The following is a 106,170-nucleotide window of genomic DNA, read 5'->3' on the forward strand; positions in this document are numbered from 1 at the left end:
CATGTGACTTGAATGATGAGTTGAATGAATATACGCTTGATTGATCAAATTACGATTAGTGTATTAACACACTCCCAGCATGGTTTGTTTGAGTGTTTCTTGCAGTTATAGAAACTATGCACGGTGGAAACTTGCTGTGTCTTTTAATACATAGTAAAGGAATAGTTCAAAATTTCCCTGTAGGCTGTGTGCTTATTTTCTTTCATGGGGCGAGTTAGATGAGAAGATAAATACCATTCTCACATCTGGATGGTAAATGAAAAGCTACAGTTTATCATAAAGACTGGAAACTGGAAGAGATGGCTACCGTGGCAGATTACGTTGCCTTTTGATATACCCAGGCTAGCTGTTTCCCCTTGCTTTAAGTCAGTGTGCTAAGCTAAGCTCTATATAGCTCCATATTTACCACACAGACATGAGACAGTGGCAGATTAAAAGGGGACTATCTGCATGCACTGTATCCTGTTGTCTGTGCCTGCGTGACTTTACAATAAAATACCCATCAGATACCTTGAAATATCAGATTGTTGCTGTACAGATTACACATTAGAATAATAAAAGTGATGCAACTGATCAAAATCAACTGTGATATACTGTAAATTTGACGTTTTCACTGTTTGCATCCCTACCCATCACAAACCTAAACACTGAAAAACAAAATTACAAAATTACACAAAATTACAATTAATTTCTTAGCAGTTTCATCAGTGTTGGATTGTAACAAGATGCATTGACTCAACTGCTACATGCATAAATGCACCAGTAATAATCATATATAATAGTAAAGCACTGGCAGGAGCCATTTCTCTGCATAATGAGCACCAGTGGGACTGGAGAGATAGAAAAGGGCACCAGCTGCACCACATTTTCTTGCACATTAGGCCACACAGAGGACACTTTATCATGTTTTATCGACCACAGGGGCATCCAAGACAGCAATTTAGCTGTGTTTTTTATTCCCAACATGCCAGGCTTTTGTAGATGCTAAATGCTCCACTGTTCAACAGCCACTTACTAACTTTTCCTCTCTGATGTTTGGTTCAGGGCAGGTGTGTGCTGTTTCTCTCTCTTTTTTTTTTAAGAGCTTTAAAACAGTTGCCTGTCAGGGCCAAAGAAGAGCAGTGAGAGTGAACTAAAACAGTAAATTTGTTTATTCCAGTATCTTAACTTCTCAAGCTCATTGAACTTAATTCAGTAAAATTATATTTCACCTACTCAAATTGTTAAGGCAACATTTTTTAAGGGGACCTACGGTTTTTGAGCCAGCTTTCAGTGTTTTACTGTATAAATAGCAAAAAAAAAACAAACTCATCTGTAGGCTGTACATCTGCCTCTGGCTCCTGCCTGTGTGCCACTTCGTTCTTTCCCTCAGATATACTCCTCTATACGGCCTCTAAACGGCCCTGAAAGTAATCAGATACAGACTGATGCAGGTGATCCCTGATGTTCTGCACGGCTGCACAGGTCAGTCCAAGGAATCCTTCCTCCCAAGGAGTGGTTGTACTTTCGGTCCAGGTGTGCAGAGACACAGTGAAGGAATGCTGCCAGGACCTCAATAGCTCTTTTTTTAACGGGATAGCTAGCTATCACCCTGACAGAGCTATACAGTCAGAAGTCAGAGCAATGCATTCCTCTGGGAGGCAGGAAGGGAGGGAGCTGCCTGTGTTGCTGTGTGGAGCTCTTCTTGTCCCATTAACACCTTTCCACAGTTGCTCCTTCACCTCACCTTGATCTTTGGCATTTTCCCTCTGGCTGACATGAAACGCCCTAGTGGGACATTTTACAGACAGGTAGGCCATTTCTGTACATTTAGGCCACTTGTGAAGAACAGAGGGAAAGTATGAGGCTGGGAACTGATAAATAGGTGGTGTTTAGCAGCACGTCTTGCTTGGCAGAGTGTTCTTGGCAGACCAGAGAGTGTAGGTCTCTCTCAGGCAGATTTACTGCATGCCAGAGGCTGAGGTTTGAGGAATGTCCCCCTGCAGTGAGAAAGAGAGGGCCATGGGAGGGTGAGCTAGACAGGCCGAGGCATCATTACTTCACGATAACATAGGACCTGACAGTAAGACGACGCTAAGACAAGATTTTTTTTTCCTATCAAAGGATTTGGAGCTCTCTCTCTCTCTCTCATGGGACATTCTGCTTATTTCCAAATTAAGACATAAAAGCCTCAAATATCATAACTCATTCAGAGTTGTTGGAAGTCACCCATTGATGATTAGTGATGACTTTAAGCAATTTGGATCCACATGACAGTATTGCACAACAAAGGCTGTCTTTAAAAAGAGTGCCTTCAAACATAGCATCTGCACGCTACGCTAAACTGTTTTTAGTTTACACAATGCTGTTAGTGCTTGATGGCATCAGATAAGTGCATGTTTCCCTCTATTCCAAGCTGCCCCACTTTTTGATCCATCAGAGTTACATCTGTTTAAATACTGGCCATAACCCACTCTGAGAGGACAGTGAATTAAGCACATTAATCCTTATCCCCACTGTAAAACAGACACAAAGTAGGAAAGCTCCAGCAGAAGCCATATTGTGGCATTAAATCCCCCTACTCTGGCCTAATTTTATTTCTTACATGCTCATTTTGTAGTCAAAAGAACACGTCAGGTGACTATTGACCTGATCTTTGCACTCTGTACTATTGGCTGCTTGTAATTTTGAAGATCTACGCAGGATTACTGAAGATTAGTCTGCAGTTGCAGCAACCGCAAGCCACTCTGGGTAAGATAAAATACCCAAAATGTAAAACACAAGCAGCAAAATCACGGGAACTTCCTTTTGAAAGACGATCAGTGAGATAATTTGATAATGATTTGTGCCGTTCACCAACAAATTCTTATTCCAACAGGCAAGTTAATGCTGCTGGGTGGTGAAGGATGTTTGTGATTAGGAAGGACGTTGGCTTGAACACTGCTCTTCCTGAATCGGCTTGCCTGTGTGTGCTACAGTACGTACTGCAGGAGATTACATTCCCTGCAACCCCCGTCCTTATGCATTCGATTGCAGTCTGTATTATGCATTTGCATTTATATCATTTGATGTATTAAGGCAAATTCCCAGAATGACAGAAACTTGTCTGTGCATGAGCCAACCATCCTAAGAGGGATGAAACATGATCGATACACATCCTCATAAAAAAAGAGGTATTTTCCATGCCTGTCTTTACTTATATGTCATCTGACTGTTTCTATTGCCCTGGTGGGTTTCTATGTGCTTTGCGTCTTCATAGATCAAGAGTTGTTTTAATGTCTAGAGCAGACCAGTTGGTCTGGAAACTGAGGGATAAGCCCATATCCTATAGCTCCTACAAATGTTTCTCTCTCACACTGTCTTATCCTCTAAGACACATCTAACATAAGAAATATATACAAACATATGTACGCACACACATCCATATTCACGTACACCTGTGCTTGGCTTCCCTGCTGTGGCGATCAGGTGTCTGGGCATGCCTGGTTATGCCTTTCGCTCTCTTTGATTACTCTGTATCTTTGGCCTTTTCCCCACCTGGAGAGAGCAACACCGTAACATTATTTATACCTCGCCTAGCCCATTATGTGATAAATGATATGATTAGAGCGCTATGGCCTGTTAGGAGGGAGGGATGTTTAATGAGGGGGAAACAAAGGCTTGACTGTGGGAATCTCCACGAAGGACTGTTTGAATTACACAGCCGTTTAAGTCACAGTCAAGGTCACTGATGAACGAAGGTTTTTGAATCCAATTACTGTATTTTGCAGGCTGTCTCTTTCACAGAGAGCAACAATGCGCTGCTGACGTTACTTTTGAATAGCAACCAGGCAGTACAGATTTTCGTTAGGATAGGATACAGCAGAGTCTATGACGACAGTGTTTATGCCCTCCACCAGTGCCGAATAAAGCAGTATTTCGCAAGAAACAGTCTGAACTGTTCAAGAGATACAAAAACAAACACCTCAGTGTGTGTGTGTGTGTGTGTGTGTGTGTGTGTGTGTGTGTGTGTGTGTCTGCATGGGCGGGACTTCACCTGGTTGTCTGGCTGCCTATTACATTCATAAGAGTTAGGACACATTTTATAATCTTACGATTATAAATGAAGAAGTTACTGCCACACCATAAAAGTGCTGCAACACACACACACACAGAGTAAACAATACGCTTTTGTTTCAGTTATTATCCTGTACAGCGATAGTAGATAGGTGGCACTGAGACAGCACAGATTGATCCATGTGTCTGTCTTGAGGGTCTGAGCTGCAACTCTCAAACATTATCCACCTCCACAGAGTCGCACATCAAGCAACATTTACCAAATCCAGAGAACCTGAGAGCTCTTTGTGATGCAGGTGTCCAGGGTCTAAGCTGCATGCATTTTTTTAATGAAACAGTTGGAGAACCGTTGCCTTAAATTCCTACATTTGACATGGAGGTGCCACATGCATAACTCAACCTGAAGTTGCATAACTTTTAGTGTGGTATGTGCAGTTTTATAACCATATCCAGAATAATCAGCATTTTGTGGCAATCAGATCGCACTTTCTAAATCTTTTTATGGTCATTACTCTGCACACAAACAAACAAAAACCTCTATAACAATACATCAGATATGTATAATATGGCTATTCCACTGAAAAATAAATACATCTGTGTGTTTTTCACAACTTTTGCTTGCTTTAACCTTCTGGTACAGGTGTTACTGCTTGAATTTATAGCGACTTTATGATCCCTTTGGTACATGTTTAATATTGCAACAGGGCCTCTAACTGTGATACCCTATGGGAAGCTTAAAATAAGTTGCTCTCAAAGCTATTGCTATAATTTACTATTATAAGATGTTATGATGTTTCTGTGGAGACTCATGCTGTAGCCTGTCAAGTAGGGTAAGAGTTGAATTCAAGAAGATATGGTTGTGTGTGTGTGTGTGTGTGTGTGTAGAGAGAGAGAGAGAGAGAGAGAGAGAGAGGTGCATTAACTCGGATCGTCCTCATAGCCTGAGCTTGGATCCATTCCTCCCCACCGGTCAGACTTGCGCATGTGAGCCAGTGTGGGGGGAGAGAGGCGGGACCTCTCAGCCGGGAAGGGCGTTCTCTTTGCGGTCAGACCGGGCAGAGTCATCCCGAGGGGTGGGTTCTCCGGCAGCAGAAAAGGAAAACCCACCTTTTTTCATTGTTAAGGACGCGGTGGAATGTGATGGTTTGATCTTACACGGGCCAGGGAGGGGAATATCCGAGAGGAAAGGACCGACGAAAGTGGTTCAGGAAAAGGGGCGAACCAAACGCGCAGTCCCTCCTTTCGCCTCCAACTCTCCGGTCGTGTCTGAGAATATGTGGATGAACTTGTTCTCGCCGTGTCGGCAGCAGTGAGTCCTACCGTCCGCATGAACTCAGCCCGTGTGGAGTTGTGGATTTACCGTTTTTCTGAGCCTCCGGCGGAGCAGCGAAGGTAAAGTTGGTGTCCTTATGTTTCACTGTGCTTTGGGCTGGACGGGGAACATGGGGGGAGGGAAAGGGTTTTTTTTAGGGGGGTTCAGACAGCGGCTTCCTGAGTTGGACCCAGTCAGTCGGGACTGCAGAAGTCTGAACTGCGGCAAGTTTTTCAACCCTCCTCCTCCTCCTCCTCCTCCTCCTCGGCGTCCTTCTCCTCCTCCTCCTCCTCCTCCTCCTCTTCCTCTGCTCGTTTGTAGCCAAAATGAAGCATCCAGCACTGCGGCTAAAACCTCAGGTGGTTAAACTGTAGCAGCGCGTTCACCACCTACGTCTTATTGTTGCTAACGCATTTCCATTGTAACACGTATTTTCGCCATATTTGTTACATGCTTGCTGTCACTACGCACTTAGTGAAGTCAGGATACTGCAGGACAAGCTGTAGTTGACAACATGGGGTTGATTTAAAACAAAAAAAAACCCTTCAAACATCGTAGCTACTTGTACCTGCTCCTGACATCCATGCAGTCCATGTTTTGTTCCACTGGTGAGGAAATGATCTTGTGTGCTCTCTCAAACCACACTGTAAGTCCCCCTGCTTCCCAAGCCATAAGGAATTTAAGGGCTTTTTTTGTAAAAAAAAAAAGTTTAAAAAAGTCTAAATGTTTTAGTGTCTTTTTGTTGACATTCATTATCAGCCACAGAGCTAGCTTATCAAGACTTTGTACCAGACTGCCACATGCCCTGCTGTGGCCCTCTTTTCCCTCAGAACCATGGAAGCATGAACACTGTTCATATATTTACTCCACTGGAGAGTATTTTTACAGACAGAAGTTACTGTATATGTAGTTGATGTGACTTTTGATGGTAAGACCTACTGCAGTTGTTTGTGTAAGGTGGCACACAGTACAGAAACCTGTCTTAACTGGCCTAAATATATTTTGGAGTTGGCTTAATCCCTCTTAGGGTACTGTAAAATCACAACTGAGCTCAAAAGTTACCACGAGGACATCACACTAAGCTGGAAATAAACTAGCGGAGGACATACACAAAATACAGAAAGAATATCACAGTGATTTTTACACCAGGAAGGACAATTTAAGGCCACCTGTAGGTTTTTAATCTGCTGAATGAGTGAATGAGTTCATGAGTTGTAATTAAACCCATTTGACAGCATCTGGGAGACATCCTGAACCTGTGATGATAAATGAGTTGTGCTCATGTTTTTGGATCTCAATGTAACCCCAGAACAACTGAATTAGATCTAGTGGATCTAGTGTTGAAAGGTAGCCAGCACTTTGAATAGTTAATTGATAGTTTAAGTAAGTGACCGTCCTCTCAGATGTGAGGATTTGTTTGTTTTCTGTGTTTATGTGACTCTAAAGTGAATATTTTCGGGGTTTGGACTGCTTATCGGACAAGACAAGCAATTTGAAGATGTCAGCTACAGCTTTGGGAGCGTGTGGTGGTCCTGTTGCACAGTTTTCTGACATTTAATAGAATAAAGTGATCAAAGTTGACAGATGAATCCAGGACGTAAGTATTCGTAAATTGCAGCCCTACTGGGATGATTTGTTAAATCAACAAACGGTGTGGCAAGACATGCTCAGTTTGAGTCTGTGTGCGTCTTTGTTTTCCTTCACACGAGGTGGAATGTGTTGTGCAGCACAGGCTAAGCTATACATGCATGAAACTAAGGTGGCAGAGCCCAAAGTCTGAACAGTATGTGCCCTGTGCTACCTCACAGCAACAGTAATAGCAGAGTGTGTGTGTGTGTGTGTCAACAGCAGAAAAGGTAGCTGTATCGGTGGAATACTAATCTGCCAGGTGGGGCTCGTAAAGAGCAGCACAGGGAGGCAAGGAGATGGAGGGGACCTGCCTTGACCTGTTTCAGACATGAAGGAGACCAAAAAAAATCACTGATGACTTTCCAGTAAGGCTCGCCCTCCCAGCCAGCTGTAGATTATACCAGCTGAGCTACCAGCTTGTGTTTCTGTGAACCCACTTTTCTCCTGGACCCCGCACAGGCACTTGCACGGCAGCTTGTCATGGTGGTAGATGTGTGAAAAGGGTTTCCTATGGTATTTTTGGGGGGATTATGACAGCACATGTGGAGGGGAATGTCTGCAGTTTATGCTGTCAGCTTGGGACAAATGCAAAGGGAAAATTAAATGAGAGTATCAGCTAAGTGACGAGTGAGATGTCTACATTTTCCCTGATCACTGCTTTATCCGTGCATTTACAGTCTTGGGAAATTATGCTCCAAATTAGGTTTGGTTGCGGTGCCCTCCTTTTGAGTATCATCCTGCTAACTGAACATGATTGCTCAGTGCAGTGACAGTTCGTAATGTTGACACAGTAGGAGTGCCACCACCACCACTAGTTGTTTTGTGATCTTTAAAGTGATCTTGACACCACCAAGTGAAAGTTACACAAAGACAGAGTTTGCACCACGTCCTGTCCAGGAGTTGTCGCCTGCCATGCAAAGTAATAATCATACCCCTCACTCCTCTTTTACGACCTGGGCTATACCCCGCATGATTGGTTTTCCACTCCGCAGAACGCCGCGACCGCCCTATGAAACTGCCTGCACTGCTTTGGGTGAAACCAAAAACTAATCATTATGGGTGTCCAATAAGGGTAATTATCAGACTAAGCACTGGACCTGGGGATTATGGAGTGGCTAAATGACTGCTCTGGGGATTAAATTAAAATATTGAGGTTTTCTGCCTGGGAGAATCAAACCGCTGGGAATGTCTAACCCAGCCGGCCGGTGGTAGTGTTACAGCTACTCTGCACATAGAGGTTTATGCACAGAGCCCCTGCTGTTAGTGTAGCACCGTCACATCCCTGTGGAATTACCGCACATAGACGCTGACGTCATGTGGCGCAAATAAGAAAGGATATCGTCATTGCTATAGAGAAATTGTCTGGCGTTATTTCAAGGATCAACCTGTTGGCTGTTATTATTATTATTATTATTATTATTAAAACCCACAAGAAAAATTTTTCAATGATCAAAATAGCTCCAGACTAATCGATTAATTGTTCTATAATGAAGACGATTTTAAAGCAATAGTTTAGCTTGTTTGTTCTCAAAGAGATAAATTGTAAAAGGTCAGGTCAGCACCCACATGAGCAGACGCGTGTCTTTTGCAGCGTAGCCTATGCATCCTAATTAGCTGTAATAGATAGCTGCGATAGAATTTGGACCGGATGGTGTTGGTGTTGGTTATTATTAGTGGTAGGCTCTGGCCTTCTTGAAATAGCACAGATGAATCATGGTCTCTTAGCTTGTATTAAAGCCCACACACAGCCTGTGAGTGTACACCCTTTGTCAGTGTGTGCGTGCATGTGTGTTTTGTGATAATGCAATAATGGGCTCAGTATCCGGGACAGAGGCTGCTGTTGACAATACACAGGCCAGCTGGAGTTGCTGTCTGTCTTTTAGCAGACTTGCAGGAGGATGGCTTAATGCCATAAAGGCGCCTAAATAGGACCGTGGGTGTATGCACTGTATTTCTGCAGTATGTATTTGTTTGAGGTAGGAAGAGCGTACAAGATTAGTTGATTAATCAATTAGTCAATTAAAAGAAAATTAACCTGAGAGATAATTTGTCATTCCAGAATTTCTAAAATGTCTTCCAGCTTCTCAATAGTAAGGATTTTCTGCTTTTCTTTGTCTTCTGTGTAAACTGAGCACCATAGGCTTTCGGATTTTTCATCATACAAAACAATCAATTCAAAGACATTGACTTGCCATGACATGGACTCTGAGAAATCATGATGAGCACTTTATCACTGTTGTCTGACATTTTATCGACCAAATGACTCAATCAATCCAGCATCATGGCCCAGTCTTTACAAGACACACTAGCATTTGATTGGCTAATGAAAATAAAATTGTGCTGCGTGTCAGCTGCTTGTTTGCGATGTACACTTGTTTTTCTGCAGTATTTGGGCTTTTTTTCTGTTATTGATCTCTGGATTGATTGCTGCAATCAACAGAAAATAGATCAATAACAAGCAGCCGATAATTGAACTCATCAAGCAAAAATACCCAACATTCCCTTCTTTCAACTTGTCTGATTTTAAGAGATTTTCTCCATTTTATATCCGCTTTTTCAACTGCAGCGAACATCATCTTGACTTCTGGGAACTTGTGAAATTCCTTATTTCTTCACTAAACTGTAAATCGATAGTGAAAATAGTCATTTAGGTGCAGCATTATATGTCTATGTGTACCCTAAATGTTTTCTTTGTCCTCTTTGTCTCTCTCTTTAACTGTACACATACATTTTCCACCTCTTCCTCCTTTTCTCCCGCTCCTTTTCCCTCTCTTTTCTCCCCTCTTCCTGCCTGCCCGCCCTGCCAGCTTTCTTTATCGGTGGTGGTCTAGTGACAGGGCAGGGCTCTGTGATTTCAGCTGGAGTTCAAACTACTTGAACTTGGTGTGTATTTGTGGGCTCATTTTGTGTGAGTGTGTGTGTGTGTGCGTGTGTGTGTGGGCACGTATGTCTGCGTGCCAAAGTACTTCAGCTCGGTGCTGTTCCCAGCCATGTCGATCTGTCATCAGATACTAGAAGCTGAGAGTGTCAATCACTCAACGAACAGTCGCCAGAAGTACATCTCAGCTCCAAGTGTTCACACGCCTCGCTCAGGCTCTCATTAACACATACACTGACACACAGAGCAACAGATATGTCCTCTCACTCTTTAAAACTGTCATGTCAAAGCAAGAATGGATTCTGTTCATACAACGTCTTCTGCGTGTGTGTGACTGTGAATGAATCCCCCTCGTTAGTCCTCCAAAGCGTGCCAAACAGCCTCCTCATTACCAACAGCTCCTGTGGGCTTCCTGTCCTGTGGTGGCTCGGTCACTCACTGAGGCCTCACCACTCCGCTGTGCTGCAGGTGACGGCGAGCCAACAGTTTCATCAAGGAGATGTGCTCCAACGAAGGCTGCAAGTGCACGTGACTGTACTCTGTCCAATACGCTGTCCCTGATAATGGAGCGTTGATTATTACAAATATTTTTTCCCCACCAAAACAGATGGAAAAAGATACCAGTTTGGTGAGATGAGCACATCACCTGTTTCCAATTCCAGATTATTGTGTTTTATCAATACACCAATACACAAGTGAAGTGCTGTGTTATGCCTTAATGTTCGTTAAGCTTTATTTACGTCTTACTTTCATGAGGAACATTTAATAAGTGCGACATGAAATCAAGGGTGAACTATATGAATGAAATATGTCATTTAATATTGATTCATGGTGATATTGATGGGCAACATAACCAGACAGAAATGTCTGTTTGACAAATCCAGTCAATTAAAAGCCTGACAAATGCCTTCCTTATCATAGAAATACTGTTTCTACGCATTGCAGGGCTTCAACATTAGCCTTAAACAGTAAGTTTTACCTCAATAGAAAGCTGTTCTGGATATATGTCTTGTTTTGTCATTTGTGTCATGAGATTATGTAACCAAGGCTCCTATTTTACCAGTCAGCCAAAAACAACATCTCTGGTATTTATTGATCTGTAAAATATTCTACTGAGCTAGTTTGTGGTTATCAAACCTGTTACATGAGCATTTGGTTGTGAAATCGGCTGTTAAATTAGCGCCTTTGCAGACTTGGCACTAACTTTCGGTCAGAGACGAAATCTGAGCGTCATCAATTGTTTGTATCGAAGCTCTGCCACCGAGAAGTTGACAAAAGTCAAGACATGAAGTTTGAGGAAAGACGTGTCTTTGAAACATTTACTGAAACTTTATTCAGACGCCTGCTTCCTCGTTAATGCTGGCTACTCTGTATGACACATTTCCATTTCCTTGTATTCTTTTATGTGTGACAAGCCGGCAAGCCAATAGGCTTAGTAATTTTGGCAGATGGATATTGCCTTTCCTTTTGTCATCATGAAGAAATCCTCAAAAATGTGGTTGTTGTAACACAAAACCTGAAGCATTAGCAGAATCTTGATAACAAATGCACTTCTGGGCATGCTTTTATTGTAAATTATAGAACTGCTTCGGACACTAGACTCATTCTAAAGTGTACAGGCTTGAAAAATGTCTTCACTGCTCCTCTATCTCTGTTCCTCAGGAATTATCCTTGTGGTTGTAATCCAAATCTGTAACAGACTTCCAAGCTGCCTCCTCGCGCCATATTTCAGGAATTTTAACGTATGAACACCCATCGCTCCCCTGCAGCCCCCAAAACCAGGCAGCTGCCCTGCTGTTGACCATGTGATGTTCTAAAGCTATGGTAACTGAGGAGGAAAAAAAAAACTCATCATCTGGTCTTCATTTTGGCTTCTCAACCAACAACCATTTCCTTATCACACAGGAGCAGAGAGAGACGTGGTCAGTGTTGGATCCATAGGTGTTATACCAGAATGTTGTGGTAATTTTCAACGATCTTTCACGTATTTCGGACAGTTCTAGCTTTTCCACTGCTTCCAGTTCCATAGGTTTGATCTTAAATGTAGGATAAATATAACGGTGAATCAGTTGGTGTAGTCTTCAGACTTCTGCGTAAAGGTTTCTCATGTGACTCACCTTTTGAAGAGATAACCTACTGCAGATGCAATTTTTACTGCAATTTTATCACAGATGCAAAAACAGTTGATAAACTTTTATCACAACAGATTTCTCTGATTCTCAGGTTCTTACATATGGATAATGATATCTCTTTCTTTCTAGCCGTCTCTGTCTTTCACCTCTCCACCTCCCCTCCCTCTCTCCGTGCTGAGTGCCAGTTTATTTAGGAAACACTTCTGCCAAGACTGTGTTTGTGGATGTTACATATACCCTGATAGCTGCAGGTGATAAGTCCTCTAATATTTAATCGGCGCCTGGCCAGGCCAGCTGCCCCACATGGCCGGAGTTTGGACCACACTGACTAATAATGTAGGTCACTCTGCTACTGTGTTTGTGTTTTACATGCTTTCAGGTTGACCTGAAACACAAGTTTCCTCTTGGTTTTGGGATTTTTTTTTCCAACTGGTTCCTGTGTGGGATTTTGGTTTCTGTTGGACATTTCAGGCTCCCATAAGTTGTTTTACAGAAGGTTCCCTGTACGCCTGTTTTGTTCCAACACTGTACAGGCTCCTCAAAAATGGCTACCTCGTCGACCCTGGAAGAAAAGAGGAAAGAAGTGCAAAGGAAACAGACTTCAAAAGCATGTAGGAGGCAGAGCAAGGCAGTGAGAGAGAGCGAGGGAGGGGAGAAAAGGACTGAGACGTTTTAACGGGAGAGCTAAAGTTAAGACATTTCTTGTAAATTCCTCAGCCACACTTTTATTTTTTTAGGTGTGCTCCTCCTCAACAGGCCAATTTTTTCCCCGCTCTCCTTCCAATTGTTATCTTGTCTTGCTCACTCTCTCTCTTCCTTTTCACCTCGCTAAGAGGAGACCCCCCTACTCCCCTTTCCCGTCACTCCCCCTTCTCCCGCCTGGTCTAGGAGTATTTTTGGATGTTAATGAAAAGAGAAATCCGAACCGCTTACCCTTAAAAGGCATGTCTGGGTCAGCTGGGTGGAAACTCATGTTATTAATGTCCTTAACATTTTCTGAGTGAGTGGGTCATCTGTGATTGTAAGTATGTGTGCATTCGGTGCTGCGTACAGCACAGGAATGCTGTGGATTGGGGGGCTAGAAGGGAAGAAGGGTGGGCTAGCAAGCAGGCCAAGCCTACGTCTTCAGGAAAGGAAGGGGGGTCAGGGGCATATTTGGCATATTTCAGGAGCCATTCCAGTCTGGTTCAAGATGCATTCTTCTTCCTAGAGATCTGGCTGAGCAGCCAGACAGACAATGATCAAGGGAGGAGAAGAAAGGTGAACATCACGCTCTACTTCCTAACAGTCTTGTGATGCTTGTGGTTGATGATGGCACAGACTGCTCATAACCCCCCTTTGATGGAGCCGCAGCTTAAAAGCTGCAAACACAGGTGGTGAAAACATACAAAAATACCACCTCATGCCACCTACACACTGGCAAAGATGTCCAACCCCCCACCAAGTCTATAACCTCAATAATATCCTTAAAAGGCTAAATGTTGATCCAGAGTCCTTCAGCCAGCAGCAGGGTTTGTATGTCTTGGGGACCATCACTACAATTTAATGAGTGTTTATATGCTGAGAGCTGTAATATGTCTCTTTCAACTTCTCTTCCGTGGCATTATAGTTACCGCTTCTCTCCCCTAAAATTTATGATGTTTTAGCCTGTTATTTGGAGTCGGATAGCTACTGACTGACATGACAGTGCTTGGCAGGAGCTCACTGTGGCGATACCAGTCCAGTGCTCAGCAGAGGTCGGGTTCATGACGAGGTCTTGAGTCTGTGTTGAGGGTCCGGTTGCAGTGCAGCGTACCGATCTATTTTTATTTCAGGCCAAAATATCTTTATTTAATTCTCTATCTCAAACTGGTTTCTTTTTCTTTGATATATTCATGCTTTTTTTTCCATGTTTACAATGGTGATTAATCTGTCTCAAATCAAAATGACACTAAGCCAAACAGATAAAATGGAAAACACTCTAAAACTATATGAATAGCAATAGAATATGAATAACATTTAGACTAACACCTGAAAATGCCATTTCCTACAACACAGAGCCTTTAATTATGACCAGTAAAGCTGCTCTTTCAGTATGTAGTTCACTTTATATTGAACCATGAAATATTAGTTTTTCATTGTGTTCTGTATTAGTTTCAGCAGTGAGCGACTAATGTTGTCTCAAAGTGTGCGTAATGCATTTATTTCATAGTTTGCCAAGACAAATTGATCAAAATGTGGCAATGTAAAAACACATTTTGGCTCCCCCAAGCCTAATAGTGGGACTGCAGCTGCTCTGCCTGCTCTGTTGCTCAGGCACCTGAGAGCTTACTGTACTCACTCCGGGGCTGCTGTTTCTGGGTGATGCCCAGGACGACAACATCAAATGTGCCTTCTGCCTGTCTTGTGCTTCGATGTGTCTGTGATGTCTCTTATGCTCTGATCTTAATAGGAAACTGTGGAATGGGGAAACTCTTCAGATGTGAGAAATTAAAGGAAAAATCTGAATAAATCAGTGCTAGATCTGAACACAGATGGGAGATTTTACTTTAAACAACTCCCCACCACCATCAACAACATCAAAATGAAGGGAAATCTTTTGCAAGAGTGGTGCTCCTCCCTTGAGTATAGCTGCAAAGATGTGGAACCTATGCCAAGCAGTGATGAAACTGTCATGGCTGACTTGTGGTGGCCGAACACCTTAATTTAGAACCCATTTGTACTCTTACTGAATCTCAAATAATTGTTGGCAGTTGGAATAAACATAACATAAAAGTCATGTACTACTACTACTCGATAGTCACTGTCAGCTATTTGAAGATCATTGGAACATTTGGAGAGTTTGTCAAAGAATCAGAGTATTGTTTATAGATCAGATCGGCAGTACGTAATCCAGAGAAGGCTCTCATCACCACGCGCCTTTTGGGGGAAAATGATTCCTTGTCCCGCAGATGGCAAAAGCGTCTACACTTAAACAAGGCAATTTAAAATAATAACGCAATGCTGTGAAGTTGGTTGAAACTGCGATTTAATCCCACATCGCTGATCTCTATGTCTTATGTCCTGAAAAACATCCTGATTGAAGGGTTTTATGGCCACATGCTAAGGCTATATGCTAGTGTGTTGGCCGCTGCATTCCTCATCTGCCAATGTGTGAAATGAGTCACCTGTGTTTCTTGACCCTGTACCTTAATCAAGGTCAAACATTAAAGTCAAACCGAATTTAGCATGAATTTGATATTAACTGCTGTAGGCTAGTGTTACCAGCACAGATGCAGTCAGCCATGGCACATGCAGGGCAGAACAGCGGCAGAGAGCCTGTGAGCGCTCGTCCTCTCTGCAATACCAACATAGTTAATAATTGCATTAAAATTCATACCTGAAGAAGAAAGTTTGTAGTTGGACTCGTGTCCTTTATAGGTTACTAACAGTTACTGGTTAAAGTTCCCAGATCTGATCTATTGTTTGGAAAGAAACTTTTCCTTCCTGCTCGGCTATGACCAGTTGACAGGCAACCAGCAGACACTCCAGGAAGTTACAGATCTTGACCGAGAAATGGTCCGACACGTAACCCCCTGGAAAACAGCAAATTATTGTATTTATACTTTGGATTTTGTACTGATCAAACACACAAACTATGACGTGTTGATAAGCAAGATATTCGAGGTCTTTCATTCAGTCAAAAAAGAGGGAGCAGACTGGGAAGTTGAGGAAAAGAAAACTGGACTTTGGATTGGCGATACCAGTGTCAACATCCTCAGCAGTGAAGCTGTGTGTGTCCTGTTGGTTTGGGTCTGGATCCTCACATGCTCTTCCTTTACAAACGGTCTGTCTGGTGATGCACGAGGGCTCTTTGCTTATGGAACTCCACCTTGACTGTATGAGGGATATCCACACTCCGCACACACTCATTCCCACACACTCCTGTCTGACCTGCTCTAATCCTTGGATCTGCAGGGCGGCTCTCAAAATAAAATTCCTCCTGCAGATTATTTTTCTTGTGATCAGAAAATATACATGTTCTCAGAGAGGAATGCTCAGACGCCTTGGAGACTTGGCGATTGCTCACTTCCCCCTCTTCAGTTTTCTTTCATTTTGTCCTCCGTGGTCTGTTTCTACTCCACTTTATTTTTTTGTTCCTTCACTTATTTACTTAGTAGACAGTTCTACAATAGGTTGATAAATCTCATAAATGTTCAACAACTCGTTGACTGTTTTAAGTCCCTTTATTCTCTGTTTGTTCTTTGTTTTCACCTACACTCTTTAAAACTAAACTGGAAAGTTATTTTTCTTCTTTCCCCACAGACATCCCTCCCTCTGTTCATCCATCCATCCATGTATTAGCCAGTCTGGTTTTAGGAGCTTTCATCATTGTGGTGCTGATGCATGCACCCCGACTGCTAGGCTATTTTCAGCCTCTCTCTCTCCCCTCCTCTGTAGCCCTTTTCCCCCTCTTCTCTGCTTTGGTTTTATTTTGGAGGAGATCCCTGTGCTGCTGCCTTTTGTAAAGGGCAGCTGAGGGCTGGGTTGGCTGGTTTTCCCCTAAATGCCAACATTGCTTTTGGAGCTCCTTCTCATGCTAGCTGTCTCAACCAGGGGAAGTGAAGCAGCACAATGCGAGCCATGGTGAGGCCATAAAAATAGACTGGCCAAAGTGCAGCTTTTACTTCAGGAGACATGCTTGAAACCCTTTCATGTCCACGCATTTTGTAGTAGAAGACAAAGTAGTTTGGCTGAATAGAGCTGCACCTAACCTTTTTGTTCCACTTGTTTTGGACTCCTAATAGTTTAGAGACAAACAGGAAACAAGGGGTGAGTGAAGAGAGTGTAACAACAAAGGCTACCAGGACACCCCACTAATGATTATCTTAATTGATTAACTTGTTGATTGTTTTTTTTTTGATAAATTGTGTAGTTGAATAAATGTCCCCAAATAGTGAAAAAAGTGTACGACATATCCCAGAGCCCATGGTGATGTCTGTAGATGAGGGCTTCATCATCAATAAATGAAATGAAATAATTTTCTCAATTAATGGGCTAATCTTTTGGTTTTTAAAACACAAGACGACAGTAAAAATAATCATCCCACCTTCCAAAAGTCCTTGTTAACTTTTTTATATTTCCTGTTTTGCCTGGTTTACCACAAGCATTCCGTATATTTCCATTTAAGATCAAGAAAAGCAGAATAATTAATATTTGAAAAACGGAGGAATTTTGGTATTTTTACATGACTTATCAATTAACTAAGTAATTGTTTCAGTATCTCTCACACATGGTACATTTGCTTAAAGTGAAACAGAGAAACACACAAGGCAACTCAAGCTATGAGCGAGTCACCGGCTCCCCTCGGGTGGTCCCTTCTTCTGCCCCGTACATCTTTTCTTTCCCTCTCTGTGTGCTCTAAAAGTCAGCTAACATTTGGATAACTGCATAACAAAAGACAGCCATCGAACCAAATTGCAGGTGGTAATTATAGTAAATTCTTTACCTATTTATTTTACGCTCTGTTTTCCTGTTGTCATTATTTAATTGGTCAGTGTAACACACTTTTAACTGGTATAGCACTAAATGTTTGACTCATTTCTAGTTAAATGGTGTGTTTGTGCGGGTGTATACAGTATATGTGTGCGCATGTGGACACATTCAGACACGGGAGCCTCACAGGAATCCCATAACACTCCCAAGTCCCTGAGTGGCTCATTTGTGCACTGTGGAACATTGTGGAATACCAGGCATATTTTATGATCCAACCTTCAGCCGGCTCCCTCTCTTTCTCCCAGCGTCTGGGTTTATTTGAGAAGCTAAGCCAGTCTGGCCGTCCGGACCCCCCCTCTCCTCTCCTTCCCTCTTCAGTAGAACATTTAAACATTGCATTTTAGACATTTAGCTGATGCCTTTATTCAGCGTAACTTAACCCATCGGAGCTGAGTGGGTGCAGAATGCTGCTCAGGTGATGGGATGATTTACAGAGCACTGTTTGTCATCCTGTGAGAAGTCAAGGTCTCCGTTTGGGTAGACTTGTATGTATATATGTGTGTATGTGTATACCCTCTTCTTGTAGCCATGACAAACAGGCAAGCCACATGTGGTGACGAGTTTTGACTGCCTGGGCAAACAAAGGTACAGCAGAGCTTGATGCCCGTGGCAAAAGAGTAACTCTCACCCACCCACTTGGAAAAACTCGCTGTCGTTTTTACCTCCTCGTTTTCACCCTCTAGTCATACTTTCTTTTTTTCTTCTCTCTCTCTAAACCTCCTAAAATCTGTCCCATTTCAGCCTTCAGCTGCTTCTCTCATAGCTACTTGCCTTAAATACTCTCACCCTCTCACTCGTTCCATCTCTTTCCCTGCCTCCCTCCCTCTCTCTCACCCTAGGTGTGGACTGCACAGAAGAATGTGGTTAAATTAGCGTTTTATCTGTCCTGCCAGCCAGTTGCATCTGCACTCCCAGCCATGCCAAACATTTGAAACACAATTGACCTTAAAAGGAAACAATAGCTGCCTATCAATTGTGCTCTGCCAGTCAAGGAATGGCTCGTTCCCGCATGGGCAGCGTTCAGCTCACACACACGGAAGTGTTTGGAACGTGAACTTTGAATTCTTTCTTCCTTATTTGTTATCCTCATGGTAGTCAAAAGTAATTATGGTAAGCCCAAAGATACTGGAATTAGCCATCCTCAACGTGTACATAATTTACAAAAATAAATAAATCAAGGTGGAACAAATTCAATCCAACAATGAAACTGAGTTGACTCTAACACAACCTGTGTAACCCAGCAGTTTTTACAGCTAAAGACTCAGACCTAAGTCAAGACATCTTCTGAGTGTCTGTTTTATCCACAGATACTCAGTTTACTACCACATATGACAAAGGATAACAGCAAATCCTCACATTTGACAAGCTGGAATGAGGGCTGTAGGTAGTTGTGATGGGCTTTGAGACATTTTGCAGAACAGACAATCTTTTAATCGGAAAAACAATCGTTATGTTTATCAATAATGAAAATGAAAGCTAACAGACCATCCTGATTACTCAGATCTCTGTTGAGTTAATTGAGAATGTAAAATGCTTTGAAAACCTATTTATTGGACATTTTCAGCAGGCAGGCCCATGTAAACTGTGCTTACTCTCAAGTGGATTTTGGATTTGACTCCTCACATTTTGACTAGTTTACATGCCAGGGGCTTCCCATATTGTTGAGCTGTGCTATGAAGGTAAGTTAGCAAAAGTGTTGTGTAAAAATTGTGCAGTCAGCAGGAGTGTGTAAAAGCCTCGGCTGTTATTTGTGGAACAGGGAGGGCTGGAGTGCTGTAAGTCATTAGATATTAGTACAGGTTCTGCTGGTTCATGATGAAGTTAAAGTGGTTGATGGTTTCCATCTGACAGCTCATCAGCTGTAGATAAAATTCTTACTCCACCTTGACACTCAGCAAGAATGCAAATAGCAGTAGGAGGAATGCTGTTTGCAGTCTTCAGTGGCAGCAAATGAAAATCCGTCTCTTGCTCTATTTCTCTCTGGTACTCCCTCTTCCTCTCCTTTGTTAGCTCCTTCTGTCTGCTACGTTCTACATCTTCGCTTCCTGTCTCTCCCCATCTTTCTCCTCACTGTGTATCTGCTTACTCTTTCTGCCTCTCTGTCTTTTCCCTTGTCCTTCTCCCTCTCTAGGCATCCTGTTCACTGTGTTTGATTTGGGCATTCCTTTCCTCCCAGAGCAGACAAAACAACCCCAGACCTCTCTGAACTGCAACCCCCAGTGCGCACACACACATACACACACTCTCCCCGCTGCTAATCACACACAGGAAATGGGCTCCCATGCAAACGAGGCCCGCCTGGCTAGTGGAACCCAGGATGGAGTTTCAGGCCTTGAAATGTTCTCCAGTGGAGGAAATTGAACATGATCTCTCTCTTCCCCCTTCTTACATTCTCACTTGCTTCCTCTCTTGAAATTGTTTTGTCACTCTAACATTATGACTTCTTCTTTCCTCGACGTGGTTCCTCTGCCCTTTTCTTTTGACACTCGTCTTTCCAAGCTGCACTTGAATGCATCCATTTTGCTGTGAAACATTGCCATTCAGACCAACAAATGGACACGTACAGAGTTTCTCCCCCTTTGAAGCATTGGTCAATGCAACACTTTCTGTGCCTCTTCTATTTGTGTGCAGCAATATGTTGGAAGTCTGTCAGATAAAAACAACAAATTTAAAAGTACAGTAGAAAATCCATTTCATTGAGCATCCATACCAATCAGATCTGTGTTAGGTGCAAGACACTTCGCCAGATTGGAGATTGGTACATTGCACATGTACTGTATGTGTAAGTGTTAGCCTAAGCGCACAAAAGCATACACTGATAACTTATCAACAGCCTTCCATTTTATGTGTGATGAAGCCGCACTCAAAGATAAACACTGAACAAGCCCCTAAACAACTTAACATGTCTGAGTTTGCAGTTTCAGGTGAGGAATATCATGATGTTGGGTGGTGATGCTGACTGGAATAAGTATTGTGGGACAAGAAGTGCACCAAAATCGATACATACACCAAAGGATATCTTGGTGACGTGTTCTGATCACATATTGACACAGATCACATATTGACACAGATTGTACAGGAACACCAAGCTTCCTCATTCAGTACAATGCAGAGCAAACTAATGTGTTTGTTGTGAAAACGGACAGGAGACAAGTGACTTTTTACCTAAATGCCACACGCTATCCCTGAACTCTTATGATTGTCAAAACAATAACTAGAAGAATCAGGAAATTTGGTCCGGAATCAAAACATTTGCTCAGTAGATCTTCACAGAATACCAATTTGCTGATACTTAAAATTATTAAATGCTGCTGTGTTTGATTTTTAATATAAAGGATGCACTTATTTTCCTCATCGGATGGACAGATCTGCCGCTAAGAAAGATTCAATAGTGATACAACAAATTACAGAGAGCATTTTGTACAGAAATTCAAATTTTACATACATCTGTTCTGTTCATACCACATAAATGTGTGTAAAGTAGATGCAGAGTGCTGGAAGTAACTCTTGCTTCACAAAAAAACTGTTAACTGAGCAGACGGTTGTTTTTTGCAGGACAGATGCCGACCCCGGAGGAAGTGCCACCTCACACTGTTTCAGTTTATTCTGCTGAGTAACGTTGTGAATTCTCCCCAACCTGACATGCTATGTGCGTGAGGGGAAACGAGTGGGAGCGAGGGATGAGACGGAGACAGCTGTTTTCAGTTTTGTTTGGTTACGGGTTGGCTAACTGTCTGAATGAATAGCTCCTCCGACCCCCCCGACACACACATACACACACTCAAACACACACACACACACAGACAGACTATAGCACATACAAACACAGACGAAGATGTGGTTACCATGGTATTTGGTGTCTTCTGGATTGCTACGAATGTGTTGAAAATCATTTGTAAAATCACTTATTTTAATTAAAATTAGTATTTATTGATCACACAGCAAACAGAAAAGCTGGCTTTGCACGCAGCAGAATTACACATTTGGTTTAGTGCAGTGAAGAAGCGTTGGTGTGTAGCGTGAGAAAGTCAGATGATTCAGGATAACCTGTGTGCTGGTGTCATGCTGCTTCCTTTCGTGAGTATAACATGACAAAGCTGAGTGCACAGCAGCGGGGCTGTCTGCTTCCTCGTGTTTGTAGGAATAAACAGAACAGATGACACAGAGACGAGTTTAGAGTGGCAGGAGCGACTAAAAGACTGATTCTTTCTGTCCATCAGTAGCTACTTACAGGATCGTCACATCACTTGCCTCTTCCTCTGCCGCTCAGTTGAGTCAGTCAAGAGAGAAACATTTTTCTACACAGTGCACCAATGAAATAGAAACTTTATTATTACACGCTTTTAGAGCTGAAACAACAGATTTCTTTGGGTGGCAGAAATACCCAAAAATCCAGTGGTTCCAGCTGCTCTAATGTGGGGATTTACAGATTTTCTTTGTCCTTTGTGGTGGTAAAGTGAAGATGTTTTGCTTTCGTCACCTTTAAGGAAGCTGACAATACTTTTTGTTAGATTTGCATTTTCCACTGTTGTCTGACATTTTATTGATTATTCGATCAATCAAACAATGAGATTAATCAATCATGAAAATAATAATTTGAAACTGCAGTCCTGCATTCTTTTTTTACCATTCAGTCTTCCTCCTTGTTGCAGTAAAAGTCATAATGTAAAAGTGACGGAGCTTTAAGGCATCTCATTAAACCTTCATCAGCAGCAAATTGAGTTTGCTTAGTTCTCACGAAACTGTAGATGTTCAAACTCTGAATTATTCTGAGTCAATCTCAGACTCTTTGGCAAAAAAGTACGCTCTTGGCAGGTCAGTCTTTAATGTGTGTTTCTGTACCAAAGTGTCCTGTCGCTGCTTACAGTTCACAGGAATGTTCCCTTTTTTCCTTCAGCTGCCTCCTCCTCCTCTTTTCTTCCCCTCCCTCCGCTTCCCTCTCTCATCCTTTAAATTCAGTCCAGACTTCAGTCTTAAATCTGGATTCTCTGTGCTTAACCAAACATATGGAATGCTACTGTGGTGGAATGCTCCGTGTGTGTGTGTGTGTGTGTGTGTGTGTGTGTGTGTGTGTGTGTGTGTGTGTGTGTGTGTGTGTGTGTGTGTGTGTGTGTGTGTGTGTGTGTGTGTGTGTGTGTGTGTGTGTGTGTGTGTGTGTGTGTGTGTGTGTGTGTGTGTGTGTCCACGCACATGTTTTGAAGCAGATGAGAGCTTCTAGGAATGATGATGATAATGGTGCGTGTGTGTCCCCAGAGAACTGAATAGGGCCTTCTGTTGCTGTGGCCAAACACTGCTTGTCTGCTCATGCATAAGTCTATTGCGAAGCCTCCGAATGCGTCCCATATCTAAGCAGTTAGCTCATTCTTAGCCTGTTAGCTTGACTGTGAACGATAACCCCTACAGTGACTGCATTGTCAGCCTGGACGCAGGCTCGGGGGGCCTTGCCAACTGCCAAACATAACAATAGTGAAAGATGGCATGAGTGTGTGTGTGTGTGTCTTGATATTATGATGACCAATGAATCCACTTTTACTAATCTCGTGTTCTGCTTGTGTGTTTTTAACCACAGGATGGAGACTTTCAGAAGTGGAGCTAAATGTGCAGCAGACAAAAGGATGCATCTAAAATGTAAGTTATGCCCTTGCATATTTTGAATAATATTGGTTCATTTTAGCTCTTTCCTGTGTCTGCAAATATCCAGAGTGTCTGTGAAATGCATCAAATAAAAGACCTTTTAAAATGTCAAATCAAAATTCAGTAATTTGAGATTTATGTAATGAGATTTACAATATGTAAATCTTTTATGCTTTACATGTTATCCCATCCCATGCAATATATGTGCTTTACACAGCAATAGTTAAACTTTTTATTGAATGGTGATGGTATTTGATTTTGTCTCTTTAAGAGTAAGAGAAGAAGATACCACTTTCATGTCTTTGAGTTGAAAGACGTCTAGCGCAGCATGCACCAAAGGTTAAAAATGCACCTTCTGGCATCTCTTAAGATCACACGTTGTATCTTGTTTGTTTCATCCGTACATAAAAAAAATCAATGTAAAAACAGCAGGTTTTTTTTTTGCATGCTAACAGTTCATCCATCTCCCTAGTTCTTCTGTGCAGAGCATTTCCAGTTATTGCGCTGCTTGTCTAGCAAATTTGTGGCAACAAGACTCCGGGAAGTGGCTGTTGTTCTCAAAGAAATAGTTATGACACACAATTCCCCCCTTGACCTCAAACAGTAGGAGTATGTTTTTTTACTTTGGAGTTAGCCAGGCCAGCTGTTTCCTCAGCATCAGGGGAGAAAAGCTTAGCATAATTCTAAGTTGAGCTAATTACCCTCTCGCTCCGGCTGTGTGATGTAAGAGTGGTGTAGGCGTTTTATTTAACTTGCAAAAAGAATTTCCCAATTTCCCCAAATATTCACCTATTCTGTAGAATGTACTGATCTCTTTTTTCTTATAGAGACATTAAAATGCTGTGTAAAATTAGAAAGAGGGTAAGATTAAAAACAAAAACATTGTTTTCTAAAATCTAGAGATGCCTTAATAAAGGTGTTTGTGTGTGTTCCCTAGTATCAGGTCACAGAGTCGGACAAAATCGATTCACAGCATTTATAATCTTCTGAATGTCAAATGTTTCTTCTGGCTCCCTTCACTTCTCCCTCTTCCTTCACTCTTCTCCATCTCTTCTTGTTCTTCTCTTATTCATCCTCCTCCTCTGCCTACCTTTTCTTCCCTTCCTCTCCCTCTCCCCCTCGTCCTCCTTACCTCTTCCGCCCCTCCTCTGCTCTTTGTGAGCCTGTTTCCTGTTGGGCACAAACGCCGGCGCCGCACTTCCTTCCCCGTAGCCTGAAGTCACACAGGAGTGGCACACACACGTACTGCGCTATATAGATTCCGTAACATATGGGTCAACAACTTGTGTGTGTGTGTTTTCAGGTAAGATTAGTCAGCAGAGAGAGTATATGTGTCACTGTCTTACAGTCTCTATTCGACTGTCTGCTCACACAACAGTTTAAGGTCAATATGTGGTCAAGGCGTGTTCTGTGCGTCTTCACTGAGCTGTATTTACATGCATTTATTATTCTGGATGCTAGGTCACATCCTGTTTGAGCTGAATTCATCCTAAATAGTCTGGAACTAACAAAGACCATGAAAACTGACAGTAAAACAGGAAAGGGAGCTTGTCACATCAGTGTCCTGCTTTTTAAGGCACGTCTCACATGTGCTCAGATTTCTCATAATCAGAAACTTGATTCTTTTAAAAAGTAACGTCACTGACTGCACATAATGCAGTTAAGAATAACTCATGCTAAAAGGTATAGTTTGACATTTTGCTTTGTTACCAAGAGTTGGAGTCAAAATAAGACTGATAACAGTTTTGTCTCTGCGGCAACTGCTGAGCTTGAGCTAGTACACTCGTAAAAACTGGAAGCAGGTGAAGCAGCTAGTTAAGGTTGTTTTTCCTCTTAATACGTGAGATTCAGGGCCATTTCCCCTTAATATTCTAACCATCTCCAGACTGTAACTTCACACAGACATATAAGTGGTATCGATCAAGAAAGGGTTTCCAAAAATTGTGCAAGAGCCTCATTTACCTGTAAGGCATAGGTGCCATTTTGTGGTGATTTCCTTTTTTTCCTTCCTTGTTGCAAACAAGGTGTCTTGCTGTCTGTTCAGCTGTGGTGACTGTTGCTCTTCATGCAAACTGCATTATGTTTGTTCTCCTTGTTCTAAAGAAACCATGGATGCCATAAACAGATAATGCCTCACCTCCTGTGTATTAGAGGTCACATAAAAGGGTCATGTGTTCAAATATTAAAGTGCATGTTAACATCTTTGTATGCTTGATGTGAAATGCAAACAGCTAAACTTATCAGGTGATTTTTTCCCCCTTGCCATGACACACATTTACAATCAAAATAGTTTGTTTGTGCAAAAACAGGTCAATTTGTTAGAACCGTATGATTCAGTATGTCTGTAACTCTCCTCTGTTATACAGCTACATCATTTTACCTCCTGCCATCTTTCCTGCTTCATTTCCTCTTCCCTCCCTCCATCCTGTAGCCAGTGCTGCATTCCTGCTGCAGTAATCCACTCTGGCTTCTACCTGCATTCTGTGGAGTCACTCCCCTCATCTCACTCTCTCTCATTTTCCTTGTCTGGCTTATTTCACCGTGTCTTTATTCACCTCACATTATGACACGCATTTTCCTCCGCAGTTGCTTCGTCGTCTTCTTTCTTCTGCTACCCCTCTTCCTCTCTCTGTGTTCTGTTTCTTCGTCATCAGAGAGCCACTGAGGTCTCCATTCAGCCGCAGCAGGCAGCTAATGCCAAGGCTCAGGCTGATGAAGCTCTGCCAACCAAGCTCTCCCTCTTTGTGTGTGTGTGTGTGTTAGGATGGGAAAGCAGTGAATGAGCAGGATGTTAAGCAGCCAGGCAGTAGGTTGAAGGGCTGTATGTTAAGAGCTATTGATGCATCTATGAATCAACATTGTTTCTAGGCAGTTGTCATCAGCCATGAGGTTGGCAGGGGGGCAGCAGCCTGCTAAAATGCTCAGTCCATCATCTCCGACGAGCTGATGAGCTGTTCGTCTCTTAGACAGAGTGGAAAAAGGACATATAATGAATAGGTGTTGTTCTTGGTCTATATTGGAGGAAGTGACAAAATGCGTAACTGCTGACCTTTCAGTTAAATTTCACACTTGAGTAATTTATTCAACTGTGAGGAAAAAAGTGTCAAATATGCCACCATCATTATTTAATATTACATGATCATTAACCACATGGAGTTTAGTACATATCTATGCTGTGCTGTGTGCCCTTTCGCCATAGACTTTTGCTTGATTTAAGTCCTTCACATTCTTTAGCCGCATTCATCTAAACGGATGTGAGGTAGCGTTTTCACCATAAATCTCACTTTAGTGCTCTGATAAGCCTGTTAATGCATTTGTGCGCTCTGTGGCACCTGGTGTGTCGGCACATTTCTCACATTTTCAGTGTGTCTGCATGCGCTCCCCGCCAGTGATACTCTGCAGATGCTGCAGACCCAGTGTGTGACTCTTGTTATCTGTGGACTGTAAATTAAGCATGTTTGGTACATGTTAGCAAAGTCTAAAGTCAGGTTGTATAATTTTCAGGCAGAGTAGCTCAGAAGTGTGTCTCTTTGCTTACCCTGTCCAATCAAAAATGTATTAAGAATCCTGATTTTAATTTATATGATATGAAGTGCAATACTCAGCAGGATATCTCAAAAATCCTATCCTTCAATGAAATCTGGTGGTGTGTGATTTGATTTCTCTTTCAAACACACAAACACAGAGGACATAATGACTGAGTAAAAGGCAAAATTGTCAGTGTGTCATTTTCTGTTCTTATCTCTCCTGACCTTTGTCTGTCTGTCTCGCCTTATTTTTTTCGTCTGACTCATACCTATTCACACAGGCGCACGCAGACTGTTTGTTACTCAGTGTCGACTCTTAACAAGTGTCATCATGTTGTGATGTTTTCATGTTCGCTTATCAGCGTGAAATGGTGACGACCGCACATTCCTTCCCGAGCAGTTCATCGCGTACACAACAGCACATGTCTGTGTGCGCCCATTCAGTCATATAAAGTTTGTGCTGATGTCTGCTGACACCTGAGAGTGCTTGAACAGCTGTTGAGCATAGCTTTAAATAGGTAGCTGGTGTTGGTACTGACAGAACATGCTGTGTTAATGGGAGGTCATGGATTTTCTCTTAAGCTGAATTTAACAAAATGATGGTCTTCCTCAGCAGATGGAGTTTAAGTTGTGGAATTATAGATGTTCAAATTTTTTTTTCCGAGCAAGACTTCTTCCATGTTGGCTTAATGTTCATTCTTGAACTTACAAGCAGAAAACTAAGACAAATGAATTTTTGATGAGGATTCCTTAAAAGACTACTACTACGATGACTGATTTAGCATTGCACACCTATAACCTTGTTGACCTCATGATGGACAAATTCGAAAAAAAAGCACCAAAATCGATGCAGCCGAGATATTGTCATTTTTATTCTACAAATTCTTCTCCCTTGTCAAAATCTACTGCCTACGTTCCCCACAATACAACTTGACTGCCAACATTTCACAGACTCAAGTGTGTTATGCTATAGTAGCAGCTAATGTAGCCTAAAGTCACTAGTCTAAAGCAGAAAACGAGGAGCAGGCTACAGAGGTCTGGAAAGCTCATTTCTTTATCACTCCACACCCCAGATTTGTATCGTTTTTAAACTTGTAGTCTTCGGCCTCAGCTGTCGCTGCCTCAAATTACATCACTTGAGGTCATTTATCAGACTTAACTCCCTCTGGAGCCAAAGTAATAAGTAATCCAAGGTTTTCACATATGTTGCGGTACTCACTAAGACCTGTAAACCGCCATAAGCCCCTTTTAAGTTTGCTTTTAAACAATTTTGACCAAGATAGTTACTAAATCGGATTTTTTTCCAGAGGAATGGTAACTTGTTAGCACTCTATAGTGGACAAATTATTTGACAGGAACACTGTTTCTAAATTACCCCAAAAACTATCTTTGTTATTTGTGGACCACAATTTCTTTTTAACTATTAGCCAAAATTATGTAGATACAGATAATATTATTTCCTTGACCAGGACTCCCTGGCAAAGGAGATACTGTATCTCAGCTGGACATTTGTGGTTAAATAAAGGATAAATTAAGAGAAATAAACACATTTCTATAGAAAGCTAATGTTGGTAGATATACTGGAACAGTGGATTTAATGGCCAAACATTTTTTTGTCAGTTAAACAAATAGAGAGGTTCTGCTGTGCACATCCCAGCCTATCTGTCGTTACCAGTTGCATTTTTTTCTTTTTTTTCAATGCCTAATGAAGCAGCTTTTTTTAGTCAAATAACATTTTGGGGACCCAAAAAAAAGTTTTTTCAACTATTTTGTTGTGTTAGTTTTTTCAATTATATGGGTTTTAAATCAGCTTACATTACATTGCCTTTCTACTCAGGATTCCTGTTATTGTCATTTTCCATTATAGACATAGAGCTTGTTGTTAAAGGGCCTTCTTATTTCCTTTTCTCTCTCACTCTATTCTCTGATTATCCTGTCTAATCACAGCTCATGTTAATGTAATGGTTTTGTTTGACAGTTAAATCTCCCACTGGAGTCTTCTTGTGTATCTTCTCATGGTGTCAGTCCAGAAGATAGCACATCACACACACACACACACACAAAAAGTTTACTGACCCGTAAAATCTGAAATTCTTAACATCTAAATTTTTGGCCTCAACAACTATTTGTTATTCTTGTTTTTTGTGTGTATAAAGTGGTAAGATTTAACACTTGCACATGGCTTTTATGGACGCAGGACTTTTTACCCATGGAGCATAACAATGACTGCTTTTATTTCACTCATGTCGCTGTCTGATCATATAGTGTGTGTGCAATTCTTAAGTAAACAATTTGTTACAGATTTACAAAGCATTGGTTATTAACATTTTGTTGTTTCATCATATTTGAAGTATCCATGTGTTTTTTGTTATCTGTACAACAACCAAAGCATTCAGCAACTAAACTTCATTCCCATTTCCCACATTCTGGTCAGACTGATGCAGTTCAGCTCAGTTCAGTTTGACTTTGCTGTTGTACAAAACAACACAATCTACGCTCCTAATCGTGGCCTCACTCCTGTTTGCCCCAGTGTCTTGTGTGGAGTGTTTTGCATGTTAACAGTGTCAGCGACCTCTGGCCCCAAACACAGAGGGCAGTAGGCTGAGGACGTGCTGGAGTAGAGTTGGGAAATATTCCATGGAAACATGACAACAAGTCCCACGGGACATCATTTTGCCTGTTTGCATCAATAACAAGATTGTTGCCAAACTTGGTTGTTTGAAGAACTTACGCAAGGGACCGCCACACATATTCAGAGAGTACTTATGTATTACAGCATCTAATAAGGTCAGTGAGCAATCAGCGAGAGAATTTTTGGACTAATATATCTAAATTTGCAGATGGCTGCTGTTTTGTTGAAATATACTTGAATTATACTGTAAACATATTTGCAGCTATCACTTCTCTGGAAATACTGAATATTTGCTGAGGCTTTCCTTACTCCAAAAATGCATTGAAAATGCTAAACGTGTTGCATTGTACATGTCTGAACCAGAATGTCTGAGGGTGAGAAGCCATGTCAACACTTTTATTCTCAGCAGAGCATGAGTTTGACATGAGGATGAGGAGGAGGAGGATGATGAGGAGGAGGATGAGGATGATGATGAGGAGGAGGAGGAGAGCAGCTTTCACGCATCTTTTCATCAAGGGTCAAAACGTTTGGACTGTAAACAATTTTTGGACTCACCACATGATCAGAGCTGATTGTGAGTCCAGTTTGATGCACTTCAGTATCAGAACAACGATTGACACATTAATCAATGATGGAAACAGTCGTTCGTCGCCACCCCAATTGACGCACAAACGTGAGACCAGCAGCAGTCCAACGGGGCCCTTCCTGACAATTAGCCTGAAAATAATTTAGACTGACCCAACAGGTCATGGTTACAAGGAACAGAGTGGACCCATGAAGACCTCTAATCTAAAGCCAACATCTTAATACACAACAATGTGGCTGCTCTTGTGCCTTTTTGGGCAAGTGTTCAAACAGAGAGGTACTGGTAGGATGTTAGAAATAGAATTGAAATAGAGTGAGTGCAGCAACCTTTGACCCGTTTTTATTGACCATCCATCCATCCATGACACTAAATCCCTCCCTGCCTGCACTATGTGATATTCTGTGTTTCCATCAGAACTTATTACATCTAAGTTGCTCCAGATCTCCTTGGCTGCAGATTTGCCTGAGGACTATCTGGCAACTGCCTGGCCAGTATTTTCGGGTGCTGCTGTTTTTAAATAGAGCGTCTAATATCCTTCCCCTGCTCTGCTTTTTGCTTACAGCAACCGTGACTGTTGCATGTAATCCTGTGTGTAGAGCTGATTTCTGATTAGGAACATGCTCTAATTTACTGTTATGCCACCAAAATCAGGAGCCCAGCTGAAAAGCTCTGAGGGCTTTGAGTTTTATTCAACCTCTTCAAAGCTACATTAGTAATTATGTATGTGTAGAGACTCGTACATAAAAGCTAAACGGGTCAGAAACTGTAAGTCCTCTGGCTTTTCTCTCTCTTTTCTCTCTGTTTTACCCGCTCTTCTAGCCCCCCCCCCCCCCCCCCCCCCCCCCATATTTCCCTCTATCATCCTCTTATCATGCCCTCTTGCAATGCAGGGTAATGGTTTTAAGCCCCAGCAACGAGACTCTTGATGTAGACACTAGACAGACAGGGGAGGGGAGGAGAGGAGACCCAGAAAAGGCTCTGGGTTACTGGGCTAAGACCGGAGAGAGGACACTTACTTCCCAGCCAAGCTTTCAAAATAAAACTGTCTGTGCTGTTCACATAAATGTTTATCATGGGGATGACCTTCACCACAAGCTTTGCCCTTGGCCCAAAGGTCAAAGGTGTGTCAAGTTTAAGCCTTGTCTCACTTTCGTTTTTGGGATACAGAAGAATAGTTCAATGGAACTCTGTGTGTCTATGTGTAAGTATGAGCTTTTATTGCATCAATAAAAGTTTATCCTGCACTTGTACCCAACTGTGGATAGCTGTGCACGTTATCCACCTTCTTTGTCTCTAAATTTTTTAATGGGGCTGCTATGATACTGACCATTTCCAGTCATTGGCAGCAATATTTTGGAAGAAAGACCCTTTAGAGTAATGGAGGAAAACTTTGATGTATCACCTCAGTTCTTTTTATCTTGCTTTTAGGCTGTTTTGTTAAGAGGAAAAGATGAAAAAGGACATTATGTCAGAAAGGAATAGCTTAACATTGAGTAATACTGCCCTGACAAGCTGACAGCGTCTGCTTTGTTGTTACAGTGATATTGTGGTTAACTTCCATGTCCTCTCCCATAAACAAATCAATTTTTCTACCAGAGACGATGTTTTGTTTACCCACTATTTCACCACATTTCAATACTTGTACTGTAAGTGGTCATTTTATCCAGGATCATGAGGAAAAATCCAAGCAGAGGAGGTATTCCCATCCCATTCCACCTAATGATCCACCTACATGACTTTTTGTTCCTTATCCATTTTTCTGCTGAAATGCAACACTGCCTTTCATTTCTTTACCATTTTTCCAGAAGAGGTGCAAAACTGAAAGGGTGAAAAAAGTAACATGACAGCACAGGAAACGACAAACCGAACATTATGGGATGCCGGTTTTCTCTTTCTTGGAAAAACGGAAAAATGCCGGCCAAGCATCAGGTCTCCACCATCTTGTGGCTTCCAGTGCTGCGCCAGCATCCATCCACTGCAGTCGTCTCTCGTCACACACACACACACACACACACACACACACACACACACACACACACACACACACACACACACACACACACACACACACACAAAGTATTTGTCACACATTCACAAATGCACATATGCCTACAACCCCCAACATGAAGATGTGGTTGAGGCATTTTCATTGGATTCAGGCCCTTTATTAACTACTGTTTATGAGGCAGAAGAGCTTCAAACCCATAAGTTCCAACCGAACGTCAAGTGCAAGAAAGAGGGGATTTTTTTTCTTTTTCTTTCCTTCCTTCTCTCTTTCATGGGGAGAACAGAATGTACTGAAGGCAACAGGCAGGCAGGAAGAGCGTGGCTTAAGCCCTAATGATATGGTGTATGATTGTAACCTTGGTGTGTGTGTGTGTGTGTATGTGTGTTTGAGAGAGAGGGAGCAAGCAGAGTGGATGGACTTTTTTCAACTAAGTTTACTTCTAAATCCGTTTGGTATTGTTGGTTCAAAACAAAGTGAACCCCCTCTGGTTTTCTCTTTGTCCTTCCTTGCATGCATCACCATCTGGTCTGTGTCAGTCCATAGTTTCTCTTTTTAGGTGTGAAATGCCTAGGTGTGTAACTCACTCGCACACTCTGCCAAACTCGCAAATTCATGTTAAGCATGAGAGTAGAGTAGAGACTTTCCACAAAAGTCAGCTATTCATTGTATGGCCAGTTTTGCATATGACAACCTACTCCACCTACAGCAAAGGAAAGCAGTAGCAGAACCAGTTTAGACCTGCAGATGTTAGCATTGTTGATCTTGCCCCCTGCAGGCAAAGGAAGTAATGGCTGCTGCAGTTTCAACGCTTGCACCTTCAGGGAATGAGTATTACAACAACAGTTTTTTTTATAGCTGTTGTCGTCCTGCGTGCAATTGTTTTTTGGTTCAAAATGTAAAATATAAAACCGCTGTATTAAACCTCCTCCTCCATAGAGGCTTGTTTCTTCACCCACCTCCCTGGTCAGTTCACCCCAACATTAATTCTATGTCTTCACTATCTAACCAACGAGGCCCATAGGTTTCATGAATTCAGATAGAGGCCATCTCAAGCCAACTGTACTCTCTGGCAGTACATACTCTTGCTGCAGATCAACAGTCTCTGTGCCCTGCTTCTTTTAACAATGGTAGTAGGTGTGCAGAAATTAGTCAAAGGTCAAGTGGGGAGCTTCCTCTCTAGATTTCAGGAAGTGAAAGGTGCCAGAGCCACACTGTGTCGTCAGTCAGGGCTTGGTTGGAGCAGTTTTCACTTTTTTCTTTAATTCAAGTGTGAGTTAGGTCACAAATGATGTATAAGCTTAGATGATTCCCTGCTTTCATACCTGGGTTATAGTCACAATATTCATATATTCACACAGGAATGTGTGGAAGAAAATAATTGCTGGAATTGCTTTGACTGAAATCAAATCTGGACTCCAAATCGATCCATCTGAAGCTCAAAGCAGATGGAAGCAAAACCGTGGAAACATGTTTTTGTACCCATTGGGTCCTGGCCATAAAACCCAGACAATGCCCTGGTTAGGAATGGGCTTCTGCTGAGAGAAGGTTTGGGAGAGCCTGTCCGTGGCCTGGTTAAGAACAGACAAGGCGAAGCGAGGGACTGGCAGTGCCCTGGTTAGTCCGTCATTAGGAATGTGTCTGCATAAAAGGGGTCAGTTTCCCTGCCTCACAGCTCCTACCCCCCTCTAGGTTTTCCATAATTGTCAAACAACACACAGAACAGGGGAATGAAACTCTGTGCTCAATTGAAGCTGAGTTCAGAATACCTTCTGTCCCTTCTCCACATTTTCAAACCCTGTTCTCAGTTACTCCTCACCTTTTGCTTTTTGTGCTACTGTCATGAAGATGAATAATAAACTTAGGAATATCCTCCAGATTCATGAGTAGCCAGCTGTGGAAAAGCAAAGTAATACACAAATATTAAGCTTTATGAACATTAGATGATTTAAATTAATTGTCTAAGACTAAATACTGATCTCCTACCTCATCCATCACCTCTTCAACTTTAATCACTTACCATTTCTTTTCCCTCCACCGCCCTGCATCTTCTTTCCTCTCCCCTCCTTTCCAGCTCACCCACCTTTCCACTAATCCCCTCTTGTCTTGTCCCAAATGTAACTAATGAGGCCCCGGCCCTGCGATAAGAGAATCAGGTATGTTGATTGGTTTGGCAGAGGCGGGCCCTTGCCAGAGTCGCTTTGCACGCACCGCCGCCCCTTAAAAGCGCCCACTTGGCCGTGCTGGTGTGCGTGTCTGAGAGTGATGGAGGGGAGAGATGAGGGAGGGAGGTAGAGAGCTGGCAAAGAAATAAAGGGAGAATGAAAGGAGAGGTCGGCAGCCTGCCAAGACAGGAGTAGCTGGACGTAGCGAAACACCATTATTAACCAGGATGAGGCTCAACCAGAGCTGCTCCCAGAGTTGTTGAATTTCAGAAATCATGTTGGGGCCCAAAACTCAGCACTAAGATGATCCAAAGTACATTCAAGGCCAAATAAGACTGAACTTGAAGGATGTTTCAAGACAGTAGGACCACCTAATTGGAAAACTTGCCATCTGGTTTTGGTGTCCAAAGCACATTGTTTAAAAGTTATTCTCCTAAGTTTTTCAGTGGTTACATTTTCCCTGAGCTGCATAGTGCCGTGTGAAGAGCTGTCATGAAGAATTTAACTGTAGATATTTTAAGTTTTTTGCGCCAGTGAGTGTTTCTGCTTTTATGGGATATATGGGAATTTTTCATAGTATTTTTACTCCACTGGAACAGGATCAGTCAGGACAGGTCTGGATCACAGCAACCACCTCAAGACAACAGGGAAAAATTGGTCTACAACTCACTTAACAAGCCACAGCTGGGCAAAGCTAATGCAATACAATATGACTTTATTGACTAAGGTGTTTTGGCATTCAAGTGGACAGCTAGGCTAGCAGTTTTCTCTCCAACATTTTTCCACATTTGTCTTTTTCTCTACTCCCTCTTCAGCCCATGTACTTTGCAGTATTTCCTTAAAGTCTTGCACTCCACTGAGAAGATTACCAAACCACTAGACCTCATGAAAGCAAAGAATAATTAAAATTCTACAGCTAAATGCTTTGAGTTCACATTGCACTTTTTCATTAAGTAATCGTTGCCATATTGACTCTCAAACCTTATTGCCTTGGTTTATGTTCAACAAGACATTTAATGAATTGTGGGAAGAGTGGTTTAGACTTTTTACACCAAATCAAACGATAGAAAATATATGAAACTATGCTGGAGTAAACCATAATGGCAAGTTATACCTTGTTGTATACCATGTACGCACATAGTTCATGCAGATAAAAAGATGGAGTAAGTTTACTGCATTGGTTGATGTTTTTACAGCAGTAAAAGTAATTTAACGTATAGGAAAACTCCAGTAGTCTTTATATGTAGTGGTTTGTAACTTCAGAAAGGCAACATGGTACATTAGACAAGGGGAAAGAGGAGGCATGGAGCTGCTTGTCGGGGGGTCGATAAGTGATGATGTGTGCAGATGTCATGTCCCACCCTCAGGTCGATTTTTTTTTTTTTTTTTCAGTTCTCGCGGTCACTAGGGGAAGTTCAGCATAATGATGGGGGGAAGGGTAGTAATAGGATTTGGAAGGAGAAGGAAAGCCCACTACCTGAATCATGCATGAGACAGAAGCTTCAGCTATTAGATTTATGGAGGCCCTGCTCACAGGCATAGTGAAGTGTGCTAATAGTCTCTGTTCTCACACATGCTGGGTCCACGGATGAGTATTAGCACATTTTAATGACTGTAGAAACATACATATGATCCAACGTCTGACATACGTAATTGTACCAAGTAACAAGGCAGCGGACAACACAGCTTCAATGTCCTTATTTTTGATGGATTTCTTGTATCAGAGCTAATATATTTCTGCTAAATTGTCTCTGTCTGACTTTTTTATCATCAGCTGAAGTGAACATGAACGGTGTTGTGGCCCTGAGTATAGTGGTTGCCATGGCGATGGCTGTATATCAGGACAGATGGGGGTATGTGAAGGAGTCCGGTGTTATTGAGATATGCTGTTGTCAGCAGAAACAGGCAGGGAAGCACAAATCGATGTTGGATACAACAGCAGTGAGACGACAAAGAGTGCGTGAGTGTGTGTGTGTGAGAGTGTGTGTGAGAGAGAGTGTGTGTGTGTGTGTGTGTGTGTGTGTGTGTGTGAAACCCACATACTCACACAGACGTCTCCTTCAAAGGACAGGCAAGGTGAAATGCATAGTGGTTCAGTGGCAAAATGGAAGGGAGGTGCCGTTTGTATGTAATGTCCTTTGATTGGCATAATGCTGAATGGTATCTTTGCCGCAGATAATGTCATGTTTATTTATGAATGAAAGATAATGTCAACTATCTATATGATGATTTAGAATACAATTTTTGAATGCTGCCACAGAGAGATTTGTTTCAAGCTCAGGTGTGTTTTTACTGTATAAGTGTTGATTTTAAGCCTCTTTTAGTTTTGTCCTGTGGTGTTTGTCACAGCAATTAGATGAAAGTATAAAATCATACTGTCTGCTCCCTGTACTAGTGTGCTACATTGTGTAGTCCTTACTTACTTTCCTTACTGACTAAGTTATCTCTTGAGAATGCAAATGACTGTCATTGACAAATTAGGGATGACCAAATGTTATTTCCTCTTTCCCTCCCACAGGTGACACATTTGCCTGCTAAACACCACTCCGAGGGGACTTCAAAGTCTTAAAGCGACGGTCACAAAAACAAAACAAGACCGTCTTCTGAGATTTCCTATAGGTAACCTAAGGGACTTGATATAACTACAACACAAATGTGGACCTTCCAAAACATTGTTATCAAATAATCTGAACAACAAAGCAAACACAACAGATATAACAAAAAGAATTTATTAGTCATGTCTGACCATAAAGACATGACACACCGCCACCTGCGGCACAAGCTGCAGAGTCTTGGTCAAAGACTGGATGAACTGGAAGAGGCAACCAACAAGCTGCAGAAGTCTGAGGATGAGCTACTTGATCTGCAGGTCAGTACTGGTTGACATCTGACTGTGTGTTTGTTTGTACATTTCAGAAGCAATGAATGGAAAGAGATGGAGGAAAATTACTCTACATGAATAGATTAATGACTGCACTCTCACTCTCCTCTACAGGACAAAATCATCCAGGCGGAAGGTAGCAACTCATCCTTGCTTGGTGATGTAGAGGTCCTAAGGAAATGTCTCTTAAAGATTCAGGGTAAGGATGAGGAGGTACGCAAAGCTGAGGACCTCTGCCGCACGGTCAGAGAGAAATTGGAAGCGGAGGAAAACCTTACAAAGGAGCTAAAGGCTGAAATAGAACGTCTACAACGAAGGATGGCCGAACTGGAGAAACTGGAGGAAGCTTTTGGGAAAAGCAAGTCTGACTGCAGCCAGCTCTGCCTAAGCCTCAATGAGGAGAAGAACTTGACCAAGAAGCTCTCCTCTGAGTTGGAGGCCCTCAAAGCACGTTTGAAGGAGGTGGAAGGGTCCGAGACAAAGCTGGACAGAGCAGAGCAGGCTTTGGCTATGGAGCTTGAGAAACTCAAAGCATTCACCCAGACCTTTGTGAGTGAGCGTAAGAGGCTACTAGAGAAACAGAGAGAGGATGAGAAGATTATTCTAAAGCTGACAGAAAAATTGGAGCACCAGAAGAACAGAATGTCAGCAGACCCTGGTCATGCAGATTTCATCAGGTCAAGAATTGAGAATGAGCTTTCGTCCACTGGGCTCCTCACAAGTAAACTGGCGGGACGCAAGAAGAGCCTTGACTACTTGAAGATGGGTGATGACAACATTGGCATTGTGAACAAATCTGAGAATGAGAAGAACAGTGGTCTAGAAGGCTCTCAAGAGGAGGACAACAAAGTAAAGGAGCTGACACAGGAAGTGGAGAGGCTGAAGAACCGCCTTAAACAGATGGAGATAGTGGAGGAGAATCTAAAGAGCTCAGAGTTCAAAAATGGCGAACTCCATGAGAAGTTCCAGATGGAACGAAACCGGGCTCGCCAACTATGCGAGCAGGTGGAACAGCTCAGGACGCAGCTGAAAGGTGGAGCTGGAAGAAATGGCACCAGTAATGCGGATAAATATGGCAATGGAAGCGCTAACATTTGCCCCAACAGCCCTGCAAAGGTCCTGGAGAATGGCAAAGCTGAGAATGAGGATATTATCGTGAAAAGAGGTTTCAGACAAGAGAAGCTCAAGTATAGGAGTGATGCAGCTGGCTCAGAACTGAGCTCCCCCAAACACAGGAACAGGGAGCTCTCCCCTCAACATAAGAGAGAGACCAAGCTGAGGGGCAAAGAGCTGAGCCACTCAGAGGAGAGCTCTCCTAAGTCTGTGAGGAGAGCCCTCAGTCCTGCTCACAAGACCAGACGGACACCGAAAGCCGCAACTACTGGCATTTCATCAGATAACGGATTAAGAGACACAGGAAGAGGAACTGAGGAAAAGACAAGAGGTGCCACTCTCTGCTCTGTAAACCCATCTTCTACTGACGTTAAAAAAGCGTCCGTTCTTAGTCGCTACCCTCCAGCAGCAAATGACCAGAAGCCACTGAGGGCAGCTCACAAACAGCCTGATGGGGAGACCAAAAAGAGCAGAGTGGAAAAGTTTTCAAAATTGTACGTTGGTAGCGACAGCGAATCAAACAACTCAGATGTAATGCCTGACAGTTCCAACAACATCAACAGCATCTCTGCTTTAGAGAAGGACACAGCGTCCGCCTCAGATCAGGAATCAACAGACCAGGTTCAGGAGTCTGTCTCTGTATCTGTCGCCTCCACCCTGTCCAAAGCCAATGGATCCTACACAGCCTACAGATCCCACATCACCCCACTGCTGCCCAACGACCAGGGATCAGAGGGTCATTCATCTGCCTCTGAAACAGAATCTACTGGTTCAAGGCCCTCTGAACCAGAACCTGTAGCTGAGACGTCTACTACAACTGTAAGCAGTAAGACTGCATCCTCCAGATATCCTAGATACTCCCATGTCCATGACTCCCATTCAGAGGGTTCTTCATCCAGGAGCTCGTTTGATGAGGAGCTCCACAACAGAACACTGTTAGCTGAGGGAGGCTACCAGGGGCCCACACACACGGCATCAGGGATTGAGATCCAGCGAGTGTGCAGCCCACGTGAGGCACTGAGGTCAAAAGCTGTCATCAAGCCTGCAATCGTTGAGATTGACAGGAAGGAAGTGATGATTTCAGAGCCTTTATCTACAAATGGAAAACCCAAAATCTCAACCAAACCTATAGTGGCCACCACTAGTAAAATGACCAGTAGTATAACCATCTACCCCAATGACCCAGGCTCTTCCAGAACCAGCAGTCGCAGCAGCAGTGTGTCCAGTGAACCCATGCTGGTCAAAGAACGCCACACCTCCACCAGTAACATCCTCATAGGTAAGATTTTACGATTCACAAACCATTTTCACACCAACAATCTGTAGCAGTTTATAATTGATTAGAATGTTTTAATAAGACAGCATCTTCAATTATCTGCACAAGTAGAAACTACTACTACATTACTGTAAGATGAAGCCTTTTGTTGTGAGAAATCCTGTCTTGGCATTGTGCGAGCCATTGTGGAGCTGGAATAGCATATTTACTAAGTAGTGAATTTGCATGTTAACTGGTAGTGGAATGTATTTGATTTCATTGTTGTTTTCTTAGTCTCTCTTTCCGTTGATTTGCAAGTATAGTTTTCAATGTCACAATTCAGAAAGTTAAACATAGTCAGGCCAGGAAAAGTTGATAAAAAGTTATTTTCCATGGATCAGATGAAGTACCACGTGATGCTTCATACAACGAATGGCAGGTTTTTTTCATGTTTTTAATGGTAGATGTGCTTTGTTAGCATGCAAACATGTTCACAGTGAAATTCTAACTTACTGATGTTTAGCAAGTATAATGTCTGCCATGTTCACCATCACAGTTTGGCATGCTATCATGCCAACATTTAATTGCTACAAATTGGAGCATTACGCATGAAGTACAGCTGAGGCTCTGAAGGAAATAGATCCATCCATTGCCATCCATAGAACAGTTGATATTATGAAAGACACTGTATTATAGTTTTGTCTGTGAATCAATATTTCTATTGTATCTTAATTTAAATTTATATTTATATACATTTTTTGGTTAGAAAATATTTGATATCAATTTGCTTATTCCCAGGCCCCAGCAGTGAGCACCATGGCAGCATTTCCGTCCCGTATGAGATCTCCATTCCCAAGAGCGAGATCACCTTGCGGCCGTGCCAGGACCAGGACTGTGGGGTGGACAACCACCTGAACTCTTCATCAAAGTCCAAACTCAGCAACACTTCCAGATTGGAGACCACCACCAGCCACATGTGCTGCCAACGCAGCAACTTCACCCTCCAGTCCGCGGACACCACGTCTGCAGACTGTAATGATATAGAGTCAGGCTTCGAAAGCAGCAGCAGCAGTAGCACCACCACGGTCACCAGCTGGAGACGCCAAAGACAAAACCAGCACCCCCAAGAAGACAGTTTAGCGGACATGAAGAATGTGACTGTGAGAAGCACCTGGAGGAACCGCGGCGCCGCGTCAGTGGATGAGACGGGCCGAGGAAGAGGGGTTACAAGGACGATGACTGACGGTGGGTCGGAGGATGAAGCAGAAGCTGCCACAACATGGAGGGCTTACCGGGCGACAACCTTCGATTCAGAGGAAATGATAAACAGTGGAACAGGAGCTGGGGGGAATGCTGAGGCACTGAAGGGAGCCAAGCCGTCCCCTGCTGAGGTGAGATAATGAATAAAGATGATAAAGTCTTGAGCTGAGAATCGGTACAATTCTTTCCTCACAAAAGGAATAATAAATCAGAGGATAGGAGCGAACTACTTTAAAGCTGCATAATGTATCTCGTTCTGTTGCTCTCTGTCCCAGGTGTACATGCGTAGGATCAACAGTGTGGCCCCTAATATCAGAGAAGTCGAGGAACCAGCGCTTCGAAGAGGCAAACGCTCACAGTCTCCCACAGTGGAGGCAGGAGGCCTGGGAAGGATTGTACCCCATGCACCTGTTACTTCTCAGTCTTGGGGCAGATCATACACACAACAACCACAGGTAGGACAACCAACTTTAGGTTTTTACACTTTTGTGCCCTCTTAAGATGCATTCTTTTCAAATGATGCAGGTTGAGTGTTAAAACAAATTATTTTATTTAAAGTCTTCATCAAATGGTAAGCGCAAAACAAGACAAAATTTGGCTAGTAATTTTACTTTTTTTTTTTTAGTTTTTTCACTTAAAGAAAGCATCAACAAGACCAAATAGAAAAAAAAGTTTTTTCTTACAATAGTCTGGTTATCACTAATACATGGTCTGTTTGTCTCCATTAATATGACAAATGTTTCCGAGTACTCAGTTGAAGCATATTTTTAAAGGGTTTTGTTTAGGTTGAATGTTGAATATATTACCTCAGGGTCTTGGGAGACACTTTCAAACTACGTAAATCACTAACAGTTTCATTCCTCACTTCTTGGAAAAGTGGTCCTTGTGCCATGTGTCTGCTTTAACGGTTGATTACTCAAATATTTCTGGTATAAAACAAATGTGCCTGAGCTATTCCTGCCTAATATGTCTTCTGAAATACTCCGGATTGCAAAGCAGGTGAGGGTATTATCCGCACCACTCTGCAAATAGTTTTGTCTTGAAGATAAAAGTCCAGAAAGTACAACCGCAGGGCTGAGCTCCTGGTGTGTCCACTTTGCACGAGAGCTCAGCCTGTATTTTTCCCTGACGCCAGACGCAGCGACTTCAAGCTTAGCACAGCACTTCTGTAGGCCCCGCTTCTGCTGCCCCAGTAAGCACAAAGAGAAAAGGGTGGGACAAAAAAGAAGGAGGATGGAAATGAAAAAGACCTCAACAGGGGGAAAAGGAGGTTAGGAAAACCTCAAGGAGAAGAAAATAGCTTTCTTGTGTTTTAATGTGCCACCGCATTACTGTCTGTGCCCCTGCAAGGCTGCATTGCTATTCCACACTGCACACACGGCACTCTTCAAGTGCTCACCTCCACATAGTATATGTATAGGATTAATGTGTGTTTGTGTTTAGAGCCACAGACATGCTTCTTTTCACACATATTGTACATTTACATTTGTGGCTTTAATTTGAAGTTATCTACAACAATTTCGTTGTTTTGAGGGATATCTGTTTTCACATGTCGTATGAGAAATGTTTGACTGTTATAAGCACAATCCGACACATAACTTCTCCAATACTTAAGAATGATTGTGCAGCCACATCATTAACAACTTATTTAAGTGCAAGAACCAGATTACCTCCTGTGATGTCATGTACATGTGTCTATGCATTAAAATGTAAGATACTGTGTGCATATCTACACTTTAATAAATCTTCACCAAGAAGATGAGGTAAAAACTACTAAAGGGCTTCAGTGTTAACACACTTGTCTATTGGTATACAATATATGGTCAAGTGGCTGTAGTATTGCTTACAGAGTGGGCTCCATGGCTACAATAACATGTCAGTCTGTCAGTTTGACAAACAAGGCTAGCGCAGAGGTCTTTGGGTGAAATCTGTGTTTTCCCCTATAAATAAACTGGACGTTGCCAAGGAGACAGACACACACATGCAAAGTGTCCGCTGTCTCATCCATCATCTTTGGTTACACTTGTGATTTAGGGCAAAAAAAGTGAACTGGAGTTGAATTACTTTTGTTTCGCATTAATATGGCAAGTAAAAAGTTCTGTACTTTCACTTGTGTTTTGACAAATATGCAGTTTTAAGAACTTTGGCTGCCTTTCTTAAATCACTAAAACATGTTAACATGGTGATATTTCCCATATTAAGGTACTGAGGAAGGAATCATATTGGTATCGGTACAAAAACTCAGGTATCATATTAGAGTTAGTATGGAGAAAACACAGTCAGCCCTACCTTTCACACTGTGATACTACGGTGCACAGCCTGTACCCGTTTCCTGACACGGCTTCTCCCTCACATGGTCAAAACTTGATGTGAGCATGAGTATCATATAGACATGCACATGAACACAGATTTTAAACCCTCAGCTGGGGTTTCTCATCTGCAGCCAGACGTGCTGTTGAACAAAAACATAGTAAGTAACTTGGCTTTAGACCTGTAATTGCCTATAGCGCCCCTCCCTCTCATTAGCCTCAATGGGCTTAATGAAATGTGTGCCTCGACCCTTAAAGCCCCCCCTTCAGCACTGACACAGACTGCTAGAAAGAACGTTAGGGCAGAGCCATCTTTGTTTTGTCTCGGACTCCTCCCTCTTCCATCCCCCTATTTAATCTGTCATCCAACCCCTGGTGTGAACAAAATGGCTTCAAGTCATGTATTTGAGGAGCTCTGCCAGGGTCAGTGCTCACATTAGCTCCGCTGCATGGCCTTGACCCCAACTCTGCATTTTCAGGACAGCAAGACACATTGAGAGTAAGTCTTTCTGACCCTGTCCCACATGACTCATCCTTGATACCCTGGTTACCCCAGAGGCCTGGATATAAGCAGCTGAATGAATCCCTGCCGGGTCTCTGATGTGGTAAATCAGCAGTGACCTTTTGTCAGTTGTGTACTTCTTTATGGGAATTTCCAAAACCCTCTTGGTTGACTCTGCGGTATGGTAAAACCTGGTTCATCCTGATATTTGATGCATGAACTGGCCACTCCATTTGGATAGCAATTATGAACAAAATTGCTACAGTGCAAAAAAACATACTTCAATTCATAATTGGGCTTTGAAGCATGTCTTGGAGCACAGCCGATCATCTTTGGTTTGGATTTCAGAACATTTCAGTGGTCTGAACGGCGTTCATTCCCAAGAGGTTTGGATAAATACAGCTGTAGTCAGGACAGTGGGAGGTTGGGATTAGTTTATGATTGCAGTGTCAAAGGTTGATGGAAGAGGTTTGTATTATTGCAAGTTTATGGATAGAGGCCTATGGGCTTATGGAGCAGGAATGTTGCTAATCATCATTAACCGACATCCTATTGAGCCGTCTGTCCCTTGGTATTGGTTCATCAGTACTCTATCTTTGACTAACGCCTGATCCATTAAAGCTACAGTCTGCAGCTATTTATATGACAACATGATTTTCTTATACATTGATGCCTCCTAAATTCTGCTGTCTCCTGTCTACATGACTTTAGTTTCTTCTTTTCTTTTCATGTCAAAGGGTTCCCAGTAATAAGTGTAAAGCAGACTGAAAATCAGCTATCTATTGATCAATAGTCATTAAGGAGGAGACAACACCTCCAAGTCCTTTAAGTACCCTGGAGCGACCAAGGCAAACTGATAGCTTATTGATTAGCTTTCTTTTTTTAACCTTGTGTATAAATTATTTGAATGTCATTTATTCAAAGCATATTGGGACTAGTGAAAGGTCATGGCTGTATCATCATGGTCCAAATCCATGGCTGCTGTTTAACCTTGACTATTGCCTCTGGTTTGTCCCAAACCGTGTTTATAGCATGGCTGCATGGATGGCAGCGTCATTCTGTTGGTACCCCACTTTATGACCAAATACCTGCAAAACAAATATTGTCATCCACTTCAGCCGCACTTTGGTTTGTTTCTAATTATCAAACATTAGCATGCTATCATGCTACACTAAGATGGTGAACACGGTAAACATACTGCATGTTAGCACTGTCGTTGTAATCACGTTAGAATAGGCTTTAAACTACTGGACATGTTGTGCAGAACCAGTAGCAGGAAAAGGCCAAACAGGACTTGGTCCAAAACACACATGAAGAACTAATTCTGATGGGAGTAAACATAACAGGTCATTGTTAAAATGGGGAGTGCTTGCTCTCTGTAGCAGTCACTCAACACCTCCATAGCACAGAACAGAACATCATTGTAGTGATTCCTCCCTGCTGCAGCAGTAGGAAACCTCAGCCTGTACATGAATGAGCTGTGAACTTATGTTTGGCTGAGGACAGCGGGGCCGATATGGCCAATGAGTGAGATACCAAAACATCCTTTGTTGAGTCAAAACCCAGTGACAGCAAAGTAAAGTGTGGGATCAGAGCTGCTGTTCACTGTGCGCCTGATGTGACCCGCACAGAAAAAGCCCGGTGGAGCAGCACTCTGTGCAGCAGCTGAAGTTGGACTGTGTGATAGACTCACTAGCTAAACATCAGGCAGCACACACCGTACAAATGTGTAACCCGTGAAAAGCAATAAAAGAGTGGCTTTCATAAATCATAACCAATAAACAGGTCATCATCTTGGCAAATCAAACACAAATTTCAACATTTCACCAGGAGTGTCAAGACTATTGTCTCATGATTTAAGAGTTTGAATTGGCAAGACAACACCATTCCTTAAAATTGAGAGAGAGACCAAGGGCAGACAGATTTAAAGCAGGGATATAATTTGCTCTGCAGAAGTTCTGACACGCTACTTGTGTTATTTCTTAAATCTGCCTTTATTTGGCATTAGACAGTAGTTTCTTCTCACAGTGGTTTTAAAAGTGAACTCTTGGAAAGTCTATTGATAATTTTTAAACAGACCTCCTTTTTTCCCAGTAAGCTCCAGACTGCATGAGCTGAATGAAGGACTTGTAGAGATTAAGTATACACAAAGCCTAAAATGCTCCTAAAGGAATAGTCTGACATTTTGGAAAAACGGGCTGATACCATTCTTATGTCTGCATGTTTAAATATTTAGCTGCAGCTGGTTAGCTTAATTTAGCATAAAGGCTGGCCAAGAAGTAGTCCAGCCTAAAAGTTGTTGTTACACTTTGGTTTTTGTACAGAATAATCACGCTGCAATTAACATGTTAATAAGTGAGCTTCATAGGTGCTGGTCAGCAGATTTTGTTGCCTTTGGACAGGGCCAGGTTAGCTTTTCTCCCTGTTTCCAGTCTTTACACTAAACTAAGCCAATCAGCTGCTGGCTCCGACTACATATTGCACACATTTGAGAGTGGTATCTGTCTCATCTAATTCTCCGTGAGTAAGTGTCAAACTGTTCCTTTCAATATCACAGTACATGACTATTTTGCTCATTTGAATATACGTACCTAACGGCACTGTTTTTCTCAGTCCCACCTTTTCTTTTTTTTAATTATGTCAAATCATCATGGTGTGCTGCCAGACGTGATTTAGTGTTTCTGATTATAACGGCCTATAAATGTGGGTTTTCCAGGCTGTAGGCACTCTGGTGTTCGCAGGAACAGGTCTGTAATGGCAGCAGCACTTGCTGTTCCCAGTAGATTTCCTCTGCTGTGGCACATCAACTTACTTAACAGCATTTATTACAGGCTGACGTTCCTCCTGCCTAAATATTTTCTTAAATTAACTTTCAGACATGTGGGGAAAAAGCTCTCCATTGGCACACATTGAAGTTACTAATTTTCCTCCAAGTGAAGCCTCACATCTTTTAAAACCTATTTAGTCCTATAGTGCATTCTTTGTGCAGTCTTTGTCATTTTCAGGCCTTTTCCTTCAACTTTCAGTTAATTCAAGCCAAATCTTTATGTGTATTTTTGCTAACTTTTGTTATTTTAAGCCCATTACAATGTGTTGAACAATGTACAAACCTCCTGTTGAGTGTGGGAGGAACACTGGAAGTGCAATACATGGCAACCTTGTGAAAGCCCCCGGTCTCACAGCCTTGGCTTACCATAGAAGGATAATATGCCACTCTGCCGTTTCCTCCCCTCGGTGACTGGAGCAGGAAGTGACCACACTGAACACGCCCATTTGGCAGGGTTCACTGGTGACAGATTTCCTGTCTGTTACCCCTGGAGACAAAGAAAGGCAGTCCAGCAGGGCTCCATTAAAGCCAATTAGCGAGAATGCATTCTAAAACTGCATCAGGAGCCAACTCCAACCCACCAAATGTCACTAATTATGGTGCTTTTTAAAGCTGAAATTACAGGAGTGGGGTGCTGTTTCTGTGTGCTTTAGGAACTGCATCGTCATCTAACTCTCGCTTTCATAGAGCAGGGTTACTGAGGTTATAAGAGGGGACGTGCTGTTGTAGCCACCACAGGCTAGTAACTTGGGGTTTGTTTTCTAGTCAGCCCACCAAATTATAAATCTCTCAGCTTGGGTTATGTTTGGGGTTTTTGGTTGGGGATTTTTCCCCTGGCACAAGTCCACATGGCAGACTTTCCTTGTCACACACCAGTTAACATAAACAGCATGTATTTAATGCCCACATAATGTAAAAGTCCAAACAAGGCTCCAAACCATCCAAACAAAATGCCCAGAGCTCCTATACACAACCCCAGAACATGGGATAGAATGAAGTGGCCTCTATTGTAATGTTTGTGTTTCTGACCAAGCCAATGGCAAACCAATCCACTTATTAAACTCATGCAAGAACAAGCAGCTGCCAATTCAGACCTTGAACAAGAATTTTCTTTATCTAACGTTTCCAGGCTGCTGATGGCGCAGAACCCAGCCCAAACCCGGGCCACAGCCCGGCCTCCTGGAGGCGGCAGCTACCCAGCAGTGACTCTCACCACCTGGGGAGCTCCTACGACCGCGCGCCCAAGACAACAGGGGCCTCCTCCAGAGCAGAGCTGTGGTCCAGTCGGGGCCAGGGGTCAGGAGCCAGAGCTGAGGGGAGGAGCGGAGTGGGGGGCAGACCGTGGAGCCACCGTCAATCTGAACATCATTAGACCAACTGGGTCTGAGCGGGACTTCTACAGCAAGAGGACAGGTAGGAGAGAGCAGGATCTTTTCTCTTCTTTTCTTTGCTTCTGACTCCTGAAACTCGTTAATTAAAGGAAAGTGACGTTAATTACCTCTGTTGCAATGACGTTTCTTCTCTTAAGGGGGTTTCGAATCAAATTTTCAGTATCAAGCTGACCCGAGACTGCTGTAGCACATTTAAAGCACTAAGTTTAGTACATCCATCATGGTGGCAGCTGTGCCGCGGCTGAATAAGTAGAGTTACCCCCAGAGGGAAGCCCCAGGTTTACTGCATGTTATTGTACTGTAGCTAAACCTGCAAGCAAGTGTAGAGAGAGATTCTTTATTGTCCATAACTTTTGAATATCTTCCTGATTCCTCAGCAGTTTCCTTAAAGAATGATATTGTTAAAGCACTAATTGAAGGATTTTTTCAAATGTTCTTGAAGGAAAAGCTTCATTTAAACCCATGTAAATATTGATTCATTTACTTTTCATACATCTTGACTTGTATACTAACAAATTTCACATTTTACATGTTCACCTGACCAAGACCCTTCAGGTTTAATTGTAATAATTTTTGTTGGAAGTGTTCCAATTGAAACTGGCAGTTTTTCTAAGAAATTCTTCGGACAACACGGACCAATCATGTTTTTAATTAACATGAATAGTTGTGCTTAAAATATTAAAATATTAAATAAAAGTAAGATCTTTCTGTCTTATTTTTTTCTTAACAGCACTCCATTAGCTCTCAAAGGCACAAGGAGGGCCAAACATCAGTCTCCCATCAACTAGTGGCTACACCATACCGCCATCTCCAAAAGTCAACATCTACAGCTTTTATAACAAACAAAGAGAAGAAAAATAGCAGTCGCAGCCATAAAGAACAACAAACCACAGACATCCTTACTCTGACCCCGAGTGTATGCCGAGACGTGAAAGGCTCTTCCTATTTCGGAACTTTCTCTGTCCCAAAAGAGGCATAAATGGAAAGACAGTGCCTGTACAGTGTTTTTGGAGGTCGCCTCACCAGCCCATGTATCCTCTTCTGCTTCTTGCGTTGGATGTATTATAGTGTAATCCCGAAACTTGACAAGGGAGAGGTTGGCATGCTGGGGACTGCTGGAGATTTTCCTGTGTGCCGGAGAAGGTTTAAAGAGAGTTAGAGGAAGGACTCAGACGTTGAGAATGCCTTTCTCAGAGGACCATTACAGTTTTGACCTCAATGGAGCCGGATGTGTCGTTTCTGCATCACAATTTGAAACCTTCCGTCGTCATTGAAAGAACAATCCAATCTTCAATCAAAAACAGTACGATGTTTAATATACATCTTCATCTCACTGGGCTGGATCTTCATGCAAATTTCTTCACAAACTAAAAGATCTTTACATGAAATGTGACCAAAAACAGGAAGCGAATTACCATGTTTGCCGGCTCGTACCATGATATTCACGTTTTCTTACCGAACTCATATTTGCTTTGACAGCCATATGTGCTTTTTTTCCCAATTTTCTCACACATGTATACACACAACCATACAAACACATGCACAAACAACAAGTAAACACATGCACATTTTTAACTTTTGGTTTATTTTTAGCCCATGACACCACTTCTGGCATGCAACCTCAAACTAGATTTAATTTGGGGTGTTCGATGTTGAGCAAACATTTGCATGATTCTAAGTAATAAATAAAGAGCACTTGAAAGATTGTGACTCAGCATGCACTCTGCTTAAAGGATTGCTGGTTGGCTGCATTTGAGGAGCACACTCAAGCACGCATTATTTCCGACAAACCAGGACCTTATTTATGCTTTTTTTTTTGCCATTTTCACCATTTATTTTGATTCTTTGTAATTCGCTTCCTGTTCTGCATTATCCCTTCCCTTTCTACTCAACCATATCAAGACAAAAGATCGTAGTTTGCACGCAATGAAATGCAATGCACATGTAGAAAAAAAGAATAATTGAGGGGGAGGGCATTGTTTATAACCTCAAACCATGCTACAATTTCCATGGTGCTTTGTTTCACAGCTGTTGCAATTGTCCTCATTCATGTATTTTGAGAGAGCCATAGCGAAATGGAGTTTCTGTTTTAACTGAACATTGGACTTTGGATTACCAGCAAGCCAGGCCTGGCAAGATGGACATGTTTTCAGAGCTGCTGTAAAAAAAAAAAAAAACTGTGTACATGTCAGCCTGTCATCCAGCCAGTCATAGGAAGACAAGACTTCTAACCACAAGGAACTGTCCAGCTTGTGTGTGACTGGGTTCGCCGTGCGAATCGTCCCAGCTTATCTCTGTTTCTTATTTCTAGAGAGGTGTATTATTTTGTTGCATCATAAGATATCAACTTGGATTTGGTATAATGGAGCAATCTCTCATTGGTGGTGGCCACTGCAGCAATGGGGGTGCCATAGAAACTGATTAAGTAGCGGCCAGTAATAGAATAAGATGTTTTCATTGAGGGAAATAGTGCAAACCTCAGTGACTTTGTCAATTTTTTATGTAAGGTTTGAGTCTTTCAACAGGATCCTGCTGGATATAAGATCTGAGACACAAGATTCATTGCAATGTGACAAATTTGATCCCACAACAAAATTTATGAATGTCGCTATTGAATGCAGCTGAGAACGCCCCATCACTTGATGGCTTGATGCACCAATCCAACACGACTGCAGGCCGTGTAACCATAACTGTGACATCCTGGGACATATGGGATCTGTTGAAGAACTTGGGACTTTGAAAGCCCGAACTCCATCTGGTTCCTCTGCTGTTATGGATCTCTAATGCTGTGTTGAGTCAGACCCTGCTGGGAACGGCCTGTTTCAGTCTGACTACATTTCTCAGTTCTCCTGTATTGTACCAGCCGGCATCTAGCTGTGATATTTATTAGTCTCCATATATGTACAGGTTCTTTCTTGTGAGGAGTCCTGTTTTCATGAGCTTTGTCACTTTACTGTTTATGCAAGCAGGAGATTATATGCAATCAACAAACTGCCCCCCCCCCCCATGCAATGTCAGTAACCATTTCAGTCATCATGCTGTACATGCAGATTGTAGGTGGTGATGAGTCTGCGAAGTCCAAACTGAAATGTTTGTTTACCTTCAGAATGCACATTTTCACTGATGTTCATTACTTTTACCTTTTGCTAGAAATATCTACAGTGAGTTCATCTGTGCCTTGAGTTACAGTCAGAGAGGTAAATCATCCCAACAGATTCAGACTTGCACCATGTTCTTACACTTTCTGTGCAGATAAATGACATGCAATGCTAATTGTGAGGTTCTTTTTTTAACTTTTACATTTTTTACATTTTGAGGATGGTTGTATGGAACATCATAAAAGTATTTTGGTTTAAGCGTCAAAAGAGGTTCTCAGAGGAAACTCCTCCCTGAGGGATGTCAAAACAAGGTTCCTTGAGAAAAAAAGCTTCTCTTTTTTTTTTTTTTTCTAACTTCAAACTTCAAAGTACCCTTTTAAAGAATATAGACCGCACTGCCCAAAAAGCTATGTCCTTTGGATTTGTCTGTCAGAGTCACAGGGTGCAGTGCAGCCTCAGAAAGGATTGCCATGTGGCCTCTTCATGGCCACTGCTGGCTTTATGATAGAGCAAAGACAGAGCAGACGTGCTGTTCAGAGCTCTCAGTGCACATGCCAGGACTTGATGATCATATAGTCTTCTCCAATCTCTCTTGTGTTCAACTGATTCCAGTTTTCCTTTCAAATGTCCATCCATCCCTCTTCCTTCTCTTCCACCATCCTGCTTTTTCTCTGCATCTTCCTTGGATTCTCATTTCCTAAAGGGAAAACCTAGCCCTAAACTGCGGCGACATGTGTTGTTGGTTCAGAGAGTTGTTGTTGTTTTAATCGAAGGCCAGAGGCCTGTCACCAGATAGGGATGGGCAGCTCCCTGGGTAGCTGAAAGGTCAGAGGTCAGGGCTGCATCTAATCCTGTCTCTATGTCTTGACTCAGGGCTTCTAAATACAGGAGGGAGGAAAACAGGCCGCTTGGCAGTGATGTCCACTTTAGGGATAATTAAATCAGGCCAGGGTATCGAATGTCCAGTTCTGACTCCGGTCACGCTGCCAGAGATACCCGTGGTGTGCTCGTCCATCGGTGCGTGTTGTCATTAATGTGTCAGTGAGCTCGACATGTGAACTGGTGTGTTTTAAGCCGCTGCAGATCCCAGAGTAAGAAGGTGCTGAATGACGGGCGTGAACGTGTGTTTGTCAGAGTTGGCATGCAGGGCCAGAGATTGGTGTTTTTTATATTTGAAGCTGACATCACTGTGGGTCTGGATTACTGTTTATAGCAACTTGGTGATGCAAGTGCTAACACGAATGCCCTCCTCAACCCCGCCTTACTGCCCCCGCGAAGTTCTTGTGTTCCTCTGCGCAATAAGTAGTCTCCCATGCAAACAATCCCACAGTTTAACCCGTCCTCACTACCTCTATGCTGTGCAACCTCTATCATTCATGTGTCCTACCTTTGTTACCTTGTTACTCCTTAACCTTTCCCTCTCCCCTCACACTGAAGAGAGTATTTGAGTCGGGGGCGGGGGGGTCCCAGCAAGAGTCCAGCTGTCGGAAACTGTAGGTTTTATGACGCGTTGGAGGGTTTCCCTCCTGGAGACGGGCTTCAAAGAAAGCAGGGCTTTTTAAGGGGCAAAGTTGAAACTGCACCCTCCTCCATACATGCTACCTTTCTTCCTTACAAGGCCCCAAAGTACATTAACACCCGACTGTACATCCACTCCGTCCATTGAAACCTACCTGGGATCTGTGTGCCCAGATAAAGACCAGTTGAGTCTTCTATCCATAGTTTTGGGCTACGTGCCACCACTTACATGCAGTAGGTCTTATTCATTGCTTCCAGTGGTGGGAGCCTGCATAGTGTTAACATGGTGGAATGTACCGACTGGTCATTTGGGACTCAAGTGAAGACTTTACAGGTTTAAAGACGTCAATGGCATTTGTGGCGCTATAAAGAAACAGCTGGGGGCTGTTTCAGAGTTTTTTTGTCAGTCCCTCTCCTCCCTCACTGATAACAGTTTCGCAGAACATTTGTTGAATAAGAGAATAAGAGAAGAGAAGAAGAAGTTTGACGGCTGCTGCTGGAGCAGAACATTGACAACATGATATGATTGAAAAGCCCTACAAGGACAAGAGGTGGTTAAGCATTGGACGGTAAACAGGCTTTCTGCTTAAGTACCAACTAAAGAGTTAACGGAAATCTTCCTAAGCTCTGCTGGTGTATGTATAAACATCCGTTATTTACAAGTCATTGTTTTTTCCTTTTCATAAAGTAGACTAGAATGTACTTAGTGGAGATTGGAGTGGCGAGGCAGAAAGTGGCTCTCAGGCAGTGAGCTGGCCCTTGTCCTCAAAGGCCTCCATTGTGAAGCCAGGGTCATGGTGTCATTGGGTGGCGTAGGCTGTAATCTGCACTTAACCAGCACTTAACTTTAAGACCTCAAACGACTAATGCCCCCTTAGTCCCCTTCGTCAAAAAGTTTCCTCTTTTGTGTCCCAGAATTGTACTTAAACTGTGCGTCAGTAGCTGTTTGCTGAATGTACCACGTCAGATATGTTATGTGTTTTTGCACCAGCCAAATTTGAGTATTTAAGAATCATCTTAGCAGTTAAAGAAAGTAAATTGGCGTGCACTCAGCGAATTAATTAATTTTTTTTGAGGTATCGCACCCTGTTATGCCTCCATCTCAGCCTTCTAACATTGTGCCAAAATCATTCCACAGTATTTCCAGTTTACAATTAGAGACGGTGCCTGTGTTTCCTCAGATGGATACCCTGTCTCTAAGATAGTGAAATTAAGGGGAAATAATTGATTTGAGGGTTGTTTTTTTCATTTTCTGCTTATGTATGTTCTATTTCTTTGTTTAACAAAAGATTTCTTATTTTGGAAGCTATATCGGATAGATATTATTTAAGGAAAATCTTGTAATTTTGTAAAGTGGGCCTTATTATTGAGATATATTAAGTATTTGTCCATCTTGATTTTAAGAATGATATTTTTTTTGCGAGATAATGTATCTTCGTCATTGTTATTACACTCCTGGAGAGTACTTCCTGTATTTTGTGTGTTATCTTAATGCAAGACATTTCTCACGACCTGGAGACATGACGGCACACAATGGATCAGAGAGAGAGAGAGAGAGAGAGAGAGAGAGAGAGAGAGGCCAGGGTTGTGTCATAGTCATTGAAGAATGAGAGCTATGTGCGTTTTATCAGAGCTGAGCAGGATCTGCTGCGCCGAGTGGTTCACCATGTGTCGTCCCGTTTTTATCGCGGACCACTCGGCGCTCCGGCCTCTCCACTGCTCTGTTCTCCCTCGCTCATAAATTCAGGGTTTGTACATCTTCTGTGCTGTATGTCTGTAAGTGCTGCCAAAGAAGCGTGCAGGCCCCAGACACACGTGTATGTATATATATAAACACACACACAAATAATCAAATAGGAATTAAAAGACTGGATTACATCTCTCTTACACTCATACATGCACAGATACAAGAATTTCAGGCCTGTACAATCAACAGTTTGTTTTTTTTTTGTTATTGCTGAGTGGTGATAAGTTTGTTTTGTGCAGGAGGAGGAGACTGACAGGCGGAGGTGTCAAACACAAACGTATGCGTAATGAAATCAGATCAAAAAGGTTTTATGATTTATTATTACTTCTCAGTGTGTCAGCAACGTCAGGTGGACTGTGTGGCTTTTTTTTTTTTTCCTGTTTTAGACTTAATACATTGTGCATGTTTTAACCTTACTGTGGCTGGCGCACTCTGCATGTAGGTCTCTTGAAGCTGCCAACTGTACAGCAAACCATATGTATTCCAATAAAAATAAAAACCGACCTGTTTGTAACACGTCTCCGTGTTGGAACCTGTGTCAGTATGTGTGTGCATAGCTGATCGTGTGTAAAACTTAACTACGCACGTTAATCTCTTTTAATGCTTTTTGCTGAACAAGCTCAGCAAGTTTTGATTTCGAAGTTGTTCAGCCTCTGTGTATGTGTACGTTTGCATGTTTTTTTGTGAGGTTAAGGGTGAGGTGTGAATGGAGTTCAGGTAAAGGTTAGAGTTATGCATGAATTCCTTATGGTTTCCTTATTCCTTACAATGAATGGAGGTTAATGCCTATTAAGGATAGCTGCACAAGCGTGTGTGTGTGTGTGTGTGTGTGTGTGTGTGTGTGTGTGTGTGTGTGTGTGTGTGTGTGTGTGTGTGTGTGTGTGTGTGTGTGTGTGTGTGTGTGTGTGTGTGTGTGTGTGTGTGTGTGTGTGTGTGTGTGTGTGTGTGTGTGTGTGTGTCCAATCCTGTGATTTGAACAGAGCAGAGAGAGCAGCAGCTGACGGTATGCAAAATAAGCAGGCAGACAAATGAGGCAAATTGGTCAGGTACAAAGAGGAAAACCACAAGCTGTTGTGGAATGCAAAGTCAGCACACACACACAACTCTCTCTTAAACGGCTACACCTCGCTTTGTGAAAGGCAGCACTTCTGATCCTGCAGCTGTAAGTTACTTTAAACAACCTAATCGACACAATCTGATAAATCTCACTTATGGTATGAAAGTAGCTGAGCTTTGATCCTCGGGTATTTTATTAGGATTAGGGAAAGGTAACGCTCAGCGCATCTCAACCGCTTTTTAAGTTAAACTGTTTAATTTTACCTCTTGAACCTCAAGCTGCCTTATAATTTCCTACATTCCTCCGAACAGTTTTGTACAACTTCAAAGAGCTTGAATGTGTTGAATTCAGTTGCATGGCCAGTGTGTGAAGGTGGAGAGTACGATAGGACAAAAATCAAAATCTTTTAGTAGAAAGCTATGATTCCTGGTGGTCGGCTGCGTTGCATTCTGGTCCATTGAGGCTACTGTTAGTGGACGACACCTCCTGCTCTGGGATTTAGAAAAAAAATACTAATAACCTCAATGATGCCAAGCTGTGCATTACACATCTTTATATACAACTATACATTCAAATAAATAGACATTTAGATAACTGCATACATAAAAAATAGTTGAATTTCTGGTCCAAGATTTCTCTGACACAGTTGAAATATTCTGCAATAAAGTCAAAGTGTTCCACTTGATCCAAAATCAACTATCTCGTGAACCTTTTCGAATTTTCTGCTCTACTTAATTTCTCCATTTTACTTTCAATGAAAGTAAGATTTCATTTCTAACCTCCCACACAGATTCTCAAAATCTTCTTAAAGGCTTCTTAAAGGTTGGAGTTGCTTCTTTCAGATCTTTTTTTTTTTTTTTAAATCCTCACTTATCTTCATTTAGTACTGAGAAAGGAGCTAAGACTGGGCCTTGGTTTGTTTGTGGGGTGTCAAAATGGTTGAGAGTCAGGGGTTAACGCTGTCTCCTGCTTGTGTGGTTTAATCTGTCCTAAGTTCAGATGCAGGGAGGTGTTGCCCTAACACAGTGGTGCCTGTTTGGGCCCTGGTACTCCTGAGCCTCAGCACTGATGCCTGACCTGAATTAGTGCTGTGAAGTCAACCATGGAAATGACTCACTTGAGTTGCACTGCAGGCAGGTGGAGGAGGAGGAGGAAGATGGAGGAGTATGAGTGAGAATGAGGCTTCGCTGCCTACAACAGGTGTCACAGGAGAGCCTGAGGCAGATGTTGGTTGTGGGAATGTATCCAAAGCATCACTGAATTCGAGCCTGCAGTATTGAATAACTTTAGAAGCCTCATTATTGTACGTGTTATATGGGATTTATGTAATTTAGAAAAACGATTCACATTGTCAGCCAGACGTGGATCTTACAGCCATTCTGGAGGTCGTGCTGTGAGGTTCTGCTAAATGCTAACATGCTGATGATTAGCAGGTATGTTGTTTACCATATGGATGAATATGGTAACATTGAGTGTGTGAGCATGCTAATGATTGCCAAATAGCAGTAAAATGTCATTAGTTTTGCAGGTATTTGGTCATCAACCAAAGTACTGGACAATGTGTGCACGAAAATTTCATTTCGATCCATACGACAGATATTTTACCCAAATATTAAACACATGGAGGCATTAGAGGACAAAGTCAGGGGATCCACCCTCTAGGGAACAGGAACATTTGCACAAAGTTTAGTGAGAATCCATCAAGTAGCTGTTAAGATAATTCAGGCTGGACCAATGTAGTTGACTGGAAAACCAACACTGCCATCCCTTAAGCTATCCCATTTAGAGGGCTAAAAATACTGTTCTGACAAAAGCTGAAACAACTGAACATTGACTATTTCATTTCTGCATTTGTCTAATATTTAATTATTAAGGACGATGGCCAAAATACACATGACAGCACCTTGAGGGTGCCTGTGCCTGTATAGGTGTATATATTCCACGCCACACCTTTGAATCACATGAGATGTGCTGGGACATGTTGAGGACTTTTAGAACTCCGTATCACACTTTGTATGCATCTGTATCAAGTAATCAATTGATGTGGGCTTGAGACTGTTATGAAAAATAACCTCACCAGTCAACAGTAACACACTGCTCTGAGCCGATGGTTTACCAGGGAGGTGAAAATACCAGAGTGCTGCAGTCCAAAACCCCAGCTCAAATTACTGTTGTTACATCAAACATCTCCTTTGGTCACGATAATAATAACCACATCTCGAGGGGGAAAACAAGGCCTGTGACGCTGAAGAGTGCATGGAAACAGAGGGGCACAGAGCCCTGACATAAAACTCCACAGAAAAGCTCATAGCTCATGGTTGACCATTTTAATCTCCCCCCTCATTCATCAGATCCCCCACTCTGTGGAGCTGCTGCCAGGGGCCCTCATCTCTGCCTCACACACACACACACACACACACACTCACACATCCAGTGCCACAGACCAAGGGTAGCAGCCAGACCTGCAATGGAGGAGGGTCATTGTAGGGTCAAAGTAGAAGCATCCATGTTACTTTTGCACATGCAGGTGATGATAGGACAGGAAGCATTTTGTTCCAAATCGGAGAAATTCAGAAACACTTTTAATAAGAAACATGCTGATTTCGTGATAAATTTCAGTTTTCTTTTAATAACAAAACACATGACGATATAAAAAAGTATGTGATGACAACCATAATAAAATACTTAAATTGCTATTGCAACAAAAAAACATGAACAATTCTTTCAACACATCTGTCTTTTTTAGCTTTTAACACAAACTATTTCCACTACACTCTGCAACCTAAATGATAGAAAGTAAATTTAGGAGGCATACGGCTACAGCACACGGCTATGTTTAAGCCTTAAGACAACACAGACTTGGCCTCTGGAATGACACCAGAGGGAAATGTCTTTTGCTTAGGAAAGCAGAACAGTTTTAGTGGATTCAGACTGTGCTGCTGAGTTGGTCATCTGTCTTATATGATATCTGGTTCTGGGTTGTATGTACATGTAGTATTTAGACAGGGACACATAAATAGATGTGTTTTGCAGACATGCTCCACATGGTATCAAATACACTCATCACGTACCAAATGTAATGCCATGTTTCTGTTTTTAAGAAAATCACAACAGCAACTGGGAGAGGCAGTTTCAGACGCTGGGGGTGGGCTGAGCCTGCTGAGGGTTGCTGGCAGCTGTGGGAGTGGCCTGTCGAGGAAGTGTGTACATGGCACCCAGGAACTGATCAGCAATGCGGCCGGCCTCACGGAGCCCGCTGAGCAGGGCGCCGTGGACTGTAGCTGGGTAATTCCTGATGGTGTGCTCCCCGGAGAAGAAGAGACGAGGGACAGGCTGCGGGAAGAAAGGAAAACCAGTGAGATGGATGTTGGATTGTCCCGACATGATGAGGAATTAAAAGAAAATAGGGGATTGGTGAGCGAGGAAAAAGTGCGGTAGTAAACTGCCAGAAGTCATCAGTCAACCCATAAGTATGACTTGTTCACATCAATCAGCAGGCCGACATCAAAACAGCCAAAAAAACATCTGTGTGGGGAATAAACTGCTCTGCTTTGGTTTGGTTACATATTGTGGTCAGGCTGGGATGCCTTCTCTCTCCCTCACTTTCCTCACACACAAATAAAGTCACGTTCTCAGCCAAACACAAACTCAGCACCGAGGATTCTTTAGCGATTGTCCGCTTACCTGTGAGGCTCCTGGTATAGCAGGGCCGGGCGTGATGGGTTGTGCCATGAGGTCATAGTCGTTACCCGAAGAACCTGCTGCCACGTACGAGTAGGAGCCCCGCGCCCAGGGGTCTGCACGCCAACGAGTAACCACAGTTTCCTTTGGCTGCCATGACAACAAACAACAACACATACTTTTAAGGAGTTTCCATGATGGTATTGGAGGGACCTGTAAACAGCTGGATGGCAAACGGTTCCGCACTGGCCTCCATGCATATGATTTTATCCCATTTGAAACCATAAGCAAATGATTTATAATGACGGGTGGTTTGGACACGACTCCACTTGTGAGTGCCTTTCACATGTGCTCGCTGCGTAAAGTCGTGCTGGTTATAGGGGTCAATTCAGGAACAAGTTTGACATTCACTTAAAAGTAGTGGAAAAACCAGGAAAGGCATTAATAATGGATCTTAAAAACTTAGTGAAAAATTGTACTCGAACAAAACTTCCAGCTTTGTCAAATTATGTAGACATTGTACTTGACAGGAATAAATACTTTGGTGGGGCTAACTTACAGAAGTGCGCCAAGTGAAAGGTCAAGGTGTAGAAGGGCGGGCGGACAAATGTCATACCTGTGGTACAGAGCTGCTGCCAAATATTCCTTTGAGAATGGCCAGGCAGCGTCCGACAATCACGTCATCACTGATATTTTCCATGATGCCAGCAGCCTCACCAGCCATCAGAGCGAGCAGGATTGGGGCTGAAAAGAGAAAAAGCCACGCTTTGTTACAGACGCTTTATGAGTGCCTCAGAGAAGCAGTGGGCAGCAGAAATCTGCATCATCATCACCCTGCATCAACTCATCTACAACAACAGTGTGAAACTAAAAGTGATCCCATTACCTTTATAGAGGTTCCAGAAGAGGAAGAGTTCGCCACGACTTGCCGTGGTAGAGCCGACATGACCGAACAAGTTGACACTGGGATCCCAGAAAACGCGATCGAAACACAGCACCACCTTCAGACGGGGAGGAACCCAAAATACAGTCACACAACAATCAGAGTGCTTAATTTTATCAAAAGCTCAAGTGCCTGTTGAGTAGATCCCAGGTTCAGCACATTCACTGCCATCGCTTCATAGTTATGAATGTGTGAATGTTAGAGCGCCCTCTGCTGGAGATAGACATTAGTGGCAGCTCGGATTGCATAATAATGCAGTATTTTCCTCAGTGCTGCAGTAGAATTAGGAGATAAACTACTCTGCTGCAGATGATGCTCAGCAACAGAGAGAGTGTGTGCAGGGGCTGGTGGGTCAGGAGTGACGCAGAAAGAGCACTCTGATCGGATTACTAACACACTGACAAAACAAAACAAAAAAAAAAACACACTTTCATTTGCACGCTGACACACACCGACTGCCTCTCCTCCGCAAACGCACTGCTCATCGATCACACTCTCCATCCTACATCTACCCACTGAGATTTCTCTGGGAAGGAGGATGTGTTCATGCTGGATGCTCTGACTTGTCGAGCGTAGATCTTTTTCACAGCAGACATTTTGATTTGTCAAAGCAGGAAAAGCACCGGTGTAAATAATAACATTAATGATGGCTCCATTCCATCAAGTGTCCCAGTAAGAGCATGCACAACACCAGAGGCCTGGCACTGGCTCACCTAAATGGAATTCAGCCATCATTAAGATGATTAATTCCATCTGTGCTTTTCTTGTCAAAACGTAGAAAGGGTTTATTACGCAGAGTGGACATAGATATATAAACCTGCAAGGAATACAATCAAATTCTGAATAATGGCTGATTTTTGTCCTTCCACAGCTGAAGGTCAAGTTCCCCGCATAAAGACACTGCAGCAGAGGCAGGGGGTCTCTCTGGGGAACCAAACCCTCCATCCTGCCGGAAACACACTACATGAGTTAAGACCTGGCTGGATTTGAACGCAATGACTCATTTCAGTTTGCACAAAATGTGGCACATCACACTTGGCACACTAGATCCTGTAGAGGCTGGAGGTACAATCTCTGGCCACCCACTCAGATTACTCAGACTACTCGAGGACATCTTGTCTATATCAAACATGTTCAGGTTTTACAAATAAAATCTGGACTGAACAAAATGAGATCCTGTAGTTGGTTGAACTGGTTAAGGGCAGCAGGAAGGAAGCTTAAATGCAAAACACCATATGCTTATTCAGGAATACAACCTTGTTGAGGTTGCCGAAGCCCATCCTCTGTATAGCAGATGTCTTCCACTCGGGCAGCGGTGGGACAAACTGCACAGCAGGGGGCTGCTGCTTCAACACACCGAGAGGCAGAGTGCACAGCACAGCATCACACTTGTATATGAAGGTCTGGGTCGTCGATCTGGTGTTGACCGCTATCACCTCACAGCCTGGAGAAAAAACAGATGTGCACGTTTTTAACACACACTGTACATCTGTAAGAACATCAGTTATGAAATACATTGTGGGTGGAAGTGACGGATGACACTTGTACTTGGTGTACGTACCAGAGGCTGTATACCGGACCTGCCGCACTGCAGTATTCAGTTTGATGTCCAAACCTTCGGCTAGAGCCACAGGAACACAAGAGTAGCCATTCCTTACGGTCAGGTGGCTGCCGGTAAACTCGAAGTCATCATCCTGTGGATAAATTAAGAGCTTGTCATCCCAGTAGCACAGTGAACTTCCTAATGTAATAAAACAGAGGGCAAAGGTGTCTCATAGGTAAACTAGAAATTGCGTATTACGCACATGAGATTGTAAGAAGTCAGAAGGTCTTTGTAATGTAAGATCATTGACAGGCCTGCACAGTTTTGACAGTTCAAAATGGGTACATGTACGTACCTGATCCCAGTGCTTAAGAGAAAGGGTGGAGAGGGGCGTAGCATTGGCAAATTCCAGGTTGGCAAAGTGCCAGTCTAGGATCTGCCGATCCCTGGATGACAGGTAAACATCACTGTGGGAAAGGAAAGGAAAGATATGTGCTTTTATGTATGCTGACAGCTATTCAGAAATCACAGGCACCAGTTTAATTACCCACAAGCTGAAAGTGCTCAACTCAGCCTGGTACTAATGTAACAACATGTTTGAAATAACCGTTGCGAAGGGCTGCAGGGCTCAACGAGCAATTATTTTTTTAATAACAATTAAATACTATTTTCATTTCTGCCACATGAGCCAATATTTCCTCAACATGGCCGGTCTACTATACTTAGTCTGGATAGCTTCTGATTAGAACAATTAATAAAAGAAGTCCTCTGGAGACCTGCATTAGCAGTTACAGAACAGGCTGACAAACTGATCCAACCCAGAGCAACAAGCAGCAGCTGTCTCGGTTCCTGGCTGTACTCAAATAACTGCTCCATAGGTATGTTGGGTCAGGGATGATACACTCCAGAAATTTCTCAAGAACTGCTTTAATGAATAACAGGAAATTTGTAATTAGCATTTACTCAACTGTCCTCATCATCCCTAGTGGTAGAAAATGAAACTAATCAATTCAGACGCCATTATACGAGTGCTTACTGAGAGTTCAGAAATGTAAAACAGCAGCTGAAATATTGGGAACATTTCTTTAGGAATGTTTAATTCAGCTTATTTTATGGAAAGGACAAGAAATGTATTGCTTTGCTACAGCAGCATTTTAATTATTTATACCACTGAACCATTCCGCACCCTAGGATGTTTTTGCCTTGGGTTCTCAAATATACAGGTTTTACTGATGTAAAAAACAAACAAACATGACTTAGGCTTGCCTGAGGCGTAACAACTAGGTACCAAACAGGGAAAAAAATGTTAGAGATGTATGCTTGGGGCATTTCTAATGGCAAAATAGACCTTTGGTTTATGAGAAAAATATCATATATTATGGTGTAATTTAACCATTGTTCAGTAGTATCATATATAGTGTGAAGTTCTATAGAAGGTATCGATGGTAACAAAAGACTGCATGCTAAGAAAACGCAGATGAACAGTGAGAAAGTTTTGCCATGGTGCACTCTTAATAATATGATAACAAATAAAGTGAGATGGAGTAGCAGTTAAAGAGATTGTGTTGATGTTGCAGAGGGACTGGTTACCTTGGTGGATTGGCCTCCAGCTCCTGCAGCTTCTCCTCCAGCTTGACCTGCATCTCCACCAACTCATCATACTCCTACACATGCACAAGGCAGACAGCAAGGACATGTAAGCATGTCTCAGTTTCACCTATATATTAAAAAGTGCTGGAAAATATGGATACTTTTATTTCCAAGATTTTATGATCATGAATTTCTATCAAAATCAAAATTCCAGTGAACACTAATGAACTAAAACCTAATGAGAAAATTGAGAAGCAAACTGTCAATGGCTGTGTTTTCAATTCATAATATATTTTAATGTTACAATATTACTAATGTGTTAATGTTTTACCATCATACACTTAATTTCAAATAAAACTCAGACTTGATAGTTCACATCAAACTGAATGGGTGTCAGGCTTCAGGAGCTTGTGATGTCTTTAGCTAAATATGACTATGTTGCATGAATGAACACGTGTGCGTGTGCGTGTGAGCACTAGGTACACACCCAAAGGGTTTCAGATCATGTAGAAAAGGACATGCAGTCTTGACAGAAAGGGCTGACTCAACCTGTTCATCAGTTCACCACAATAGAGCCAACAACAACAGCAGCACAGAGTCTGCTCATACCACCTACCACTCCAGACCCCAGGACACAGCAACAAGCCTCGAAAATGTTACGTCCTACTGACGCCTCCAAGCTAGCAAGCAGATCTGGGAAAATACTAAAAATGGAGACAAAAATGGAAAGTATCCCAGCAAAAAGATCCGGACACAGCCATCCCTTTACTGGCCTTAAAGTCTTAGTTTATGGGGTACTCGTGCATGTCATGAGCACACACACACACACACACTCTTAAATGCTCATTTTGTCTCGCTGAAGATGTGTTTGCACATCTGCATATATAAAGACAGTCAGACTGTGAATCAAGGCCTTGAAGTGGTTTCTCAGACAGCGGATGGGCAGTAGACAAATACAGTTCAGACACCAGCTGTGTTTAAACCAACTGGAACCTCCGTCTAAAATACACACACAGCAGTAATGGAGGTGATTTATCTGAACCAAAAATAAAACAGCAGCACTCACTTTAATAATACATCCTACCGAGGCATTAAACCACTTAAACACAGCCTGTCTGGTTTACTTGGGTAGCGCTGCATTAAAATTCTGTGACGCATCCGCCCTGACTCTGGAGCCCATAAAAGTGGACTGAATTATAAACAGTGTTACTAATTATTTGATTTAGGCTTGTTATGGATCCTTTAGAACAACTACAAAGTTTCCGTCCTGGATATTGTGGTGGTCATTTTTCTGACCGGCAGGTACATCTAATAATCAAGCCAGGAAATCCAATATTGCTTCAAAGTAGTTCAAATTACAGCCACTGGAAACACAGACACGGTGTAATACCCACAACACCGCACACACACTTGGAAATAGTTAGCTCTTAACACTTAACTGCTGTGACTCGAGTATTTTAATTTCTGTGGCCTGATTTCTGCCTGGTCCGACAGATCTGAGAAAGTGATGAAAGTGTCACATAGGAATCTGTTCTGGACAACAACCACTGTGGATAACTGCCCGCAGCTTGTAAATATCGGTGTAACTTTCTATTGTAACTTTCCTCTATGTCACTCTTAAAGCTTTTTGATGATTCAGTTCCTCTTTCTTTTTGTGAAATAGTGTTGGAGCTCACTTTGCACAGTGCGGTGAGGTCGCGGTGCTTGCTCTTCACCAGGAACTCAGCTGTGATATCTCTGGGTGGTTTGACTTCACTGGCCTCTTTGTACTGCTGATGGAGCTCTTTAACCCGTTCTTTAGTGGTCACCATCTTCAAAAAAAAAAGGAAAGGGAGCAACAGAGATGGAGAGGAAGGAAGTCAATGGAAGGAGGAAAGAAAACAGGAAGCAATTAGTAATGAAGGCAGAATCTGAATATTAAATATCTTTGAAAATCTGCCCACTACAGAACTTGTGCTCACCTTGTTGAGAAGATCCCTGAGATCTTCCTGAGTCTTTACAATCTTCTTCCAGTGTTCAATCTGCTCATCTTTCACATGCTTTTCCTGCAGCCTACACACAGACATAAGATTAGGATTAGATGTGTATCTGTATACATCTCTTCTTTGGGCACACATGTGCAGGATACATCAGTCACCATTTCACGTGTGTGAGCTCATGAAGTGTACATCATACTCACTGGATGACCACCTCCAGGGCCTGTCCCAGAGACACAGGCTTGTTGTTAAGGAAGTTAAAATCCAGCTGGTGGCTGAGGTATGAGGTGGCCTCCAGTAACCTGTTGAACTCTTGCTCCACCATCTCATCTTTTTCTTTTGGCACCTGAACACAACAAGGACATCAGTCACACTAATGACAGCACTGATGGAACCTATAGGAAAAAAAATCATCTCAAAATATAAAGAGACAGCAAAGCATGCCAGACTCAGCTAAAGCTAAAAGGCACAAAAGGTGTTATAACTGGTACAATTCACATTGTATCCTTATACATTATATGATTATATAATCTTCTTGTTTGCAACATCTGAGAATACTTTTCATTAGTCTAAACAGACCTGTACTGCCTTTATTTCTTTTTTGCAAATAAAAGGGTTTATTTTGTAACTCCTATTGTAGCAGATGAAGATTTAATATGAGCTGCTTGTTTTTTTCTCTCATCTCCTACATGACAGTCACAAATGGTGAATTACACAAAGTCATACTGAAACGGATGGAGCTGAAATGTTGACTTTTAAAAGTGATTCAAATTTAGGTCATGAATAGATTATGTAAATAAACCAATACATACACTTGTGCACCGTTCACCCTTTAGCAGTCCCCCAAAGGCGAACATGGAAGGGGTTGAGAAGACAAAAGCAGAGGTGGAAGAGACAGAGAGAGAGAGAGAGAGAGAGAGAGAGAGAACACATTAAGTAAACACAACTTTAACCTCAAAACAGGTTTGTATAAAAGTAAAGCATGTACTTTTAATTTGCCTCTTCCTGCAGAGGAGGAAACCAGTTACACATGATGTGGTTGCTTCAAGAGCCCTGCTGGCTCGTCTCTACTTCAATGGAAGTGCCCTGAACATGAACCTAAACATCCTACTACTGTTGCTGCCACTTGACGGACAGAACAAAAATGAGAGGGAAGGCACTGTTTATTTCCAATTGAATTGAATTAGGACATAGCTGTTTTCTGGTCTGCTCTCTTCCGAAAGGAACTGGAGCTGCTGTTGATGACACACAAGGGTAGACAGTTACATCAACCCCCAGTTCATTGTGTTTTTGTGGCTCATGGAAAACCAGATCTTTACCTCAGGACAACAGCTATAAACCCAGATACAGAGTACCTCTGTTCCAAGAAGGAACTCTTATGCGCCAAAAAACATGAAGTATGAAGTATGAACCAGGCAGACATTTTTCAGGCATCAGTCAGCGACAGTAAATCACAGACATGCCAATGCTGCCATTAGCTTTTTGTCATCTATCAAGTAATTGGCTTTGGTTTGCAAGAATAAACAAATATCAACCGAAGATGAAGCCTTTTTACAACTACGGTAAATATTTGATCACACATACAGATATCTTAGGATTCTCCTACACTGATGAGCATAGCTGCGGCAGGATAATAGACGAGTCAGTTTAATGAATAAAATATATCATTATACTCACGGCCTGACCATTGGCTTCATACAGTGGACACTTCTGTTTGATCTTGGCCAGCTCCATGTTAACCTGCTTACTGATCACTGCCATGGGATTCCCTCCTGAACAAGGACACACATGCACAATTGACAATGATGCAGCATAAACATGGACAATAACACCCTCTACAGGTAGACTTTAATAACTGTAGAACTCTTTTGAAGAGCATCTCACTTTGTTAACAGCAACGGCCTAAAATCATGTCACTGAGAATTAAATGCATGTGTGAGATTTCTGTCATATCGTACATCACACAAGCTCATGCATATGCTGCTGAAGTCAGTTGATGCCACTTAGTGTGAAATAAAAAAAGAGTAAACACTTCCTACTACACATCCTGGTAATGCTTAGACACTAAAGGTTTATAGGATGGTTTGACTTAGTGCTGTGACTGACTTCAGTATTCACATGAAAAACTGAATTTGAGTCTTACCCAGCCCTGTCACCACCATGGCTCCGAGATCAGCCACATAGTTGCCCTTCCTGAATGTGGCTACTCTGCCTCCAACACGGTCCTGCATTGAAAAATTATTTATTCCAACATCTGGTTGAGAAAATGTGACAAATTCACTAATATACCTGAAATAAGATATTGATAGAAACCCTGTTAACCTACCCTGGCCTCCAGTACTGTAACATCCATCCCGAAGCTCTGCAGCTGCCTTGCTGCAGCCAGGCCAGACACACCTCCGCCAATGACTATAACCTTACCGGTCTTCTTAGCTGCAACAACAAGCAGGGGGAGTATTAACTGGGTATCATTATACCGCTGATCATTCCAAGGTCAGTGTCTCTTAATGCTTTTATCTACAAGTCAGAGTAGCTACTAAATCCCAACCACTTTTGGTCTGATTTTGTTTTCTGGGAAGAAAAATTCCAAGATATATGTTTGCCTTCTTATTAAAGCTGGTTGTAAAATACATAGATTGTACCAACATTTGGCTAATAAGTGTTGTTTTACTAGTGCAATGAATGAAGTCAACTCACTGGGTAAAGGTTTGACCCTCTTGTAAATGCCAAAGTTAATAAGACCGTGTCTTTCCAGATAGCTGTGTATCCTGTGGACCAGCACAGCATCACCTAAAAAGAGAACAAAGGCACATACAATCTCAACTTCTGTGTGACAACAATCTTCTAGAAAAAGGAAAGAAAATAGACTGTGGAAAAAAATTTTTAATTTAATGTCTCACTGTTGTATGGAGCTTCCAGCTGCTGAGCTGTGGCCTCAAAGGTCAGCTGGATCTTCGGGTTGTCCAGCCACAGTTGGAGCTGGATGAGGTTAAAATGAATTAAGATGCAGTCATACATGTTTGAAACAATGATCTCATAGTCCTTAGATTTTTAAGAAAATGTCATGTGTTTACAGTGGCACTTACTGTACGGTTGCGGATGTAGAGGAAGACCTTCTGAGTTTGCTGGGGACCGCTGATGATGTCAGGGAAGCATGCGGCTTCCTGTGATGTCATGCGGTCATGAGGAAGACGGCTCTGAAAAGCAGCTCCTTCCACACCTAAAAATATACATGCATATCACTGTTTTATTAGCAACATTGTGTGTCATTTAGGATCAATTTAAAACCAAAAGAAAGAGCGTTCATGTGCAATGAGTTCCACATTTAAATCAAACACAGGGTGCATTATCCGACTGTGAAAAGCACAACCATGATGTTAGCAGAGAAGAATCTCTGAAACAAAAGCTCAGGCTTTCTATCAGAGCTTTTGATTATGCATTTTAAGGTTCTTTCCTCAAGAGAGACGTCACTTTCATCCTCATTTGAGATCACTGCTTTGATGTGATGAATCAAGTTTCAGACTCACCAGATGGCTCCTCTGGCTCACTGTCATTCTCTTCCTCTGGTGGTGGAGCTGGAGGAGGAATTACCTGCTTCCTCTCTTTCTCTGCCTTGGCATTCCTCTCCTCCTCAGAGTAATATTCATCCTCCGATAGATTGGCCAGGCTCTCGTCCATCTCGCGGTACTCCACCTGCAACAGTAGGCACAATAAAAGCATCATTAAAACCAGCATTACCATAAGGTGGTGCGTTCCCACGTCTCTGGACGGTGCCAAAACCATTTTGGGATTACAAAACAAATACCACTGAAATCATGCTGCTAAAATTGGATGCAGCAAGTAAGAACCTGTGACTTAAGATGCAGAGCAACTTTGCACCTTAAGTTTAAATGATCACACACGAATTGATCATTGGTGTATTTTTCATTTCAGTTTTCAATCATTTCAATTTCAATTTCGGCAGCATCGTTTCCTCCCTGAGCTTACAGGGAGGAAACAGAACCCTAAAATGTTTACTTTTGCTCGCTTGCGACGACTCGTTCTGCGAACTTCAGCTGAGTCTTGGTCTGCCCCCCCCGGACCTGCTTGGTGGGGCAAAGGGGCACCACCAGCTTCCCCACTAGGGGATGACCTCTCCTTCTTCTTTACATCTATAGTGCCTGCAGCAGAAGCTGACGGACCAGTCTGTGCATCAGACACCGGGACCCTATCACCTCCTGCTGCTCCCGTAGAGGATGAAGACGAGGAGGAAGAGGAGCCAGCGTCTGACTTCTTGCTAGACAGCATCATGGAAGATGTTGGAGGCCTCTCCTAAAAATAAAAAAGGGGGACATGAATGAAATGAAACCCATCAAAATGAAACATAAAACAGTACAAGTTACAGTAACAATGATTTAAGTGAAATGGTTGAAATCTGAATGTTCTAAACAGCATAATCCATGAAAAAGAGATTCCTAAAAAGAAATGATGGAAAGGATGAAGTGTGGGTTGTGCGTGCTAGAAACAACCAACCAAAAAAAAAAATCTTCATCATAGCAGTTTGTTCCTAAGACTGTCCTACAACAGTCAAATAGTAAAACTTAGTGGTTTTTAAATCAAATGAAATATTTGCTTAAAACCTCTATGTCTGGTCACACTGCTATTAGGATTAGTGTATGCACCTGCTACAAAAGGCTAACAACCACTGATACCTTCTGGGTTTGGGAGATGTTTCACCCAAAAAGGTCACATCTGTTTCACTGGATGATTTAAGTAACATTAATTGTGCATGAATGTCATGATTTATGAAATGAGGGCTCCATGGTTACAGTATCCTTGTCTTGTTTTACCCATTTCTCCGTGCACCTGGTAATATCCATTCAAACACTAAGAAATGAAGACAGAACCAGAAATATGGTTACGAACTGGACCAACTGAGCAAAAAGTTTGGCCTTTCACATTACACCCATTGCGATTTAACAAGAATTTTTTTAACTTATAAGCAGATATCCACTGAACACGTTTGTTTATTTGGTTAAGTTAGCCAAGTGAGAAAACCTGAAGAAGCTAAATGTGTGCCCGTATAAACCTTGGTATTTGGTTAATTTGAGCAGGGCAGCAATTGGGCAGACACCTTTATTGTGTCGAGACCATTGGCAGTTCACTCAGTGCCATCTTGGCCAAATGGACTAACGTTGGCTAGCAAGTTAACTGCAAAGCTAGCAGCAGAGTGTCGCTATCAGCATTAGCATATGTTAGCTAATAGTAGCTTTCGCCGTAACAAGCATAAGACACTTTTGAATATAACATCATGTTCTTTTAATATCACTGAAACACAAGCTGTGCTGGAAACATGCATCCGGGTCGTTTTTATCTTTATTTCCTCTCAATTTAATCTTACGAGGCCCATGCTAGGTTAGCTAACGCCGCTAACAATGAGACCCGGCTAGCACCAACAGTGGCACAGTAGCAGGTGCGACTTAGTGGAAAAAGAAAGCGCCGGCTTCGCTTGCAAAAGGATCTATATTAGTAAACTGACAGTAAAAAAAATATGCAAACTTCACTACATCGGGGAGTGCTGTCTTAGGCGAAAAAAGTTAAGAATTAAATGATGAAAATATTAATATTACCTCTCAATCCTCCGAGGATGTCAACACAAAGACGGCACAGTAGCAGGTCTCCTCTCAATGAACTCTTTCGTGATTGGTGGATCGAAAATGTTACCCAACACCACTCAGTGAAATGATTGGTCAGACTAACTTTCAATAAAAAGGAAGGCGGGGCTTATCACTCCAAACTACCGCAATGGATCTGTTTCTTTTTTTTCATCATTGTTTTGTCGCACAGAATGCTTTGTAAACGCAAATCGGCATTGATTTTCCTGTATAAAGGTTAAAATAACTTGGGTTCAAGTAGCGATTTGTTACTGATCAGGAGTCAGCGCTTCCGCGGTGTTTTCTGCACTACACTGTTTGTGTAGAAACGATAAAACTGATCCCAGCTCTGCAAACAAACTGACGTCAGTCTGCAAAGAGAACAGGATGTGCATAGAGGTGGGGCCACACAGGTAAAGGTGAGTCTTTCCGTCGCGATTACCACTCAGGGAAGCATACCGATGTTTTGTTGAGTGCTTTGTTTCTTCATTTTGAGCCGACCGTGTGTAAGTAAAACCTTAATAGAAGATTTAAATCGCGATTATGTTTGTTTACATATATATGTTTGTGTTTGTGCCTCACTTAAAGCATTTCTCTTTACTAGCGAAAAGTCTGCTTGTTTTCGGCTAAATCAGGGTGTTACTGGTGGTTAAGTTTCAAGATTTTTGTGTGTACTCTCTTATGGGTGGGGTGGGGTGGGCTATATTACATTGTAAACCATGTTAAGTGTTACAGTTGTCAGCAACGTCCTATATTAACTAATTTAATAAAGAGAGTTCTCACTTAAATTTCTATCAGGAGTGTTTCATATGTTTGCCATGGATGTTAAATAATACAGTTGAAGTAAGTTGCAGTACATACTACAAACAATTACAAAGCTGATTAACAATCTGTTGAACAGAATCAAGATAATGGTGAAGCAAGAGCCAGAGTTAGCCAACCGGCCTGACAACACCGCCTTCACCCAGCAGAGGCTTCCTGCATGGCAGCCAATGCTCTCCGCTGGCATTGTCATCCCAGGGTTTGTGGTCATTGGACTGGCATTCATCGGCATTGGCATCGCTCTCTTTGTCACTTCACGGAGCATCCAGGTGTTGGAGGTATGACTGTGACCGCAGAACACACACATCAGCCAGCTGACATGCTCAGAATAAAGGGTCAAATATCACCAGCAAAAAGAAAGCAAGAGAAACTACAGAGAATGTGATGAAGTGGACAAACCACACGGCAGTTTTATAGCAATCTGTGTTTTCAGTGCTGAGATGAAAGAAAATAGTATAAGTCCAAAATCGTACACCGCTATCTGCTCAAAGACTTGTCACTTGTAAGCGATCTCGTGCTCTTGAGTTGAAAGAGGTGTGGTGTCAGTAACACTGATGGAGGTAGCTGTTGTAGCCATTAATAATAAATGGTAACCTTTATTGTTCTTTCCTACGCAGATGGACTACACTGGGGTTGAGCAATCCTCACCGTGCTTCAAGTGCTCTAACCCAGACGTCAAGAACTGTGTGTGCAAGCTGGACTTCTCCATTAACAATCTATTCAAGGTTGCATTGCCGCTTTGCACAAACACACTCGCACGCATACAAGCAGTCTGTCGTAATTACACTGAACTGTACACCTGTGTTTGACCCTTGCCTGTGTTTTTGCGATTCTCTTTTCCTTCTCAGGGGCCTGTGTTCTTTTATTATGGTTTATCCAACTACTTCCAGAACTACAGAAAGTATGGAGTGTCTAAAGATGACAGCCAGCTGTCTGGGGACCTGTATTACTTTAAGGTGAGTGTATATCATAGAGTATTGGGGGCAAAACACACATAAAACACTCTGGTTTTCATTTCCAAGGAAAAACAAAATCCACATGCTCTTAGTTCAAATAAAGGCTTGAAAAGGTATGCTGAGTATGCAATACAAACAGATTTCAGGTGAGATCTATCTGAGCAATGAAAGACTATTTTCTGTCTTTTGCAGAATCCCAGTGACACCTGTGCTCCATATGACTATGACGGCAACAACAAACCAATTGTACCATGTGGGGCAATAGCAAACAGCATGTTCAATGGTATGCAAGGACATATTTAGAATTACTGTAATGAATTTGTAATGAAGTTTATTTGGTGTGTTAAGGAAGTATTCATTGTTAATCTTTTTTTAATTTGCATTTTTAAAGACTCCTTCAAGCTGTATCAGATCGTCAATGGGGCAAATAAGCCGGTGCCCCTAGATGGAAAAGGGATTGCTTGGTGGACGGACTACAATGTCAAATACAGAAACCCCACTGTCACACCTCTGAGGAATGCATTCAACGGTAGTAACATTTGTCAAATTTACTGTAAATAACTGTGTTGGTTACAGTAAATAGTGTTATGATGCAGATTAATTGTTCTCAGCCTGCTCAAAATGAATCAGTTGGTTACAAAGTGGTAAATTAGAAATATTGAAGGGAGTTCAAGTATTGTGGACAGGAGTAACTTAGTGCAGTAATTACAGGGGGTCCCTTTTTCAGGTGAAATCACATTTTAGATAACATGTTTGAATAATGAGAGCTGATTATTGCTGAATATTGACTTCCAGGTACTGTGAAACCTATATTTTGGCCTCAGCCTGCCTACGAGTTGGACCCCTCAGATCCTGCTAACAACGGCTTCATCAATCAAGATTTCTTGGTGTGGATGAGGACGGCAGCCCTACCGGACTTCAGAAAGCTGTATCGACGAATCACAGAGGGTGATTATGTACAAGGTCTACCAGCTGGAAACTACTCCCTTGAAATTGCCTACAGTATCCTTTATACATGTTTACAGAATCTGGGATGATGCTTGGAGGTACGGGCAGTTATATTTGTTTATTTATTATGTCTTTTTCAACTTAATAGTCCCACTGAGACATGTATGTATTTTGTTTTCCGTCTTCATTTTTCACTGGTGCATGTGGATAGCAGCAGCTGTCTTTAGTGCCACAACAACGAGCAAGGTACCATCAAAACTGTTTAAGGAAAGGCACAACTTGAATTATTCTCTCAATGTGTTGATGCATCTTTGTCACATTGTGTGACACACTTGTTCCAATCGTTGTGTTGGGCATGTGGAAGAGGACCCTTTTTTTACTTATTCAAAACAGCATATACAGTAACTCTCCATAGTAAACCTTATCACCAGGTTTGTGTGTTCCATTGTTAAGTCCTCATGAGAAAATTTAGAAATCTGCCTAAAGGGGTTAGACATTGAACTGGCCACATATTTTGCATGCACAACAAAAGCAGTTTAACTTGTTTAACCAGCTGGGTGTGGTTCTGTTTTTACCAGGGCAGAGTGAGCCCTGGTAAGAGGAGTTTCTTCAGGTGGAAACACAGGCAAATTTTCTGACCTAAGTAAATGAGCAAGGCAGATAAGTCTTCATGTGACGGAAGTCTATCAAAGCCTATTTAGAGACCTCCAGACAGTTTCAATTTTGCTTCAAGGACCATACCATGTTTCCAAGTTTAAGTCCCATAACTACATGTAAATACATGTGCATACTTTCCATTTTTTGCTGTCCTTAACATTTTGTGCCCCAGACTATCCTGTTCTGAGTTTTGATGGGAGGAAGAAGGTGGTGTTCAGCAACGTGTCCTGGATGGGTGGCAAGAATGAGTTCCTGGGCATTGCCTACCTTGTGATTGGTTCAATGTGTGTCGTCATGTCCATGGTCATGCTCATTGTCTATGCTAAATTCAAGTTTCCTGAGGAAGACTGAGTGATCATTGACTGTGTTTGACTGGGGGTTTAGCTACCCTATCAACATTTTTTTTCTTTTCATTTTCACTCAGTGAAGTCACAGTACAGTGCTCGCAGGGAGTATACAACTAAAAACATACGTTATTCTGGACATGAAGATGCAGAGAAAGGAAGCCTTTTGTGGAGCAGGACTGTACACTGGAGTTTCCCCATTGACTGCAAAATAGGAACTTAGATGGCTTGGTTTCCAAAATGGGTACATATGCAAAAACACTCAGTATCCATTAATTGCCAAAGGAACAGCTGCAAGAGGTCTTTGCTAACAACCCAAGTCCAAAATCATAATAATGTTTGTTAATTCTGTTGTAAATATATTGTTACTTTCTTATTGGTGGACAACAGGAGACATCCAGCTTGGGTGTGCTCTTTTTTTAAAAAAAAATTCATTTTATGCTCGTCTACTTTATTTTATAAATACTTGTATAATATGGCAGGGTGTCTTCTCTCAGGCTTGTATGTTGTATTTCTTAAGTTTGTGCTTTTATAATCACAAAATGAGCTGCCTCCTCATTTTAGGTCAGTAATATTAGAGCTTTTTAGAAATGTGGGAATATAGTGCTCTTCAAAACTCAGGGATCTGGTGTGCAGGCTATGCAAACTTCTGTTTTCGATGTGCTTAGAAACATTTTAACTCTTGCCATTGTTGCTGAAATTTTACTTCATGTTTATTTATTTAATAAAACAACATCAAAAAAAGCTTAGCTTCATTCATCTCTGTCTTATTTGGACATTTCAACTCTACCTGCCTCTAACAGTGCCATGCTGACTTTACATCCACTTTAATGGATTAGCTGTATTTAGCTGGATTCAATGCGTATGTGGGATTTCAGCTATAGGCAGTGTTTAACCCTCAACCACATCTTCATCATGACTGCAGTTTTTCAGATCTAGGAAGATATTCTGTATTGACCATCCCCAAAAGCTCAATAAGCACCATATTATGTACCAATATTTATTATCTAATGGATCATATTTTCATGGGGTTTTTCAGCTGAGTCAAACTCCAAGTGCTCTTTGATCCGTCACAGGCCTGCATGTTTAGATTTTATAAAGGTTTTTAGACGTAATAAGCATAAAAATGTATAAGATACACAATGTTTTGCATTGATTCTTGGTGGCATGACTCTGCAAGAAGTGGAGTCATGCCGGTCCAATTGTGTCAGAGATTCTAACAGTGGAGACACCTCCCTTCCTCCCTCTATCTGTGAGAGAAAAAAGTGATTCGTTTAACTGCATTGTGGCTATTGTAGTTTTTGGCTGCCACAGTCCCGTGATATAGTCATTTCTTGAACTACAAGCCCCACAGTGCATTGCGCAAATAAACGTAACGGCCCCGGTTGCGGCGTTTTGACAGCAGCAGTCAGCCTCTGAACACCTCGGTATTCACTGCAGTCAGACACACAACGTCAGCCTCGTTTCTTTGTTCACTTTCACACCGCGACCGGTCCTCGGCGTCCGCTTCAAAGCATGTCCGACGGCGGGGGCACGGAGGAAAACTCTGGCACCATGGAGGTGTCGGCCGTTCAGACGGTCGCTGATACTTCAGTGCTGCAGAAGCACATTCGGAAATTGATACCGCTGCTCCTGGAAGATGGCGGCGAGGCCCCGGCCTCTCTGGAAACCGCCCTGGAGGAGAAGAGCGCCGTGGAGCAGATGAGGAAATTTCTGTCCGATCCCCAACTGCACACCATCCTGGTCGAGAGAAGTGCACTCAAAGGTACATTTAACAAGACGCAGCCAGCTAGCTTTGCTATTGTGATGTGAGAAACTAGATTATGGCACACGAGACATTGCGTATTCAATTTGTCTCAAGCGAAGCGGATTTCATCCCAATGATAGTTAGCTACTTTCACTTTGTAAGTGAGCTAACCCAAGTTTTATTTGACAGCCAGTTAAGTAAAAATGGTAACTTAGTTTGCTCTCTTCATTGTAAGGCAACTACGCCACACTGGACCAGGAATAGAAAACAGAGGCAATGACAACACAATACACACCAAATGAATGTGCATTAATGTTGGCTCTCATTAAAGGTGTGATACCGGTTAACTACTGACAATAGAGCAAACACACACTGCTAATAAAAACACAAGACCCGATTTAAATGCACCAAATCTCATAAATTTAAACATAATGAATCCTTTGTAATGACTTCAAGTCATGCTATGCGCACCTTCATGGGGTTTTATCATGTGAACCAGCTTGTGTCAATGAACACATTATCTTTAGTTTCCTCCAGGCAAATTCATCCTGAGCTTCAGAGCCGCTCGCCCTTACTAACATTTTATTAGTGTTAAATGTTGATCCCTTGATTCTGCACATGACCAGCCACTGAGCCTGAGCCTGTGGGTTTTGAATTCCCAGCCGGAGAGTCACCGCCCCAGCCAATTCATCTTTGTGCACTAAGAATACTGATGCTGCAGTGCAGAGAGTGCACTCTCTGCACTGCTATCTTTTTCCACAAGCCATGACTTCACTTTTATAGGAGGGTGGGGATGAGACGTGGCAAAGTAATCTTACTGTAACGTGGTTAACTATAATCAGATAAACTCAACCCCTGTCCAGCATCCACATGATTTATTTTTAACATTAGCAGCAGAGTAGTGTCAGTCCTTAGTGCTTGTTTGAGTCTGTGACAAGATGCTATGATGGTAGCTAAATGCAGAAAAAAAGGATCTGCTATGTTTTAATTCGAAGTGTTACATGATGGTGTTGGGCTTGCAGACTTGTTAATATTGTGCCACATTTTACTGGTGGTGGAGAATCTTGACGATATGCTGTGTCCTAACAACTTGATTTCACTGTGTAAAATGGCTGTTGCAAACACTTGCTGATCACTGATTTAGAGATCAGTTGCCTGTTTAATTGTTCAGATGAGACTTTAGATAAGACTTTTTTTGTTTTTGTTTACACAGAGGATGTTGGAGATGAAGGAGAGGAGGAGAAGGAGTGTATCACGTACAACATCAGCGTTGACATACACTATGGGATCAAGTCCAACAGGTAAATGATCTTTGCACTGAACAGAAGTCTTTTTCAGCCATGCAACGGTGTATGATTTCATCAATAAACCTGAAAAAACGCTGCTCTTTTTTCATGTAATATGTACTCTGAGAGCTACGCAGTACATTCAAAATGATCTTTCAGTTTCTATTTGAGTCCTTAATTCTGAACCATGAATGTTTTCCCCCTGCAGCCTGGCTTTGATCAAGAGGACAGGCGTCATTGATGCAGACAAGCCCATATCAACCCAAGTTCGAGTTCTGACCTTGAGTGAGGATTCTCCGTACGAGACCCTCCATTCATTCATCAGTAATGCCGTTGCTCCTTTCTTTAAGTCCTACATCCGCGAGTCCGGCAAGGCAGACAGGTAATCCTCAAAACATGTCTTTATGTTTTGATAACAACTTTCATCTAATTCTACTGAAGTCTGCCTGGAGAAATAATGTTACCATTGAATTTATTTTTACTACAATGTCTCCTAACCCTCTAGAGATGGGGATAAGATGGCTCCCTCAGTGGAGAAAAAGATTGCTGAGCTGGAGATGGGCCTTCTCCACCTGCAGCAGAACATTGAGATTCCTGAGATCAGCCTGCTCATCCACCCCATCATCACAAACATTGCCAAGCAGTGCTATGAGCGCGGGGAAAAGCCCAAGGTCACTGACTTTGGTGACAAAGTGGAGGACCCAACCTTCCTGAACCAGCTGCAATCTGGAGTCAATCGCTGGATCAGGGAGATCCAAAAGGTAGGAGGCATACCCAAATTTTAAATCAAATGATACTTCATATAATAATAGGCATGAGGAAAAATATTCTCTCCTTCATACTCACTACTGGGTTCATTTGTTTCGTACGCTCACCCTGTTATCAGGTGACAAAGCTCGATCGTGACCCAGCTTCAGGCACAGCCTTGCAGGAGATCAGTTTCTGGCTGAATCTGGAGAGAGCCCTGAACAGGATCCAGGAGAAGAGAGAGAGCCCTGAGGTTCTGCTCACACTGGACATCCTCAAGCACGGCAAACGTTTCCATGCTACTGTCAGCTTTGACACAGACACTGGTGAGTGGCAACCGGCTGAAACATTTTTTTTTCCTTGGCTTGTTTCACTTGTGCTGCTTTTACGGGTGGTATTTTGAATACAGTGTGATTAATTGTTTGTCCTTTCTCTTCTCACAGGTCTGAAACAGGCTGTGGAGACCGTCAATGACTACAACCCTCTGATGAAGGACTTCCCTCTCAATGACCTGCTCTCTGCCTCAGAGCTTGATAAGATCCGCCAAGCCCTTATGGCCATATTCACTCACTTGAAGAAGATCAGGAACACAAAGTACCCGATCCAGAGAGCACTGCGTCTAGTAGAGGCCATCTCCAGGGATTTGAGCTCCCAGCTCCTCAAGGTTTTGGGCACCAGGAAGCTCATGCATGTTGCCTACGAGGAATTTGAAAAGGTAGATGTGCTTGGGTCTCCGGCATAAACTAAAGCCTATTATATTTCTTTCCCCCAGAAGGACACTTTTACTTTAGCAACACTGAATATTCTACATCTTCCTAAATGTCCTTTAAACTACCGTGTGCAGGTGATGGTGGCGTGCTTTGAGGTGTTCCAGACCTGGGAGGATGAGTATGAGAAACTGCAGGTGCTTCTGAGGGACATTGTGAAGAGGAAGAGAGAGGAGAATCTGAAGATGGTGTGGCGTTTGAGCCCTGCCCACAGGAAGCTCCAATCACGTCTGGATCACATGAGACGTTTCAGAAGGCAGCACGAGCAGTTGAGGGCTGTCATTGTCCGTGTGCTGAGGCCTCAGGTACAGTACAAATAGTCTGTAATGGCCATACTTGAACACACTTGCATGGTTTTTTACCAATATTTACTATTTCATGATCATTTTAATGTAGTTTTCCTGTGGATCCTGACAAAATATTCAATATCTGTTTTTATCCTCACTTGATTGAGAAATGGTTCTCTCAACTTTTTGTCTCCAGGTTTCTGCCGTGCCACAACATGCACCTGGCGAGACAGTAGAGCCTCAAGATATGAAGGTAGCTGGAGTTCTTTTTGATGCTGCTGATGCCAATGCTATCGAAGAGGTCAACCTGGCATATGAGAACGTCAAAGAGGTCGATGGCTTGGATGTGTCTAAGGAAGGCATGGAGGCCTGGGAAGCCGCCATGAAGCGTTATGATGAACGCATCGACCGCGTGGAGACCCGTATTACCGCCCGCCTGCGTGATCAGCTGGGAACTGCCAAAAACGCTAATGAGATGTTCCGCATCTTCTCTCGCTTCAACGCTCTCTTTGTGCGTCCCCACATCCGTGGTGCCATCCGGGAGTACCAGACACAGCTCATCCAGCGTGTGAAAGACGACATTGAGTCACTGCATGACAAGTTCAAAGTGCAGTATCCTCAGAGCCAGGCCTGTAAGATGAGCCACGTCCGAGACCTGCCACCTGTGTCCGGCTCCATCATCTGGGCCAAGCAGATCGACCGTCAGCTGACTGCATATATGAAGAGAGTGGAGGATGTTCTGGGAAAAGGGTGGGAGAATCACGTGGAGGGGCTGAAGCTGAAGCAAGATGGAGATAGCTTCAGGGCTAAACTCAATACTCAAGAGATATTTGATGACTGGGCTCGCAAGGTATGGAGCTGATTATAGACATAAATATAAAATAGTGTTTTTAAATGTAATTGACATTTTTTTCAAATGTTTGAAAAATGTTTTCCCTCTTACAGTTTTGTTGTTTTAAAATATTTACTCCTTTCTTTTGTATATCAGGTGCAGCAGCGTAACCTTGGTGTGTCTGGCCGCATCTTCACAATTGAGAGTACTCGTGCCCGTGGACGCACCGGAAACATGCTCAAGCTGAAAGTCAACTTCCTCCCAGAGATCATCACCTTGTCCAAAGAGGTCCGCAACCTCAAGTGGCTGAGCTTCCGTGTTCCTTTGGCCATCGTCAACAAAGCCCACCAAGCTAACCAGCTGTACCCATTTGCCATCTCTTTGATCGAGAGCGTGCGCACCTACGAACGCACTTGTGAGAAGGTGGAGGAGAGGTCCTCTATCTCCCTGCTGGTGGCTGGGCTCAAAAAAGAAGTCCAGGCTCTCGTTACTGAAGGCATCACTCTGGTCTGGGAGTCCTACAAGCTGGATCCATATGTTCAGAGGCTGGCTGAGACCGTCTTCAACTTCCAGGAGAAGGTCGGTGTGGGGGAACTGTCGCTATAAAATGGTTACATACATCCTACATTAGCACAGACTCTCCTCACTGTCAATATAGAATGAAACAAGTGCTACTGTTTATTTCTAATGGCATTTTTTTTGCCGCTCTGTTTCCAGGTGGACGACCTCTTATTGATTGAGGAGAAAATTGATCTTGAGGTTCGCTCTTTGGAAACTTGCATGTTCGACAACAAGACCTTCTCTGACATCCTCAACCGAGTCCAGAAGGCAGTGGATGACCTCAATCTCCACTCCTATTCCAACCTGCCCATCTGGGTCAACAAGCTTGACATTGAGGTTGGCACCACAAAGCAGCAATACAAGGATTCATTGCTATACTTATTGAGTTTGATTGAGACTGTTATGAGTCAAAATGGAAATATTTTAATATTATTTCAATCACTTTTGATTACTTACTATTTCTTTGTGGCTGGCCTGAATGGTTTTCAAACAGGACTGACTTTTGTTTTGCTTTCATAGATTGAACGCATCCTGGGAGTGCGTCTGCAGGCTGGCCTTAAGGCCTGGACCCAGGTGCTCCGTGGCCAGATAGAGGACAAAGCTGAGGTGGACATGGACACAGAGGCTCCACAAGTGAGCCACAAACCCGGAGGGGAGCCCAAGATCAAGGTAGGCATTGTGGCTGTAATGACTCTGTGTTGCCTTAATTACACATTGTTTATAAAACCTTGGATACCATGACACGGCTGACTCTTCTAACATACTATTCTGTTTTTTCCCAGAATGTTGTCCATGAGCTGAGGATTACTAATCAGGTGATCTACCTGAATCCACCAATTGAAGACTGTCGCTACAAGCTCTACCAGGAGATGTTTTCCTGGAAGATGGTCATTCTGTCCCTCCCGAGGATCCAGAGCCAGAGATATCAGGTAGGGATGTCTGAACAGTTTGTATTGTGGGGCTTTGATTCCCACTGCAGAAAGCCATGATGAGAATGCATGTCAAGAAATCTGTGGTATGCAAACATTGAAGTTGTTATATTTTATTCTATGTCAGATTTTTGTGGCGTATTACACTTGTGCTGTAGTTTTTGTTATAAGATAAGCCGTCTTTCCTAATCAGGTGGGAGTCCACTACGAGCTGTCAGAGGAGGAGAAGTTCTACAGAAATGCCCTGACCAGGATGCCAGATGGCCCTGCTGGCTTAGAGGAGGCCTACAATGCAGTCGAAGATATTGTCAATGAAGTGGAGCAGTATGTCAAGGTAAATCAACATAAATGTGTTATTATACCATGTCTTTATGTGGTAAACATGCGCAATATATGCAATCATGAAGATTAGTTTGTGAGAGTCAGTTTCCTTTCTGTTGCCCCTGACCAGGTGTGGCTGCAGTACCAGTGCTTGTGGGATATGCAAGCTGAGAACATCTACAACCGTCTTGGGGAAGACCTCACCAAGTGGCAGGCCCTGCTGGTCCAGATCCGCAAAGCACGTGGAACGTTCGACAATGCAGAGACACGGAAAGAGTTCGGACCCGTGGTCATCGACTACGGCAAGGTAATAATGACTGATGGTTCTAGGTGCTGTATTTGGAGAAATATTTCTCAAATGACTATCTGTAAAAATAATGCAGTATAAAATTTTGTCTAAACTGACTCTTTAAACCATTATTATAAGGGAGGTATCTTCTACATAAAGCCCCTTATTTTTCCAACTTTGCTTCATTATGCTGCATTTGTATTTTTTTGGTTCCATAATAAATACTCTCCTGTAGCTCTATGGGCTTTTTATTAAATGTTGTGTTTTTTTTTTTGCCCCTGACAACAGGTCCAGTCTAAGGTGAACTTGAAATATGACTCCTGGCACAAAGAAGTGCTCAGCAAATTTGGCCAGATGCTTGGCCAAAACATGCAGGACTTCCATGCCCAGATCTCCAAGGTAAAGCCTGATATGAAAACATTTATTTTGACTAGTTTATTACCATTGATTTCCAAGAGACACTGAGCAGAGATTTTTCTAATCTCCTTTTGTTTTTTGTTTCGTCATTAAGTCCCGTCAAGAACTGGAGCAACATTCTGTGGACACGGCTAGCACCTCAGATGCTGTCAACTTCATAACATATGTCCAGACCCTGAAGCGCAAGATCAAACAGTTTGAGAAAAATGTGGATGTAAGTATTTCTTACAAGTATTCTGAAAAATTCATCTTTTCCTACATTCTTTTGTATGACTGCGTTCTTTAAGACAAATAATTCTAATCAAATCCTCCTTTCTTTTACCCCTAGTTGTTCCGAAATGGACAGCGTTTGCTGGAGAAGCAGAGATTCCAGTTCCCTCCATCTTGGCTCTACATTGACAACATCGAAGGTGAATGGGGTGCCTTCAGTGACATAATGAAGCGCAAGGACACTGCTATACAGCAGCAAGTGGCCAACTTGCAGATGAAGATCGTCCAGGAGGACAAAGCTGTGGAAAACCGCACCACTGACTTGCTCAATGACTGGGAGAAGACCAAACCAGTTGCTGTAAGAGAAATGAAATCATCTAATTGAATTTTAGATACAATAGTCCGTACAGCATGCCTAGCTGAGCTTACTTGAAACATAGTCTAACTGGTAATCTTTTCTGCCAGGGTAACCTTCGTCCAGAGGAGGCTCTTCAGTCTCTGACAATCTACGAGGGCAACTTCAGCCGTCTGAAGGATGAAAGGGAGAAGTGTGCCCGAGCCAAAGAAGCTCTGGAACTCACAGACACTGGCCTGCTCAGTGGCAGTGAAGAACGGGTGCAGGTAATGCCAGCAAACATGAACATAAAAGCATTGTAAATCACTGATCAAAGACCAAGTAACAGGCAGCAGTTATGTCACAGACACTAATTTGAAATAGGAGTAATATTTAGTTAGTTACAGCTCCTTTTACTTTTATAGGTGCTCCAAAACCATAGTAATGCCTAAAAGAACATGTACTTTTGTTTTTATTCATTTCAATCATTGTGATAACTTCTAGGTGGCACTAGAGGAGCTGCATGACCTGAAGGAGGTTTGGTCTGAGCTGTCAAAGGTCTGGGAGCAGATCGACCAGATGAAAGAGCAGCCATGGGTGTCTGTACAGCCTCGCAAGGTAACAAAGCCATAGTGATCATTCAGATCATTGAGTTTCTACTGTTTATTTGTGAAATTCTTGGCATATAACGATTCTTGTTTTGGTGTGTTTGTAGCTTCGTCAGAGTCTGGATGGTCTTCTGAACCAGCTGAAGAACTTCCAAGCAAGACTGAGACAGTATGCTTCCTATGAGTATGTTCAGAGGCTGCTTAAAGGATACCTTAAGGTCAGGCAGCTAGTTTTTCCCACTTCGCACACATTTTGACTTGCAAGAGAAATGAAAAAAATGGGTTATTAAATTCTAGACCTACTCTTTTCTCTTATTAGGTTAACATGTTGGTGATTGAGCTGAAATCAGAGGCTCTGAAGGACCGCCACTGGAAGCAGCTGATGAAGCGTTTGCATGTAAATTGGGTCCTATCAGAGCTGAGCCTGGGACAGATCTGGGATGTGGATCTGCAAAAGAATGAGATGGTGGTGAAGGACGTTCTCCTGGTAGCCCAGGGAGAGATGGCTTTGGAGGAGTTCCTCAAACAGGTGAAGTCAAATGCCCTCAACATCATGTAGTGTCAGTCGCAATGATTAAAGATTACTCTCTGCTTTATAATCTCTGTCAATAATAATTCTGTGGTTTTTGGTCTTCAGATCCGTGAAGTGTGGAACTCCTATGAGCTCGACCTGGTGAACTACCAGAATAAGTGTCGCTTGATTAGAGGCTGGGATGACCTCTTCAACAAGGTCAAAGAACATATTAACAGCGTGTCTGCCATGAAGTTGTCTCCATACTACAAGGTAAACAAAGTTGCATATTGTTTTCATTAAGAACGTAGTTTAGGATTTGAAAATATTTAAATTTCAGAACTGCATTAACACCATGGCACCATTTCTTTTCCCTCCCAGGTGTTTGAGGAAGATGCACTGAGCTGGGAGGATAAGCTGAATCGCATCATGGCTCTGTTTGACGTTTGGATCGATGTCCAGCGTCGCTGGGTCTATCTGGAAGGCATCTTCACTGGCAGTGCTGACATCAAACATCTGCTGCCTGTAGAGACCCAGAGATTTCAGAGGTAAATGATGGACTGTTTACACTTTATTTATAAATTCCCCCCAAAGTATTACTGAAAAATATTTTCTACTAGAACCTACTTTAACTTGTCTCTCTTTCTTTTGTTCCACAGTATCAGCACAGAGTTCTTGGCACTGATGAAGAAGGTGTCAAAGTCTCCCTTAGTAATGGATGTGCTGAACATTCAGGGAGTGCAGAGGTCTCTGGAGCGACTGGCCGACCTTCTTGGAAAAATCCAGAAAGCCCTTGGAGAATACCTGGAGAGAGAGAGATCCTCATTCCCCAGGTAAGAAGATGATAGTACAAAAGACTTTGGGATGTTGTGGCATTGTTATTAATGTGCATATAAAACACAGAACTTAGAATTACATAGTCATGCTGAATATTTAGAATTGCTTTCACAGATTTGTAAATTAATTTATGAAATATCCTTAAATAATCCTTCACTCTTTTTGTGTCCAGGTTCTACTTTGTTGGAGACGAGGACCTGCTTGAAATCATCGGTAACAGCAAGAATGTGGCCAAACTGCAAAAGCACTTCAAAAAGATGTTTGCTGGCGTTTCCAGCATCCTGCTCAACGAGGACAACACAGAGGTGCTTGGAATCTCGTCCCGTGAGGGTGAGGAAATTTTCTACAAGACACCAGTCTCCATCACAGAACACCCCAAGATCAACGAGTGGCTGACGCTGGTGGAGAAGGAGATGAGGGTGACGTTGGCGAAGCTGCTGGCAGAGTCTGTCACAGAGGTCACAGGCTTCAACAAGGGCACAGCCATTGACCTGGGCCAGTACATCAATTGGATTGATCGCTACCAGGTTGGCATTGAGAACATTTATTCAACATACAATTAGTTATTTAGCATACATGGAGATTGCGTGATGTATTAATGTGCCTTTACTCTATCTATTTCTTCTCTTCACAGGCCCAGCTGGTGGTCCTCTCCACTCAGATTGCCTGGTCTGAGAACATTGAGTCTGCCTTGACCACCATCTCTGGTGGTGGGGACATGGCACCTATGCAGGGAGTGCTGTCAAATGTGGAGGCCACTTTGAACGTGCTGGCTGACACCGTGCTGATGGAGCAGCCTCCACTCCGCAGGAGGAAACTGGAGCACCTGGTTAGAGGGGAATTTTTAAAAAGTAAATTTTTAAAAGAATGTTGTCCAGTGAAGTATCTGAAATCCCTCCTCTACTCCATCTTAGATCACCGAGCTGGTGCACCAACGTGATGTGACCAGGACTCTGATCAAGAACAAGATCGACAACCCCAAGTCCTTTGAGTGGCTCAGCCAGATGCGCTTCTATTTTGACCCCAAGCAGACAGATGTCTTGCAACAGCTGTCCATTCAGATGGCCAATGCCAAGTTCAACTATGGCTTTGAGTACTTGGGTGTCCAGGACAAACTTGTCCAGACCCCTCTGACAGACCGCTGCTATCTCACCATGACCCAAGCTTTGGAGGCCCGCCTTGGAGGGTCGCCATTCGGTATGAAAGCTTTTTTTGGTTCACACATGAAATTGAGATTTCATTGTGAAGAGAATTACAGTTTTACCTGCAGAATGATCAACTTCACTGAGTTTGTTCTCCATCCAGGTCCTGCTGGCACAGGGAAGACTGAGTCAGTGAAAGCCCTTGGCCACCAACTGGGCCGCTTTGTCCTGGTCTTCAACTGTGACGAGACATTCGACTTCCAGGTACACAACTCCATTTAGATTATTTGTTCCTTGGCTATTTTACAAGCAAGACAACAATGATGCACCAGAAGAGATCAGTAAACCACTTGTAAATTATATGATTATCATTTACTTTTTTACAGGATATAGCTGTTTCTCATATTGGTAATTTAACTTACAAATCTCTCTCATTGATTTCCTTCCTCTTTTTTTAGGCCATGGGTCGTATCTTCGTGGGTCTGTGCCAGGTGGGAGCATGGGGCTGTTTCGACGAGTTCAACCGTCTGGAGGAGAGAATGCTCTCTGCTGTCTCCCAGCAGGTCCAGTACATCCAGGTGGCCTTGAGGGAGCACAGCAACCCCAACAGAGACAGGAGTATGTGTAATATGTGATGGAACTCGGGTTTCATATATAAATTAGACACAACAAAATGTCTGTGTTTCCATCTTATTCACAACATTTTTTTTTTGAGAGTTACATTGTAAATAAGGACAAATCTATCATCCCTCAGGTGTGCCAGTCACCACAGAGCTCCTGAACAAGCAGGTGAAGGTCAGTCCAGACATGGCCATCTTCATCACCATGAATCCTGGCTATGCTGGTCGCTCCAACCTACCTGACAATCTGAAGAAGCTGTTCCGCAGCTTGGCCATGACCAAACCCGACCGCCAGCTCATCGCCCAAGTCATGTTGTACTCTCAAGGTTTCCGCACAGCCGAGATCCTTGCCAAGAAGATTGTACCCTTCTTCAAGTATGTACTGCTTAAGAAAATGTACTTAGTTTCGAGATATTTGTTTTTCTTCACTGATTTCTTTCCCCCCTTTGCCTCTATGCCAGGCTGTGTGATGAGCAACTTTCATCCCAGAGTCATTATGATTTTGGCCTCCGAGCTCTCAAGAGTGTACTGATCAGTGCTGGTAATGTCAAGCGCGAGCGCATTCAGAGGATCAAAAGGGAGAAGCTGGAGCGCGGGGAGGTTGTTGATGAGAATGACATCGCTGAGAACCTTCCTGAACAGGAGGTATAGAAAATTATAGTTTGCAAGACTTTGTGTGATGTTTCTATATTGTTTCATTATTGCATTTCTGTAGCTGTGGCAAGGCTGTTTTTAGAATCCAGCAAGAAATTTCAGGAGTGAGAGGGGTTGTTTCACTCAGTCTATGTCTTCTTGTTACTGTAGATCCTGATCCAGAGTGTGTGTGAGACCATGGTTCCCAAGCTGGTGGCAGAGGACATCCCCTTGCTGTTCAGCCTGCTGTCAGATGTCTTCCCTGGGGTCCAGTACCACCGTGGAGAGATGACTGCACTGAGGGAGGAGCTGAAGAAAGTCTGTGCGGAGATGTACCTCACCTATGGAGACGGTGACGATGTGGGCAGCATGTGGGTGGAGAAGGTATGTCGCTAAATGGAGTCAACATATACTGCATCTTATTGAGTGTGCCCAGAAATAGTGAGTATGACAGCCCTGCCCACTCCTAGAGACAAGAGATCAAAACCCTTTATGTGGCACAGTAATTAAGGTGCATGTATGGTGAATAGTGACTCAAATTTTTTTCAACTTTGTCATTCATCCCCATCCAGGTGCTCCAACTGTACCAGATCACACAGATCAACCACGGTCTGATGATGGTGGGACCTTCAGGTAGTGGGAAGAGCATGGCGTGGAAGGTGCTGCTCAAGGCCCTGGAGAGGCTGGAGGGTGTTGAGGGTGTAGCCCACATTATCGACCCCAAGGCTATCAGCAAGGACCACCTGTATGGAACCCTGGACCCCAACACTCGTGAATGGACAGATGGCTTGTTCACACACATCCTCAGGAAGTGAGTTCTGTGACACATTTCGTTATAAAGTGTACAAAATCAGCTCAGTTCATCAGTAGGAGTACACTTTTCTGTTATTTCAAGGAAAAAGAGATTTTTACTTCATAAAATGTTTTAATGTCCAATTTCAGGATCATTGACAATGTCCGAGGTGAATTACAAAAGCGTCAGTGGATCATCTTTGATGGTGATGTTGACCCTGAGTGGGTTGAAAATCTCAACTCAGTACTGGATGACAACAAGCTGCTCACCCTGCCCAATGGAGAGCGTCTCAGCTTGCCGCCAAATGTAAGAGCACTCACTTCAAACACTGATGTCGGCTTTTGTCTCATTACAGTCTAAGGTGGTGATGGCATGCTGTACTGGCCTGGAGTTATACTCTCCCTTTCTCTCTCTAGGTGCGTGTAATGTTTGAAGTGCAGGACCTGAAGTATGCCACCCTGGCCACTGTGTCTCGCTGTGGTATGGTGTGGTTCAGTGAGGATGTCCTCAGCACTGACATGATCTTCAACAACTTCCTGGCTCGCATTCGCAGCATCCCATTGGATGAGGGAGAGGATGAAGCTCAGCGCCAGAGGAAGGGAACAGAGGATGAGGAAGAGGCTGCATCACCAATGCTGCAGGTAATAAAAAGGGAAGAAAATGCACTATAGTATTTATTCATTAAGAAGAACATTTTATGATCCTTATTCTTTATCGATGTTTTACACTAGATCCAGCGTGATGCTGCAGCTGTCCTGCAGCCTTACTTCACCTCCACAGGCCTGGTGATCAAGGCCTTAGAGCATGCTTCCAAGATGGAGCACATCATGGATTTCACCCGCCTGCGCTGCTTGGGTTCATTGTTCTCAATGCTGCACCAGGCCTGCCGTAATGTGGCGCTCTACAATAACAACCACCCTGACTTCCCCATGCCCATTGATCAGCTGGAGAAGTACATGCAGGTAATTTTATGCTTTCTAAAAGCATACATATCTCATTGTTATTTAAATTTTGAATATGTGCATTTTCTTAAAACTGATCAATTTTGTGGTATTATCTCTACACAGAAATATCTGATCTACGCTGTACTGTGGTCCTTCTCTGGTGACGGGCGGCTGAAGATGAGGGCTGAGCTTGGAGAATACATCCGTCGCATCACCACAGTACCCCTCCCCTCTGCTCCCAATGTTCCTATCATTGACTATGAGGTACAGCCTCTTGGTGTTAAAATGAATATTGATTGTTGTCTTCAGTAAATTTAAAATAAATTCTCCGAATATGCAGTTCTCGTAATCTGCAGTCTCTAAATTTCAGACTAATAATTCTCTCGTTTTATTTACATCATGCAGGTGTGCATCACGGGTGAGTGGCAGTCCTGGCAGGGCAAGGTGCCCCAGATAGAGGTAGAGACCCACAAGGTGGCATCTCCCGATGTCGTGGTTCCCACCCTGGACACTGTTCGCCATGAGGCTTTGCTTTACACATGGCTGGCAGAGCACAAACCACTGGTGCTGTGTGGACCTCCAGGTTCTGGAAAGACCATGACTCTGTTCAGTGCCCTCAGAGCCTTGCCTGATATGGAGGTGAGAGACTGGATGAAAGAATTTAAATATTGCCAATAAATCTTTAAAATCAGTTTAACCTGTCCATGAAAGTTGTAGTACGGTAGTTTGCATCAGTATTTGAATTTTAATGCCCCACAAAGCAATCATGTACATTGGAGTTTAACATATTCTAACCTGCTAAATGAATATTAAAATTGGTAAATGGTTAGAATTATATATTTGTCAGCATTTGCAATTTCCAAATTTTCCCTCTACTCTCTACCAGGTTGTGGGTCTGAACTTCTCCAGTGCCACAACCCCAGAGCTGCTGCTGAAGACCTTTGATCATTACTGTGAATACCGCCGTACCCCCAATGGCGTGGTCCTCGCCCCTGTCCAGCTGGGCAAGTGGCTGGTGTTGTTCTGTGATGAGATCAATCTGCCTGACATGGACAAGTACAGCACACAGAGAGTCATCTCTTTCATCAGACAGGTATGATACATTATTTACAACCTGAACTTTTATTTTGCCTAGTTCTATTGAACAGCAACACCTTGGCTTTACACCTTGTTTTCTGGTACATTGAAGTGTTCAAACTGAGATAATGGCAGCATCAAATTTAGAATCCCTCCATGTATGTTAAAGGATCCCCTGTTGTGTTTTATTTGTAGATGGTGGAACATGGTGGTTTCTACCGCACCTCAGACCAGACTTGGGTCAAACTGGAGAGAATCCAGTTTGTGGGAGCTTGTAATCCTCCCACTGACCCTGGCAGAAAGCCTCTCACACACAGGTACTGTATCCAGACTGAAAACCTGATTACAGTGATAACCGTATTAATGAAAGGATTAACAGAAAAAATAAACTAAAATTGTACTTGGTTAATTAGACTTGTGTATGACAAGCCTTAACTGCCGCCATGTTGTGGTGTGCTGTTTGTAGGTTCCTGCGTCATGTTCCTGTGGTGTACGTGGACTACCCAGGCCCAGCCTCGCTAACCCAGATTTATGGAACCTTCAATCGGGCCATGCTGCGTCTCATCCCCTCTCTACGTACCTATGCTGAGCCTCTTACTGCTGCTATGGTCGAGTTCTACACCATGTCTCAGGTAATGGCAATTTCTAAAAATCTATATAAAGATCAAACATGTAAACATAAGTTTACTCAATAGTGTCACAGGAAGCTAGTGTACAAAGAGATGAAGCAGAGGTTTAATTGGTCACCTTTCAGTCACTTATTCATTTGTTCCCATGTCTCTTTTTCCCTTTCAGGAGCGGTTCACCCAGGACACCCAACCTCACTACATCTACTCTCCCAGAGAGATGACCCGCTGGGTGAGGGGAATCTTCGAGGCCCTGCGACCACTTGAAACTCTGCCTGTGGAGGGGCTCATCCGCATCTGGGCCCATGAAGGTCTCCGTCTCTTTCAGGACAGGTGAGTGCAGTTTTCTGAGAGGCTGATTTTTCTCACTCTAATAATTTACTACTATTTTCTGATGTGATGATAACAATAAGGTTGTTTGATGTGCAAGTATTTAAAGAATAATTTTGGTGATAATGTGTTTTGTCCAGGCTGGTTGGTGATGAAGAGAGAAGGTGGACTGATGAAAACATCGACACAGTTGCTCTCAAACACTTCCCTAATATTGATAAGGAGAAGGCTCTCAACAGGCCCATCCTCTACAGCAACTGGCTCTCCAAGGTAAACTGGAAACAGGTTGACCATGTTGTGATATTCCTGCTGTGATGATGCTAAAATATTGAGCTTTGATCACATGCTTTTAGTAGTTTTATTTCCATTTTCACTGAGTTTACTGTTTGTGGATGCAGGACTACATCCCAGTGGAACAGGAGGAGCTGAGGGACTACGTGAAGGCCCGTCTGAAGGTCTTTTATGAAGAGGAGCTGGATGTGCCTCTGGTGCTCTTCAATGAGGTGCTGGACCATGTCCTCCGAATTGACCGGTGAGTAACTAGAAGTGATCAAGAAACGGGAACTTCATGTCTGGAATGATTGTGTTGGAGTAAATTTTAAAATTGTATGATCTCCCCCAGAATCTTCCGCCAGCCCCAGGGCCATCTTTTGTTGATCGGTGTGAGTGGAGCAGGAAAGACTACTCTGTCTCGCTTCGTAGCCTGGATGAATGGACTTAGCGTATACCAGATCAAGGTTGGTACAGCATGTGAAGATATTTCTCGCCATGTTACTACAATTGCCTACCTGTATTTATTGATATTTATTTATTGTGTTTGTTTTCAGGTGCACAGAAAATACACTGGAGAGGACTTTGATGAGGACCTGCGTACAGTGCTGCGTCGCTCAGGTTGTAAGAACGAGAAGATTGCCTTCATCATGGATGAGTCCAACGTGCTGGATTCTGGTTTCCTTGAGAGAATGAACACGCTGCTGGCCAATGGAGAGGTAACATGGTGCCATGAGCTGTTCTCATTGGGCAACAAGATGACAACCCAGCCCTTAGTTTGGTTGTGTGCAACTAATTTACTGGTTCCTAATATGTTACTTATTCTTTGTAGGTTCCTGGCCTGTTTGAGGGAGATGAGTATGCCACCCTGATGACTCAGTGTAAGGAAGGAGCCCAGAAAGAGGGCCTGATGCTCGACACACACGAGGAGCTGTACAAGTGGTTCACCAGCCAGGTTATCAGGAACCTCCACGTTGTTTTCACCATGAACCCTTCGTCCGAGGGTCTGAAGGACAGGGCTGCCACATCTCCTGCCCTCTTCAACAGGTATGGAGACACACAGTGGACACTGAAGGTGAATTAATTGATTACATCACTGACCAGCAAGGAATAGGTAGTACAACGATGAAATTACAGTTTCTTAGTTAACTGAAACTTTTCTTTTTGTTAGGTGTGTGTTGAACTGGTTTGGAGACTGGTCCACAGAGGCCCTTTATCAGGTGGGTAAGGAGTTCACCAGCAAGATGGATCTGGAGAAACCAAACTACAAGGTGCCAGACTACATGCCCATCGTCTATGACAAACTGCCCCAGCCACCGTCTCATCGCGAGGCTATTGTCAATGGCTGTGTGTTTGTACACCAGACACTTCATCAGGTAGGGATGTTTCCACGTTTGCAGTGGAGGTTAATGGGGGGGATTGTGTGGTTTGCTTGAACAGAAATTGGGCATTTGGAAATACCGTAAAACCAAGTTTGTCAATACATGTTTCCTCTGCTGTTAACTTTTCACAGGCCAACAACCGTCTGGCTAAGCGAGGTGGTCACACAATGGCCATCACTCCTCGCCACTACCTGGACTTCATCAACCAGTATGCCAACCTGTTCAATGAGAAACGCAGCGAGTTGGAGGAACAGCAGATGCACCTCAACGTTGGTCTCCGCAAGATCAAGGAGACTGTCGATCAGGTAAAGTAATTTTTGTACTTCACTTCATTTAATCTTCTTGCATAAATTAAGTACCATTTTATTCCACCTTCTCAAAAATTGGAAGTTGGTCTCCACAAACCAAAACTGTTTTTGAGTACTTGCCAACTGCTGCTTGCTGTTGTCTGACTCCCTGATTATACTTATGCCTTCTCATTAAGGTGGAAGAGCTTCGTCGTGACTTGAGAATCAAGAGCCAAGAGCTGGAGGCAAAGAATGCTGCTGCCAATGACAAACTGAAGAAAATGGTCAAAGACCAACAAGAAGCAGAAAAGAAAAAGGTACACGGACAGGAATTTAACACTTGAAAGATTTCTAGTAATAAATTACTGTCAAACCTAAGACAAACTTAACCTTTTGGTTATTTATTTTTTAGTTTTTTGGTACAGTTATCCCTTAGCCTTGCATTGCGCATTTGTATTGACTGATCAAACTATACTCCTATTGTGATTCCAGGTGATGAGCCAGGAGATCCAGGAAGCTGTGTACAAACAGCAGGAGGTGATAAAGGACAAACAGCTGAGTGTGAAAGAGGACTTGGACCAAGTGGAGCCTGCTGTTATTGAGGCTCAGAATGGTACAGTAGTATATTTTCTCACAGCAGTGTATTTGATTTGTCATCACAGAATGAGTTGTCACCACATAACAGTCTTGTACTACTTATTACAATGTTATCACATAGTTACTTATGGTGTAAGGGCTTCCGGGTTAACAGCTTGATCTTTACCTGCATCCTCCCTTCATCACTGCCCTTCCTTGTCATAATTCACGTCCTTGTTCACCTGATGTTGATAGCTGTTAAGTCCATTAAGAAGCAGCACCTGGTGGAGGTGCGTTCCATGGCCAATCCACCCGCGGCTGTGAAGCTGGCCCTGGAGTCCATTTGCTTGCTCCTGGGCGAGAGCACGACTGACTGGAAGCAGATCCGTTCCATCATCATGAGAGAGAACTTCATCCCAACTATTGTTAACTTCTCTGCTGAAGAGATCAGGTGAAATAAGAAAGATTGTGTCCTGCCATTGCTCACTAAATCTCTCTCTCTCTCTCTCTCTCTCTCTCTGCCTCTGACTTTTCAACCCCTGAGTCTGTTTCATATTCCTCCCCTCTTTTGCCCTATATGCTACTCTTCTCCCTCTCTTACTACTTTCTTTCAAACACATTCCTCCCTCCACCTAACTAGCGGTGAGTTCTATTAAGCGGCAGCACCTAGTAGAAGTGCGGGCCATGACCAATCCGCCAGCTGCAGTCAAGCTGGCCCTGGAGTCAATCTGTCTTATGCTGGGCGAGGAGACCAATGACTGGAAAAAAATCAGACAAGTTATTATCAGGGACAATTTCATCAGCAGCATAGTCAACTTTTCCTCAGAGGAAATGAGGTACTGGTGTCAGAACGTCTGTGTAGTCTCTAATGGAAGCACAAATGATATTAATGAATCAGTAGATTAATCAAATGGCACCTGTGATTAGAAATTGATTTTGCTGAATCAGAAAATGAGGTAATGGTTTAAAAAAAAAAAAAAAAAAAAATGGCCATCATGATTTTTGTGTTTTGCACCCCTCCCCCACCCCAAACCAAATTTAAATTATCCTGAGCGAAATGTCATATTTCATTTCCTGTAATTCATGATCATTGTCCCACTCCTCACATTAAAGTATCTGACTGTGTGAAGTGCTGCTATATTCTGACTTCTTGGACTGTCTCCACTTTATCCAGTGACTCCATCCGTGAAAAGATGAAGAAGAACTACCTCTCCAACCCAAGCTACAACTATGACCAAGTCAACAGGGCATCTCTGGCTTGTGGGCCTATGGTGAAATGGGCGATTGCTCAGGTAAAGAAGCCTAAACAATATGAAAATGAAGATGATAATTGGGTAAAGAGAGCACACCTTTAATGTATACACTCCCCTTCCTCAGCTTAACTATGCTGACATGCTGAAGCGCGTGGAGCCTCTGCGTAATGAACTGCAGAAGCTTGAGGATGATGCCAAAGACAACAAGACAAAGGCAGAGGAGGTGGAACAGATGATCAGAGACCTGGAGGCCAGCATTGCTCGCTATAAGGAGGAGTACGCTGTCCTCATCTCAGAGGCTCAGGCTATCAAGGCTGACCTGGCTGCTGTCGAGGCCAAGGTAACTGATTATCAAACCAATGTTTAGTTCCCCCTGTGCTAGTTTCCGTTTATCCATTTTAAACTCAAGGATCTTGCAGAATTTTTCTTGAGTGTCTTGCTCTCTCTTCCCAGGTGAATCGCAGTACAGCACTACTGAAGAGTCTGTCAGCTGAAAGGGACCGCTGGGAAAAGACCAGTGAGACCTTCAAGAACCAGATGTCCACCATCGCTGGAGACTGTCTGCTATCTGCGGCTTTCATTACCTATGCCGGCTACTTTGAACAACAGATGAGACAGAACCTGTTCACCACTTGGTCTCACCACCTACAGCAGGCCAACATTCAGGTAGTTAAAGCTCTGATACACATGTATATGTAGGAACTTCTTTTTTGTTACTTTGGTACCTGTGTTCATTGACTCATTAATATTAGCAGATATGCTAAATTAGTCACTAGCCATAGAATAATGATATAAAATTGATAATCTTAGTGAGTTTCATTTTTAGTGAATGGCATATTTTTTCCCTCCCAGTTCCGTACGGATATTGCCAGAACTGAGTACCTGTCTAATGCTGATGAGAGGCTCCGCTGGCAAGCCAACTCCCTCCCAGCTGATGACCTCTGCACTGAGAACGCCATCATGCTCAAGAGGTTCAACAGGTCAGTACCCTTCTGTTATTGCAGTGTACTGTTTGTAGGATTTATTACTGCAGTGTAAATACTAAGCATTAATTCGCCTTGAGTCCCCTCCCATGTTCATCTAGTCTGTGCTATTGTCCTCTCCAGGTACCCACTGATCATCGATCCATCTGGCCAAGCCACGGAGTTCATAATGAATGAGTACAAAGACCGCAAGATCACCAGGACCAGTTTCTTGGATGATGCCTTCAGGAAGAATCTGGAGAGTGCCCTGCGTTTTGGAAACCCACTGCTGGTCCAGGTATGAGCAGCTGTTTCACGCTGTTATTGTGCATTTGCGACTTGTTCACTGTCCAAGACCTTTATATTCATGAAGAATTTGTTTATTGAAAGTAATTTATTCTTTTTTTTTTTTGTCCTTTAAGGATGTAGAAAGTTATGACCCCATCCTAAATCCAGTGCTGAACAGAGAGGTTCGCAGGACTGGTGGTCGTGTCCTGATCACCCTGGGAGACCAGGATATCGATCTGTCACCTTCATTTGTCATCTTCCTTTCTACACGAGACCCAACGGTGAGTAGACATGGGCGTAGGCATTTAGGATTTAGACAGTAATCAACTGATTTTAATTAGTATAAGTCTATTAAAGTCTATTAAAGAAAATGTTGTCTTGGACTGAAATTGAGCTTTTCCCTTGTTAAAAAGACTGTACAAAGAAGTTAATCTGTGTCATATGGTGTCTTTTGTGTATACAGGTCGAGTTCCCACCAGATTTGTGTTCTCGTGTCACATTTGTGAACTTCACTGTGACACGCAGCAGCCTTCAGAGCCAGTGTCTCAACGAGGTCCTAAAGGCTGAGAGGCCTGATGTGGATGAGAAACGCTCCGACCTCCTCAAACTGCAGGGTGAGACAGAAATGTGCTAACACAATGACGAGGCACAGCTAGGGATGAAGATAAACACCAATAGGGATGCAAGATAATTCAGACTTAAATCACAAGCCGATCAATAAGTATCCTCCTGTCTCTTGCAGGCGAGTTCCAACTGCGACTGCGACAGCTGGAAAAATCCCTGCTGCAGGCCCTCAATGAGGTTAAAGGCCGCATCCTTGATGATGACACCATCATTACCACGCTGGAGAACTTGAAGAAGGAGGCAGCTGAGGTGACCAGGAAGGTGGAGGAGACCGATATCGTCATGGCAGAGGTGGAGGCCGTGTCACAGCAATACCTGTCTCTGTCCTCTGCCTGTAGCAGCATCTACTTCACCATGGAGGCTCTCAACCAGGTCTGGACACAGCTTACTCTTGTCACACACACTACCAAGTACATTTGATATGCTGCCAAATGCGTGCATTGTTGTAAACCAGCCAAATAACTAATTAATAAACAAGTCCATTTTTGTTTTGTGTTCCAGATGCACTTCCTGTACCAGTACTCCCTTCACTTTTTCCTGGACACCTACCACACAGTGCTATATGAGAACCCCAACCTGAAGAACATCAGCGATCATTCACAGAGACTCGCTCACATCACCAAGGATCTCTTCCAGGTTTGATTTATACATTTTGAAGACAAAAGACTATTTTCGTTGATGGATTGATTGTAATAGACATAATTCGCGTATGTTTATTTTTTTCCTGTAGGTGGTGTTCAATAGAGCAGCCAGGGGTATGCTGCACCATGATCACATCACTTTTGCCATGCTCTTGGCGAAGATCAGCCTAAAGGGCATGACCAGGTAAGATTCTAGTATTACACTAATGTACTACCAGTTGTTATATGACATAAAACAAGGTTTCTCAGCAGTATCAAACAACTTAAATCACAATAATTTCAATCCGTGCCTTTTCCAGTGAGCCCTCATATGATGCAGAGTTTCAGCACTTCCTGCGTGGTAAGGAGATCGTTCTGACGGGTATGTCACTGCCAAAAGTGAAAGGTCTGACCAGTGACCAGAGTGAGGCCATGGTCCGCCTCAGCCGCCTGCCAGAATTCAATGACTTGGTGGACAAAGTTGAGGCTGATGAGGTGAGCTTTGACGGACACCATCCATCTAGTATAACTCATGCTGTATTGATTAAACCGAAGCTGTATATGACGAAACTTATGTTTCTAAGCACACCTTTTAATAAAGGACTGTCTTTGAATACATACGGCATGTGATCATTATTGCTTTGTTTGTTCCTCCAGCAATTCTTCATGTGGATTGAGAGCAACACTCCAGAGCTGGCTGTTCCTTATCTGTGGGCGGAGGAGAAGCAGTCCTGTGAGTGTATAGACTTGTCATATTTTGCAAATGCTGTATATACATTCAAGGCCAAGCAGATATGGTTTTAGATATTGATTCATGTCAGTTTTATGTAAATATCTATATGTTCAATGCATAACTTGTTCTGGTCTTCCCTGTTCAGCTCTCATTGGCCAGTCAGTGCACCAGCTGTTGCTGATTCAGGCCTTCCGCCCGGACCGTCTGCTGGCCATGTCGCACATTTTTGTCTCGAGGGTGCTGGGAGAGAGCTTCATGAACATCATTGAGCAGCCTCTCGATCTGGCTAATATCATTGATAATGAGGTATAAACCAGTATTTCTTTAATTTTTTCTCCCTAGAGGCGTTTGTCAGTGTTGTTGAATGTGACCGATGTTCTTCTCCCATGTCTGTAGGTGAAGCCGAGCACTCCAGTGTTGATGTGTTCTGTACCAGGTTATGATGCCAGCGGCCTGGTCAGAGATCTGGCGGCTGAGCAGAACAAACACATCACCTCTATCTCTATTGGTACGGAAGGAATAAGTTCATACTCTTGAGACACAAATAAGATCGTCATTACATACATTTAGTTTGAGAACGTTGAGAACGTTTGTGCTCTTCCAACGTTCACAGGTTCAGCTGAGGGTTTCAATAAGGCAGACAGAGACATCAACACTGCTGTCAAGTCCGGCAGGTGGGGTCATTTTTTTTTTTCTAGGTATTTTCTTAACATGTACACTTTTGTTGTACTGGTGGTCTGACTGTTTTCATCCCCCAGGTGGGTGATGTTGGAGAACGTCCACCTGGCCCCTGGATGGCTCATGCAGCTGGAGAAGAAGCTTCACTCCATGCAGCCTCATTCCAGCTTCAGGCTCTTCCTGACAATGGAGATCAACCCCAAGGTACACCACATCCCTCATAGCAAATATTTCCAACATGTCATAATCTAGGTAATGAAGATTTCAGTGATAGCACAGCTGTGAATCATTTTCTCTTTCCCTGCCAGGTTCCTGTGAATCTCCTTCGTGCCGGTCGTATCTTTGTGTTTGAGCCTCCTCCTGGTGTCAAGGCCAACATGCTCAGAACCTTCAGCAGCATCCCTGTTGCTCGCATGTGCAAGGTGACTTAATCCTACCAGCACACATACTCACACTTTTCTAACCAGAAGCTTAAGCATTAATGCTGTCTTCACATTTCTTCCACACTTGCTATCTTAATGACTCTTTTTTCCCCGTGTTTCTACAGGCTCCCAACGAACGTGCTCGTCTGTACTTCCTGCTGGCTTGGTTCCATGCTGTCATTCAGGAGCGTCTGCGTTATGCACCACTGGGCTGGTCCAAGAAATATGAGTTTGGAGAGTCTGATCTTCGCTCTGCCTGTGACACTGTCGATACTTGGCTGGATGACACTGCTAAGGTTAGAGATTATTTAAGAAACCCTATTCAGTGCTTCTAAATGTGTCAGAATATCTCTTAAATTATTTGTTGCAATAGAAACAAATAATGCATACATTTATACAGTTCTTTCCTTAGATAATTTATGATGATTTTAGTATTTTCAATTGGAGTCAGGTAAATTTCCTAAATATTTGAGTTTTGACTGTTTATAAAATATGACAACCACGTCACACTCTGCTTTCACACACACATACACACACACACAGGGTCGTCAAAATATTGCACCAGACAAGATCCCCTGGGCTGCTCTGAAAACCCTGATGGCACAGTCCATCTATGGCGGCCGCATTGACAATGAGTTTGACCAACGTCTTCTCAACACCTTCCTGGAACGCATCTTCACTAAGGGAAGCTTCGACAGTGAGTTCAAACTGGCTCTCAAGGTTGACGGGCACAAGGACATCAAGATGCCCGACGGCATTCGGTCAGTGGTGGCTTTTGATTCTTTCACAAAATTGTAGTCGAAACGACCCATGTTTATTAATATTCAAGCAATGTTGTACTTTTGATTTGTTACAGGCGTGAGGAGTTCATGCACTGGGTAGAGATGCTTCCTGACACTCAAACTCCATCTTGGCTTGGGTTGCCTAGCAATGCTGAGAAGGTCTTGCTCACCACTCAGGGTATGCCACAGCCGGTCATCTTACCCATCTGTACTCTGATGTTCTGTCACAGTAACTGGACTTCAAGACATCCTGATTCTTCTTCCTCAATCCATCTGAGATGTCATGTTTTCCCAGGGCAGATCATTAACCATCTCTCTGTCTATTCTAGTGTCTTCACTTCTGTTTTTACAGGGTGTCTCAGTGCAACGAGAGATCAACATCTTTTTCTACATTTATGTCTGCTTTGGGCAGAATACTGTGTTAACGGTGCACCATCTGCTAATCTCTCATCTTCTCATTGGTTCACTTTACCAGTTCACCAGCTCTTAGTTGTAGACTGTGTTCTTGTAGCCTGTCTGTAGCCACAGCCATCGTACTTTAAAAGGTGCTCCGCCCAAAGGAAGGGTGTGTGTGTCCTCACCCTCCAGCAGCTGTATTTCACAGCCATCATGTCGCTTTGCTAAAATACTATCCCCACCCCACCCCCAGAGTAGGAGTCAAAACAGCCACATACCTCCCCATCCCCTCAATCACATCCTCCCTCCCTGTTTCGTCAGATTGATTAAAGACCACCTCCAAACTCCCACAATCCCACCTGCCGAAGCATCCATCCCTCCCCCTCCTCACTCCCACCCCTCAGTTTTTCTCTTAAATCTGCTGCCCTACTTGTTTTACGTTGATTTCTTTTACAGTTCCAGTCAGTCAAGAATGTGGTTCATTTGTTCACTTGGGAACTATGTTGAATGTTACATTTGAATGAACTGCTGCCCGAAGCCTTGTGTGTCTTTAGTTCTACCCAGTGTAGTCCTAATTTGTTTGTCTGTCTGACACAACTCCGTTTTTTTTATCAAACAAACCTTACATTAACACATCCTCGTGGTAAGCTGTTTGTTTCTTTGTTCCACTATTAATTTCTTCTCCCCCTACCTCCCACCATGGCCTTGTCTTCCACCTTCCTCCCCGCTCACTCGCTCCCTCCGCCGGGCTGCACAGGCACTGACATGATGGGTAAGATGCTGAAAATGCAGATGCTGGAGGATGAGGATGACCTTGCCTATGAGACGGAGAAGAAGGAGCGCACTTCGTCCACATCCGATACCCAGCCGGCCTGGATGAGGACCCTCCATGCCACTGCCTGCAACTGGCTGCAGCTCATGCCCCAAACAGTCAATCCACTCAAACGCACAGTGGAGAACATCAAGGTAATTGAAGAAATAAGAGGAAACGTGGTACGAAAACAGACCACAAAATATTTTGCGTTCTCTAAAATTACAGCATCCTTGACAATTATTGTTATGTTGATCAGTTGTTTTGTAACTCTCTAGGTAAGAAGGTAGAAATAAAAGCACAAGTTTGAATTTTACAGATGGATATGCACTTGCTTTTCTTTGCCTCACTGATGTATCTGCCAAGCTTCTGAATTTGATTTAATGTCTTCTTTCTCCAAACACCTCAACACCAGGACCCACTGTTCCGGTTCTTTGAGCGTGAGGTGAAGATGGGCGGCAAGATGCTGCAGGAGGTCCGTCAGGATCTGTCCGACGTGGTGCAAGTGTGTGAGGGCAAAAAGAAGCAGACCAACTACCTGCGAACACTCATCAGTGACCTTGTAAAAGGTAAGACCTTACTTTTTCACTCAGATTTGTTCATGTATTTTTAAAGGTAAATTACTTGTTTGAAGTCAGATGAATTGATGTAGAAAAGTCAGTGCATTTTCGGTCTTGATCAGCAGGATGCTCTTTAACAGATGAGACTTTTAGGGAATCGCTGGTATACACCTGTTTTTCTTTCTCCTCAGGCATCCTGCCTCGCAGCTGGTGTCGATACACCGTTCCAGTCGCCATGACTGTGATCCAATGGGTGGCAGACTTCAGTGAGCGAATCAAACAGCTGCAGCAGATCTCCCAGGGAGCTGCCAGTGGGGGCGCAAAGGAACTGAAGGTACCGTTTGGTTAACTGTTTGCATACAGCATCACTATATAGTAGTTTCCTTCAAAATTCACAATAGTTATTTTCCTTTTCTCCTCCTGTCCCTCCTTCTCCAGAACATCCACGTGTGCCTTGGCAGCCTGTTTGTGCCCGAGGCTTACATTACCGCGACCCGCCAGTATGTGGCCCAGGCCAACAGCTGGTCTCTGGAAGAGCTGTGTCTGGAGGTCAATGTCACCACCGCCCAGGGCGCCGCACTGGATGCCTGCAGCTTCGGCATCAAAGGTCAGACAAGCAGCACGTCATCTGCTGTAGTAGTAGTAGTAGGTTTTGCAAATGACATAACATGGTGAAATTGAGACTATGGGTGAACTGGAAAAATGTCAGACATACAACGGGTGTCATGAGTGGAGGTCTGCGCTGAACTGTTCGTTCATTCCTGTCTGGTCCGATGGGTCATTAAAAAAGGATAGATCCCACTAATTCTGTAGCATCTTGAAATGGTGAAATCCAGTCGATTGTCATCAAGATAATTTCATTATATTTTAAAACTGTAAAATGTCGAACATTGTCACTGTTTCTCTCAGGTCTGAAACTGCAGGGAGCTACTTGTGCCAACAACAAGCTGTCTCTGTCCACCTCCATCTCCACTGAACTGCCACTCACTCAGCTGCGCTGGATCAAGCATAGCAACGCTGAGAAGAGAAACATGGTATGACCAACCATCTGTCACAGTCAGACGATTTAGAAGTACATCTAAAGATGTCGTTAAATTCAGCCTGTGCCTTAGTTTTGTATGACTGTTGAGAACCACTCTTCACATTTAGTTTTTCCTCTCATTGCAGGTGACTCTGCCCGTGTACCTGAACTTCACCAGATCTGACCTCATCTTCACTGTTGACTTTGACATTGCAACCAAGGAAGATCCACATAGCTTCTACGAGCGTGGAGTCGCTGTCCTGTGCACCGAGTAGATAACATGAGTCATTCCTGAAGGGTCTCAATTATTAAACCACACACATAATCACTTAACCTTAATCACTTGTTTACCACCATTTAAAAAGTAGTTTGTAGCCTGTTGCATTCCAATATTAAAACAGTTTAGGACATTTGTGGAGCATTAATGAACGTTTACTGAGTCTTAGTGTTTGTGGAAAGTGTCTTAGAGGGTCAAACGAATGTTGTCAGATGGTAAATGAAGGGAAAATGAAATGTGGAAAAGGAAAGTTGAAAGTAAGATGTTTTTATGAAAGAAACTGAACGTTTTTAGATTGAATAAAGTCTGTCAGAGTTAACTGCATCAGTGACTTCAGTGTGGTCTGTGTACTGTAAACGTTTTGTGTTAAGTTAATATCATATACAACATTTGCTCTGTCCTTAGGTAAAATACAAGAGGAACCTGCAACCATGTCCATCTTAATCCTTAAAGTTGCATAAATTCTGCTATGAGAAAAATGGATTTAAGCTTGCATAGCTCTCAGAAGTCAGATTTTTCTAAGTCCATAAGATAAAAATAGAAGATGGTAAAATTTCATGAGAAACTCCTAAATGAAATATGAGTATATATTTGTGCTTCTGAGGGGAACTCCACTCTTTTATTCAAAATGGGATTATATCACAAAGTATCCAATGACATGCATATAAACTTAGACATGAGGTTTTCTTGTTTTAGCCCTGACCAGATCTTTGTATTGACTTTGTTTTGAACTTCAGTTCCTCCACACTGTTACTGTCCTCATGACAGTCGTACAACATTTTGTCATCTTGTCCAGACTTAATGCAAAGACACTGAGGACTTCAGTAATCAGTTTAGCTGCGAGTCAAAATGTCACATTTTCAGTACATTGGTTGCGAGGATAAACTCGTATTTTTGCTAGAGAACACGTACCAGTAAAGGCAAAAACAACACTGAGGAAATTAAACTAGGTAAATCTGCAAGCTTTTAAGGAAAATCTCAATATTAGGAAGTTTCACAACATATCTAAGAGACATGAGGATATGGGTTCGTGTTTACAGCAAAAACATGGAATTCATTATCAGGGTAATGTATCCCATGTACTGATTCTTCAGGGCTGAAAAAAATCAATGAAGTCGTGCATTTTTTTAAAAAAACTGTCCAGTTTTAAATACATATATAAACACACTATTGACTTTCTTGAGACACTGCCTGTGTAAAGGCTGTATAAATAAATCTACAGTACTGCAGTTTGCAAGAGAGCTGGGACTTAAAAGGTTTATCTTCTAGCAAGACAACCCCAAACATAGAGCCAAAGCTATACTGGAATTACTTTTCTTGAAATTCTTGAACCTTGTGAATACTTCTGTAATGTATCATTTTTTTCCTTATTTAGATCAATTTGTACAAAGTAAAGGAAAAAAACACCAGCTCTTTATTTTAACAAAATTAGATTCTGACGGAGCACCTGAAGCTAAAATTCAGTGGACCTATGGTCACTGAATGTCCGCATAAATCAAACTTTACCGTCCAGTGCAACAGCAGGGACTTATTTAGCATATGTGGACAAAACAACCCGGTATAATGTTTTAGTTTTTCTTTTATTGGTGCATAGGCTGTACTTTGGTCTATTATGGAGACCCAGATAACTAGGGGAGTTCTCCCAACAAAAATTCATAATTGATTAAAGATACAGTCTGCACATTATGTGACACCTGTGAGACACTCAAAATAACTGGAGGTAGAAAAATAAACCTTCATGTCTCTATGTGAATAAACAAAAGTGCATTGCCAAGTAACTATTTTTAGTATTTCATTCTACTTGAAATCATTTAAGCCGTCAGATATGACTGCATTACTTCAGTCTGTCAGTCCACTGTTAGATGCGGAGTCCCCTCCCTTTTGTTGGTCCTTCATGTTGACAACACACTGCCTCTTTCTTTGCCACTGCTCCATCACTTCTGCTCCGGGGAAACCCAGCTTCCTCTTGTAAAGCGATCTGAGGGTGCAGGGGCTGGGAGGTCTGTCGGAGGAGGTCTCCAGCATCTGGGATGAGCTCAATTCCACCGGGGTTACAGGTCTAGGCGTTTGGGGTGTGGAGGATCTTGTAGTGTGCAAACCTGAATCATCAAATTGGCAATGTAATTCTGTATCCTTGGTTTGCACGTGCATTGTCGAATCATTGGCTGTTTCCTTGTCGCTGTGGGAGGGCACAATGTCAAGCTCACAGACCCACAGCTCAGAGTCACTCCCGCATTTCATCTGGACATCTATGAGATGTTGCTGCTCGGTTACAGAATCTCTCGTCCCATTTTTCACCACGTCTCTGAGGGCAACAGAGGCAGGGTGATGAAGGATAAATCTCCTGCTCCTGCTTGACAACCAACAGCCTCCCCCTCCACCTTTTCCCTGCTGTCTCGTTCGCCTACTGGAGGCTCCTGTGTCATCAGAATCCTCAGAGCTCCCATCATATGGGTCCAAAAACTACCATAAAATGAGCAAACATGCATTAAATCGTAAACATACAGAGCAGTAGGATGGATTAGAGAAAGGGGAATATGCTTACCAAAGAATAACAGCCATGCCTTTGTGAAGGCTTGTGTGCTAATGGCAATGTCCGTCGAATAGTCCCACTCTCTGGCGCACTGCTCACACATCCCTGCTCAGCGAGGAATTCAGTTATTTTTGCATCAAGACAACGGCAATTCATTTAGAATTTAGATGGCTGAATGTATGTAGGAGCTCATCCAAATGTGCCCTCCCGAAAGTGAGAAACAGAGACTGCATAAGACAAGATTGTGGGCGAAGAAATGTGTGCATGTCTAGTGGGTGGTAGTGTCAGTTTTTGTGAAAGAGACTCAATTTGATCCCATGCTTAATTTAAAAACTACGTATGTAGAGTTCACATAGTCACTTCTTTCCATCCATTTGTGCTTATTGTGTGCGTGTGTGATGTTCACATTCAGCAGTACCACAGTGCTGGTGTCCGACCATCTGGGACTGATCTCGGAGTCAGAATCAGTGCTGGACTCCACTTTACACATCTCCTGACAGAGAACAGAGGTCACATTTTGAAGTGAAATCGAGACACAGAGTCAATGCAAGTGATATATAGTAGTTTAAAGTGATAAGAGGCCAGAGCACTCTTAAGATAAAATGAAGCCAGCTGATCTCACCATGTATTTGAAAGCAAGCTGGTCCATGTTGCTGGGTGCATGTCTATCACTGCGATCTAATTGTAGAAAAATAAACACTAAATGTGGAGCAATGGTGCATTTAAGGACATTCAAACGGCACTAAA

The 106,170-nt window shown here is 42.8% G+C and overlaps 4 protein-coding genes across 6 annotated transcripts; 3 read left to right on the forward strand and 1 right to left on the reverse strand.

The window, feature by feature from the left end:
• The first annotated feature begins 5,174 nt into the window (after positions 1-5,174).
• On the forward strand, positions 5,175-51,259 carry luzp1 (leucine zipper protein 1). Its single transcript, XM_070842106.1, has 8 exons — positions 5,175-5,427; positions 23,070-23,128; positions 36,568-36,918; positions 37,045-39,322; positions 40,097-40,689; positions 40,834-41,013; positions 47,326-47,609; positions 48,318-51,259. Exons 3-7 carry the CDS (start codon positions 36,787-36,789, stop codon positions 47,566-47,568), a joined length of 3,426 nt encoding a protein of 1,141 aa, XP_070698207.1. The 5' UTR covers positions 5,175-5,427; positions 23,070-23,128; positions 36,568-36,786; the 3' UTR covers positions 47,569-47,609; positions 48,318-51,259.
• A 6,357-nt stretch (positions 51,260-57,616) lies between these two features.
• kdm1a (lysine (K)-specific demethylase 1a) lies at positions 57,617-70,398 on the reverse strand. Of its 2 annotated transcripts, XM_070842827.1 has the most exons (22): positions 70,350-70,384; positions 69,570-69,606; positions 68,758-69,051; positions 68,268-68,433; positions 67,827-67,960; positions 67,641-67,719; positions 67,438-67,530; positions 67,067-67,173; positions 66,884-66,965; positions 66,418-66,512; positions 65,553-65,570; positions 64,944-65,086; positions 64,726-64,816; positions 64,441-64,575; positions 62,765-62,838; positions 61,530-61,641; positions 61,193-61,325; positions 60,888-61,075; positions 59,575-59,689; positions 59,305-59,432; positions 58,692-58,838; positions 57,617-58,340 (listed from the first exon to the last, which is right to left on the reverse strand). In XM_070842827.1, the coding sequence occupies exons 2-22, from the start codon at positions 69,597-69,599 to the stop codon at positions 58,140-58,142; spliced, it is 2,565 nt and encodes an 854-aa protein (XP_070698928.1). In that variant the 5' UTR covers positions 69,600-69,606; positions 70,350-70,384; the 3' UTR covers positions 57,617-58,139. The 2 variants fall into 2 exon arrangements, with proteins under 2 accessions (XP_070698928.1, XP_070698929.1); XM_070842828.1 differs by lacking the exon at positions 69,570-69,606 and having other exon boundaries at positions 70,350-70,398.
• Positions 70,399-70,819: 421 nt separating this feature from the next.
• On the forward strand, positions 70,820-74,805 carry tmem30b (transmembrane protein 30B). The gene is made up of 8 exons (XM_070842023.1): positions 70,820-70,879; positions 71,275-71,473; positions 71,813-71,920; positions 72,044-72,151; positions 72,344-72,434; positions 72,543-72,680; positions 72,947-73,153; positions 73,929-74,805. Exons 2-8 carry the CDS (start codon positions 71,285-71,287, stop codon positions 74,105-74,107), a joined length of 1,020 nt encoding a protein of 339 aa, XP_070698124.1. The 5' UTR covers positions 70,820-70,879; positions 71,275-71,284; the 3' UTR covers positions 74,108-74,805.
• Positions 74,806-75,518: 713 nt separating this feature from the next.
• Positions 75,519-103,214, forward strand: dync1h1 (dynein, cytoplasmic 1, heavy chain 1). 2 transcript variants are annotated; one of them, XM_070842021.1, is made up of 78 exons: positions 75,519-75,865; positions 77,061-77,148; positions 77,342-77,515; positions 77,639-77,894; positions 78,020-78,206; positions 78,324-78,595; positions 78,725-78,952; positions 79,131-79,784; positions 79,923-80,345; positions 80,484-80,663; positions 80,847-80,996; positions 81,110-81,256; positions 81,450-81,590; positions 81,708-81,884; positions 82,155-82,265; positions 82,378-82,497; positions 82,612-82,851; positions 82,959-83,114; positions 83,332-83,445; positions 83,543-83,653; positions 83,755-83,964; positions 84,073-84,219; positions 84,328-84,494; positions 84,606-84,779; positions 84,956-85,310; positions 85,418-85,612; positions 85,698-85,980; positions 86,089-86,189; positions 86,384-86,543; positions 86,680-86,920; positions 87,007-87,190; positions 87,350-87,562; positions 87,751-87,989; positions 88,121-88,277; positions 88,388-88,612; positions 88,703-88,933; positions 89,039-89,179; positions 89,321-89,554; positions 89,802-90,008; positions 90,188-90,309; positions 90,459-90,624; positions 90,788-90,951; positions 91,089-91,218; positions 91,347-91,480; positions 91,571-91,685; positions 91,776-91,937; positions 92,051-92,265; positions 92,390-92,594; positions 92,732-92,905; positions 93,085-93,204; positions 93,380-93,500; positions 93,719-93,914; positions 94,638-94,755; positions 94,841-95,056; positions 95,170-95,382; positions 95,569-95,696; positions 95,823-95,976; positions 96,101-96,247; positions 96,430-96,580; positions 96,709-96,962; positions 97,092-97,226; positions 97,321-97,415; positions 97,531-97,705; positions 97,868-97,943; positions 98,089-98,249; positions 98,340-98,451; positions 98,557-98,617; positions 98,702-98,825; positions 98,930-99,043; positions 99,169-99,339; positions 99,587-99,804; positions 99,900-100,003; positions 100,979-101,187; positions 101,448-101,601; positions 101,784-101,926; positions 102,031-102,199; positions 102,502-102,626; positions 102,760-103,214. In XM_070842021.1, the coding sequence occupies exons 1-78, from the start codon at positions 75,616-75,618 to the stop codon at positions 102,886-102,888; spliced, it is 13,923 nt and encodes a 4,640-aa protein (XP_070698122.1). In that variant the 5' UTR covers positions 75,519-75,615; the 3' UTR covers positions 102,889-103,214. The 2 variants fall into 2 exon arrangements, with proteins under 2 accessions (XP_070698122.1, XP_070698123.1); XM_070842022.1 differs by lacking the exon at positions 93,719-93,914 and adding an exon at positions 94,104-94,299.
• Positions 103,215-106,170: the final 2,956 nt, after the last annotated feature.

The sequence above is a fragment of the Pempheris klunzingeri genome, chromosome 13 (assembly GCF_042242105.1).
Source record: "Pempheris klunzingeri isolate RE-2024b chromosome 13, fPemKlu1.hap1, whole genome shotgun sequence".
NCBI classification, from domain to species: domain Eukaryota; kingdom Metazoa; phylum Chordata; class Actinopteri; order Acropomatiformes; family Pempheridae; genus Pempheris; species Pempheris klunzingeri.

Bases quoted from the DNA above. Each gene is read 5' to 3' on its own strand.
- dync1h1 (XM_070842021.1), top strand. From the start codon at position 75,616: ATGTCCGACGGCGGGGGCACGGAGGAAAACTCTGGCACCATGGAGGTG. The intron at 80,664-80,846 runs GTTGGCACCACA...TTGCTTTCATAG, and splicing joins TCAACAAGCTTGACATTGAG to ATTGAACGCATCCTGGGAGT. The intron at 93,205-93,379 runs GTACACGGACAG...TTGTGATTCCAG, and splicing joins AAGAAGCAGAAAAGAAAAAG to GTGATGAGCCAGGAGATCCA.
- kdm1a (XM_070842827.1), bottom strand. From the start codon at position 69,599: ATGGATATTACCAGGTGCACGGAGAAATGG. The intron at 66,513-66,883 runs GTAAGACTCAAA...GTCCTTGTTCAG, and splicing joins CATGGTGGTGACAGGGCTGG to GAGGGAATCCCATGGCAGTG. The intron at 62,839-64,440 runs GTGAGCTCCAAC...GTGCATGTGTAG, and splicing joins ACCTCACCGCACTGTGCAAA to GAGTATGATGAGTTGGTGGA.
- luzp1 (XM_070842106.1), top strand. From the start codon at position 36,787: ATGTCTGACCATAAAGACATGACACACCGCCACCTGCGGCACAAGCTG. The intron at 36,919-37,044 runs GTCAGTACTGGT...TCTCCTCTACAG, and splicing joins ATGAGCTACTTGATCTGCAG to GACAAAATCATCCAGGCGGA. The intron at 39,323-40,096 runs GTAAGATTTTAC...GCTTATTCCCAG, and splicing joins CACCAGTAACATCCTCATAG to GCCCCAGCAGTGAGCACCAT.
- tmem30b (XM_070842023.1), top strand. From the start codon at position 71,285: ATGGTGAAGCAAGAGCCAGAGTTAGCCAACCGGCCTGACAACACCGCC. The intron at 71,921-72,043 runs GTTGCATTGCCG...TTTCCTTCTCAG, and splicing joins CCATTAACAATCTATTCAAG to GGGCCTGTGTTCTTTTATTA. The intron at 72,681-72,946 runs GTAGTAACATTT...ATTGACTTCCAG, and splicing joins TCTGAGGAATGCATTCAACG to GTACTGTGAAACCTATATTT.